General features: G+C 39.4%; 2 protein-coding genes across 6 annotated transcripts in view; both read right to left on the reverse strand.

Annotated features, from left to right (window-relative positions):
* Positions 1 to 30,226, reverse strand: part of ARHGAP15 (Rho GTPase activating protein 15) — a 332,393-nt gene extending 302,167 nt beyond the window's left edge. The window contains exons 1-3 of one of the 5 annotated variants that reach the window (XM_083841824.1): positions 30,042 to 30,226; positions 29,541 to 29,600; positions 11,751 to 11,927 (exon numbers count right to left, since the gene is read on the reverse strand). In XM_083841824.1, coding sequence (XP_083697950.1) covers positions 11,751 to 11,912 — 162 coding nt within the window. In that variant the 5' untranslated portion in view covers positions 11,913 to 11,927; positions 29,541 to 29,600; positions 30,042 to 30,226. Of the gene's footprint in view, positions 4,451 to 11,750; positions 11,928 to 21,181; positions 22,899 to 29,540; positions 29,692 to 30,041 lie in introns of those variants that run through there. The other 4 variants (XM_083841823.1, XM_083841826.1, XM_083841825.1 and 1 more) reach the window with 4 other exon arrangements.
* Positions 30,227 to 45,356: 15,130 nt separating this feature from the next.
* KYNU (kynureninase) lies at positions 45,357 to 105,243 on the reverse strand. Its single transcript, XM_083841124.1, has 14 exons — positions 105,011 to 105,243; positions 98,099 to 98,288; positions 92,854 to 92,974; positions 86,200 to 86,282; positions 80,614 to 80,675; positions 79,478 to 79,549; positions 77,980 to 78,054; positions 76,482 to 76,628; positions 70,211 to 70,309; positions 69,385 to 69,458; positions 52,152 to 52,204; positions 50,571 to 50,656; positions 47,121 to 47,351; positions 45,357 to 45,681 (listed from the first exon to the last, which is right to left on the reverse strand). The coding sequence occupies exons 2-14, from the start codon at positions 98,265 to 98,267 to the stop codon at positions 45,529 to 45,531; spliced, it is 1,425 nt and encodes a 474-aa protein (XP_083697250.1). The 5' UTR covers positions 98,268 to 98,288; positions 105,011 to 105,243; the 3' UTR covers positions 45,357 to 45,528.
* Positions 105,244 to 121,896: the final 16,653 nt, after the last annotated feature.

Below are 121,896 nucleotides of genomic sequence, written 5' to 3' on the forward strand. Positions count from 1 at the left end.
CTGCAAAGTTATTCTTAAAACCTGATGCAACCAATTGGCAGTTTTTAAAAACAATTTGTTTAACTTGTGTCCAAATGTCTTCAGGTTTTAGTGCTTACAGGTGGCCACTTTAGATTTACACTTTAATTTTGAGAAAGATCTAAACTGGGAGCAGTGAATTTTCGGTTTATCATTTGCTGATAAAAAATGGAAAGCTCAAAGTTGAAGTAGCCAACTACTGAAAAGAGTTGGCACCTGGCACTTAAATTTTTAAACACTGTTTTTTTTTGTGTAATGAGATTATAAAGTACGAGTCTGACTTCAGATTCACAGTCAAGAAGAATGAGCTCTTAAGGATAACAGAACTGCTGATGTAAAGCTCAGTTGGTCGAAAACCCAGGTTTGGTCCAAATAAACACACAAAAGTTTGGATGCTTCTCTGGGTTTTCTACCTGCCTTGGGGCTACAAATGTCACGAGGACAGATTCGCTCATCACAGCTGCAGTGCTTCCATTGCTGGCCACGGATGGAAGATCCAGGAAAACAATCTTTCTTGCAGAGCTCTGGGAGAGGAAAGTGAGGGAAAATGGGATGGAGTATTTCACAACCTTTCAAATTTGATTCCAAAACTGGGGGAAGATTCAGAGATTAGAAAGGATAGCGCATTTTTGCTGTGTTTGTGTTTCAGCTGTACTCCTAAATGCAAATTTTTACTGTAACTTTCAGAGTACATGGCAGCTTAGACAGACAATAAACAGGAAAAGAAGAGCATAACTGTTTCTAAAGTTTAGCCATCTTCAGTAATGTATTACTTATCACTGAAAAACAAAGATTTTTTTATTTTTTTTTCCACAGGCTGTCCACTGAGCAGCCAAGTTCCTTCCTTCTCTCAAGGTGTAGGGTCTTGGGCCCTCTGAAGGGCAAGGCTTGAATTTCAGTTTTGCCACGGATGTGAAATTGCTGTGTGTGTATGCACACACATCCATAAACACAAAATCACAGATGATCAGCACCTGCTTCCATTAAGGACATGAATCTCACCAAACAAGAAATCAAACAGAAAATAAAATACTGCTGTGCTAACGTGACTGGATCTGATCCTACACTTCTTTTTCCTGCAAAAGAACCACTGGCTTCAAAGGGGATTTGGTCTGATTTAGGGCAGGAGAATGCTGCTGTCAACTGTTTGTCTAAGAATAGGCACATTGCCTAACAAGGACACTCCGCTGTCTGTTTTAAAATCTCTTCTGAGTGTATTAAACAACATTTAGTGTGCATGTCCCTATATTGTGCAATAGCGCGTGTATTTAGGGCACACGCAAAATAACTTGATCCCCATTTCATCGCATCTGTAGTGCAATTATTTCAGCGCAGTAATAAAAGATAAAAAAAAACTGGTTCTTTACCTCTCCTGTCATGTTGCATTGGGTCACTTTGCCTCACATGGTGTGATATAATGTAACTCAATGCAAGGAGACACATGTCCCTTCTCATTGGAAATTTAAAGAAATGGAGCTTACTTTTACCCTGTGGGAAACTGTGCGGGTCAGGTGCCCAAGACTAGCTATGGGAAGTTTGATATCAGCTCAGTTTCAGTACCTACATATTTCAAATCTTATGGCATTTTGAAAGGAAATGTGTTAGATGCCACAATTTAGCTGTAATACAGTACTTAATAAAAATAGTGGAAGAGGAATATAATTCCACAGCTTACGTTCCTTGTCAGTGTCTGTGGACACATATTGCCAAAGAGACTCTTTTAAACAATGCTTCTAACTATACGTTTTGAAATATATATTATAAAACATGAAAAGCCTGGGAGAAACAATGCAGCCTAAAAGCACATGGGTATAGAATCAAGGGAACAGAACCGATTAATGAAGAAGCCAAAAGACTTCTTTTTTCTTTCCTTTTTTTTTTTTAAACAAAAAAATAGTGAAATAGTTAAGCACAGAGAATATAGATAAGGAAAATATACAGGGCCTGGGGCCAAGTTCCTCTCTCAGTTACACTAGCTATAATTGTGGAATAATTCTATTTCAATTAATAGAGTTAATATGATTAGAACAAAATTATCTATGTTATGAGCATGATTGAAACATAAGAGTCAACCCAGCTCTGAGGCAGACTTGGGAAAGTGTGCAAAGGAGATAAGCATCATCCTCAATCCTGTTTTGCAGGTAAAGAGACAGAAGAAGACCAACAAATAGGCTGGGATCAGGAGAAACATGACAAGTTCTAGTCCAGCTCCTTCTCCCCTTGGTTTCAGTAAATAATTACAAGATAAGTCTATCATGGGAGCCAAGTGAAATATTAAGTATATAGAATGATCTCTAACATCATGGCATGTTGCTATGTCACTCTTGTAGCAAAAATGTATACCTTTCATAGAATCACAGAATCATCTAGCTTGGAAAAGACCTTAAAGATCACCAAGTCCAACCACCAACCTGACCTGCCAAGTCCCATCACCAAACCATGTCCCTCAGTGCCACATCCCCACATCTCTTAAATCCTTCCAGGGATGGGGACTCCACCACTTTCCTGGGCAGCCTGTTCCAATGCTTGATCTCCCTCTCCACAAAGAAATTCTTCCTAATGTCCAACCTAAACCTCCCCGCTGCAACCTGAGACCATTTCCTTGTGTCTTATCACTTGTCACCTGAGAAAAGAGACCTACACTCCTCCTTGCTGTAACCTCCTTTCAGGTAGTTGTAGAGAGCGATGAGGTCTCCCCTCAGCCATCTTTTCTCCGGACTAAACAATCCCGATTCCTTCAGTCACTCCTCATGTGTCTTATTTTCTAGTCCTTTCACCGGTGTCAGTGCTCTTCCCTGCACACGCTCGAGCATATTTCTTTGGGACATTTCGTATCAGGGTGGTAACCTCAGTATCATTAACAGTTTGTATATTTGAGGGTCACTGTTTACAGGATAGCATAGTAGAAAAACTAAAAGCACATTCAGAACAGATACAGGAAATAAGTTTTCCTAATAAACAAACAAACAAACAAACAAAAAGGATTTGTGGAATGGCCTATGAAATAATGAAGAAGACACAAAAGCAATGAGATTATTTCAATTTAAATTAGATGTTAAATTACAGAAAATAATATTATTCAGAAAATAATATTTTCTGATTATTTAAAATCTCATGTCTAGGTTTTCATATTCTCCTCACTTTCCTTACCAGGACAGACCAAAAGCCTCATTTGGCAGAGTTTGGAACAAGCAAGTTTTGAGCTCCAAGCACTTAATACAACCCCATGATTGTCCTTTGGCTTTGAACAAACTAAGACATAGAGGAGAGAAACATTTGGAGCTGCTCCAGTTCGCCTCATTTAATATCAAATTCATAATTTTTGCACATTTTTGATGGAAAGGATGAAGGGGAGGGGGTGCATTTTCCTTTTTTCTTCTACACACAGCCCCAGTCACCGGGTACCACCAAGAAAAAATGCCTGTCTACAACTGCTCTGAAACAAGACATGTGTGATGTGGCCAATACCTGACCTTACCATAAATTTCCATCTTTATTCCATACAATACAGAAAAACCAATAATTTCAAAAGAAGAACAAACTATTTGCACCTTGTCTTTCCCTGTGTGTCCTGACAGGAAGACTCTGACCCTTCCTGGGTGAAAAGGCCGGTGTTTAAGGGACCCACCAGATGATAGGCAGAGAAGCAAGGCCTGTGTTGGACAGACTGTCATCCCCTTTCCAGGAGGCACACGTGCCCTGGTGTTGCCAAATGAAAGGAAATGAAGGTGGAAACTGGGGCTGGCTAACTTACAGGGTGGCTATGGGGTTCCTGGTTGTGCCCTGAGCTCTCACACCTGCAGTGACACCCCGAGAACCACATCCTCCTGTCTCCACAGCCACTGCCAGCACCAAAGACAAAAAGGGCTGCTGAGAGGCAAGCACAAATGAAAAGAAAATACAAAACAAAAGTAGAGCATGTTTTTAGATGGTAAATGAAATAATATTTTCACAACTGACTTTTTTTCCCCCTCAGGGCATACGTTAGAAAAGACAGAAATGTCACAGCTCTAGAAAAAGTAGAAAAAAAAAACTTTTTTTTTTATTATTTTTTTTTTAAGTTTATCCTATCAGGTTTAATATATATATTTTTAAATATTTACATCAAGTTCTCTGTGAAACTCAAAGGGATCTGTAGGCTTTGAGGAATGCACTGGTCCTGTCAAGCATCCCTCAAATCATAGACAACTCTATTAATGATAATAAAAATGTTTCATTCGCTCACTAGATCCTAAGAAAATGATGGAGGGGTATTCACGGAGAGGATGCAAAACTTCCTAGCAATGCCTTCAGTTGGGAAGGTATTTCGCTATTCAGAATCGCTTTGAATATTCCTATTTTCCAAGCGACAGATGATGGGAACATCAAGACTTTGGAGTCAGCAGCTCTTTTCCTATCTAGCATCCTTCCAATTAAAAAAAAAAAAAAAAAAAAAAAAAGCCATTTGGCCTGGACTCGTGCTTCGGTAGCATCAGCTGCCGGCTCCTGCTTCACCTGGGATCCCTGGTGCTGCTCTGCCCCCTTGTGCTGCCGCCGCATCAGAGCAGCCGCCCGCCTCCGTGCGGGGACCGCGCCGCAACCCCCCGCTGTCACTTCTCGCTTTTCTGGCAAGTTCAAGGTCAGTGCCTAGCTATTTTCAGCTCATCTCTTCTTGATCCATGCAGAGAAATGACAAGGTAACGTGATTTGGGGTCAGCTGTATTACAGGAACCGTTACATAAACGGAGAAAGTGGAAATCAATCCTAGCTGACAGTGTCTTCAGGATAATCAGCGCTCACTCCATGCCGCTGTCAGCTCCCCTGCATCAAACACCATGCTACTTCTGTCAGATCTCTTTAACAAAACCGCTTTCTCACTTTTGGCAAAGTAAATAAATATTCCACTCGGGCTCGCGTTTAGCTCACTGTTCGGGGAACTTTGCACTCGCAGAGCCCCCGTTCCTGCGGGAGCAGACGCCTCGTCCTGGCACGTCCACTGCTGCTTGCGAAGGGTGCTGGCAAAGACAGGGGCGACTCTTAGGAAACGCCCCGTCCTTCGCGTTTGGGGCCTGGTTTCTCCACGCAGCTGGTCGGCCTCCAGTGCTCTGCCCTGAATCCGGCATCCCAAAGTTCTCACCTGCCGGCCTCGTCAGGGCTTTCCCTCCAACATCTCAGGACGCCTTCCTCAATTTCGTTGGTTGCCATTACTCCTTCTTCACGTAACCAGACATCTCCCCCAGCACAGCAGCGTTACGAACGTACCGTTTCACAAGATGCGCCGCGTTGGCCGCGTCTGGGCGACGGCACATGGCGTGTCGGTTCAGGGAAAAGCACAGCCACGCCATCCCACCCACCTTGTGCTCCCCAAGCCCGCAGAGCTCCGCTGAAGAACAATTTGCCATAATATTAGTTGTCGGTAAATTCAAAGACGGAGCTCCTAAAGCTATAAAATGGATTAGAAGCAATTTAAAAAAGAATTAACAAACTAGAGTAAGAGTATACTGTCAACAAACAAATGCTTCATCATAGCACTGTAATTTGGAATTTTAATTACCCCTCTGCTTCTGTAACAAAACAATGTCTGAACTGGCAGCCATTTGAATCTCTCACAGGTCATTGAGCATTCTAGTTAATTACTCTATGAATAGCCTGTTTTTCTCCCCTCTGGAAACACGTTTCTAATGGCAGTCAAGGTCTGACAAATGTGTCATCTACATAATTAGCTAGGAAGCAACACAAAACATTAAACATGCTTTGTGCCGACAACTATCAAAACATTTCATTTGTTGTCAATTATTCATTACTTTGTAGGTTCTGAAGGGGTTGTTATTATGGAAATAAGTCCAGATGCTAACAAGGTTAGAGTTTTTTATTCAAATTAGTAATCAGAGGGCTAACTTTAAAAAATGTATCCCATGTACATTTATGGCAGCATTCAATCAGCACTAAATTATAAACGAATTTAGTTAAGTTCAAGTTAAAATAGCCATGGCAGAGCACATACACTAATTTGTAGAGTTGCATCTCTCTTTGAAGTTTTAGGATCTAAGCTGAAGTAGCAAACTTTCAGAACCTTTGGCAAGACTAATTTGTGCTTGGTAAATAGAGTAAAGATTTTCACAGCATGAGATAATGTAAGATTGAAAAAAAAAAAGAAAAAAAAAGAAAAAACCTGGAGGTTTTTGAACTTTTTTTTCTATCCTTCTGTCACACTGAGTAAAAGTCAAAATCAGCATTTCCAATTCGTCTGAACTTCAGTTTGGCTTAACAAGGAAGCCAAACCAGTTACATTCACCACTCCCTTAATGGAGCTGAAATGAGTTTATCCTTACTTTTAAGAAGAAATAGGTGCTGGTTATTTCATTTTTCTATGATCTCATTATGATGCTGCCTATCAAGCAATGCAGCTGAAATGGTGCAGTGAAAATGTTTGGAGGAGAAATAAATGGCTAGTTTAACAACAAAATTAACTTCCTTTCTAACCAAGTTTCTTTCAGATGAAGTGCTGTAATACATATATGCAACAAAGAATATCTTCTCATAGGCTATGTATAAGAAAAATTAGAAAAAAAAATCAGAAAAACAAAAGGCTTCATTCTGAGCCTTGCTCTGATATGCAGCTGAAAAAATGCCTGCAGACAAAACAGGATCCTGAAAAAGGGTTGGGAGACAACTTGCATTGCTCCAATGAGGAAAGTTGTTTATAGAAGGTAAATTGAACCGTAGAATATCCTAATGTATATTCTGCTTTCAGTCCCTAAAACACAGAAGTTTATGGTTTCAAATATGAGGCCTGCCCCTCAAGTGGGGAAAAGCAGACAGAAATGGATGGAAAACCAGAGCCAAGGGCTGAGCGAGTCGGTCTGCAGGCACAACACATACTAGATATTGAGTTTGAAAGTACAAAACCAGTGTGAATAAAGTAAGGGGACATATGACATCTAATTTCTCATTGTCCTGTACTAGAAAGGAGAACGACTAATGTTACCCAACAGATTTTTATTTTTTTTCCATTTGTGTTTTCTGGTTGCCTTTTTTTTTTTTTTTTTTTTTTGACAGTATTCCTGCTCCAGAAGCAAAACCGGACCTGTGCTTATGGACTCACTGCTTTCCCTCAAACCTATTTCTTTCCTACCTGCCCTGAATTATTTGGGGGAACACAGTGCTCGTCACTGCAAGCTTGCATTTATTAACAACTACCACACTAGTCATGGGAAGCTCATATATTTTTCTATTTCAGTCCCAGTGCTATTATATGATTTGTGTAACACCTTGAAGGGAACACAGCTCTTTCCTCGCAGTGATAAAAGTAGATGCATAAATAATGGACTAGTGCATGATGATAAAATCTGGGGAGAATAAAGCCTGGGCAGTCACTGTTAGAACACAATAAAGAGAATATTTTTCACCTTCCACCTCCAATGTACACAACTTTGAAAGCAGGAAGTTTCCTGCTTCTGAAAATATTTTGTCAAGATTTGTGTGTTGTTTTTTTTTTGTTTGTCTGTTTTTTTCCTCCAGGAAAAAGAGTAAACTGGGAAAAAATGAATCCTCAGAAACTTTCCCTAAATAGACTATACTATAAAAGAAGCTGTGATGATCTCTCGGAGATTGAAATAATCCATTTCAGCTAAAACTACCCATAGCAATGAAACTGAAAATACTCTAAAAGAGGGCTGGAGTCTGTCTTGTAATTAACATTAAACAGATAACATATTTATGAGGAAGTCAAAATATTTTGGAAGCCGATAATCCTGTAAGCCTTAACATGGTATAAAAACAACAAATAAATGCAAAGTGTTACTGTTACACATGCCTGCCTGATCAATGGTTTTCACATATTGATCTATAAATGGAGTTGACAGTCTGTGTTGGCTGCACATTTTCCAAGCAGCTCTATTTTTGTACAAAACCAATACGGGCAATTACCTTTGTTTGAGATGCCAAGTCTTATCAATTCAATGTGATTTAGTGTCATTTTAATTAAATATCAGAATCTACTTCAGGACAATCTATACAAACAAAGCCTCAAACTTGACTATAAGCTTGATTTGAAGTAAACATGTACAAGCCCTACAATTTCAAAATATGGCTCAAAAACTCTGCTAAACAGAAGGCTTATATTTTTAGCAATTTTATTTCTGTCTTTTTTGGCTAGCCATAACTTTGGCAAGTATTCTATGATCACAGGAGTAAGAAACAAAAGAAGATTGCTTCCTGTTCCTCTGATAATGTATTAGAGAGATAAATAAACCTACCAGTCTGTTTAACCTAATAAGAAAAAGCTCTAATACATTAACATTTTGGAATGTCTAAATAGGCTCTAATTCTTAATATAGACACCAATAAAAAAAGACATTTCATTGTTCGAAGTTGTTCTGAATGAAGCAAAATGCACTTCCCTGGGGTTTAAGAGATGAAAATAGCAAATATTCATTTACATTGCTGGTTCAGACACTAACATTAAGCACAGAAAGAGCCCTTGCTTACCACAGTGTGTGTCCAGCTTCATGATTTGTGCTCTTTAAACTCGACATTAATATCAATTTCAACCTTTGCACAATGCTCAAGCATTTCCATAGCAAATAAATAACGAAAACCCCCACGAATCTACATTTCGCTTTTGCATCAGTTAGCCTCTGCATCCCCTATTTGCATCTTTACTACTACAAAATGCACAAGTGCATATGGCCCTACTGATGTATGATGCATATCCTTCTTTGTCACACTGCAGAAAATAATCTGTCCACCTTCAAAAGTATAGCCCCAGGTGTGCTTACAAGCATCACAGCAAATGCTTTAGAATACAACAAATCCCTTAGAGAAAATTATGTATTTTCTTCTCTACAAATCACCAGCGATCTTTTTAGATTTGTGCCTGTTTTTTTGCCCTTTATGTCCGGAGTGTTAATTTTATTTATTTTTTTAAGTATGTTTTATAAATACGTAGTTCTGTTGATTGTTCAAAATGTGCCAAATGCTGATTGCCTTAATCCACTGGAGTCAGGTTTTGCATAAGTTGGGTAAAGAGGATTTGACCCATTTATTAATAGAATGTATAGTATAATGCACATGCCTAATATGGGTGGAGAAAGGGTAATATGGAGTCCCTTATTCAGCTATTTCTAGTTTTAAAAAGGAAAAATCTTTGTGAAGATCGGACAAAAATGTTCAGTCAATGTAAAACAGAAAATAAGCATGACCAGTGGATACTTTATGGACTATAATGATCTAAAGAGAGATGGATTCTTCAAAATTGAAAATTTCCAAATAGAGAATCAGGATAGATCCTGTTTTCCGTCTAGCACAAAATAATTGGCTTTGCTTAGCATACTGGTAATGCGTATCTTTCAGTAGGGGTCTGTGTGCCTTTAAATGCAAAAGTAAAGTTTATAAGCATACTGAAAAAGTATGCCATGAAATTACACGATCACTAGATGTATATATATTTGTGTGAGTGTGTGTGTGTATTTATCAGCTGAATCTTTTTCTCTCTAGACCCTTAGACAGCCAGAGACTACTCCCACTAATACTTTCCCCAAAATTCTTCACAAGGCACATGCACAGATTCAGATCTGTCAGTATGCGGTTTATACATGCAGTTGATATTTCAGTGGTCTTTTAACTCAAATTACATTGCATTTTAAGCATGTATTGGAAAACATTTGGTTCCTTAGGAATTTTGCTTTTAGTTTGGGTGTTAGCAAACAACTTTAAGAGGCTTATTTAAGTAAATACGCCAAAACACTTTCGGTCTGTCAATATCTAGTCAGAAAATTCTACATGGCGAAAAGAGATGAAAAGAATTGAAATAGAAAGGGAATTAGTAGCATGGCAAGCTTTCAGTCTATTATATCAGAGCCAAGTTTGCTTGGTAAAATGACATATACTCAGTAAAACTCCACTTTTATATAATTAGCTACTAAACAAATGTAACACAAAACAACTTTTCAGCTCTCAGCCAGTGAACATATATTGTACCTGCTATGGCTATTGGGATGCGGCAGGGAATATTTATGTCTAATTTAACTTTTTTAGAGCCCCTTGCTCTGTAACAGTCCAGCATACTATCCCCCAAACTAAAGTTATGTAACAAGGTAATATCAACAATGAGAAACTGCATGATAAAATCCTGCCCAAAAGTGAAAAATGCTAATTTTGTCTCATTTAGCAGCTGGATACAGAAATGCTCATTAGTTTTAAGAGGGTTAATCCTTTTAACTTTTGCATATTGATATGCCAATTATGCCTAATTGTACAAGAGGCATCAGTCAAGGTAATAGTGCATAAACACATGAAAGTTATTAAGTACATCCCAACATGTAATAAAGTAGGTGTTAATTGGTAGCTGAGTTCTGCAGGCTATTGAGGTGGATAATTCATTGAGAGATGGATCACTTGTAATTTCTCTACATAATTCCTTTTGCAGTCTCATGCTGTGATGTTTTCATGCTTGTCAAAAACAACTGCAGCCTAGTGCCTTTTGTTAAACACAGCCAATAAAATATGTTAGGCATCATTAAATATACTTAACTTTTAAACTTTTTCAAAGGTACAGTTCTTCCTGATAATACATTATAGTATTCCCAGAAAATTACAATAAGCATCGTCTCAGGTCTGTAATGGTGGAACATTTCACTTCAGATAAAAAGGAAAAAACATGTACAATGTGTTGTAGGAAATTGTAGAAAATGTTCAAATGGGTAGGAAATGAATATCTTATCAGATGCAAAGACCTAAAGAGATTTTTCTCTCCAGAAATATATGTTATGTCCTTGAAATAAGTTAAGCTATAGCAGAGAAACTAATAATTAAAATGTTGCATTTTTAACCTAGTTTGAATTTTGAGTTTGAACTTAGCATAAAAAGGGCAGAAAATACAGCTGCTATAGTAGGCTTTCTCCATTTAATAACTTTGTTAGAAAGCTGAATATTTCATAGGAATCCATTATATCAACAAACAAAAAATCAATAGCTTGCATGGTTGTGAAAAATGACTGAGACTTGGGACTCTGTCCCCAGCCAACAGAGTTTTCTCTCTCATTTGCATTCTCTGAGAACAAAATGGATCTGGAGTCCAAAAAGTGGCTAACATTGCATAAATAATTTTGTAACATCATATGGCCTCAGCTGCAAGTTGCCACCATTATGGAAGAAAATTAACCAGGGGAGACTCATACCAATCAGTTTGTTTAGTAGCTCAGGAGGAGTACAGGGGCAGGGACACAACTGGCAATAGAGTTCATCACTAACTATTTAATTTAAAAAAAAAATGGTAATGGATAAAAAATGAGTCAACTCTTTCAACTCTGGCAACTATTAAAATATTAAGATAACTTCCGTGTCTGATTTTTGCAATTCATCCGTTCTTACAGAAAGACTTTTTTTCTTGTTACGGACAAAGTTGTCCTTTATTTACAGAGTTGTAATTTCAGTTTCTTTTTCTTTTGTCTGGTTTCAGTGTTTGTCTTTTTAGATGCCATGGCGTAATGTAAGTACTATTCTCAACAGCAGCTGTATTTAAATACTGTAACACTTGAGAGTTGAAATGCTATGATCCTGGCCATGAAAGCCAAATTCTGTCTTTCGGCAAAGGAAAATTGTTATTCCAATGCCTAGCCATACTCTTAAAAATATATTAGTGTCAATAAATCCCTCCTTGCAAAGGATTATCAAAAGCGTGGTTAAGATACCAGCTCCTACCTTCTGTAGGTTTTAAAAAATTGGTAAGACTTGTGAAATATTTTACTTACAGGCTCAGGAACTTTCACATTCTCGGACAGAATCATAGATTTGCTTTGGCTCAGTCTGTCGTGGTGACTGTTGGCATTTTTGATCCTCATTTGAACAGCTCCCGTACTATGGGAAGGACTTGGCTTTTCAGAAGCCATGTCTGAAGTTGTAGACCTTTCCATGGCTACAGGATTGACCTGAAGAACATAAAAGAAGAGTATTAATCTAAGGACCCTTCATAAAAAAAGAAAAAAAAACAAAAAAAAATTGTATCTGCGCAGTTTATACATCACTGTGATCTGGAGAAGTTGAGCAATCTTGCCAGCAAGTTATTGATCATCTTTGAACACCAGGATAACTATGAGCTGTGTCAGTCGGTAGTTTTATTATTGTCCTTATCACTCACCCATCCAACTGTCTTGGAAGAGTTAGTTTATGTAAAAGATTATCCTTATCTCAAAAGCCATTCTCCTCTATGGTGTAATCTCCCTGCAAGCCTCTGTCATGTCCAGCTGGCAGCCACTACACTTTGTCTTTGGCCCTGCTCACACCACACATTTTAAATCTTTCAAAGGAAAATGACATGCTTTGAAGCCAATTAACATATCTTACCTCCACAGTTCAATACATGCATGTTACAAGTGCATTAAAGGACCACACTATCACCCTGCTATCATCCTAGAGTCAAACTAAGATCTAAAAACAAAACAAAACAAAAACAAAACAACAAAAAAAAATTTTAACAAGTTTACTAACAGCATGGATGAGATTTCTGTTTCTGTGATCATAAAATTGGAAATGAAGAAATAACTGAACACGTAAGCTGTCATGCCCTTGGAGGGACCAGAGGGAACTGTACAGAATGATCACCTTCTCTAGCTGTGATGCTTTTCAGTCTCCTGTCTCAGCATTGTTGCAACACAACAAAGTGTGCTTTAGCTGTTCAAATTGCCCCCAAAATTTCCATTGACAAAAGTTGCTTTATATTTCCTGTACAAAACATCAGCACAGAGTCCAACTCTCACTCTATTTTCTCCCCCTAGTTCAACCTGATACTACTATATGCAAACTGGGGATTAAGTTATACAGTAGGAGGTCTCAAAACACCTTGCTGTTTATATTTCTAAGTAAACAAAACAGAGATTAGTATGGACTAGATACTACATAAGCAGGAAATGCCAGTTTCCCTACTATGGATCCATGGAAATGGAAATCCACTTAAGTAAACAGTTGAAAATCAGCATTTTCCAAATGCATTGGAAAAGCTTGATTTTTTTCAATCAAAATCTCCCCAGCCTCTGAAGATAAAAGTCCCTGATATCAAGAAAGTCTATCTCTATGAAGGCTTCAGAGCAAAGGAAGATACGGTACCGGTGGAAGAAGATGGGAGAGGGAGATGAGGAGTGCTACTGCATGTCTCTGGGCAGGACCACAGGGCGTTGTGTTGGTGCTCTCATAGCATTACATGGCTCTCATAGCATGGCCCTGATAAATCAATTCCTTCCAGAAAACACCCTTCAGCTATAGATATGGAAGACAATAATGAGAGGTCACAGAATCAAAGAATGGCTGAGGTTGGAAGGGACCTATGGAGGTCATATTGTCCAACCCCAGGTATGCCCAGGAGCATGTCCAGATGGCTTTTGAGTATCTCCAAGGGGATTTAAACTCATACAAGTTGAAGGTATGGAAGTAGGAGGAAATACAGCTCTCTTGAAGAGAGAAACAAGAAAATAGTACTTCAATATTAGGCATTACCCAAGGTATTGTGCCATGATAGGAACACTAACTTCAATGCAAACAGCTGTAAAGCTGATGCTCTTTGACCATTTCCTGCATTGAATTAATTGCTCGAGAATCTCTACAGAAGTAGAACTACAGAAAGAGAGGAGAAAAATATAGCTAAGGAGTTACCTGCCACTCAGGAGTATTCAGTTCTATTTCCGCTGCAGAGCTGATACATGATACTGGGGCAAAGTCTTTATGTGGACCTTTGGGAAGTGGCACGGGGTGTTCTTCCTCTCTGAGACACTTCTCAGCACCCTTCAGAGCAGTCACCGCTCAAAGCCATGTCGCAGAGATGCTCTGCCATTTTGGCAGTAATATCTGCAGCAGTGCTAGGCAGGAAATGATTTTTCCTTCCTTCTAAACTTGGAGAGTCAAACCATTTTGTATTTCATGTTGGTATCAAACCAAAATCACTTCTCAACAGATTTTCAGTAGGCTCCAGGCTGGAGAGCTGATCAGACTCGAGAGACGAGAGCAACACTGGCTTTGTCACTGATCCAATGTTTGGCTGGAGCACATCTCTCAGACTTTCTTCTGAAATCTCCCACCTGTAAAACTCTGACATATCTCTTCTTGGGAGCATTATGAGTAGTAATTAGGTATTCTCTGTCTGGGGTTGTCAGTACATGATGTGCTATAAAAAAGTTTAATACTGTGACAAACTCATGCCCTGGATCTCAAGTAGGAGCACAGTCAGTAAACTGCAAGTCTGCAAAGACTTCTGAAAATTTTGATTTTAATCTTATTGAACTTCAGTACATTTTCCCTGAAATTGGGACTAAGTCATATACATCAGAGTATTACAATGGGACTTTCTGCAGCACTTAATTTACAGGAAACAACATAACAAAACAAACCCTCAGCATTTCCTTTGTCAGATTTTGTTTGTCTTCGTCTAGAGCGTGGTGAGATCATGCAGATCTTAAAGACACAAGTTACAAAAGCTGCTCCCTTAGGATTTCCAGGTAGAAATCCTTTGCTGCCCAGACTCCTGACAGCGTTATCGGCTCTGCATGCCAGTAGATGGCACCCTCAATATGAGCTCCACAAACGCAACGGCGTTGCATTTGCTCCTGCAAGAATTTGGTAGTAATTACAAGCCACTATTTTTTTTTTTATTTTTTTTTTTAAAGCTCTAAAAAATAACGGAAGAGAAGACGGTCGGGAAATGGATAAAATTTTAACAGAAAGCAGAGCAAAGATCCTATCTGATGCTTTTACGATCTGGTGCTTCCAAACTGTTATTAGCAGCATCAGGGCCAAGTTCAGGCTGGTTCTGCAGGGGAATTTGTTTCACTTACTTTGGAAGGCAGAGCTGCCAAGCCCTGTGCAACTGCTTGTGAGACACTCCACGTTCATTATATAATTAGCTAATTTGCCTTTTGGCAAATAGTTAGCATCTGGATATAAATTTTAGTTTTGAAACCTCCTACGGTTGATTTGTTGGATAAAGGCATTAAACCAAGACAGACTTTTTTTTTTTTTTTCATTTTGTTTATATTGGTTTCTGGAGCAAAAGGGCAGCATAATTTTATGGCATTCACTTACGAGAAAAGGGACAGGGAACATACTGAAAACCCCTCTTGGATGTATATCTTTTGGGACACTGTGGAACAGATGCAGCACAGAAAAGGGTGGGAAAAAAGTCAGGTAAAGGTTCAGGTGCAAGAAAAGGCACTAACATGAGGTTGGATGGATGATACAGGAGGGGAAAACTGAATCTGAGAATGGGGAAAAAAAATCGCGTTGGATGTGAGAAAGGAGAACTTTAATTTCTCAAGAGTGTGTAGATCAGATTACTTAGAAACAAGGAGCACCGCAGAGCTGAAAGGACAAAATCATGTTTCTGGCTGGGAGAGCAAAACCAATTCAGTCTTGCACAAAGCACCACTTTTGGAGATTGCCTCAGGAGTTCAACAGCCCTCAGTGGGGGAAGAAAGGGATTGTACTGTCAATGAAATTAGCAGCCTCAGTAGGTCAGCACTTGCAGTTGCTTTTCCCATGAAATGGTCCTCTTGTTTGGGGTGCTTGGAAGTAAATAGCACAGCATCCCCATGGTGAATTAGGATAAACTGAAGCCAGAGCTCAGATAACAACTAAAGGTGTCAAATGGGCAAGTGACATTTTACATATCTGGAAGATGAGTGGATAAGATTCTAAAACCCCAACTTCTAAATGTACAGCTGACTTTCAAAGGTGGTGTGGAAGCAATGAGTATTGCAGAGTTGAAAAATTGAAAGGTTACTGTGCATGCAAATCTGTGCACACTGTAAAGCCATCCCATTTCTGAGAATCAGGCTCGGGTTGAAAGAGTAACACAGCAAATTGCAGAGATCACATGTCAGGCTTCCTCACAAAATGCTGGGTCTTGGCAAAACCATTAAAAAAAAAAAAAACATTTTCCATAACATTTCTTTTAAAAGCAGTGTTTTCACAAAATCCTGTTTGATAACAGCCAAAATACTTCAATTATTTTAAATTGTCTTTTGATTGGGAAAAATTGTTTTGTCTCTATTATCTATATAATCATCATTTCTGAGATGATAAAGGAAACAAAGTAACATCATTTCCAATGCAAAAAAAAAAAAAGTCCTTCATGTTTCTAGTTTTTAGCTTTTTGCAAAAAAAAATGTAGAAATTGAATAGTTCATCTCATTGCCATTTTTGTCTTTAGTAGCCTGAATATGGTTTCTGTCTCACAGTGATGACCAGTAAGCATTCCCTTCCTACAGCAGATCATGGAGCTAGAGGAAGTTTCATGTTGCTGGTATCAGGTTTTTAATCCATGCTGGCATGTTGCTGTGTCCACAAATGGAGCATATAGTGAGCAGACTGACTAGTGTTACCGAAGAACTTTATTTAGTGAGTTTTGGTACAGTATTGGTAAAATTAGTACACAGTCGCTTTTTCTGCAATGCAGAGCTAGTTTTCAAGAAACAAGAAGGTAGCAGTATTTCTAAATTTTGACTTGAGCTATGCCTACATTTCCTACAGCTATGTATAATGAAAGACAGCGTGCAAATGTTAATTCATTAGCATTTTGTACCAAGTACTTCTAGCAAGTACTATTGTCCAAGAAATGAAAAAATATATATATTCATGATTAATAGAATTTGTTGCATTTGTTTTTCGACATTAAGAGATAAAAATGTTGTATGTAATTTTCAATATTCATCAAAATCAACTTTTAAATTCTTCCAACATCGCTCATTATATTTACACGACCATCAAGTCAGAAACATAATGAACATGAAAGGGTTCAACATAACGTGAAAACACTGCAAAATTAAAATTCATGTAGTTGCATTCGCTAATTCCATTCTTCTGCTGAAGAGCAACATCATACATGAAGAGCATCCATCAAAACCTATCACAATAATGTTCCAGAAAAATAAAAATCAGCACTAGGTTCACCATTACACTAAAACCTACAAGCCTGAAAAACAACAACAACAACAAAAAAAACCATAAAAATGGAAGAGGAAGTAAGCGTTAACAAATGCAAAAACAAGCTCATGCCACATACGGTGAGTCAGAGCATTCTTGCAAAGGAGAAAACATATTGCTGTGTCTGTGAAAGAACTGTTTAAAATCAACACACCTACGTAAATATTTCTGCTGTTGGATTTTGCTCTTAGCCTTCTCCACGCTGTTCATTATCTCTGCTGAAGTACAGCTCAGGGGCAGAAAGTGCTTAACACACAACTGATGGAAATGAAGGGGGACAGATGAAACAACTACAGGTAAAGAGAGGGGACAACAAGTAAACTGTCACATAGCTTTTCACATTATTCTTATTCCCACTGTGCTCTGTCTTTATTTATTATTTTTTTCCAATGCTGCTCTCACAGCTAACGTGTCACACATCTGCACCCAGGGCACAAACAGCAGAGGCTGCTGAGAAATACCGTGTCCTGGGCTGGCGCCCAGGAGAGTCCTGAAGCCAGATTATCCGAGGACTAGAAAATTAGAAAAATCCATTGTAGTGAAAATGCAAAGCAGATGTAACATTCCTATGCCTTTTCCATTTCAGAAAGATGTCATCCAGCCTGGAATAATTTGTACTTAGGAAGTAGCATTAATTTCAACCATTAGTCATCTCCAGTAAGAGTAGGAGATCAGGAATGACACTGCTTCACCACTGCCTGGGCTTTATTCCTGATTTAGCCCTTTGTATCAGATAAAGCAGAATTTCCTGCAGAGTTCAATCTGCAATAAAATGTTAAATGTCTTAAACTCAACAGCACAGTTTCACTTATCATTTAGACTTGCAACGTCATCAACAAACTTTGGTGAGTTTGTTATTATGCCCTACTTCCAACACAAGCCATGCCCATTAACATTAATGATCATTATCCCTTTTATATCAATATTTATTATACAGCCTTTTAATTTTTTACTTCTTGCAGCCATGTTAGACTTTCAGGGATGTCTCAGAACAGACTACTCACTGAGCAAGGATCACAGAGGTCATCTCACCTCATGTTTCTAAAAGCTGGCTTTGTAGTCACTCTTTTCTAGTCCAGCATCGAAGGACTTTCTATGAATAAAAGCAAAAATGGCCCACAGTTCTTCAGACAGCTAGAATTCATATGTACAGTTGTCCATGATTCTCGTGTGTCAAAGGGAAGAGTAGAAAACCCTTTCTGTTTTGTTTGTAGCAGTATCTCACTGCCCAACATTTCACAGAATCACGGAAGGGCTGAGGTTGGAAGGCATCTCTGGAGACCACCTAGTCCAAACCCCCCTGCTCAAGCTGGGCCCCCTGGAGCACATCACTCAGGGTCGTACCCAGATGGTTTTTGAATATCTCCGGGGAAGGAGGCTCCATAACGTCTCCGGGCAATCACTCCCTCTTCCAGTGCTCAGTCACACCATAATTTGTCTGCTACCATGTGGGGAATACACAATTCAGCACACTAATCACAATTTATGTATGCTCTGAGGTATATAAACTAGTCTCTATGAAGGATGCACCTAAAGGCAAAGATCTTGGCACAACTTGGCCAAAATCATAGCAGACTTCCTAGGCCATAGTGCAATACAAGAAAAGTGTTTTCAAGTATTGTTATTAAATAACTCTTAGGGTAAAGAATCTTTTACCAATGAGATTTTAACTTGATCCTTGATATGATGACTATATCAACCTTATTTAGTCTCATACAAGGAGAGTGTTATTCATAAAAATAACACTTGGTTAACTGCTACATAAATCTTGTGACTGCAATCTTACGTATAAGTTTAATATCTAATAGGAACAAACTGTGTTATCATCTAAAATAATTTCATCCAAGTTTGTACATGGAGTACATGATTTGGACCTCTGGTTCATGGTGAGCCCACTGAAGTTAATGGGCTTACAGCAACACAAAAGTAGCACTAAGCACACCCAAGGAGAAAAGCCAAAGCATTTGTTGCATTATGGAGCCAGGTGGGGAAATATGCTTTATAATGGACTGTAAGGGGGAAGCACAGAGACTTTCACCACTGTACAGCAGTAATGTTACTTAATCTGGGGTACAAGAACATACTATATGTTTATGCTGATGACTGAGTTTCTAAGAAATAAAATGTTAAGACGCAATTTCTTCGTTTCTCATGCCCGATAGTTACTGTACATCTTAGGTATACGTGATTCTCCACTTAACAGTGTGTCACAGACCCACAGGAGTGCGGAGCCTACGCTGCACAATAACCTACAGACAGTTACAGTTGGATGCTTCAGTGATTTCCTGCTTATTGACCGCAGCACTAAAAATATGAGGAGTGGCTTAGTGCTATGAAGCTTGACTGTAGTTTATTCTATTTTTTTCCACTAGTAATAACACTGTACACAATAATAAAATAAAAGGATAAAATAATAATGAAAGGCTTATACTGAGTCCCACTTTCTGGCAGATGGCAGCAAAACATCCTAACCAAATATACAGTTTCAGTGGAAATATTAATCTTTACAAACTGTTGCTCAATTCCTCTCAAGGATAGGATGAAGAGAGTTGTGAAGACAGAAAATATGAACAGATGTGCTAGACTGGCACTCAAACAAGAATTAAGCAGAGAGCTAAAGGTCTTCCTCTGTGTCATTCTGAAAACTTATACAAGATGATAGCTTAAAGCCTCTAGGTTTCTTCCATGTTATACATAGGCCCTTAAAAACAGCAGGATCAGTTGACAAATAAAAATAGAGATCTGAATAAGCTACTTGTACCCTACAGGCCAGAGAATTGGTATCTCTGGAAACGTTTTCCTATTTGCATAGAAAATGGCTTGAAAATTAGAAAAGAAAGAGAATGGGAGACAGTCTTCCAAAGTCGCACAGATACAATGACAAACTCTTCACAACCATGTTTAATGAATACAGATTCATCTCTAGTCCTGTAATCCTCTATGACCCGCTAACTACTGGACTGCAGAAACAAAAACTTGCTAGCAAATATCATTCAGATATTACTGGAAACAACAACACATGCAACGGGGTAAAAGAGCTTCTTCAAGTCAGCATGTGACTGCATATGGTCATGTCTCTTGCATCACTTGGTTTCTTAATTATATTGCATGTGAAGGTCTCAGGAAAGGTAACAGTTGTTTTGAAAGTTCATCTATCCCAGTATATCATATGGGATAGCATAATGGAGTCTATTTTCACCATTCCTGTGTCAATTTAATATCTCACTTTCAAGTAGAACTTGAAGCTAAAAGTATCCCTTGTGTGCAGTTTGGCCTGCATATGTTCTGGGAACAGTCGTCCATAGTAGAAATTCAGTTGAATATGTAAAAGAACATGCCTGGGAAAAAAAAAAAAAAAAAGCTACTTCTAGGTCTTCCTGCTGGCAAAGCATTTCATTTCTTTCTGGAGAGCATCTGATCCACGACACCTGCCTCCATTTTCCATGCTGTACAAGCTAGACAATGCTTCAAATGGTGAATACTGGTCATATGTACATGGTATTTAATATATATATATATATTGTTTGATATGTAGCACTTCTAATGCATCCTATGATATTGAATAGAAGAATGAGTGCAGTTCAGTCATTAGAACAATGACAGCAAGAAGTTCCCGGCATCATAAAAAATCACAATTTAATTGATTTAACACCAAATAATATCTCAGAAGTACTAGGAAAGCCCAGAGGAGTACAACTTGGTTAGTTCTGACCTTCTTCAGGTGAGAAAAAGATCATTTCCTCCCACCCCCATCCTTTCTGCTATATATTTATATACTGCAAATAAGTACAGCACAGAGCCATGGCTTTCCAACCACCATGCATAAGACTGACTACCCTACAAACTCACTTCACACCTGAATATGACACTTACCACACGGCAACTTTTTAGTTTAAAGTAGTCTAATTCTGAATAGAAAAAAAATCCAATGTTTTCTCTAGGAAGATCACATAAGAATCACAAATTTTCTCCGGTGCTTGAAAGAAATCTGTTCCTATAGCCTAAATGTTCAGAAAAGTGTTGTTACTTTTAATGTTGCCAGATCTGAAGTGATGAGATACTATGGGAAAGGTTATTCTTGCAGTATTTACAGATACAAGCAGAAGCAGAAGTGACAGAAATTTCAAAGTAAGACTGCTTGAAATACTTCCAGCTCAATTTTGCAGAACTTCTCCCCACAGAGATTCAGATATTCATCCAAACTTTCCATGCTTACCTGAAGTCGACATGTGGTGATGGTAATTTTGGAACAGCCCAAACTCTCCAGAGAAGTGGAAGAGTTAGCACCACAAGACAAACTGAGGTATTAGAAAAAAATATTTTTAAAACGCCTGAAAGCCTGCTGTGAATAGCCAAAGAAACAAACTTCCTATAAGTTCACAGCTCTGCCAACAGAAATTTCACTTTCAATTTGACGGCGGCTATATAAACAAGCTATCACAAGGACAGCTCGGGCAGGACCTTACAGCACATTTGTGACCTGAGTCACGTTAACATCCATGTTTGTGGCTCCATATCGGACAGGGCTTGTTGGTCCACAGTGGGGGAGGCACCTCATGTTCACCAGGGAGTAAGACTGCGTGCAGTTTGTCACACTTTAAAGTATTTGGGTGCTACCAAACACTTGGAGCAGTTGTAAGTCATGCCTCAGTTTGCTGCCCGGTCCGTAAGTTCCTGCAGCTGCAGCATCATCTTCACTAGACAAAAAGGTCCCCTTGAGCTCTGGTAAGCCCTCAGCAAAGTGGTGACAGTTGTTTCCAGCTCCACCCCTCTTGCTGAGGGGCATCCTAAAGAATCCTTCAACTTAATACTTCTAATGAACACTTGCCCCACCTTAATCCATTCTGCAGTTCCATGTACCCATCACTCTGCAAAAGACTAGTCTGTCAAACAGACATGCCGAGATTATTGAACAGGACAGGCTTTAAAGCTTCTCAGACTATAAAAACAATTTTAAAAGTAAACTTAAAAAAGTAACTTCTTTCTAGCACAGCCTATCTCAGTAGAGTCTAAAACAAGAGGCCTTTCCCTTATTCGGACAGTAAGATCCCTTCCCTCCCACTCCCTGCTATCATGTTCAATCCCTCGTGCTGAGCACATGAAAGTGCCTCCTACCCTCCCTCCAGCTTTCTCCATACGTATCTGCAGCAGTTTTTGTGCTGTGATCCTACAGCTGCTCCCTTACTTCTTCTCACTGCTCCCACTTCCCATCTGAGGGGGGAAAAAAAAAGCTCCAGACACTTCTAATCTGTTCCCACACTCCATTTCCACTTTCCTTTACAGAGCTCCTGGTGCTGCTCTTGCAAGAGACGGCTCTGTGAAACAGCACAACCGGCACTTGCAATTTTAGGAGAAAACTTTTAAGCTACAGCAGGAACTAGAAGGGGAAATTCTTTGTGGCTTGCATTGAGAGAGCCCCTTTTCTGCATTTTGTGAGGCCCCTGCTTTGTTTTCTTCACCAGCCGCTTCTGACGTGCCCCAGAGTGGAGCAGAAGGCATCAGGCGTGCCTGCCCCACCACGCTGCTCCCCTGCACTGCGTGGCACAGGCGGCGTAAGACAAAGAGGCTTGTTTGATGTGATAGTATCTCATATCACAATGTGTAGCTACTAAGATGTCTGCTTTCAGCAAAGGGGAAATACCGAGGCTGTCAAAATATCATTTGATTATGCAAGAAGTTTGAGCATAGGCTCCGTTAAATGCACCTAAAATTATTATTGCAAACTTTGTTTGTTTTGTGTAGGACCAAGCATCAAAACGTTATTTCACAAAGGTGATTCAAGACAATGCCAGACACCTTGTGTGCCTGTTCCCTGCAGGATGGGGGCTAGAGCCCACCTGCACCTCTGGTTGCACCCCAGATGTGCCGCACTCGGTAGGAGCAGCCAGTCTGCAGCACTGACAGCAGGAGTGCAACTGTGCCAGATCTGGCGTGCAAACCCCAACAGTCATAGTGAGAAGAATGGCAGCCATTCACCTGCCCCCTACATTGTTAAGAGCAGAAATTAAAAAGCCATGTATTTAAATAGCAAAATTGAGTAGTGATATAAACGGAGTTGATGGCCCTGCATTTAATTTGCATGTTCCAACTGATGGTTTTCAAAGTGCTGTTCATTTTAAAATGGGTGGGTGTTTGAAAACTACTTTTTTTTTTTTTTCCTTTTTTAATAATAGATTGACTTCAGTTGAAAGGGACCTTAAAGCCCATCCAGTTCCAACTCCCTGCCATAGGCAGGGACACCTCCTACCAGACCAGGTTGCCCAAAGCCCCATCCAGCCTGGCCTTGAACAATTCCAGGGATAGGGCAGCCACAGCTTCTCTGGGCAGCCTGTTTCAGGGCCTCACCGCCCTCACAGTAAATAATTTTGTCCTTATATCTAATCTATATCTATCCTCATTTAGTTTAAAACCATTACCCCTTGCCCTATCACTACACTCCCGGATAAACAGTCTCTCCCCAAGTCTCTTTCCTTCCGTAGTGCATAATGTGGTGTCTGAAGGCCATTTTCCTCATGAGAGATGAATATGCCTTGGCCGTAGCAGCAGTGGCTGTGCAGGACCAGGCTGGCATGTCGCACTCCTCCACGCACTGCACAAACTATCTGCACACCTGAGGTCAGGTGGAGACCCCCTAGGTCAGCACCACAACAAGGCTCTTCTCACCATCCTTTGTAGGATACCATTGGTTTGGTTTCTTTTGAGGCACATTAAATAGCTGTCGCTTATAGGGTAACTTGCAGAGCTAATAGAGCTCATGTTTCTTACTGGTTGAATTTGTGCGCAAAGCGAGCCCTTGTAGTCCTACATACCCGAGTTAAAATGTCTATATCATACATCAGCTTAACTCCCTAAACATCTGTATCTTGATGCAAGAAACAAGTCTGGTAAGAAATCTCTGCATTGAACATTTTTCATTCTGATAATTTATACATTTTTTTTTGCTCCACATCTAAATAGATTCCCTTTCTTCACTCTCTTGCTTTCTTGAAAAGATATGACAGAAAGCTCCAAACTTTAGATGAAAAGTAAAACTAGAAAAGAAGTTTTATAATTCAAGTCTCTGAAACTCTCAGGTCTATGCAACTATGCACTACTCAATCCATAGCCAGTGCTAAATTCTCCAAGGGAAATTCAAGCATGAATTGAAGGGACCAGTTTCTCTAAGCCTGTGCTGGCTGGGGACACTCCTTGTCTCCTTTACCAAGGGCAATTGTCGAGGAGGAGCTGAGATACTTTTACTTGGGCTGGTTCCACTTTTTTTGACACTCCAAAAAAAAGAGTGAATGGATTAGTGCCATGTCCTAGCCTCAAAATCATCACACTAATTTGATTAATGATTACTAATTGTTATTTTTTTTCCCCTCTTAATAGCAGAACCAAGCATACAACATTCTTGTGATACTAGAGACCTTTCCAATTTGAGCCTCAGAACTGCTCAGCCCAAAGCAAAAAAGGCAGCACTTGTGAGAGCAGCTCAGCCAGTTGGAAAGTCTAATGTAACACACTCCTGGAAAAAGTTGATTCATCTGTAGCAAAGCCATTCACTAGAAATGCATTTTGATGGGGAGAACCCCAGCCTGGGAGGCTTCTGTCCTTGTTTGCTGTGGATGCCCACAGTGTTACCATCCGGCTGTTGGGCAGCACGTGTTGGGGTTTGGCTCCAGCCAGCTTCACCACATGGGCTGAGGATCCCCACATGGATGCCAACATTGGGTCCATCTCCCTCTGTGGATTGCCTGGTTCCTCCAAATCCACCATCCCAAGCAGACATCCAGCCAGCCAGGCAGCAGGTGCCTCCCAAGCCACAGCTCCAGAGAAGACACCAGAAATGCCGAGAGCATCCTGACATCCATCAGGCCATGACCCACCAACCATGAATGTTACTGTTGGAGCCAGAAGTCCAGCACTTCAATGTCTTCACAGACTTTCTGTGTCATTTCCCTCCTTGCCCACAAAAGAAGAAATTTTAACATCCTGAGCAGCAAACAAGTACAGGCTCTAAGCACTATGCCAGGTCTAGGAGGAGCTTCAGTATCTGGTTCAGATAGGTACCTTGATATCTGATTCAGCACCAAATACAGTGGTAGCTTTGCTCAGGGTGGGGCAGGAAAAGAAGAAACAAAAAGCAAATATGTAGTTAAAGCACAGCTCCTCAGCTCTCAGCCTTATTTACTTCTTGTTTTTCTTCTTTCTGTTCTTCCCCTCCCCTCTTATTACATTGCAGATGTGCTGAAAGTCTGGCACGTCTTGGAGAAGGAATCAGAAGTCACTTGAAGGTCATTTGTTCAAGGATTGTGCCTGTTTAGTGTATCGGGCACAGGCTTTGGAAGAAATATTTATGAAAAACCACAGCACAAACCCACAATACCCAGCTTAACTACAAGTGAATGATTTAATACTTGTCAATCTGGAATGGCAGGAAGTGCTATATTGTGTCTTAAACCGCTGTTGGCCACTATCTACGGCAATGTCAAACTTGCTTATTTAATTTATTGAAGAAATTATTCGGTAGGGATAATGCACTATCTGAATTAGTATTTTACTCCATGACTTGCACATACCCCCAGAAGTTTAGAAGCTAATTTGGAGAATTCCAATATTTGTTAAGTAACCTTTCAATACATTTCTGCTTAATTCCCAAAGCAGTTCTTTCTCATGCTGAGTAAGGTGAACATAAATACAGAAAAATGAACAGAAAAAGGCCAAAATTTTCTAGCATGCATGAATCTTGGGTTCATAGTTTCTGGCAAACAGGACTCACTTTTACACGTGCCAAGCATCAGCACTTCCAGGTGATTTCAGCATGAGGCAAGTAATGCACTGAAAATCTGTTCCAGCGTGACCTGACTGCTTCTGCAGACTGAGCTGTAGCAGGGGTTACTGCTGTCAGTTTGCAAAAGCTAAATACCCGTGCCCAGAAAATTAATGCCTGCTTTTCCCATTCAGATTCCTTTCATAAAAAAAAAAAAAAAAAACAACATGCAATAACATTTTCTCTGCTCCTATTTCAGCCAGCCTGGAAGTTGTCACCTGACTGTCCTTCAATTTGTAATAAAGTCCACAGACTCCACAAAAATGGTCTCACTCTAGAAATGAAAATAGACGTGTACTGAGGAAATACCAGTGCAAATGAGAAGCTAGCTGTGTTTGTTTTGTAGCGAGGCTTCAAAACATCCTTTTTATAGTATTTCTCAAGGCAGGGAAGCTAACCAAAGATATAACAAATGCATGAATGCACAACCTTAACATTCAGAACAGCCAAAGAGCCAACACTTCAGTCTTTCAAATGCTGATAAAGAAGTTATCAGTGAAACTAAGATTCATCGAGACCACTGATAGAAGCAGACCAGCTTTGTGAGACAGTTCCAGAAGCAGACAACATCAGTGTGTCCTCACCTAGACCAAGGTCACACATTTCCAAAAACACACCTAGCAGGGGATTGTGCTGTTGTGAATGAGCTGAAGGAAATGGAGGCTGTCAGCCTGCTCGGAGACAAAGTCAACAGTACAGAAATTAGTTTCATTGTGACAGAAGCTGCTGAAAACCACCACAGGATGGAAAAAGGGCATAGTTTTATACAGGGTGTGCAATCGGGCACAGAAGACTTCAGTTGTGCTATGAATGGCACTTGAATTATCATGGAAGATACACAGTCAAAGGCCAAAATTGTACCCCATCTCACTACTTCAGGACTAATACTGTTAGCAAATGAAACCGTGAAAGCTATCGAAGCACCTTCGTATAGATGGCATTCCCCAGTGCCAGCTTCTGTCTTTGTAGCCCTCAGAACCTGTTTTGATGCATCCATGTAGAAGTCTTAAGTAGGAGAGGAGGGAAACACACAGGAACTAGCTCCAGTGATGTTTTCTTTTGTCTTTAAAAGAGCTCAGCCCAATTAGACACACAGGATTAGGGAAAATCAGTACAATTGCTGTGTTCCAGGTCCCTGGATAATAACACACCTAACGGAGAGACTTCCCCAACATCGAGGGACAGTCTTTAGGAGTATGCAGGCTTGAACAACTCATACAATAGTTAGCAGCTCAAACTGATTGAGCTGACACAGCGCAGCAGTATCTCTAAAAAAAGACAAACTGACTAGTATCAGAATTACACGTTGTGGTCTTCAAAGAATTTGGAAGACACTGCATATAACTCACTGAGCCCCACGTGGCTCAGTAGAAACAGGCCAGGAGAAAAGAGCAGCTCCCACTGCTAAAAGTCTGCGGGGCTCCATAGCACAGAAATGAGCTGAAGGCTCTGGGCAGCACAGCAAAAGCCATCCTCTGCATGAGGCATTGCTGATCACGATGGACCTGAAGCTTTAGAGCCAGGCCTGAAGCTCGTCTCATTAATATCTGTCACTGCAAAGTAGTAAATTCATGGATCAGAAATAGATAGAGAAATCCAAATCAGAGCTGTGTACAACGGCTTCAGTTAAGTTAGCCCCATGCCAGCGGTTGTGGTATTATGCCACCCAAACATCCGGAGAAGAATCGAAAAGAGCCTCTGTCACCATTTTGGTTACTGGTTCCTGCCTCGCTCCAGGTGGGGAGGAACATGCTCGAGCCCATGGACTGAGACAGACCTCTCCTTTGCTGCCCTGGCAATCCCAGCCCACAGGACAGGATCTACTGAGGGGGACAGGAACCCACATTTGCTTGGAAGAAGATGAGCATCTCTTCTATCAATGCAAAAGGAAATTTATACAACAAATACTGCCACCAAAGGCAAAGTATTTTTTGTTTTGTTTTGTAATTCAATTGTAGTATACAGTAGAAGCTTTAAAATACAGAAAGTGGTTCAGCTATTCACTCTATTTGGAAAAGAAAATGAACAAATATATGTGGCACGTGTAATTGGATTGAGAGGTAAAGTGAACAAGAGGTGCTGCTTTTAAATGCATTTCCTTTGGACACAAAGAGGTAAGTTGCAGGGATGGGAGAAAATATAGAAAAATAACTCTGCAAATTCAAACTACTTTACCAAATCACACAGCTCTGTGGAAAAATGCATTTCAAATGACTCTAAGACATTGCAGCAGTACAGACATAGCCCAGGAAGAGAATGTGTTCTTTTTATACAATTTCCCTGTCTGTGCTGCTTTGTGTATGAAGGCAGGACAGCTTTTTTTTTCTCCAAAAAAAGTACAGAAAATCTGAAATGTAGTCTTACAACACTGCTCTAAAATCTGTCTCCAATTAGTATGCACAATTTCAAAATGAGCTTCAAGCCATGTGTGATTTCTTTCAACTCTGACCCATATTTCCAAATGAAAAACAAGTTGCTTCTTATGATAAGGCTATCAGTTACAAGCATGAGTATATGTCACAAACTTTTCAGGAAAACAAATCTTTGTCTCTAATTCTGACTCTCCTTTGTGTGACCCATAATCAAAACGCGATATTGTGTTATTTGAACATCTTTGTGGGTTGTTATTTCCTTGTAAGACTGTAAAAGCCAGAAAGTAGTGTGCCCACAGACAGAAATGCAAAGCTACCTTTCTGATAAAAAGCTCTGAGTGAAATGTGCCTCAGGACACACAAGCATCTTTTGGCTAGCTTCAGAGCAGAGAACTAATTAGGCTCGATCTAAACAGCTTTATGCAGGAAACATGCTATCATGGCATTTCCACTGACCAGCTCCACGAGGAACATTGAGAGTCCCCATGGATAAACCAAGGACATTTGTTGTACACTGTTCTTTACACCTCCCCATGCCCTATTCTTACTAGCACTACTGACAAACAAAGTGGTACTACTGTGGTACAAAGCTTGTTGACAACAAGCAGGGCAAGAGATTCTATCAGTGTCTTCAGTCTCTAGCGATATCGAGTACCAACCAAATAGGTTGTATATTAGGAAAAGGTTCTTCACCGAGAGGGTGGTAGGGCACTGGGACAGGCTCCCCAGGGCAGTGGTCTCAGCACCAAGCCTGCTGAAGTTCAAGAAGCATTTGGGCAATGCTCTCAGACACATGGTCTATTTTTTGGGTGGTCCTGTGTGGAGCCAGGAGTTGGACTCAATGATCCTTGTGGGTCCCTTCCAACTCGGGATATTCTACAATTCTAGATATCAGCCTTCACCACTCACCAATTCTTACAGTATCCACTGTCACTAATCACCTCCCTCGTGGTCACCAGCAAGGAAGCGAGTTAATCAAATACTGCTAAATTGCAGCCAGCAAAGGCAAATGCTGGGAAACATGGCCTAACTGGCTTTCCCAGCCAGCGCTGCTGGCCTTTTCCACTTTTGGGGACAACTACTTAGTAAAGGCAGGGACATGAGAAGTGATTAGTAGCTTGGGATGTTGCAGAGGATCAGATACAGTTGCCTCTTGCATAGGACATTACAGATTTTTTTAGATTCTGAATACTAATTTTGCCTTTAAAGCATCATTTCACATGTACCCTCCACATTATTATTATTTCCAAATTTTCAAACAATAGAAATAAAATAATTATGTAACACAACCTGTATTTAACACATACACAATACATATAGATAGAGTTATTCTAAAAATCATTAGCAACAAGTTTTCTGAATTGCAAAAAGATGAATTTAAGACTCCTTACCTACAGCCTCACAGAAGTCCTTGTCTCATCTCAAACTGTCATCAACGGGCAGCAGTTTAACTATTTCAAAAAACGGAAAACATCTAGGTCACATGTCTATAGACAGCATTCGGGTTAATCTCCCTCAGCTCATAAAGATAGAAAGAAAGCAGGAAAAAAAAGTAGAGTAAAACCACTTCCTGCAAGAGCAGTAGCTAAACCATTTCACCAGTGAGTAACTTACACCCAAGTCTAGGGCAAAACTCTTCTGGATTGGATACAAAGACAAATTTTAAAGAATGAAAATATCTCCGCTGTTGAATTTGCAACAAACAGGGAGAATTAGATTTTGCAGAAGGTAAACATGATGTTTAAAAGGAAATGCTAAAAGGAATTACAATTCTAAGCCTCAGGACAACTTCCCTTTTCTTACCTTCAATGAAACCCTTTGAGTACTGAAATAGCTTACAACAAATCTGCTTTGCTGATTTGAAACAAAGCTTAAGTAAACATGATGCTTACCGTACCGTTACTTTAGATTTCTAAAACAGTAAATGCTGGACAATCAGAGAGTTTGCTACTTTAAAAAAAAAAAGAAAAAAAAAAAAGACTTGTACTATTGCCTCTCTGATTAACACTTCTGCTTCTTTGATTTTCTGTTTTAGCACTTCTTCATTAAGCAGCCTTTGGAGAAGCACAGCCACACACATCTGCTGCCCAGCAGCTCACAACATTGTGGTCCCTCCTTGTCAGGCAGGAGGAACCCAGAGGGAGGGACGTCACACAGCTCCTTGTCTTTGGCCCAGCAGAAAAACCCCTTCACGCCTTCACAAACGTCTTCCCCCACGACCTTTCAGCAGGCAACGATAGCATCTTTCTGATATTTCTAGCTCGACTTTCAGAACATGCATTCATCTTCCTGGAGGAGCTGGGGTTCCCTTGTGGGGCACGGTGGTTGTGGTGTGCACACAAGGACTGCAGTGGTGCTGGTCAGGATGCACAGCCTTCTGTTGGTACTTTGGCAGATTAGGGGGATTTTTTGGTTATTTCTCACAGTGAAACAAAGAACTGCCATACAGACTGAGAAAATCAAGTTCATCCTCAAGTTTAAGGACTCGTAATTGATAGGTAGTACCAGTGGAACTCCTCAAGAGCACATGCTCCACTAATGCAGATATCTAGCAACGAATTCAGTGGGGTCCTTGAAGAAGGATCCTGCAGAACATCCCAATATTTGGGGCAAGTTATCTGCCAGTTGGATTTGGGTAGAATATTATATTGCCAGCTTGGTGTCAGTGGGGAGAGAATAAGAAGGCAATCTGGATGGATCAGCAGTACAAGCTTCAGGGTGCAGTCCACAAATATCTATTTTCCTTTGAGTTTTACCATTCCCATCACCTCCTCCTCCTACAGGCTTCATCCAGCAGCCTTTGTCACCATCACTGTCCCCATTTTCTTCCCTGATGTCTCTGGTTCTTTGTCTCCTTCTTTCCACAAGGAAAACTGGGACAATGTCCCTCTTACTTGAGAATCAAAACAGAATTCTCCCACAATGCTCCCAGGTAACCAAGGACAACTACAAGTTGTCCACCCTCTATCAGCTCACTGGCAAATGTCCCATGTCAAGTTGACTCTTCTTAAATTGAAAGAAAACAGCTTAAAGTGAAGACCTAAGTGCTTTTCAACACTGAAGGAAGTCTTGTTGACACAAAGATTAGTGTTCAATTGAATTAAGAGAAAGAGCAGAGATGGTTAGTAAACAGAGCTAGGACTGAGGCTCAAGTGGAGCTAAGAAAGACCCAGAAAGGGAATATGAGAAATTTTACAATGATGCAAAGAAAAAAAAGGAAAAGAAAAAAAAAAAAAAAGATTTGCAGGCAAGTAATTTCCTATTGCAGCAAGACAAGATGCAAGAGAGTTTGTGTAGCAAACACCTTTATCATTTCCTGAAGCACATGGGAAACAAGAGCTTCAAGGACCCAAGAAGAATCTGAAAGAACAAGGGGAAACATAACACTGCTGAAGGAGTAACAGAACTATCAGTCAATAGAATGAATTATGCTTACATCATTATTGCTGACTTTGTGCTAACTTCTACAACCTTCATTTTAGAGCTAAATATCCAAAACCAGACTCAAGACCGTTCTTGTTCCCAAAGGATCACCACTTGAAAAGGTAATGCATGCACGTGGACAGGAGAGGGAGTTGAACAGCATGACAGCTGGCTGTCACAGCTCTAAACTAAAACATTTTTATCTGTAGGCACTGCATTTTAGGGATGTGCTTTAAAGATGGACTTTTGGAACAGAAGAGTAGATGCTATGCCTGAATGGTGATGAGAGAAGGCAACACAGCTCTTTCTCCATAAGCTAACAGCCAGTGCTTAAAGAACCTGCATCGGCATTACGTTATTGCTTGCTCTTTTATGAACAGTACATTGTTCAATAGATTTTGTAGTATGGAACAAATTCTAGGGAACCACTAATTGAAAAATCTATTGTAGCTAGATATCTCAAAATTTTCCTCAAATGAAAGCAAAGGCATTTTTACCATTAGTAAATATTTGTGGGCAGTGTGGACAACAGGACTTCATTGCCAAACTGTGAAGTGACCATCAGTAAATGTATAAAATACCACAGCAGAACTTGTCTGTTACCTTGTCGAAAGCCTAGATTACCAAGGACATGACATTTTTCATGAAAATGTCTTTCACTGTACACCTAACATTTCAAGTCAAGTTGCATACTCTGTCTGATTTCCTTCAAATCCATTTGACAGTATGTCAGTAGTGACAAAATTCTATAAAAAGATGGCAGCTTTGCATTCTGCCTAAACTTATGCAGCACAAGCTTCCCGTGTGATCTCTGGAAGACTGAAAATACTTTAGATGTGCAAAAACCCATTTAGCAAAATCTAAGAGCTCATTTAATCCAAGTAAAATTAAACAGGACACAAATTACAGTGGCATTACCTGGAGCAGACTGCTGCTCCACTGGTTGGTCTTTGTCTGTTTACTGTGCAAGTTAGAGACGGAGCATCATTTCTGAGGCTCAGATTTCTTGTCCCTATTTCAGTGACTCATGGCGTCATTGCTTATGAGACATGTCATCAAGCTGGTGAACATCCAGATTTCCATATCTCATAACAGAGAGCACAAAGCACTAAAGCTAAAACAACAGTTTTAAAACCCACTGTTGACTGAGGATGCTGGATGCCCAGAAGCTGTTACCAACTCACGTCTGATAAGTTCAAACAGTATCATAAGTTTAATCGGGTTCTTGAACAGGGCATCCAAGACTTGTTCTGGACCAGCTGCCTCCTGAGGGAAAAAGAAAACTTGACTTTTCTTTTTTTTTTTCTCATTTCGTTCAGTCTTTACTCTGTTGGGATGACTGACAGGCAGCCCATAGTCTGGCTAGTATAGCAGACACCTTCCTCTAGCAGCCAATCTAATTCAGGGGGTAAGTCAAGCCATGATAACACTAAGTGTGGGCAGCAGTCAAGCACAAGCCTGGAGGAACCGTGTTGTGTGCAATTGCTGGTTCCAGATGAAAATTTTTGTTAATGAAAACGATGAAGTTCCAAAACTTTGCAATTCAGTGGAAAAACAAACCACCACCACTAGGAAACTAGCAGGCTATGTGATAATGAAGAAATAGTGTATTAATTCCATATTCTTCACCAGAGGGATGATATTTTTTGCATTTGTAGTGGATTTTAAAATATTTAAATTAAAAAGGAGAACAAGGAATTATATCTGCGTGGGCCCTAATTCATTTCCTTGTTCACAGCACTTGCTTTCTCAGAGTGCTGATGTTCATTCAGTAGCCATTATTTTTTGCTGTAAGGGCTCAGAACACTTAAACACCAAAAAAAAATATATGTTTCTAGGAACTCATGTATCAAGAAGGCCATTCAACAATTCCACAGGCTTATAGCCCAAGATAACAACAGTCTCCAATATTACCTGCTTGAGCAATAAATGTTTATAATGTAGGAGCTTATGTGTAAATGTCAGTGTAAACATACAGTAATGGTTAAATTCACACAACCCTCTCAACCGTAATATGCATTATAAACATTCCGGTATCATCTTCCAAAACCTTTTGCTCTGAGCTGATTTTTCTCCTAAACAATCCATTTTACTTACTGCAGTGTTAAAAGTGCAAAAGATATTTTTAAAAAATTGTCACAGGTGGTAGAAAATAGATCCTAAGAACTTCTCCAACAGTTTAATGCCGGCTATATAGAAGGAACATATGCACTGTGACTCAAGGTCTAAAAGCCAAAACACTCAAATTTTAGGAGACAAATAATCTCGCATTAAAACATCTCTTAATAGCTGTGCTGCTGAAGTTTTGATAACACATACTTTACAAAGCAGCACAGAAGTTTAGGATAGAATTTGCTGAACCTTTACTTATTTTGTCTTCACTTTGGATTTAGAAAAATTCAAAATTAGGAACATATTTCTTTATTTTCACACTTTTTAAAAAAAAATTCAAACTCTACCCAGTCTTACTTTTAACTGTTAAATACATTAAAAAAAAAAAAAAAAAGACAAGTTAATGGAAACTACTAGATATGAAAGTTCTACATAAATTCAAGCTGGTCCTTTTCTCCCTGTCTTCCAGGTGTTTTATGGCACTGAACATATATTTTAAAGGCCAGCCTAGCCTAGACATATTTTTAATAACTTTTAACAAGCCACTTCAACCCATTGTATAGCTATACTGTACTAAAAAGAGACAAAAAAAAAAAAACAAAAAAAAAAAACAAGCATATGTTGATGCATTATGTAAAGACTTTCCTTGACAGGATTTAGTTACATGCAAGTTTTAAATGCAGTGTAAATGCATTTTCTGGAGCGTTAGTCCTCCAAATGCTAGAAGTGCTACAACACCAAACTGCCAAAATGGTACTTTTACATCACACCATAACGGACCTTAAAAAGGCAAATGAGTCATGTATTTTGTATGGCAAAATCTTAATCCATGGACTCATGATCAAGTCAGAGTTGCAAGCTGGTGGTAGCAAAATCCTCTCCAAAACCCTTCTCCTCTTATTGCTGCTAGCACTGGCTTTAAGTGTGACCCAAACTCTCCAATGACTTTTTGACTGGAGATGTTTCAAAAACTGTCAATGTTTTCACAGCAAAATATGAAGTGGCTTTCCTTTCTATGAAACTGATACTCCAGGTAGTGTTGTTTCTACCTTCATTATAAAAGCATCAGCTATATGGTGAATAATGCTAGGAAAAATAGCTAGTCCTGTAAAATCCCATGCTGCAGATGAATGCAGAAGAAAGCTGAGACGTTCTGGCATATTCCTTTCTATTTCTTTAGGCTTTAAGGAAGAAGAGGCTTATTTCTACAGTATCAAGTTCCATTTTTGGAAAAAAGATAAAAGTAAGCATATAGCAATGCAAGACATTCAGAAAAATAATGCAGTCTCCATCAAATCTAAAGTGTTCAGCTCTTCCTAATGCATCTTTTATCTGTGCTTTAGGCTTGTCTCTCGCTCTGCTCCCTCCCATGCTACCCTTGAGGGTGAGTCAGAACTGCCCAGGCAGTTGTGCAAGAAGAAAAAAAGTCAATAAAAACAAGAGAAAGTCAGACACAGGAAATAAAAGTCCTCTGCAGACACATGATCGTCTTCTCTCATGTCCTGAGCAGCTTTCAGGGGAGACTACGCTGCCTGAAACAAACTAAGAAAGAAAAAAAAATCAGTTTATTAAAGGCTTGAAGACTAAAGCAGGTAGTTGCATTAAACAATTCAATATGTCAGTTCCAATCCCTTCATATGATTTTATTTGCCCATGTAATTCAAGGATACCTCTAGATTTGTACACAGTTGTACTCCATTGTCCTTTTCCCCAGTCCCTCAGGCAGGCAATTGCTGTTGCCCATGCCCCTAAGATATGGGAGATGTCATAGGAAATCATATTGGCTATTGGTAAACAGAGTTATCCAGATTTAAGGGAGGGGAAAAAACAAAGACAAAAAAAAAAAATTGTACCACCTCGGGTTGAATATTAGAGATGTTGGCTATTTAAACATTCTGGAAAACGTCTTCAGAGCTGGCACCTACAGAAAATAAGAAGGGAGCCTTTACTTAGACCACTCCAATATGTCCCCACAAATGCATTTAACTTCTTCTCACTTTAAGCAGGCAAAAAAAGAAAACTGATAGCCCTCATTCTACAGCTTTTTGAGATTGTTCCAGTTTTTCAGTTCCTCCTAATCTCTATAGTCTGTGGTCTCTGAAGACATATACTTCCTTTTCCCTTGTTTCTCAAGACCACCTTGTCCTCCTCTTTCTTCTGTTTCATGCTTGTAATCTTGAATTCATGAGCCCCTTTTTATGCCATATCTGCCAAATTTAGCAGGGACTGTCCTAAAGCAAGTATGCAGCACTGCTGTATTCTGATCCTTTAGATACCCTAGATCCGGGTTATCACAAAAAGATCAGTTTCAAGCAACAACAGCAGGTACCTGGTGTAAAGTCTTACATCTCCACTCTTCCCTGATTTGGGGGAGGGATTGGGAAGTATATTAAAATACTGATTTATCAGACAGTTTTATACATTCTGAGGTGTGAAAACCATTCATCGTTCATCCACTTCTATTATTTCTGTTGCTCCAAATTCTGCAACAGGAGGATAAAGTGAACCAACACTTCAAAGGGCAAGTGGTTTTTAGGGTTAGGAAGTATTTTTTTTTTTCAGGTTTTAGGAGTATTTTGGATTTAGGAAAGAAAGAGTTTAAGACATGAGATGTGACACAACAGTCAGCAGTCCCCACTCCTTGGTTGTGGACATGGACAGACCCACTTTTCTGCTGCAACCTCTGTGTTTGTGAAGACTTGATTAATTACAGCCCCTTTAACCTACCTCCCCACTCACGTTTCCAATTCACCTTTATTTCAAGATGCAGTTCTCTTGAGCTTTCCATTTCTTCTGAGCAAAACAGCACTGAAGGTTAGGTCTGTTTGGAAAAATATTCCCTACAAGGCTTTTTAATCCTGGCTTATTCTTCCCTTGGAGTGGGATCTCCAAAACCAACTCGTGCTCATTACTCATTTCTCCACAAAGCCAAGAGCTCTCTTAGTTATCTTCAGCAGCAACTGCATGATGGAGGCACCAGCCCTTCTTCAGTCATGCACAATCTTGCATATCTAAAAGAGGACCTTAACACACAAAAAAATTCAGCGTTATAGCTCTGCAGTGTATATGTCATTATGATATACTGAATGCAAAGCAGCTGTTCTGAACAGATTTGGCATATAACAGGGGTAATGTAATTTTACACAAATCATTATGTTCGTTATATTAAATTAAATAGATTAAAATTAGTCAGCAATGTTTCTTAAGATCATCTTACCCATAGATTGCTTTATCCTTATATTTTAAGGTGTTATTTTTCTCCTCAACATTCTGTGCAGTAAGCACATAAATGCCCAGATGATTAGAAGTATAAGCCCCTAAAATTCATGGCCGTTGAGCCTCTTCCAATATAAATAACTGAATAAAAGGTACTTAAGGGAAATAGAAAATTACTTTTTTTTTTTTTTTTTCCTGATCTTTTGAAGAGTGAGTGATTTTTTTTCCATCTTACAGGAACAGATTCTGGACTAATTTTTCCAGCTTGAGGCTTTAAAGTCTAAAACTCAAACATCTTGTCCTCAGAGACAATGTCATCCAAGTTCAAAGGATGTATAGCCCTGAAAAACTGATGTCTTATTTCAGAGCTAACGTCCTTGCTTTCATTGAAAGCTTGATTTCATCAGATTAAATTACTCCTTATATACTCCATAAATGGGAAAAAATAGAAGACAACACTGAAACTTGTGATTCTCTGAGAAAGAGCACACATACATACACACATATAGATGTATGTATATACCATAGGCATAACTGGCACATTTTTCAGTCATTTTCTAATATTTTTCCATGGTAGATGTTATTGTAGATTACATTTTTTTTTTTCAGATGTTTTTGAAAAGCCTCTGAATTGCAAACAGTAGTCTTGCAAAGCATTGGTCTTAATGAACATCATTATAATTAAGAGCATGCTTTTCATAACTAAATATAAAAAGATTTATTTTTTTTCAAGTAAGTCTGGGTCTGATTACTGATGGAGGAACTTCAAGATCTGTTTTGCTAGGCATTTCAATATTCATTCAGAAAAATGTCAAGATAACAGACTTTAGCATGTAATTTTGGTGATTCATACTTTTTTTCTGGTATTTTATCACTTCAGTTTTAATATCCAGTTAAAGCAAGAAACTTTGAATAAAATAAGAATACTAATGAAAATGAAGCAGTCATATGCTACTTCCATACTTCTATAGAATTTAAGATCTTCTAAAAATTTGCGTTATCCTTCATCCATATCTGATACAAAGTAATAGCCTTTGATTTATTAGTTAAATTTGAGAAGTTGAGAGCCATTTCTTTCCAAAATTTAGTGTGCTTGTCACTACTGCTTTGGTCCAGAAGGAATTTACCCTGTCTAACTCAAGTTCCTTCAACAACAGATGAAATTTAGATGACATAAATAGGTTTGTAAAGTCATTAAATTAATTTGCCACTGAACTACGTTCAAACTAGGAGTCATAAGTAATGATAGTGAATGGGATTTTCAGATCAATCAGAGTCAAGTACCAGTGCTTTCTGTATGCCCTTATATGTGGCACATACCATCATCTTAATAAGCCACTTCTGCACAACTGTATGTTGAGCAGGATAAGAAGTAAGAAAGCAGAAAGTACAATCAACCATTAGCTCTGAAGTCTCAAACTGCTCTTTAACACATCTCCACAATACCTAGAGCTGAAACACCCAAAAACAGGATGGTGAAGTGTAGAAATCAAGTTGTGAACTGAGGTTTTCCACTGTGTGGAAAGGAAGCGAGGTGCCCGGGAGGCAGGCTGCATCAGCAGCTGAGGGAATTGGTTTTCAGCTGGGTTATCTACAACCGCTGCACTGAGCAGTTACCCTAAATTTAGCAGTGAAAAATAGGTCTAAACTCTTGCTCTGATCTGATTGTTATAGTTGAACCAGAAGTTTCCACAGGTGCCTCTGCCCACCCTGGTCCTACCAGACTTGTCTCATGTTTAACTAATTGAACAGGACTCCTTTTTGTTAATAATTGGCTTGTACATCCTGGAAGGTGTCTCACAGCTCAGCAATAACACTTTTGTTCCGTTTTGTCAGTTCCTCCTGGGTTCAATGGTTCTGTCATGTTTGCCCATCTCTCCAGGCTAGAGCTCATGGGTTCCCTGCCTGCCCTCACCAACCACAGCTCTACACAATTGCAGCTGTTTGATAGCATCTAATTATAAAAAAGAAAAAAAAAAAAAGAGAAAAAAAGGACTTACTTCCCTTAGGCTGACAAAGGTGGAACATAGAGGGCCCTCTTCCTGGGGTAATGTTCCCACCAGTGGTCTCTTCTCAGTAAGAGGTGGCTCCACCACACACTTCTCTACTAGAATAGCTGTCATCACTCCAGTAGCCGCTGATTTTTTTTCCTGACAGGATGCACTGGCCATGTTTTCTCAATATTTGCTTTCACTGGGATGCTCTGGAGACATATATACTGCCTTGGTCCTGGATCACGAAAGGCTGATCCTTCAATTTCATCCCATTCTAACAGATAAAACCTCTTTCCAAGCCGATGTACTGAAGAACTTTTAGGATTGCCTCTTATAAAAAAGCGTATATTATCAATCATTACATTTACCTTTCATCCATCTGAAACTCAAAGTCAAGAAACAAAGAAGCTTATTGGCACATTTTTACCCTGCAGGAAAAAAAAAAAAAATCGGAAAAGGCATTAAGAGTTGTGTTTTTAAAATTATACAACCTAATATGAATGGTATCTATAGTAGAGGCTGGAATACCACTGCTGTTGATGTAATCGTACCTGACAAATCAGCTTATAGAGTCCTCCCATACCTTAAGCTGGAGTTTTCCTTTCTCTTTCTCTACACAAAACCAAAGTGCCCTGCTCTCATAGCTTCTACATCTTATAGCTGCCACATCAAAATCATTTTTCCAGTCTCAGTGATATAAAAACTCAGCTGTGAAATTTGGGAAAAATAACCAATTTAGATGCAGCTGAGACAACTCAGAGGTAGCTGAATATGGACTTCCACGCACACCCTATTTTTCTCTAAGGAGACCTTCAACTATTTTTCTCTGTAGAAGGCAGCAGTACAGGAAAGTGTAGGAGCATCCTTGCAAATGTGCAGTCATTTCTTTTTAAGTTATCTAGATGCAAAGGATTACTCTAAAAAGATAAACATAGGTAGAATTACTGACCTCTCTTGACTATACTGGTTTAAACCAGATATTGCACACAACAGCATCTGAGCATTTTGCATAAACTTTCAGCTAAGACATTAAAACTGCTTCTACACCTTACTTGAAAAATGAGTATTTCTTAAAAAATTTTCTTTCACCTCCCAAGAGGAACTTCAAATAAAACACTCTTTAAAAAGAAACATGATGTCAGGTGTACCTCGCTACTAAAATAAGTATGTTACAGGCATGTTTCTACTGAGATTCATTAATGACGTTTTAATAGGTCCCAATTCTTAACATCCTGTGCTCAAGCATCAATGTGAATTTTGCAGATATCTGCTGCCAGTTCTCCTTGCAAGAACCACCACCACATCATGCTTCCTCCTAGATAGTAAACCAAGGCACCAGGCAAATTTGCAGAGCAGCAAAGGTGCAAGTTGGTCTCAGGAAGCTTGATTCATACTCTGTTACCACAAAGGTACAGTAACACTTGTCCCGCTCAAGACAATCTCTTCAGGATCAGGGCACTTGCTCTGTGTTGCAATAGGGGAACCCATGAGTTAGTCTACAGCTTGCATGGATATCTACAAAATCTGTAATCTACCAGGCGGGTGGCATGCCAGAAGACATAATTCCTTTCAATCTGCAGTGGCATCTCTAGTGTGTGCTCTGTTACAAAGAAAGAGTTGGAAAAGTTTTCCTATAGATCTTTATATTTACACCTGGCACTGTGATGGTAAGAATGCTATTTGTTTTTATTTCAAATGAAAGGTTTTCAGCGCTGTGTGGCCCCATGCTTATTTCAGAAGCCTATATAAATCTTGCCCCACATGGGAGTAATTTTAAATGTATTAAGTAAAATTCAAAAAATTTCTGTGTGTCTTCCACTTTGATGTAGTCTCCTAGGAGAAATAACTATCCTTGATATAAAACTTGGTCATGTTTTAACAACTTGACCATCTCTTTAAAATCCTTCAATAAAAAGTTAAAAAAATAAAGAACTTCTGCACTTAGCTCAGTTGGTAAGAGGCCCTGCCCCCCACAAATTATAATATAGCAACTTTTTTGAGCATATACTTTAAATTCATGATTCATTTCATAATTTTAAAGCTATTTTTTATCACTTGATTAATTGCTTAAAACTGTACACAAAGATAAAGGGAACTTTGAAATTCATACCTTGGAGTATTAACATGTACGCAGGACTGGATGTAAATGTCAGAGAGAAAAAAGATCTAATGAACTCTTTATTGGTGAAATACAGTATTGCAGCTGCCTAGAATTTTAAATGATTTGTAGCTAGCTCCATAACAAAATAACTACAGAAGTTTACTTACAGTGTGGACTCTCATTCAGCTTTTCTAATGTCTTCTTCCAGAGCGGATAGAAGCCACTTGTTTTGCTAGAACTTGTGGCCACTCATTTTGTTGAAGTTTAGTGGATCCTCTTAACAACAGCCAAGTGTCCAGATGAAGGAGGAGAAAAAGAAAGAAAGAAAAAAAGGATAAAAGAAAAAAGTGCAACTGCAGAAGTATTTTTCTGTCTAGAAAATTACACCACCATAAGTTTTCCTTTTCCCTGATGTCTTCTCTGACTTAATAATGGCTTCAGGATTTAAATCCTTTGCTGCTATTGTGACTTCAAAGCCTTAAAACGGCAATTGAATGAAGTAGTTCATCTGTCATTATTCAAATATGAACCAATTATGATGAAATAAAGATAGAATTCCATTGAGAAATACTCCAATCAATTCTCACTTATATTTAACTAGAAACATAAAATGATGCTTAGAGGAGTAAGTTTAGGTAATAAAACTTGGAATATAAAAAAGTATAAATTACTGATCTATAACTTACTCATTTCTGAATAAGCTTTCTAAATATATTTCACAAATATTGACAAAAGTTTAGGTTTATGATGCAAAACTATCTCTCAGCTAGTCATAAAGTGTGACTAGCTTTTCAGAAACATATTTTCATCGGCTCACATGCTCAGAGGTTCAGATGGGAACCTACTGAGATTTTTAAGGGACTCTGAGCAGGTCCGCTTGTCCTTAAACAAGTCAGATCATGACATGTTGATTGGATCTGGAACTAAAAGTGTGGTTTATAAGTGAATATATGTAATAACTTACCTACCTTGGCCATGTCTTCATTATATTGCTGCCACCGCTTTGATGTCTGCAAATCCTGCAGAGCCCCTTTGGGGATTTAGCACTAGATGTCTCTTCAGCTTTATGGACACAACTGAGACCTATCCCTACCTCTTAAACTAGTGTTTCATGGGTAATTCCCACCTGTGTCCTGCTATATTTGGGAACAAAACTGTAACAACATAACATAGCTTGAAAAGTTAATTATTTCTTTCATTATTTTCCATCTTTTTTTTTTTTTCCGTCTAGACAACACATTTAGAGCCAAGTCAGTTTTTTTCTTTTTTCTACCTTTCTTTCTCTTTTCATTTTTGTTTAATCTATCATCTTCTGCTTGCTAATACTGTGCTGATAAAATGAAAGCAGAGTGGATTCTGCAGTAGTCAGAGTAAGGACTCCCAATATTTTACATCTTTACTTCGTCAAATGGTCCCATCTCATTCTCTATCATGAAACAAACCTCAAATAAAAATAAATAAATAAATAAATAACTGCCATACCTTTTCTTCACTCAAAGTATATTGTTCTTTTGGAAAACAAAACCATAATTTTCTACTTAGGAAAGAGGACTGTCTTCTCTCTAGTCTTCCTTTGTCAAAACAGAGTAAAAGAAATGCACAAATAGATCCTATAGTATTCCTACCCCCCAACTCTCTTCCCCCCCCCCTTATTTTTTTTCAACAGTTACAATGAATTTAAGAGATCTGTACAGTATTATATTGTGCTGTGTTGAAAAAGATCGCATCCACCAGGGATCTACATATTTATGTTTATTTTCATTTTGTAGACTTTTTCTCATTCTACCTACGTATCAATTTTCTGTCATCTACAGACACTCATGTGTTGCAGTTTAATTTGAAAAATGTAATTTCTTCAGACAATCCAAGAACTCAATGTTAGCACAATTAGAAAGCGGTAGTACTTAATGCTGAATTTTAAATCAGAGATGTAACTACCAGGAAATATTTAGGGTATATACAATTAATTATTTCACACATAATTATTCCTGGTATTACTCTAACTGTGGTATCTTAGAGCATTTGAAAAAGCAGGCTTTTTTTTTTTTGTACTGAATCTCTTTCACTTGATATTCTCTCACTAAATAATATGTAAAATACTGACACCTAATGTTAACTTTCAGTATTATTCATTTTGCAAAACTTTACAAGAACTAATGAAAGAACGTGTAAAACTAGTGCTTATGCTGTCATTTTGTTTCATTCTCCTTACTTCATGGAAATCATTTTCTGAATTTATGTATAATGCATATAAAAGCAAGGAGTCTTATGTTTATCTTCACAGCCCATAGGTAAAAGAAAAAGTAACTCAGCAAAGTTGAAGTTTGTGAATTTTGACCGACTCGTTTTTATCAAATCCCTCAAACAAAAGACAGTTTTTTTATAAAACCTCTCTGCCTGTAACCTAAAGTGTTGATGAAGGACAAAATATTAATGATTGTTTATTAATAATCTATCTCTCAAGAACCAGACTGTATAGATTCAGGAAGTATTTTACCTACCCTACATAGTTCACTTTCCACAATCAGAGATACAAGGGTTTTTCAGTTACTGCATTTAATGCAGATGCCAAACTGCTCTGCCAGGCTGGAACCTGTAAAGTCACCATTTATCTCCCCATAACTTCCAACCAAACCTTGTCCAAACTTGATGTCTAGGTGCTATTTAGAAAGGGATTTGGAGTGCTTACTCTTCCTGGGATTGCCTCACAACCAAAGTGCAGCTGAAATCTAAATAAGGTATTTTATAATATGACTAGTGTGACATATGGATTTATATAAAGCTTGCTTAATTTTACAGTAAAGACCTAAGTGAGTGTTAGCCAGAGCTGAATAGAAGCACAAGTGCTTCAAAGGTACTGGCAGTGAAATAAACTACTTTTCACCACTGTGGACTGTCACAGTTTCACGTTCAGCGCTTTTCTCATCAACAGTTGCTTCATGGAAAATTGTCCTTTTCTATGATTGTGTCACTTAGCAGATGAAAGTAGCTGTGCTGCAGATGTACATACAAAAAATAAAACCCCTGCTACTGAAACACAGATACCTGGTCTGCAACACAATGGCACAGTCTCAGCTGAATCAAGGACAGATGACGTCAATGCAATCAAAACCTCTTGAGTGAGCCAGAGCTTTCCCAGTGATTAAGACTCCTGTGCTACTCTTTATTACAATATTCTCATGTAAGAAGCTCTTCTAACTTTTCATAGTTGCTAAAAATACCAACTAATGCTTTATTTGCAGTCCTTTCAGCTTTCCTCTACATGCTACAACTGATGAAATAGGTATTATTGTGGCAGGTCTTTTAAAGCTACCCTTCTTTAGGGAATTTTAAAGGGCAGGCAGACACTGCAAATGTTCCCCCACTGCAGGAGCCCCAACGTGCACTGGGAGATGCTCAGAAAGTGTAAGAATTTCAAACTGCAAAAATGCCCTTGAGCCAAAACACTGGAGTAGCCCAAATTACTTCCCACAAATCATTTTTCACCCTTAAAGTGGAATAAGAAGTACTACCAACAGTAATTTTCTAAGTGTATTAAACCAATAATCATCAGAGAGAAAGGCTTACAGATAGCTGATTCTTGAAGATAAAGGTACATGATGAATAGCTAGAAACTTAGGTGCTCAGTAGCCAAGTACACCGAGGTTTTATTTATGTCTTAAAACTACTCTGGGTAAAGCAGTGGTTAAATGTAAGTAGTTTTTCTTTGCTGCTCCTAGCCGTCTAGTGCAAATCTCTGTAAAAATTTGGGCCACACTAAGTTAACAGTGGGATATTTTGTTGCTGCTGAAACAATCCAGAGTTCATTTTGCCTAATCCGAAATAAGCCTTGTTAAAACCTTGGTAAGTGCTCATGCAGCACACTAGGTTACATGAATTTAAAATTGTTCTCAGCTTTCTCAAGACTATCATCTTCAAAATGACTACCTAGAAATATAAAGAGAAGATGAATTGGTTTAGGCAGCTGTATCACAGGAAAGAAGGTATCTGTAGTGTAAAGTCATTCTTCAATTATATCATGAATTAACCAAATTTGGGGGCCCTTTTAAAAAGTCAGTATGCAGCAATTTTTAAACAACTAATTGTTCAACTTTAGTTTTCTAGTAAACCATGCACTTTAAATAGGACTGAAATTAAAAATGTAAATTGGACTGTATCTTTTAACTGTTAGTGATTTGTCTATTTTCCACTTTTTATTATGCATCATTTTTATAATAAAGAAGGGATATTTTTTTTCATTCTAGTTGATAGCAATTCTTCCATGCTTCTCAAAGCTAATGGAATAAAACTACATAAAATGTTTAAGAAAAACCCCATTAAAATATACAAAGCATACTAATTCATGAAGTCAAAGTCAAAGCAGAGTGGAAATATGAGCTTTAATAAAACTACGTCTGTTGTAAATAACTATTCAAGCACAGTCATTTTTTTGCAAATTGCATGGGATATAGCTTAGTCTACTCGAAGCAAGGAATTGCTCAGCGGGATAAATGCATCTTAGTCAGAAATAGATTAAAAGACACAGCTGAGCCATCAATAAGAACCAGATAGCACAGTATTGTTTGCTGTTTGTTTTGAAGATGTAATTGCAGATCCCAGGATTTCAATAAATCTGTGCACATCATGGAAAGAATTGTAGAGAGGAACTGGGGCAACGCGAAGAGCATTTGGTTCTCGCATGTCACACTGCAAAATAGAAAGGGAACACTTAGTAAATCCAGGTCACCAATTTATTTGTTAAGCCGTATTTTTAAGTGTCATCCTTGTCTTCACAGAGTTACACCAAGGAAGAACGGTATTTATGCAGACATACGTGAAGACTTTGGGACACTGAAGAAACTACCTTGAGGAGCATTATTGTGAAGAATATAGCAAGGAGAGCGGTGTGTGGTCAATAAAAAAGGATGCAAGGCTTGGGACAGAAAGGACTCTGGTAGTGCCAGTCAGGGGCTCAGAACTGACTATCCAGCCCTGTAATTTATGCTAAGGTCTACCTTGGAACCTACAGCAACCCATGGCTGATGAGGTGTACAGGTGACAAAAACACCACTGCAAAATAGAAATGTCCCTCCCAGTAAGATAGTGTGTCTTGTTCTATGGATACAGGTAATGTCACAGGGCTTGCAGTATTTTTCTTTCTCTCCTCTGTGAATTTAAACATTTTGCTGAATAGAATAATCTCTCATATTTGAAGCACACTACTGCATTGTGAAGACAAGCCAACAGCATAAGGCCCTGTGCCCTCTTAAAAGCAGCAGTTCCTGGAATTCCCTGGCAGCACCAAAACAGCAGCATATTTCGCCTATAAGAGCTGCCCTTTGGGAACATGAGTCACCAGCAGAAATAAAACTCATATATCATTTATATGGCATTACGCTATCAGCCTCACCTTCTAAGTCACCAAATGTATAGTCTTAAATTTAGCTTTTATTGGTTTTGAGCAGTGCTGACACCAGTAACCATGCCGTTACATGGCACCACCAGTCAGTGGCCTCTTTTTCTTGAACACTAAAACACACCTTTACGGAAATGACACCGTTTTAATTCGTCCAGCCTAATGCCTTGCGAAGAGCACGTCAGGAAATTGAGTGGTGGAGGCTGAGAGCTCCTTGCTAGTGCTGGGCTGTAGGCATGTGAGCTGTGGAGCTGAGGATGGAGAAAGCCACCTGCGCTCTGCTCACTGCTGGAGGGCAAATAAGTGAGGAGCCGCCAAACGGGACTGGGACCTCACATTTCAAGTACAAATTTCTGTTTTTCTGATATGCTCATACTTTTGTTTTTCCAGTTTTTCTCCTTTATCCTTCAAAGCTATAATGGCTGCACCATCATGCAACAGGAAAGCAGCTTTACCCCTCAGTAGTGACTGCTGGATGTCACTCACACAAGTATTGGAAATTAATCCATAGAGAAAGAAAAACCTGAGGACTAACAAATAATTTATAAAATAGCACTACTTGCTTGATCATTTGCGCAGCTAAAGATCGTAGCTGCTATGTAAGCAATTTTCATCACTCCGAGTCTTTTTTGGCCTTATATGAGATTATATATGAATGAAAGGCAAATGATTATTTTAGTATGGCAGATGCTCGCAAATCAGTGAATAAGATGAAGTTTGATTTACTCACAGCTACTCCTCTCTTCTCCAGCTCTTTAAACACAGACTTGATTGGAAGGGAAAAAGATAATGTGAGTTGGCATCCTCTTTCCTCAACCCGAGGTGGTGTGATTATTTTTACAAAGGGCTTCTCTGGATTTGTTTTATCCTCACTGTAGTAATGTTTTATCAGGTATTCCAAGTAGCCAGTAAGCAGAATAGATTTTCTTCTCAATGCTTTCATTGTAGTTTGACCAAAAACCTGTAAGGATTTTAAATCATTATTATGGAATGCATTGCTACAGAAAATAGAAAGAGAGCAAAGGTGACCAAGGCCATTTCTGACCTTTCTAATAAATTAGATAGTTTTGGTAACTTGGGGACCAGACTCTGTCATTCTTTTTTTTTGCTAGATAGCAGATTTCTCCAAACATACTACCTTGGAAACCAAGAGCTAATATCAGACAGATATTGTACATACACATGGCAAGATAACGGCTTTTGGACACACATGACAACATTATTACTTTCAGATAATGAAAGAGTATTTTGTCTGTTGTTAAGGATTTCTGTACACATCTTACATAAATGAATTTGCACATAAAAACAATTTCCTAAGAGAGCATCCATTTGCATATCTGAAGGTGATCCATAAATTCTTTATACATACAACAGGACTGCATCAAACAAAAATCACGTACAAGTTTTTTGTGACTCAAGTAAAGCCAAAGGCCAAGACAAACATGACTAATCTACAAACTTATTTTTGAGGACACGAAATTTGTTTTTATTTTACTGTTTTACACCCTGAACAGATAGTGTTTCAGGCTCCGTCTCTGCTAGTTCACATGAAGAAAAAATTGTTTGATTCTGGTTTAACAGCTCTGTGCTTTTATACAGCTACAAGGACTGGCGAGCTCAAAAAATAAAATAAAATAGAAATAAAATTATGTCAGAACATCATGAAATGTGAAAAAGTGATTGCTTAACCATGGCAGTTGCTTTGTCAGACAAACAAGTACAAACAATGTGGCACAACAGTTTGGGAAGGGGAAAGGTCCAGGCAGCTCCTGCTCCTCTCCTGCCTGTACTCATGGAAAGGCTCAGTTACAGAGAACAATGGAAAACATGACCCTGGAAACAACTAATCCCTGCTTTCCCCAAGCCCTCCCTTTTCCCATGCAAGTAGTTGCAGGGAAAAAGTGAGAGAATATAGACATCTAAGTACCTGATCACCTCTACAAATCAGATCGCAGGATGTAGTTGCAATACAGTTTCTAAGACTATTATACCTCTGCTTACGGCAGCTGCAAAATCAGAGGTAAGGCTGAGGTCCTGCACAAAAATCCACAATCGTGACTCTCAGAACATCACTGCTCCTGACTGAAGGAGTCACACTTGGAACATTACTGATATACTCACAGATAATTACTTCATACACACCTCAAAGAGTGTACAGAGAGGTAACTAGGAAGTTCCACTCCAAATACCACAAAGTTTGGTTCCCAGCAGCAACTGGAATTTTTTTTTTTTTTTAGAATATCCCATTATTACACTACAATGTTATCACAACTACTAAAGGTGGCACAAAACCAAAAGCCCCTACATTTTCTTTATCTATTCTGAGCTAACAAAATATGGCTGCTGTAAGACAGGCTTTGCAGCCACAGAAACGAATGTGACAGGGACCAGAGCCACCAGCAGTCATTACTTGCACAGGTCAGCAAAAATGCAGAGATGCTTCCCTCACCTCGCAGGCTGGCAGAGTGCACACATGACCATTTAGCTTGTTACTGGAGGTAAAATGGAGACCTGTCTCCTATTCCTCTGGGCTTTGCAGCAGTATGAGGGATGGAGCTCCTTAGGCTGCATACAAAAATCTGTTTGCTCAGGCTTTGCGCAAGGAATATTTGGCCTCCTGGGTGAAATTTTGGAAAAAGATCTTTTAAATGGGGCTGTAGAGCGCTCCCCTTTTTTCCATAAAAGGGAGCAGCTACTGCCATAACAGTCACTTTAAGCATTATTGAGGAATAACATGCATTAACACTTGCAGTTTTCATTGTTTCCATTGGAAACACTGCCTTCTGTTTAATGTGTCCCAGTGAAGGTGGCATGCAATTTCACTAGCCATCTCTTGCCAGACATGAAAACTATTTTGTTTCCCACTGTATTAGAGCAATTAGCACTGGGAAATCCTGGCTGTGCCAAAAGGTAATGCAGGCATGGAAAGGGGAGGCGATGGAAACTGCTCAGCCCTCATTGTTTGAGGCTCCCTGCAGTGGGGCTAAATGACATCAACCCGCACAAACTGGAGCACTGACAATCTGGGTCATAGCAGAATAGCTTTCAGCTTATCTCGAAGGTCACATAAAGTTTAAAAATATATTGGATGTTTAAGGACTAACAAAATAAATTGTCAGGCAGAACAAGACGCATTGCTGTGCCCTTTGCAGTCCTTCAGCATTGCATGTAAGCTGGTGAGAGCACAACTGGCAATTTTCTGACTTTGTTTGCTTAAAATACTGCTTTTCAGTAAATAAAGAAGAGGGACGTACAGCGTACAGACATTGCTCTTTGTACCAGCATCAGCTTTGCTGTTACGCTAACATTAATGGAATGCTGGCAGAAATAAATTCCTCTCATTATGCTGCTGCAAAACCACGCTAACCAAGGCTGGCTTGACAAGCAGCTTAGGAAAAAAATTACTACAGGGAGGTCTGTGTACAACCATCCTTTTCATCTCCAAATACCAGAAGTCCAGCATTTCAGGTGTGAACCACCCATAAGAGAAACTCTATGCCTGGATACATGTGAGGCCCTGCGCCTGTGGCCACCAGAAAAAGAACGAAGAGATGAAAGGCAAAAGTCCAGATCCACAGCACATTCATGAATTGTCCATTTATGGAAGCATTAACAGACAGTTTTTGTCTTTTCTGTTTGTGATGGAAGAGACTACAGTGGATGACATTCACAGAGCCATCAGTTCTGTTGGACTCCAGGACACCCAATAGCCCCATCTGTTTTTTCATAAAAGAGCTCGTCTGTTTGGCACAGGGAAATACAAGTAGAAGCAACTCTCCATGCAGCCTTCCAGAGTTACACGATTCTTTCCTAGGAAAATTTCTATTGGTGTCCTTCACACAAGTTGCAGAGAGGCAAGCTCTGAATGTCTGTATTGGAAAAGCTGCCCTTTGCATTGAGCCCCTAAAAGCCCAATGCTGAGCCCTGTCCAAAAGCTGAAGATGCAAATTTCATGGATCCTAAATCTGACAGCAAAATTTGTGAGAACAGTAAAAGAATTAGTATGATTTTACAAGTCTTGGTATCTCAGTTTTGTTGTTGTTGTTTTTATCAACCTTGGCTTTTTAGCTTTTCTGGACTTTATTTATTTATTTTTAAGGAACTCAGCAATAAAATCCATAACATTTTTTTTAACATTTTATACTCTTAAATTCAGGCTCAAAATAAAGCAATTACTTACCTCTAAACTAGCTTGCAGAGCACAGACCAGTAAAATTGGAGGATTTGATAACCGAAATCCATTAATTCCTTCGCTTAGTTGTAATTCTGGAAAACGAATAACTTACATTAGTGTTTTTGATTTCTTCCTTTTAATGGATCAGACCTTATCTTGAAGTCCATCCTCACGCAATAAAATATTTCACTAACGTGGTCTGTAGGAATCGCTCATTAAAAGGAAATAGTAATCCATTCACAGCTAATACTTTTAACTTCGAGAGAAGCCCAATTTTATCCAGCGAAAGACCTCATTAGTGGCTTCATGGGAACTAGAGAACTGCAATTAATTTGTTTAAATGGTGTGTGTTAAAACCACCTTTACACTTGAATTTCTTTTACCACTGGCATAAACCAGAGAAATTCCAAGTCAGCAGAGGCATGCTCATGAGAAGCCACGGTGCATGATCAGGGAATCACGTTCCTTGACTTTATTAAACTGACGAGACACGTGGGAGACTGCATATGCAGCTAAGTGTAGCTTCAGGCCACGTATAGAAGTTGCATAGACTTTGGGCTGTGAAATTTCACAAAATCCATTTAATAAAGCCATAAAGCTTCGCTGTAAGTTCTGTGTCATCATTTATATTTCATGCTTCAGCACCAGAGCAAGAGGATGCTGTGGAGGAAATGCTCTTCATGCACAACAGACTGGCTAATTTTATAATGATTATTGCCCAACTTCTCCCTCGCAACTGTCTGTGGAAATGAATAAGCAACATTCTTCTTCTTCTAACAGTATTTCAAGGTAATTTGCGTCTCCTTCCGGGGTTCCATAAAGCCACTCTTACGTGTGGTCAGAAAACAAAGACCAGACTGAAACTATTAGAGAGGTGTTCACCAGCCAAAGCCACATCAGTAGGGGCTGCCACAGAAAATTAGAAATATACTGAAACCAAAACAACCGATCAAAACAAAAACCTCCTTTCTTCCTCCTGATCCCTCAGGGTTGTCTCTCTGCCATATCTTTAAAAGGAGAGGAAGATTATAGCTGGCATATTTAGAAAGGAGTCCTCATCTCTCATTGTGCTTTGGGACAATAAATACTGAGTTTATTTCAGAGCAGGTTTGGTTTTGTCTTATATTCCCTCCATCATTAGCGCAAAGGATTTAAAGATGTTGAAACATAAGAGCTATTGCACAACTTACGTCAGGCGCCTTTACCATTTCTCATTAATTCCAGTGGAACTAATCCCAAAGTAAGATATCTAAGATTCACGTTTACCCACGTGAATAACAGAATCTCACTCCTCAGAGCTTATGACTTTAAAAAGATTCAAAACTTCCATCCATACTCCACATCTGCATCTTGTCAGCAAACTGTCTGGAAACAGACAGTCAGACCCATATGCTCAGAGACCTACTTTATTCCTTTTATTTTATTGACTTCACTGTATTACATATTTAGGATGAGTTGAGCTTAATATCTTTAATGTAAGCATGAAAGCACAAAGGTCTATCCTTCCTACTCAAACTTCTGCAAAAGCTACGCTGCCTGTATATAAATATGTCAAATCAGGTAAATTGAAAGTGTGAAAGTACATACTGTTTTCCATGAGGAATCGTGTTTTGAAGTCATGACCCCACCAGCCAATTAACCTAAAATTTTGCAAAGTAAATGATTAGCAATCCAAGACTTAAGAAATACATATATTTCTAATAATACATTGTAATTCTAACAATAGCATAAAACCACAATACATTCTATAAATAGGAAACACTAAAAACTTCATTTTATTGTCTAGAAACTTCTCTTTAACAGTGAATGATAAAATGTACCACATCTTTCAAATTAACTATTGATTCCCGACAATACCCATTTTGTCTGAATTCATTTTACAAAATGAAAAATAGAACAGAAATATTTCCTCTGTTTTGTTCCAAAGCATTAAACTTAACCTCCCTAAACTTACTTTAATGAACATTGAAACTTAAAAGGTGCTATAAAATCTGACTTGGTCTCACCAAGCAGAGGAATTAGTGATGGGCAGCAGACGGCCAACAGGGCCTCAGTAGGGAGTTTGTGCTGGCATTGTTTTTACCTCACGTTGTGAGCTCTGGAATAAACTTTTCTTCTCTTGAACTGAGCATATTATTCAAAAAAGATTATTTAAAATGAAAAATGAACCAACTTAATCCAAAAAATCAGACTTTTTAGATCATCTCCAGGGGGAGAAAAAAAAATACTTTGAATATCATTTATCCAAGCTTTTAAATTAAGGTGACATTAGATTATTAATTTTTTTTTTTTTAAATACGTTCAAGGATATCACTACAAATGATTTTCTGAAGCAGCTGGATGCACTGAAGCTCCTGGTGTCCAGGGCGCTGAAGCTCCCCATGCTGCGGATGAAGTCAATATTGCAAAACCAAGGATTTTTTCTTCCTATCTCCATTTGGTATTGTACTTCTTAGATGGTAATATCATTGACTAATCACATCAGTATTATTTGAAATTTCCTATGCATCAATACTATTAGGAAGCTGCCACCTCTAACTCCTTTCTGACCGTCTAAGATCTCCAGGGATGGACATATAGATATTTCTCCCACGGTTTTTACTCAGTTTTCTCTATGCTGGGTAGCAGAGCTGTTAGGAATGAACCCTGGCAAGTGTTCAAAATTTCTAACAGAAAAAAACTATAAGTAAAACTCATGGTAGATTAGCTTTTCTGGAAGTAAACAAGGAAATAGAAAGACATTGCCTCTTTCTAAAGCAGGAACATTTCTTTGCAGTGTGCTTAGAAGAGGTTAGCTCTACAAAATGAAGACCGCATTTGAGTTAAAGACTTGTTTTATGAATACTGCATAGTGTAAAATAAAGTACTTCGTATTTCTGTATAACTTCAGTTTTATGTTTACTTCTATGAACGGCTCTGAGTGCTGCATCCAAACATAGAGTATACAAAAAAGCATGGATTTTTTTTATTGTTGTGATGCTTTTACTATTCTAAGACCCATGAAAATCAATAGTGCAATATACATTCATTTCAAATGAGATATTATATTGCCAAAATGAATATGCCCAATATAAAATATATTGCAGCTTCTGCCCAAGTGGCTCAGTTACTGATGATTTGAATCATAAAAGATATTCCAGCTATTTAATATGCACCGTATACTATCTATAGGACATTTCACTGTAGACTCCAAATACTATATGTTACTACAACATACTACTAATATCAATGACACGTTACATGAGCTCCAGAAGTTTTAAACAGCAGAAGAATAAGTGAAATACATTTGGACTATTACTTGGTAGCAAGGAGAAAAAAATAACATGTTCTATTTGGACTGTATCCTACAGTTAAAGATAAAATGAACATCAACCAGAATATTGCCCCAATAAAAGCCAATGAGAAGCACTCTGGTTGTGTTTCTAGAGTTCAAAACTCACTAACTCTGAAGCTGGCTTAAAATCAGACCTCTGCCGCAGCACCATGTTTACAACTTGGAAACTGAAGTTTCAGAACTTTTCCAAACTGACAGAATGAAGGATTTTTTAAAGACAGTTTTAGCTGTCTTGCCCTTTCCTACCATAACTTTTTTTTTTTTTAATTTTATTTTAATTTTTGGCTGTTCAAGAACTTCAAAGGTGTCACTACAGGATGTGCACTTTGAGGCAGCTCTGGTCCTACACTATCTTTGATCTAATGGTCCATATGGATGTCATATTATTTGACATTTAAGTTGACAGGCTTCAAAGTGTGGAATCTAAAAATCTTTACAAATTAGCAATTTGGTGTTTACAATTTTCTGTGAAAAATTTGAAATGAGGGTTGCCACTGCTATGCCAAATTTCAACCTGTTACGACGGGAAATAGCTAAGGTGTTAAACCCCAAACATAAGGCTTTAAAAATGCTCGCTAAAAATAATAGGCAATAAAACTGCACATTAAGATGCTGCAGTAAAATTTCTTATTAAAGAGTTGTTACTCTGCATGCAAAATGAGTTTTTTTGAAATGCAGTCACCATTTTGATTATTCTTGCTTCAAAAAACAAAGACACCAAGATCTAAATTGATTTGGAATTCCAAACCATAATCTTTGCAAAATGGTTTGGAAGGATCTTAAAAGCCTCCTGCGATGCTCTTGTATTTAAAACACCTTAGACTTTTGGGCAACTGGACTCCAGAGTTAAAATATTTTCATTGCAAATAAAACCTATTTTGTGAAGTGTGTTAAAAATTAGTGCATCTGGGGGGAAAAGAGACTAATTTTGCGATCATTCCACTATAATAATGTTTTACCAGCCACTGCCCTTTATTTGTAGATGTATCCAAACTTAGCACTTATCTAGTTTCAATTGAAATGGCTGTCCCAGCAGTGTCTGGCTCACAGTGTGTGCCAGGATGACATCTGGTCACCTGTCCCAGGTACCCAGGTGCTCCTGAAGTGCTTCTGCAGCTAACCTCTCCATCTGGCAGCAAAAATGGATGTGAAACCCACTGCTGGCATGTCAAAAAGGAGAGTAAGTTAGCACCAGAAGAGTTGTGGGGTTTTTGTGGAACGTGCATACCTATACAAGCCTACTTCTGTAAGAGAGTAACTTTTAAAATAAAGTAACACATTGCTCTGTTTTAGCCCACAAACAAAACTCATGTCTCCATCGTTTGAAAGCACTGAGACTTTCCCAGGGAATTTTGCAGCTTTCCAGTCTACGCACAGAAATCATTTTTAAACGCAAAACATACAATTTAAAGCAAGCTGTTACTAGCTAAATTTCATGCAATAAGCAGGCATGTAACGAAATATTGCTGGAAGATTTTTCAAATTCCTTATTTTACCCCAGAATGTTCTCTTATTTTACAAATCAATGAACAAAGACTTACTGTGTTGGAAAATGACTCCAGAAAGGAGCAGTACCCTCTCATTTAGTCCTACTCCCTTTAAGCGCATTTACACCAGGGAACAATCTCTTCAATAAGTATTTTTACTTAGCTCATTTCCCTCCTTCATATCCATACGCATTAGACTGAAGCACTAGTTGTTCATAACTTGAGCCATCTCGTTTGTAGTTCCATTAATGATGCAAGAGCGTGGGATATAATGATCATGATGTATGTGCAGTGTAGACATCAAAGACGATCCAGTTAAAGAACACAGAAAAAATACAAAAAAAAATTCCTTTGACCTTTGTGTCAAAGTTACAGACGATCATGCTACTCATTTATAATTTACTGCCTGAAGCACCATGGGTCTCATTTCCCTTCTCAGCAAGAAGAAATAGAAACTCGAGTAGCGACACAGAAAACAGGGAAATACTATTAATGCAGCTCAACTTGCACAATCCAGGGCAATGCACTGGAAGCATCCTGTCATTACATCGTGAGAGAAGTCATTTTACGTCCATGAGAAAGCATGCTGAAGTGCAACAACAGGAATGCGTTGTGAAAGTAGTAGTACTTTATATCACACTAGCTGGCTTCACTGGGTATGGATCGGTTTGTTTTCTCTCCATAATCAGGTGACAATGCCATCTAGAAATTGTATTTGCGTTACTTCAATGATGTCTATATTAGGAGCATATACCAGCAAACCATTCCAGTTTATGAAACTGTGGATTAAGCTAAATCATAAACAGGCAGTTTGGGGACAGTCTGCAAAGCGGCTGGTGCAGCTGCTGTGCCGCAACTAAGCTCTTCATTCACTCCTCATTTTATTTTGTAAAAGCTTCTGGGTATTGGCAAGGATTGTTTGAGCTTTCATGCCGCTGTTCTATCTATCAGTAAGAATCAGCATTAAGGAGTTCATGAGACTTTTCCCTGCTCTTATCGTTAGAAGAAAAGTTCATAAACAACACAGAACTGAGGCAGACACACTCTGTCTACAAAAGCAACTTCATGCAGGAAAAGCAATGAAAAAGCCAACAATAACTCAGTTTTCTGCAGTCCCAAACATCCATGACAATTGGCTGGCTGAAGAGTACATCCCTTCTACATCCACTGCCTGTGCTTATGGCTTGTAAGACCATACAAGCACAAGACCGAGAAGCACACTACTGAGTGGTGTGAGAATGGAGGTTGCCCACATCTCCCCTATGTTTCCATTAGCAGAAAATGTGCTAAATAAACAACTCACGTAATCTTTGGAATTAGATTGGAAATGAAAAACAAAAAGCCTGCAGGCTGGGGCCAGCCTGAAGCTGGGAACAAACTACATCTGGCCTCAGTTGTGGTGATGACCTAGGAGAAGATTACGATGTACCATGCCACAAGTGCCACATCCAGAGTTCGGCTCTGTCCAGCTTTCATGTTTCAAAAAGCACATGAAAAAAATAAAATAAATGCCATGGCCAACTCCCAAAGACCAAAAGTATTCCTGAATATGCTGTATATAGGAATAGGAATATATAGGAATCTCCAGCTTGACCAAATGTTTAGCTCCAGATAGCGAGGTGCATTCCTCTGCAGAGTGCAGTAAGGACAGAAAGGGTAGACAGGCCTCAGAGGTCCTGAGCAGTAGTATCTCCTACTGCTGCTGCATTCAGACAGAAGTAAACACCAGAAGCCAAGCTCATATAAACAAACTCTTGTATCTCCCTGCAAAGCCACTTCACTCGGATTTACAAACAGTGTGAATTCCCAGCATGACTTCCACAACATTTATCCTAACTGTTGATTCTCCTGTTGGCTCTTTTCTATATTTGCATCTATTAGATAGCTTTTTCTTTACAAAGGTCTTTTCAAAGTTTACCATTGAAAAGTTTCTTCATTCCCAAAATCTTCCTCCCCTAGGTGGACCGATAAGATCCCTGGTAACTCATCAGCAGACTGCCGTTCGTTCTCTGAGTGACAGCATAAAAATCTGATGAGGGTGACATGGGCGACTAGGTTGTAGCTTCCCTTACAAATTTCACATAGGCTTTCTGGTAGCATCAAGTACATATTTGTAGGTCACTCACTGAAAAAAAAAAACAACACCTAATACTTGTAACAGAGAAGAGAGCAGCAAAGTATGCCACACATACATATTATATACGTTAAAATATATGAGTTATAAGTTTTGCCTGACTAGGCCAAACCAGAGACAGAAAAAAACAGGAGGTTGCAACTACTGTTTGAAAACTGGGAGCAGGTGAGAGAAGCAAAGGCTGCATCTGCGCTCCTACCCTCCCGGACCCACTGCACTTCAACAGGGTACGACCCCACCACTGCTGCCAGGAGACTGCCTGCCGCGTGGCTGGGATTCAGGCACTGGATGACACAAATGCAAATTTAGCAAGTCTGCAAGTAGCTTGCTTCCCACAAACTCTGAGCACAGACTCGATCCCTAGGCTCTACAGCTGGGGCACAGTCTTTGCATTCTAGTCTGCATTAATTTTATTGCAGTTTTCTAACAGCATTTTTTTATTTTGTTTCAATTTCATTGCATTAATTTTGTTGGAAGCACATGAGCATCATTGTGTTTCTTTGGATTCAATGCCAAAATTCAGAATAAACAGCAAGAATCCCCCCCTGAAGAAAACAGAAAAAATGCTCATTGCTTTACATAGCATCTTTTTGGCTCCCTGACCGGAGTTTGAGAAGGAGTTTCAATTTTCTTTGCTATCACAGACTTGCCTGATCACGGATGAGTCATTTAGTCTTTCCATGCCTCAAGCCCTCATCTCTAGAAATGCTGCTCAGTACTGCCCTAACTCTCTGGTGAGTGGTGAGAATATATTCGTTAACATGTTTTCACATACTTAGTAATGAGGATCGTGTAAGAATGGAGAAATAGATTTCCTTGGAGAATCTTATACTGGATTTTTTGAAATACAGATGGGAAGAGGGGAGTTGAAGGTAATGGCTGATGCCACCGTTTTCTTTTTCCCCTCCTTCCAGCCTTTCCTCAAATTATCCTCTCAGGCTCAGAAGTTGTTTCCAGTCTTAGGTTTCTGTTGAGTTCAGGATTTAATACTTTTCTTGATCCATGTCATCTAACTGGCACTTATGCCAAGAACAAAAAATAAATCAATATCTCCATTGCTGATTTCTACATGATGTGTTACAAATGTGCTGAAACAAAAACTGAAACTCACATGGAAGGACAATGTTTTTCTACATTTATACCACCTGAAATGAGGGCTTGCATGCTGTTGAAGTGAACTCCTATTAAAAAAGCCTGCCCCAAACTGCCTGCTTGCACTCCATGCCCTTAATACTTGCACCACAGCAAGGTCCTGCTTTGGCCCAGAGCTCTCCTGCTGACAGCTCACTAGAAGGGAGAAAAATACTTATATTTGGTTTGGTGCTGAGGGGTGTATTTAATCAAAATGAAGAATAATTGTAAAGTGACTCCCAGTTTCATCACAGAGATGCAGAATTCAGAGATTTTAACCCTCCTGTGTAGTTGAAATTCTTCATATACTGTGAAACTGGCAGTAAGGGAGAGTATTTCACAGTATACATACAGAGGCCAGGATCTGCATGGGGGACTAGGGGAATTAGCAGCTAGCCCTTGTTAGACTCCAGTAATATTTGGAAACCTAACTCTGTCTCCTTCAGAAAACCTTGCCAGAAGCTATAAAGCTTCCCCCCACACCCCACCCCATTATATCTATTTAGATATTCTTTATCTCAAATGATAAGATTGGACTTTTTTCATTATTCTATTCTGTGTAATGCTTGTTAATTTTAAGTAGGACCTGTTGTTAGGATTTGAAAAGCTTTTGAAGCTCAGGTAATTATTAGCCTCAGACTTCTGTAGTTTCGGACTTTCACATACCCTGATGCTTTCCCTTACCCTTTTCAACTCATTACAAATGTTTCCTAACTATTAAGCATATGTGACTTGTGAGCAATGCCATACATTATTAATGGACCAGTCTCTTAGAACTCAGTGGGGAAAAAAAAATCCTTATGAAAAGTTGTTACTGTGAAAGTAGTAACTTCTCATATTTAATATCAATGAGGTTTTTACTTTGACAAAGGACCAAAGTAATGATTGTATTGACCAAAATAATGATTGTATTAGAGGCTAATGGCGTGACATTTTTCTTCTGTTAAATAGCTTGCATTTTTGGTACCACTGACAGTGGGGACAACTCCTTCCCGCTGTTTTGAGGCTTGTCTTGTTAAAAAAAAAAAAAGGTTAAATTCACTTTCTGCCTAGCATCAGATTTTTTAGATCAAAATCATGAAAAAGGTTTCCTAATCCAAATAATGAATCTTCAGAATGCAGGTGCAAAGGCCGAAATTACAAAATCCTTTAGGTTTTTCCTCATCCTTTTCTTCCAGATGTAACTGGGCAGCTCTCAGGGTGGGGAATTCAATGCTGCCATTGCCACAATTAGAGAGACTCTTGGGTGGAAAAACCTAGGCTGTTTCATCAATCAAGCACAAGGTGATTTACAGCTGATAGGTATTTGAAGACAGAAGGTGCACATGCTCTTCTTGAATTGATTTTTTCCTTGTTAGCCTTTTAGACTTGACACAAGTGGGAACACACCAATTTCAACACGTCCCTCTGTATTACCCCTGCAGGTCAAACCAGGAGGAGACCGAGCTCACTTTCACAGCAGGAAATGAGGTGCAGCAACAGGGGTGTGCAGAAGAGAAATGGCTGCGCTGCTGCGAATCCGATCAGGGCCCGGCCAGGCCGCACGCAGCTCCGCACCAAACCTTAGGGCGCTCGCGATGAGGGATAACTTCATTCATCGTGATCAGGCAAAAGAAAAGTATGATCAAGCAGCAGACAAAATTGCAGGCTAAATTAAATCCTGGGAAGAGATCTCACAGAAAAACAACCCCTCTAAGGCTAATGAAGTTGAATTAAGAACTGTTAAATCAGCTTATGAACAACTATTACCACAAAGTGCTCATATATCACTTGCACTAGTGGAATATCAGATATATGAAAAGGGGGAATACAGCCAACAGTGTGTTAGCACGTTTAGTAGAGGGAAATCAAATATTCTCCCTAGCACCAGAAATTAAAAATCAAGCAGGGAGCCAATTTACTCATAGAGATTATTAATAAAATTCTGAGTGATTTTTATAAAGTATTGAATAGTTACCAATTATATTATGGTGATAAAAAAGCATATTATATTCTTTAAGAATTCATTTTTTTTCTAGGCTGTTTCAGATAGATTAAATTAAACAAGAAACAAAAGCAACAGTCTTTCCTAGAAGTACTTTTAAATGTGAATTCTGACTTAAAGGAGACTTCACTGGTTTTGATTACTATGATGCATTTACTGAACTATAGTCTCCTCAGTCCCCTGAATGAATCTTTGAGGGGAAGGTATCTAGATAGATTTCTGAATAATACATGTGTCTGACTGAACTACAATATAAAAATTTTAAGATTTGAGAAGACGTGCTTCCTTGGGTCTTTGTTATTTTTGAATATAGCAATCGCAATAGTAATGCAAGACCTTTGTCATACTAGAATCCACATTAGCTAAAAATGTAAGAATTATCACCTCTGCTCTTTGCCTGAAAGAAGCAAACCACATTAGATGAGTTTTAATAAAAAAAAAAAGTATGTCAGTGGCTGGAACTAATTGAATTCAAAGTTTTAAGCATCAGAATTGTCACAGAACCCAGCAGTAGTGTTATTGTGTTACAAAACATTTGCTGACACTAAACGGTACTGAAGGAGAGAAGAACTCAAACTGATTTTATTGAGCTGAAGCCTAAGATATGAAATTACAGGAGAACAGAAATGGGCAGCTTTCAGAGTTTAGAGTCTCTGCTCAAAAAGCTGAAATTTCACCCACCACAGAACATGAGTGAAATGTGACTTTTCCTTAAAAAGCTGCAGTATCCCTTAGTTTAGCAGCACACACAACACCCCTATTTCAGGCCCTAAGACACAAGGTCCAACATTGGTCCCAGGGTCCCCAAGCTCTTCTCATGGCAGAAGATGGTGAGAGGCCACCAGAGGAGGACGCTGGCATGGTCTTGTTCTCATGTGAAAAACAAACCATATCAAGAGCACTGACCACCAACACGCACTGACCAAATCTCACAACTGGACTAGGTAAGGGACATATTAAATCTTTGCTCAATAAGTTGTACACAAATGAATAAATAATTCTTTGTGTTGAAGAACTTTTTCATGCCATGGGACAGAAAGTAGCTACAAGTTCCTCAAACAGTTGCACTGGTGTGATTAGCTCCCACGTTTGATGCCACGCAGACTCAAACTAGGAGAAAGGGAAGAGGGATGTATATTGTCCCTCCCCAGAATCTCACAAGAAACTGCTCATCAGGCACCTGAGTGAGTGTAGGTCTCTGTGTGGAGTCTCACAGCCCATACCGAACCTCTGTTGCTGTAGCTGCCCCGTTATTTCCATGCAGACAAGTACTGCCAGCAAGCCCTGCCAACAATTTCAGTGGCAAATGAGGAATAATGAGTGTGATAGCCAGAATTTACCAAACAGCTGTGAAAATATGTGTTTCACATAAGAGGCATGATGGCTTAAGGCAAGTAAGTGTCATGAAGCTCTCTAAGAAGCTCCTTGCTCAGTGGAGGTGTATGGAGATAACAAGGAGAAAAGGACAACAGTCTGTGAACATGCTTTGCTGGACTTGCTATAAAAGGTATCGTGGGTGGGGGCAGGCAAAAGAAGTGATCTAGCTTGCCTACAGCCATAGTGAAGATAAAATAGAATTGACCAGGAGGAAGGAAAAATGTGAAGACACATGCCCTGGGGAGAACATCATCCTGGGGAGAAGTTTCAGCCAGGAGAAGGAGGGAGTATGTGGAGCAGAAGCACTACAAATGGAAACAATCACAAGTGGTAAATGAAGAAAAAAATATAGATATACATCCACACACAACACCCCCCAGCATACACACAGAATACCAACTTTGCAGGAAATAAAGAGGCTGAATTATTTCCTTAACCTCAGCAACGACCTTCCAATTACCTTTAAAAATGCTTATGGTTTGATTCAAGTGCCACCTGTGATATGAATCACTATAGGAGCTGTGCAGATGCACTGATAGCTGCAGCTAAAGCCAGAGAGGAATTCAGCCAGGAGAGGGACACATGTAGCTCTGGGGGACATGCAGCACAGGAGATCCCATCTGAATCAGCAACTGAAAACTACAGAAATGTACTGCAGGGGACACAAGTGAATAAAAAGGTAACAGTACTAATGGCACAGAAGTTTAAGGGCTATTGCTGGTACTTCCAGCTTAGAGCAATTCTGTGGGACATGCCATGATCTTGAAGCATGTTCAGTAAGGAAGAATTAGAAACAAATTCCCTACTGTGGACTGATAACACATACATAGCAAATCTCATTTTAAAGGGCACGTGTAGAGAACAGCTTTAAATTAGAATCTTAGGAGGAAAGCTTCATAGCAAGTACACCAAATGGTAATCTACAGTAAAAAAAAAGTGAAGAATAATCAAATACTGAAAGTGAGTCAACATCTAGGGGAAAATCCCAAATGCAAGGTTGCATTAGCGGCACAGTTCTGCACAGAAGAGAGCTTTTACCAGAAGTGACAGAAAATTTACTTGATGATTTTACTGAAAATAAACTTTTCCTCCCTAAGAGAGAAAGGTTCCATGAGGTGGGTACAGAAACACACAGATTAAGAGCAGCATAAAAGGGGAGATCTTTCTGTGATCCAAGGCATGCAAAGGAGGTTTTCTTTCCATTTTGTCAGAGGTGTGTGACGCCAACTCAGGCACTGCATCTCTGGAAGCTCATTCAGCAGGAAGAAAGCCAGCTCGTTGCCTTCCCTTACTGCTAAAATCAAGGCACAGCAGAAGAATGCTTTCAAAACTACCTGTCTCAAAGTGGAGAACCGAGGCACAAAGAGCAAGCCGCTAACAACACGTGTCCTTTGAAGTAGGAGAAAGAAATCACAGCAACCGTAGAGACTCCAAGGAGAGCCCTGGGATCCTTTCCTTGCTAGCTAACAGGGATGTAAAGAGCTGCCCCTAGGCTACATTCACCTTTCCATCAGCCTAAGCGTGTTGGGTTCCTTTCATGTGTTCGAGCAGTTGTGTCTTACACCATCTGATGAGAAAAGCTTCAGGCTGCAGATGGGAAATCGCATGTCTGAGGAACGCAGCCACTTCCCTCTCGCTTCCAAGGGTAGGAGTGGGAAGGGGCCATGGCAGAGCAGACTGAGTGGTTTATGTCCTGCCAGCATGGTCCAGAAAGAGAGATGCAAAAGAAATTTGAATTGGCTGAGGTCTATCATATAAACTATTGCTGGAGAATGAATACCATAAAGACCTGCAAGAGTCTGACCAGCCTCAGCCAAAAAAAAAAAAAAAGGCTGTGAGAAAAATGCTTGAAAATACATTTTTTCATATTGTTGTTGGAGCTTTGGACAAACGAAAGAGCAAGTTGTCAGGCAAAGATTTAAATATACATAAAATCCCCGAATCTGCCTGCAAGTTATCTGCAGATGTCTGCAGCCAAAACCACCAATGCTATAAATACTATTTGAGAGAAGATATGACTCACAGAAGCTAAGTTCTTATACTTGCCTGTTTATCTTTGCTTATTTCAGTGTTTTGATGCCTACAGAGTAGGCATCAAGAGCAGATACCAGTCCATCACCATACTTGTTAGAATTACTATAGTTGAGAAATTTAACCGGAACCACATCTGATTTTCCACATACTCCATTGTAAAGATTAAGTTTTCAAAACTTATAGTAAATTGTGCAGCATGGGAGGACAAAGGGGATGACAACAGCACATTACTTTCACACGCACTCCAGCTATGCTGTAAGTGATGCAGACTTGACATACAGCAGATTTATTTGCACATGGTCCCTTGAATTTACAAGGGGGAGAGCTCCTCTCTCACGGATCTTAAAATCCAACTAAGACAAAGATGACACAACATAATGGAACACCTTCAGGGAGGAGAATGAGAAGATTATGAATAATGAGAAAGGAAGCAAGGCTGCTTGAAGATGCAGCTTAATTACAAGGGAGGATTTGAAGGAAGATAGAGAGAAATGCTTGACAAAGAACAAGGAGACAATCATGAAAGCAACATAAAAGGACGTACAGAGCTGAAATGATGAAAATGGAAATAGATGTGAATGAACATTAACCTCTCTTTTTGTCCCAAAGACTCATTCCAAAGTTAAAAAATGCTCTTGGATATTTGCCATTCAGTTGGTGAATCCAAGAACACACCCCTGCAGGCCCATCATGGGTCTAGATTGGCCTAATAAATCACTTGTCCCAAGACAATGCAATTAAGCCTAATTAGCCAATGCCTTTATTCCTAAACAGTCTTTTCCCAAGGGAGATTTTAACTTTTGGTTTCTAAATTAGCTCAAGGAGCTAAATTGCTCTCATCTCCCTGGCAAAGAAACAGTTCATTTCTACCTTAATACAGGATACTTTATGCACTCCAGGGACACGTGTTACGCTCCACGAATAGCTTGCCTATACATTACCCCACAATTTGAGTGCACTGGGACCAGTGACAAATCCTTCTGCACACAGCAGCGCGTACACTTTCTTCTGTGATCACTGACTTTCCACTTTGCTGCATTGTGTGCAGCTTCCTAGAAGTCTCAGTATTGCTTCTCCAGATCCTCCTCTTAGCCAGGCCAGGGTGCTCTGTTCAGTTAAAGTTTTCAGTAATGCTAAGATAGTCAGATACGATAGACTCCAAGGGTCACTGAGAATTGGCCCATCTCAGTCTATTATACCTAGGAATATTTTAACCAAGAGCAGCTTTACTTCTTTTTCCTCATACCAGTGCAAAAGTTCACGTACCAAAAAGACACGCAGGTCTCAGTAAAGAAGCCATTTTTGCTCTGGTATTTTCATTGGGACCATGAAGTCCAAAAGAAGTGTGATCTAATAGAAATTGACATCTCACCTCTGTGTATGAAGAATTTGTCTGAAGATACCTTGTCCTCAAAGCCACTATGAAATAGTTACCTTTGTTTCTTCTTTGATAACATTTTTTTTTTTTATCTTATAGCAAAAGCCGACATGTTATTTGGACATCAGCTGCTTCCTGCACACGCAGCACTTCTTCACATCAAAACTTTTTAAACTCTACCTGCTCTAGTCTGTGCTAAAGTCTTTATAAATCCTTTTGCTTTAAACACTAGACTATGTACAACTTTCATTTAATCCTCTGCCAAGGCTTATCCATTATTCTCCTGACTGCTTTACATACATTTATTTCCCTTTCATCTTTTAAAATTGTGCCTTACTTTTTCTTACAGGGATTAAACTAGGACTTTTTTCTTCTCCTATCTCAGGACTCTGTGAGTTTGTCCCCTCCCATCCCTTATGCCAGCTGACAGCAGGGTTAAACTCACTGTGCATTTACAGCTGCAGATACACTGCTACGAATACCTGACTTCTGCTGTGACATCTATCCCAGGTCCTCACCAACTTTCACATTTCTTTGTAGGTAACTTACTTAGCAAGTTTTATCTTTTATATATATATATATATATATATACAAATGAAGAAATTGAGCAGCAGAAAAAAATAATTGTTCTTGAACCCAAAACGTGACTCAAGCTGATTATCACTATTATTCTGTCACCTTAGCGCTGTCTCTTGGAAGTCTCCCCTCTGCAACCCAGCTGAATTTACACGGAAATTTGGTGGCTCAGGATCAATCTGCAGCCACTGGCCAAAGTGTGTCAGTAGTGTTTCATAGCTCTGCTCTGTCCAGGTCTCCTCCAAGTGAAAAATTGCTCTAGCATAATTAGTCAAGAATATATTGCACTGTCATATATAGAACAGGTATTAAAAAGAGCTATTCGAATATTAAAATATACCTCAGAGGAGCTGAGATCATGAGAGAATAGGGATATATGGGACCCCTATATGTCAGATTGATTCAGTTTTACTGCTGTGGAAAGAAAGATAGCGGACTAGTGAAGGACTGCTCAGCACATTCAGGTACAGATATTAATTAGGATGGTTACAACATGTAACTTTTAGACCCATGGCCCTTGCAGTGAATTAGAGGACCATACCTAAGCTAAGCTAAGCCAGAGCGCAGGAAAATGTTTGCAGTGACACAGAGGAGAGCAGAAGAGCCTGTGCTGTCCATAGCCTCCATCTTCTGGCCTTCAGTCCTAACGATCAAAGCTTACTCTTGGGCACAAATGGTTTTTCCTAACCGGTGAATTGCTGGTTTCAAACGAGCTTGTGGGAAGCTTGTGCATGAATACATTGAAGTGGAATCCATGCTGATTTTTGTCTGTTGGGACGTGACACATGGTATGGCTGCATAACACTGGTTTGGGGTTGCTTGTTTCAGAGCTACAAAACACAGGGGCTGCCACAACCTCAGTCTATAGACTCAAAGCACAGACCAGTTCTGGCACGGTCCTAGTTGCTGGTGATAAGGCTAATAAGTTAATATCTCTATGCACAGCTCCAGGTGCATTAGAAAAAAAAGCAGAAAAGTGTTTTGTAGTCCAGGGAGCTGGCTCTGGATGGAGCAGCACCTGTGGAGAGAAGCTGGAGGGCACCCCATTTCTAAAACTGGGCATAGTTTAAGCACAAACACCCATTTGCTTACAATATTTACATTAGCAAGACTTGACATGAGAAAAAAAAATACACTTATGGAAATCAGAGAACTTAAAAAAAAAAACAAGCCCAAGTGTCTTTGATGAAAGGCAGTAGCCGGGCTTGAGGCTGTTAAATAAAAAATTTGGATTAAGCTGTTTAGTTTTCAATAAGTACCTAAGTCCTTTTTGCCCCAGCAAAGTAATAGGAAAAGGCACTTGGCAAACGTTGCAGGTTTGCCTCTCTGAATTATGGTCAGAACATACATTTTTATATTAAAATACAATATATTAATCCAATATAAAAATAACTACCCAGTCAATAACTTGCAGAAAATATGAAGGATGAAACAAATTAAGGAAATCTATACAGGTGGGTAAAGTGACTTGCATAATACTGATCATGAGTTAAAAACAATATTTCAGGTGGTTTATATGACAAAAGGCTATCAACCAGACTGGAATTTAATTAGCTGCTTATGTGTGGGCTGGGATGCAAAGAAACGGTGTTTGGTGCTCCTGTTTTTAAATGAAGTTGTCTGGCCACTGGGTGTCATCCTTGATTCAGATGACAGCCAAAGACGTTTTTTCAGATACAACATAAATGCTGCAACTTCCAGAGCAGTTAAATTCCACTCTATTTGATTGTACAACATATAGCAAATTGCTCTGCATTTAAATCAGCTATAAAATTGAATACTTTGACATAGACAAATTCTCCTTTGTCTCACTGTCTTATCTGGAGACCTGAAATGGCTGGTTGATGTGGAAAAGAAAGAAAAGCCATGCAAACAGGGCATATTAACTACAAACAATTTGATGAGTGATTATCAAATCTCAGAAAATATGAAATAGCTATGATTAAATAATGCAAAGGGTCTATGCAGGGAGTTTGAAAATATATTCTTAATTGGGTCCCAGGCTGGAGAAAAACAAAACTATTTCATACAGGCATTTGTATTTAAGTCATTCAGCATCCAGATCCAATACACAAGTTAATGACTATGTATGAAGAAGCAAGTTCAGGAAAAACTAATTTAAGCCCTTACCTACAATACCAAGCTAGTGCCCTCACTGAAGTTTCAAAATTTCATCAAGGGGAAAGAAATACTCTAAGTCCTTGATTTTTTTTTCATTCCTCCTATTGCTATTCTGTGATTTCTGGCTGGCCCTCTTTTTTCCACACTGCCCAGCATCTTCCCTGCTCCCCACAGCCATGGCCCAGAGGTTTGGCCATGAGACCAACTCCTGCACCTGAGGGAGAAGCAGCAGATACCTTTCCAGAAGAAATATCCAGGTATTTGGAATATGTGAGGATCGAATCGGCTCACAGCAGGTCATATGTCATCCTAATGAGTTTTCTGTTATGGGTGACTGAGAAGAACTTATCAGCGTTATTCTGTTATCTCCTGGGAGTCTAGACAGTCTGAAACCAGCAAATAGTGCAGTGAAGCTGCTTATTATAATATTATTTCTCTCTGAAACCTGATTTAGTTTGCCTTCCTCAAGCTAAAATAAAAGCAAGTGCCAGCAATTTCTCCAAAGATTACAGCCAGAATGTGTTTACATTTGTCAATGCATTAAAAGTACTAATCCTACTGTTCTTAATATACATCGAGCACAGACATATAACGTCCTAAACAACAGGTAGTTGTTTTTTAATGCAGCTAACCTCAGTTCTCAGCACAGCTTTTCATGGATTATAAAGTCTTTGAGAACACAGATCTCCACGTAATGCTTCCTAGCTTTACTGGTAGATATAATTTTAATGAAAACATGCCAGTATTAAAGAGCTATTAGACAGAGTTGAAATTGTCTTTGATTTTGTTCACCATCAGAGACTTCAATGATTTTAAAAAATCCATTTTTAAAGGAAGATGTTAAGCATTCTCTTTACATTAAACAGTCTCACAGGCATGATTTGGGTTACTTATTTTTAATATTATAAGCATTCTCTTTTATGATTATACTTAGTTTAGAACAGATAGTAGACTTCAAGGAGGAAATTATTTAAGATGTGAGCACATACATTAACAATTTCAAAATATAGCAAAGTTAGCATAAAATAACCCTTCTGAGCTAACAAAAATCAGATAACCAAGTTATTTAAACTTGCACTACCCTTTTCATTAAGGCAATAACTCAGCAACAAACATTAGTCTGAGTTTTCTTTGAAGCAAGGAATTTCTTCTGCATCTGTCCATATAAACATATGTATATACATGCATACATATAACTAGTCTGTGACTGAGACTGCTATGTACTTTCACAGCCCCTTTTGAATGTGTTTAGAAATAAACTTACGCTGGTTTAATACTCTGGGAATGCTTCTCATGAATGTAGGCAGCAGCTAGGCCTCCTGCTCCAGAATTTAAATACTGTAAAGAAAAAATCATCACGTAAGCATTTTTTGTGTGCTCATTATCTGTAACAGAGCTTTTCTTCCCTCACCCTGCTCTATAAAACAGACAAATTTCAATATTTCTCATTTTTTCTAACTGGAGATCTTAACATCTGTCTCAAAGTGTTAATGTAGGTATAAGCAGATGCATTTTTGCAGATTAGTTCTGAAAATATTCGTGGTTTACATATGATATTTGAAGTCTAGAAGAAAAAAGGCTGAAGCAATATCACGATATGTATATGCCAAACAATTCACCTAACTGTGCCTATTGTTTCTTAATCTCAAAATAAATTGAAGAAAACTAAAAGATACCTTATTATATGATCTAAAATTGTGTTTAGACAAAGATGTTTTCATATTTAGAGGTCATTTATGAAAATCGCATAACTACAAAATTTTTCCCAAGTGGTAAGTAAGAGGAGAGCCTTTAATACTGTGACCACAGATCAGTATGAATATCACAGCAGATGTTCAGCCACCACTAGCATCCACCCACTAATACACACAAGACTTTACAGGTCAAACAAAAAATTACCACTAGTATCTTTTCTAACTTCTTATAACAAAACCACTACTAAAGCCAGCGTCCATCTCTTTCTTTGAACCAGCAGCCACAACATTCAGCCCAAGCTTTGATCAACAGCTCAGCTCTTTTCATTTTACCTGTTTGGTGACCCATCACATAAATGAGATCACAGAAAATCTCGAACAATGAATTCATTTTACCTTGTAGGAGCACCAGCAGGCAAAATCTACTCCCCAGTCATGCAAATGAAGATCTACGTTCCCAACAGCATGAGCCAGATCAAATCCAACAAAGCAACCCTGCAGGAAAGAGATATTTAATATGCTACTTACCAAAATTATCGTTACTAAAATTATTTTGAAAAAGTATATTTAGAGCTGTATACATTGTTCTCTAGTCAGGCATGTTATTGATTCCATCCTTCATTAATTTTAACTAGAAGCAAGATTTCTATTCCATAAAGTTTAGAATCATGAATTGTTTTATGGCCTTGTCTTCAAGGACACTTGGATATGATTTAGATTCCCAAGTTTTTTTCTTATTCAGTAAAGTGGAATTACTCGAAATAAGTATTCAGAATGAAGACAATATTTCAATAAATTGTATTACATGACAAGTCCTAGCCAGCAAAACAGAAAAGTAAAATACATACCAACACTATTCACAAAGTAACATTCAATTTTACTTTGTACTTACGCTTAAGGTTCCTTTTGCCCCCCAGTTTCCAAACTCTGAGGATCAACATCCTATGCAACACGTGGATTTTTAAGGACTTGTGTATTTGTCCCTAAAATTTTCAGATACATTGCCATTTCTCCATTAAAAGTGATGTATTTTTGATACCACAACTTGTGTAGGGCACTAAAAAAAAAAATAAGCACTACAGAGGCATAGATCACAAAGTAGCAGTTTTACATACAAAATTGCCACTGGATGGCAGCATTTTTTAAACTAAAAAAGTCTTCATGTCTTTGCTATTTATTTAAGGACAGATAAATGAAACTGCCTTTTGTGCCTGGACTACAAATAAAATGCTATTTTGCATTTTGCTTTAAAAAAACACAAACAGTCAGCTTGCAAACAGCATGGTAGGAATAAGAGTGAGAGCACAGGCTTCAGAAAAAACAGCATCTAATAATAAAAAAAAGTTTTGTTTTGTTTTTTTTTTTTTTAAGAATCTCTTGCTGTTTCTTGCACGAAGGGAGTCTGAGCTAAATTATTTAAACAATACTTCGGTATATTTAATCTTCCGTATAAGATAGTTAACGATTTGAATTAAGCAGCATTTTAAGATGTGACACTAATTCTAGTGGAGGCATTAAGTTAGCTTGAGAATTCACCCCCCAAAGTGATAGGAAGAAAACTCACTGCTGTAGAGGTTGCACAATATAAACATTTGCTATTAAACAGAACCAAAGTTCAAATAAATATTCCAGCCTTCACACCGTCTATGTTTTTGTCCTCATGGAGACACTGAGGAGCAAGTTAAGCCAAATCAACAGAAATGGCGAAGCTGAAGCACACTGAATGCCCATGAGCATGCTCTCATCCAGAAATGAAATGGCTTTGGTTCAGACAAATAAGCTACTAAAGCCAACCTGCTACTGAATAAGAAAATTTAAGACATTACCTTAGCTTCAACACATCAGTTTTCTGGATTTAAACATTGACAGATTTACCTTCATACGTATGTCCCACACAAACTTTTTAGAAAAACTGTTATGAGAGATTCACTGGATTCAGTGGAAAACAGGAAAACTGTAATGCATTAGGAGTCTTGGAGAATGTATGCATCTGGCAGCACATGAACAAAATTAAAACAAACGAAAACCAGTGGTTTGTTGTAGGAGTGGTGGACATTGACACTGGCTGGCAAGGGTTGTCTTGCACCAACACCATGCAACTGTAGCCCTCAAACAGGACAGCCACCAACATGCCACACATGGGATATATTTGAGACCTTTTAGCAGCTCCCCACTGATTTGAAATTGCTTGATAAATCCTACAGGGCACTGTTAAACTTCATGAGCCTGAAAATCTTGGTTTGGTCCAGACAGGTTTTCCACATCACTACAGAAAAGCCCACTAGTGTTTTGTTCAAGCCATCATCTGCAAAAGGATGTTAGTGCTTTGCTTTCCTGGGAAGGCGTCTGGCACGAGTTGTGTGAACAGCAAATGTTTAGCCACACAGATTGCATGAAAAAAGTAAAACAAACTGAAACGGCTCTCCCTGCGCAAGCCACATAGAACAGGGGCTGCGTGGGAACACTGCTTCCCCAAGCTGGGGGAAAACAGAGCTCTCCATCTGCTATGGGCAAGGAAGAGGACATGTGCTCTCCCCTGCCTCTTCTGTTTTATTCTAATATCTAAAAGTCATTTCTGCAAAGAGTCTTGGGTAGCTGCTGCTAACCAGCAGGTAACAACTCAGCATGGACAATGACATTTGGAGAGAGGGAGAGAAATGACAGCTTCACACAAGCAAAGCTGGGACATTTAGAGAGAGGCAGGAAAAGAAATGAAGATGAAGGATCTTAAAGCTCTTCCTACTGGGACTCAGGAGATTAAAATACTTTACATACGTACAGAGACAGTGGAAAGTATAATACAACTTATGAAATGAAAATTGCATTTGAGAGCTAGAGTCTCCTAGAAGTCAGCCATTTCTTCACTGACAGGAGAATAAAACGATTCAGCCCCCTCCATCCTCTCCAGCAAGCACAAAAATATGAAACAAGGAAAACTGTTACATCCTCTTCAGCGTGCTGATGAGTCTCTCACACAATACACTGTAATTTTGATTTATCTGAGAGACCTAAGACGGAAAAATAGCCTGAGGTAATTTTTCAAGCTTAATTTAGTTCATTTAATATTTAATGACTTAATGAAGCTGTCTATGTGCAGAGCTTTCACTCTGGAAGGAATCTTAACATACATAGAGAACTTAGGAAATTAGCTTAAAAAATGTAAAAGGAAATCAGTAACTTAATTCATAAATGATTGACCTCAAGAATCCTAGGACATTTTCCAGACCTCCAGAGCTTGCAGCTCAGACCTCTAGCCAAGCCCTGATAGGGTACAGCACTGCAGAATTTTATTTCCATTGTACATTACAATTAAGACCACCGGTGTAGGACTTTCCTCTCTGCTACACTAGTTGACTAGCAATTCTTTTTCCTCCTCAAATGACACTTCTACCTTGCACTGTCCCCTTCTCGGTTTCTTGCTTGTCAGCTCTCCCCAGCCGTGTTTCTTCTGCTCAGGGGCATGGGGTCATTCACTACCCTTCATCACCAGTAAGGAGAGCCTTGTGGTTTTTTTTCCTGTGAATATGACTTCTCAGGCATATCCCTCTTGTAATGTAAATTTAAGGACTTCAGCCATTCTGTATTAATATCTCGTTTATAATAGTCATTTTAACCACTGCTGGTTTCATCATGCCCAGAAGCTCTAGAAGGAGATGTGGTCTTCAAGCTCACAAAGTTAGTGTCCTGAAAGCTTGTCAGCCTCAAGACAAAAACAGGACTGGATATCAGACAAATTAAACCCCCGTGCAGCTAGCTCTTCTCAGTCCGCTGCATGGCATCTGGATTTCCCCTTCAGCCATTGAGTTAGCTTTTGAAGAAACATCTGCACAGCAAACTACACTGTCTCCACTGAGGAAGGGCACTGGGTCCTAAATGCTCAAAATATTCCCCAATTAGTCCAAACTGGGGCAGGGGAGAGGAATAAAAGCAAAGGTCTGCTCCAAGCAGCACATGGAAAAGACTTTAAGAAATAGCTTATTATAAGTCAAGACAGACGAAATCCCAGTATCATTATGTTTACTGCCTCACATACGCAAGATCTGTGCTGATTGCCACTGTTAAAGTAATATAAGTGCCTATATTTACACAGAAGGACTAAGGAACAATCATCAGTAAGGGACCAAGGTGCTCCTTGCTTCCAGGACAGCTCACTGACAACTACAGACTGCAAGGAATTGAGCTGTCCTTGCTCTGGTAAGACATGGACAGAAGCATCAGCATTCAGACCTAGCCAAAAATTTCCTAGCATTGCACTCCAAACATGGGGCTCATTTGGATGTACAGCAAAATTTTTCACAAAATTAAATGCAGAAAATTTCAGGTAACTTTTATTTAGAGAGATTAACAGTACCTGCTCCCTTTGCACCTCACTTCTTAACGACTGTAAAATAGTTCATCAGGACTTCTTTCCATAACCAAAAATAGTAATATGTCATAAGGGAACAGAAGAGAAGAGCCAATTTCTTATGAAGACCCAACACTTTGCTCTTTTGTAACCAGAATCCAAGACCAAGAAGCAGCAGGATACAGGAAAACCTCCCACCGCTATTAACACAACAAACTTTTCATGAATTGCTGATTTAATAGCTGCTCAAGTAAATATTTGCAATATGAAGATTTTTTTTAAGTGTGATGTAACAGTATGTTATGTTATATAGTGGTTTTGTGTAAACAAATATCACTTAACCCAGAGAGCAGAATTCATAAGGATGTTCATAAGGATCTTCAAGGCTGAATTACTTTTCTTTAAATACACTTTAGACATTTCAGGTCATGAATTTACCTGGATCCTAGTCCTACATGCACTAACCACAAACTGGTTAATTGAAATACTTTATTTCTTCTCCTTCCTTTTTGAAATATCTCTGGAAGAGGAGATTCACTTGCACCCATGGTGCTTCTAACAGGCACGGACGTGGAAACAGGCATTTGACATCTATCTGGGCCTGCTGGGGGACTGAGCTGCTGTCTGAAATGGCTCTCCTCTTTAGTAAGACGATACAGTTTCTGTATAGGTGCGCAAAGTTTGTGTCTACATCCATGAGGAGGCATTCATGGGGACTCCGCAGCCCACGCTCCCTCCTGCATGAGTTAACATTTTTATTTGCATTGCCCTATGGAAATTTTTAGCTCTCCAAAGCAAGTCCTGGTTATCGTCTCAAATGACATAACCAAATACATTTTTGCTCCATATAATGAATTATTGGTGACTATTTTTCCCATGGAATACATGATCTTGGCCACTCTGAGTTCATTTATAGACTTCAGTGAAGCTACAGCACTTCTGCTGCTTGGATCACGTGTCTCACAGTGCAGTGAGCGTCTTTAAGAGAGGAGATAAAGTGATAGTTTTTTTTCCCCAGATTGTTCAAATTTACGGTAGAGGAGAAAGATTTCAGTCACTTTTTAGACCCTTCACAGAGGGGGGTTGTGGAAGAAGCAGTACACAAACAGGTGTTGGTGGCTGAACAAAAGTTCTGATGCCACCAGGAGCATGACTGAGCACAGCACTGACTGGCATCATCCTATTAATCACCTGTCTTCCCTTTCATCAAGTGTTTCAGCCCAGCCTTCTGACTACTTGTTAGCAATAAAAGTACTGGAAAGAAAGGCACCATGAGGGCGTTGTTTAGAGCTACATGGAGCTAATGCACAGACCCTTTTGCCTCTGCAGCTAATTCCTCTCCTTTCTTTCTTCCTTGGCTTTCTGCGTCTGTGTCAAGAAGTTGGTATCATTTTGTACTGTTTGGACCAATTTTGTCACCAGGCGCTGCTCAGTGAGAATTTTTTATATACAGAAAAATTTCCACTACCAATCCTACAGCAACAGAAGATGTATACCCTGATATGAGCCAGGAAACTCCCCAAAGAGATAAATATCAAATATAAATAGTTAACTCGTTTGCAAAGACCCAGTGATACTAATAAGTTTTTCCTTGGGTGGTTTATATTAGATAAGGTACATCCAGTAAGAGGCTGCCCCTACAGAAAGTCTGGTGACCTCCAGTTGATAAGAAGACAATTAAAAACTATTTTCTCTTGGATTCTCGAGGCAATTGAGACAGTTAAAGACATTTTACAGCTATGCCCATAGCACACACTGTCTGCAGGTTCCTAAGGCTGAGTCATCACTTAAACACAGCCATCTTGTGACGTTGATGTGCCTCACATGGTGCTTGTTTTCTGAAAACTCATCTGTGGAATCAGAGCATCACTGGCTGTGTGGGAGCTCACCTCCCTGCTCACTGGGGGCAAACACCACCACGGTGAGAGCACAGGAAAGGAGGAAAATCATGAAAGTCTGCCAAAAAGCAGAAATCTAGCACAAATAAACCTTTAAAGATTGGGTCTGTGATTACCTCCTCCCTCTTCTCCATTGAACTTCTTGAAATTCTATCTTTACATGAAAGCCTGATAGAAGTCAATAGTCATGAATAATTTCTCCATACACCTTAAGTTCCACCTGTGAGATTGCTCTCGCAGCCCTTTCTTCATGCAGTGCACAGTCCCCAGAGGATTTGTGCACAGCATGCTTTTACTTTTTATCACAGCCCCAGAGGTTTCCACATATGCTGTTTTGTTCCACGAAAAGTGGAAATTTAAAACATTTCACAAGGAAAATCAATCTAAAATTGTTTTTTAAAGGATGGGTTTGGAGCAATCCTACCTTTTCTTGGCCAGCCTTTGTAATTCTGGGGATGTCAAACAGCTGGCCCGTGTAGTACTGCACCCCACTGAACAGAACAACAGCAATAGAGTCCCCTTCCTTCTCAATTACAGAAAGGATGTCTTCAATCCTCAAGGTCTCCTCCCCCTAAAACAAAGTTAAAGCACGCATTTTACATCAGCTCTGACAGTAATGAAACTGTCATTTCTTATTTCATAATCTATATTTTACCATGAGCCATGCTGCTTGCATAAGGAGATCAAAAGCAAATCCTTATCATGGTAATGATATACAAAGGTAGAGCAATAAAGTAGCCTATGAGTAAGTTACTTCAAAAAAATCATTAGCAAACTTATCTTGAAGGTACCAGTTTTAAAGTGTCTATTCACTTCATATTCTAGCATGCTTCATACTCTTTAATATTTCAGACAGATTTAATTTACACTGAAAAACAGCATATATAATGATTTTTTATGTGGCATCTGAAATTTGTGACACTCGCGAGGCTTAAAAGTTGTCTATTAGTTTCACTCTGTACTTTTCTGATAAACTCCATATCCCACAGGAAGCTATTATAAACCTGCCATATTTATATTTCAAAAACAATAAGTCTCAAATCATCAGAAGTACAAAAATCCCCAAACCTAGGGTCATTAAATATAGAGGAACTTCAACCAAAAAAAAAATCATTCTTGATTCTTTACAGGAAAGTTACTGCCCCATCCTCCTAGCAAGGGATCATGTAAAACATACCACCACCTAGGGATCAATTAGGCAGTGAAAACCTAGAATTAAATTAGACTTGTTACTGAAAAGAGCTTGGGCAAGACTGTTGAATTGCAAGTATTGTAACTGTTATTATCTCAACAATCTTTGCAAATCTATCAAGCATTCAGGAATGGGCTCTTTACTCACAAGATGACTCAGATTTCAGAAGCAAAAGGTCAGCATCAGTTTATAGTTAGGTGGCAAAGTTCTTAATACTGCAAAAAGTGAAGCAAGGCAATCTTTCAAGTTAATCTGAATTGCATATTACTCAAAGCAGACCTTTCCCTTATTCTGTGCTGATAAAGACACAATGCTGTTCACGTTATGGCAATCTTTTACCTTAGGACACTAAAAGGACATTGGGGCTTCTCAATGAACTGCTATACTTTTGTAGTTCTCTCAGGATGCTGTCAGCTTTTCACAAACAGGAAAAATGGGGAAAGTAACATTTTTAAGGTAAATGCACTAGTTGAACCAGACAATTATAAAATGGGCTCTAATACCAAAAAGCATACCCAGAAACAGAGTGTGCAATTCAAATTCTACCTAATTTAAACTTAGGTAAGGCTTGCGTAAATCTGTCTAAATAAGTATTTAAGTGTTATAAAGAACATGGACTACATCTTCTGCAGGCAGACACTAAAATACCTGGGAATATACGACTACTCTCATACAAAACACACTTCTGCCCTTAGCATTAGTGAGGAGAGCTGACTTATGTCTCACCCACCTCTCGTGGCTGCATCATGAGCATGCATTTCTCCACATCAAGTCCATGAAGCCGAAGCTGGGACTCAACAGCATACTGCAAGAGATTTCCGTGCATAGCATGTTAGTGTAGTTACATAAGACAACTAAAAGAAAAAACTGCCAAGCACAGCAGAACTTCAGAAAAGGGATTCAGATGCCTTGCCTTTCACTAAAACTAATGCTTGAAAGGATAATCCGACTCCTCCAAAAACATTCTAGATTTCCTTTGGTTTGAAAGACACTAGAATGTAATTCACAGCAGACAGCAAGGATAAAGTCAAAGCCTAAATCCTATAGGATGAGCTCATGGAGCAGAAAGAGGGTGGAAATGCGTTGGAGGACGTGCTTTACTACACGCCAGCAAGCAAAGCTTGCACAGATAACAGCCAAGGTGAGAACAGCAGCACAATCTATAGGTCATGCTGTTTAACTGTAGTCCTTGGTCTGCACATTGCTTGGTAGCACATGCTAAATCCCAGGCTGTTACATATACACTGCTGTTTGTGCAAATGAGGTTTGGTAGGTACACGTATGCTGGCCCACGCTAACCTCACATCTTAAATTTGCTGCACAGCTGGGAGGAAACGACCTATCAACTCTAAGGTTATTTTCAAACTCTTACTCACTGATTTTTTTATCAATAAATAATAGTTTGGGAGATGGCATAAAATCATCAAGTAATACTATAAGATAGTTCAAAATTACTTGACAGGAACCAAAGTGTTATTAGTTGCACAGGGTTTTCCTGAAGCATCATAGACATTTAAGATGGAGTCCAAACGTACAAGTGCACCTGGAACAAATGCATGATTAGCATGAGCATTATTTAGAATAAAGGCAATTTTGAGTTTACACATCCATGCTGCCTCCTTCATTACAAATAAACTTGTTAGTAGTTTGAGTTGTTTCTATTACACCGTAGAGATCGAGTTTGTTATCAATTTCTATGAATTTACGGAGTTGATGATAAAGCAGCAGTGGGCCACAAACCCAAAGATTAATTTGCTCTAAGCTGTGATGCATGGACTATTGTCTCTTATTTTATAGCAGACAAATTATGTTTGAACTAGTAATCTAAAGTGCTAAGAACAAACATTTCCATCTCTGTCTGGGGATATATAAGCGTTAATGTTGTGAATTTGTATTGATTTGGTTTCATAAAGTAAAACAGCAACAAGAATTAATAAAACATTTACAACTTCAGTTGATTTAGGTCAGTAGTTTGCTCAATGTCTTTAAAAAAGACTAATAAATCAATGTGCCCATTCAATCTTTTCCTCTTGTAACATTTTTTTATTTGAACAAAAGGAGTAAAGCTACGATCTGTAAAATATGCTGAGCTCAAGAGCTTCTGACAGATTTTTTTATTGTAATGTTACTTGGACAAGATGAGCTAATAAATATTCAAATCAAGCTACTGATATTCTTTGGAAAAATATGATTAATAATACAAATATGGTGAAATATTAATTTCTTACATGGTCAGAGGGAAAGGCTCTGGCTTCTAGAAGAATTTTATAGCGTCTTGGAGTAGGTTTAAAGAAAGATAGCTGTTAAGAACAGGAAAAAAAAGATATGTTGAATGTACATAAAGCAGAGATGAGAGAGATGTTCCCAGTATGTAACTTAATAAAGACTGTTTTACTTTCATGCAGACTACTGAGAATACCCCAGAAATCACAAATACTTCTTTGTCCATACAACATTTATCAAAGTAGGAAAGTGTTATAATACTCTATTTCATAGATTCATAACAATGGGCTTAGAAATCCAACAGTGAAAATTTGCATTTACAAGAATCATTGTCAGTGTCAAAGCTTTACTGTGGCCAGGGAAGTCAGGATTTCACCCTACTCCATCTCTCCCAAGCTGAAGCAGAAGCATAGCAAACAGCACAGAAGAACTGGATTTCCATGCCTGCCCTAAAACATCAGGGCTGCTTACATGGGGCACGAGTCTGGCTGCATTGCACCTAATTCAGTGCAAAGCAGCCAGGCTAATTAGCTGCACAGAGCCCCATCCTGCCCCTGCTTCATGTGTCTTAATTTGAGAAAGGTCAGAGACCTGTTACAGAGGACTAGGTCCAAAGGATATACATACACAGATTTTTTTTTTTTCGCATGAACCTTCACCTATTCAGTTGAACCAAGACTTCGGTGGCACTGGAGAACCATGGACAGTTTTATATAACCAGCAGTAGACCTGCTCATAGCAAAATCATGTCTAAGGCAACAATTTTATAAAACCAAACAGATTTTTTGTGCTGTTATATGGTTATATAAACAGGACTAAAATATATGTTTTTAATTTCTATAAATTAATCTTCCATTTCTCAAGTTCTGAAATTTGATGTAGAATCCAGAGTTGAGCAACTATTTAGAAGTGAATTTTAAATAAAGTATCCTCTCTGAGGACTGATACGTTACGTTGTTCAAGATACAAGTCCCAAGACTTAAGAGAAGTTATGCTTTATTATGGTGCTTTCTTTGTAAGGTCCCTACAAAACATTTTGCTTACGCTAACAAATAAAGGAAAGGCATATTTGTTAACACCATTCACAAATGAAGGAATAATTTGTCAACACAGCATCAAATAAACATTGTAAAAGACATACCATCTGGAGGTGCAAATTAACAGTTAACCCATTCATTAAGGCTACTTCATGTCTTTGGGCTCCTGAAATATAAAGAATATATATATATGTATATATATACTGGCTGGAATTTTCTTTACAGTTTCAGAGAAATCTAGTACAGCATTAAGAAAATAAAGGTATGTTTTGAGTCAATGTCTCTCTAAAGACTAGAAAGTAAACTTTTGAGGTGTCACAGTGAAGAAAAAAGATTTCTTGTCTGACTCACTACGCCACACTGGCAGGAAAATATTTCTCTTCAGGTCAGCCACAGAAAACAAAAAACAATGAAGTATTTCCATTTCCCAGCAAAGCACTAGCAGATTTATTATCATTAATACCACAGACAAAAATCAGGTCATAAGTCTGTACGTAAAGCAAGCCTTGCAGACTTATTTTTGTCATAAGTTTACATGTAAAGCAAGCAAGAAAACACATTGAGACAATCATCTGTTGTAAGCGGTTACAGTGATGTCAAACTTAACCTCATCCCCAATAAAACAACTAGCAAAAACGTCCTATGAATATAGCAGGCCATTATTAATACAGCAGCTTAGCAAGAAGCCATACCCATGTAGCCCCAGGGAGGGTAATAACAGATGCCTTTTGGCTACAGCTAATCACAGACAGAGCTAATGGAGTACCAACTAATTGTTGTTATTACAAAGTATTTAGTAACGAATTCGCAAACCCTTATCAACCACTGGTGAAAGGTTTCAGGCAGAATGAGGGACTGCAAGGCATGGCACTGCACTGAGATATGGAGAAAAATCAATCCTTGTTTCTTTCCATTTTGCCTGATGTCTGTCACTGAAAAGCAGTAATTCACCCCTGACAAATCAGGGTGTTGAGTCCTCTTCAGCTGGAAGATGAGCTTGTGTGCTGCTGCTGCGGTCATCGCCCGCCGCCGGAGTCTGCTGCAGGTGGAAAGAGGTTGTGGGCAGGGAGGGATGAAGACAAGTGTGTGCAGGCAGGGAGGGCAGCAGCATCCCTGAGATGCAGAAAGAGGAAAGGAAAACATGATGGGGCAAAAAGAGGAAGGGAAATCACAAGAAAAAGGTGTATCCTGTGTTTGTCTTGTCCCAGCCTCAGAGGAAGCCAACACAGGAAGAAACACTCCCACCACATCCCATGGAGTGTAGCTTCACTGAGTTATGACTTCACCAGCCTAGGCAAGACATAACCACAGGCTGAACTCAATACAAGGAAATACAGCCCGAAAACTTGGAAATCTGTGAATATGAAGGGTTTCTTCATAAACCCTTGCCAGGCAGGCCTCAGCTTCTGCCACTGCAGGAAAAGCCAAGAACCACTCTGACTGAGGCATGCAGTGGCCCTTCTTTGTGTTGCTGAAATCTGAAAGTATTGGACAAAGATCTGTCAATTGCTGTCAGGGACTCTGGAGGACCTGTCCAGGGGACAAGTCAGGAGGGATGAAAAATGTCCTGAATAATTTCCCTCCTCCAGACACTCAGAACTTCATCAAGTTTGTGGGAAGAAGGTGGTATAAGTGAACTTAGTTCTTCAGCAGGAAAAATAAGCTCTTCTCCTCACTTAAACTGCTCTCCTTTGCTTTTTCTTCCCTCTGATAGCATTGTATCTGCAGGCTCCATGCTGCTGGAAGGGGTCACCTTGTGGCTGTTCTATTGCAGATACAGAAGACAGCTAGAGAGTGATTGCAGCTCAAAAACAGTGTTATTTGCAGTCTTAATATTTCTATGGAACTCTTGAGGCTGAAAAAAAGGATAGCATCAAGAAATGGTATTGTTCTCATTTCTCCCTCTGCTCCTTCTGAAAAGCCTTCTGAAATCTGTGGCTTTCACAGCAAACTCTGCATGAGCAATCCTTTGCCTGCTGTACCGTTTCCATATAAAACAAATGGTTAATCTGTAGATCACTTTTGGCTGCATGCTAGCATCCCAAATTAAATATGACACTACATTTGTCATGTAAGTCTTGGTCTTCCGTAAATTATATATTTATTAAAAGCCTTCCATTATTGAATTTCATGCCCACAAAACAAACCTCATCCGTGTCATTGGAAAACTGTTATCCTTTATAACCTGCACTGTGTTTCAGAAAGCAACCTTTCCATGATCCAATTAACCTATTACAATATTCAAAGACCCAGCACACAGGAGACAATTATGTTTGCTTTCTTTATTTCCTAACTTTATACCGTATCTCCAAGACAGGCTAAAACCTGTATGTTCTGCTTGATAAATCTCCTCTTTAATAAAAGGAAGCAGCATTCGCAAAGTACAACTTCAGAGACAATTATGATTGTGTTAGGCAGACACTGCCATCCTTCTGCGTTCTGACTGCGGCAAGAGCCTGATCCATACCAGAATAAGTAAAAAGCATTTTGTAAAGTGATTCAAAAGAGGGCTAAGGGCCCCAATTCAGAAGACAGTTTGGTTATTTCAAATAAACCTTACCAAAGTCACTACAAATCTGCTCAGCACTCAGTCTTCCCTCAACAGAGACCTGTGCACACTGTAGAGCAGCACCTATGCAGTTAATCTCGTTCCATCAGAAGGTGATCCTGCCAAGGTTGTAATGTTCTAATAAAGTCCGGTAGGAGCAGCTGAGATTACCAGCACCACGTTATGCTGCTTGGTGTGAGCACGGAGAAAAGCTCTGGCCTCCACTGACCTTGATTCTGCATTTCACAACATATTTACTACTGTAACTTTCATTGAACAAGAAAATGTGACTGCATTTAATAAGCAAGGTGTTATAGCACTATAAACCATTAAACGGACAGATGTTTTACAGTCTTTAGCAGATTCCTGAATAAATCTCAAATAATTTTTGCTTACTGCTACTTAGAGTGAGAAGTGACAATTCTTCTTCTTCCATAACATATTAAATATTGAATAAAAAGAGTGTAAAATTCTGTTTATACTCTTACATTAAAGTCACCAAAAAGGGCAATTCAGAATTCACTCAAGTCATGCACGCTTGGTATCACACTTCGCTGGAACACACCTTGCTGGAGTACATAATAAATATCATTTTAGCAAAACATTTTCCTCACATTTATTCTTTATCTTTTCACTGTTATGTAAATATTAATGCCACTTATTATAATGTATCTAATATTTGAGAAATATTAATTGGCTTCCCTTCTAAGGATATCGTCCGTAGATCATGAAAAAAGTTATAAAGGTACTATCTAAACTAAAACCTGCTGCTGTGTGTATCTGAAGACCAGATTTCAACCCAAAGAACATTATATATTTTAATTAAACAAACCTGAGAAAAGCCTGGAGAACAAAATCCAAACTGATATTGACACATCCTTTATTGCTGAAGAAAACAGGACTATAAAAAGCTTTCCACTGAAGTCTTTTAAAACTAAAATAGGTTAATTGGTAGGGTGACCTCAGTCATCATCATCTTCATAGAAATCTAAAATACATGTATCACACTTTGAAATGAAGAGAGTTGTCGTAAGTTCAGAGTAGTCTGACCCATTTGATAAAAAAGTGGCGTTGTATGAGATTGGGGAAAGAACAATAGGGAGGCTGACAAGAAATTAGGTGAAGTTTGGTGAAGTTTAAGCAAAGCTCTCATTTCCCTCTCCTCACAGCCAAAATATTTCTTTAGTTAAATAATATGCACTGAGCTGGCAGCCTCTGCAGGTCAAATGGCAAAGGGGAAAAGCCTGATTCTCTGCTTTCCGCAGTGACATTTAACCTGAAGTTGTAGCTAAAGAGGCACCAGGGGGAGGTCAGCGCCCAGCCCACAGCATCACCCTGTGGGGCGACAGGTTTCACCATCAGACCGGTGGCAGATATTTGCAGAACTGATGCCAAAAAAGGTGATAACAAGGGGTTCATAACTGCCCTCCAGTTAATTAAGTTCAAGGTTTCCAAGCCAAAAGCCCTTACTATTCATCAAGGTAGCTGTGTGACAAGTGACATTTTTCCACCTGCCCACAGCTCCCCAGTTCTACACCGCCAGAACAAAAACATCAACTTGCCAGAAAGGACTGACCACATCAGAGAAAAATCAGCTAACCCCTAAATCGGCTGTGCCCACCGTTTTGACAGATTACCCTTATATTCTCACATTTTTATATTCTGTGATACATACGAGATACATGCACTGAGCTTGCCCTTGAACGTGGTGAAAGCAAAAAAAAAAGCACTTTCTTCACCTCCTGAGGAGCACCAGGTATTACGGTAACAAGTTCCAAAACCAGAACCCAGGAAGACAGAAGAACAGATCTGCATTTCAGGTTCTATTTCATACTGCAAATAGGATTGCTCCACGCAGCACAGTGATGCTCAGTGTAGCCATGCTGATATTTATGTTATCTCAGTATTTATTTCACAGATAGGCCAAGTATAAGTGTTTTTCTGTACTTATGGTCCAATAATAATTTCCTATACTCTACTGGTTAGGAAGCTTCATGGAGAAGTCAGAAAGCTCGCACATGTTCCCTTCATTTGCTTTAGTGATTAAATTTATAAATAAGCCTGCTGTTAAACATTCTTTAATGTCTTTCCTGCTGTTCAGAATCTATTACCTTTTCTTGAAGGAGAAAACACACACCCTTCTCATTGAACACTTGTCTATAGCTGGAGGAGAAATTACACAAGACAATATCTAGCGTACAATAGGTCAACATAACTAATATTTTTCCTTACAGAAGGCATAAACGAACAAACGATAACATGGTTTATATGGTCAGTATTGACAGTTACCCTCAAGAGATAAATGGAAATATTGGCCAAATCTTACTAGAATCTACTAACCTAACCTTGACAACAGCTGTAAGGGTTGGGAAGAAAAAGGATCTGTGGAAGCCTATGCCAGCAACATTTCTCTTCCCCTTTTAATAGGGAGAAGTCTGAAGGAAATCCCAACGAAAGATTATTTCAGCAACTGCATACAGGTCAAAGCAAGAGGTGATGGAGGAAATTTGCATTCAAACTCAGGCAATTGCTTTTGTGGCTGGCAAACTCACCAGGAGAAGTCTCCAGGGCTACTTTTCAATCTCCAGAATAACCAGCTGCATTTACTGCCCACATCCTGCAGCACGCAGGCTCCTGGAGGAGTACAGGAGGGTAATGGGAACTTACAAATAGCAGGTCCTGCCCCAATTATCTGCTTCATTGACATAAGCAGTTCTCAAATATGAGGCTGGATTTAAGTGATGAAGAAACGAGGAAAAGCAGAAAATGTCTAGGTAGAAATCATTTTTCAAAAGGGAAAGTTCATTGGTTCACTTCCAGGAGAGAGGCTGAGAATCTGTAATGCCAAGTGCCCTTTAAAAGGGCTTCACATGTTAGACCAAGTGGTTTACGATGCTCCAAGAAACCCTTTGCTGCAATTAGTTTCTTGATATGCATATGCCCATATATTATTGCCTACATTTATCTCCTAAATCACTTACAGACTTAAAATGTTATGCCACATACTAGGCAGTCAGAAAAATTACTTAGACACAAAAAATACAAGGAATTAAGTTCTGCTTGCAAAGTATCAGGACTTTCCATCTTAAAATAAGTTTATTTCCATTTCTAGAGAAAGGTTTTTCTTGTAGTTCACACCTACCAACCAGATCAGCCATCAGGTCCACGATGCACTCATCTGCCAAAGCCCACGGGCGCTGACCATTGAAATGGCCATGAACACCTCTGAAAGAGAAGAGGCAAGAGATGAAAACAGATGTTGCTTCCTTGGGATCAGTCCTAAGAAATGTAATTGATTTGGATAGCCCACATTTGGAGGAGGAAGACTCATCTAAACTGAGCACATGGCTGTTATAGCAATTAAAATGTAGATATTTAGATAAACTAACAAATTAAGAACATTTACTGGTTTCCTACAGGTTTTCAATTACTGGAAAACTATTTTGACACCCAAATTCCCCCTAGAAATCCCTTAAAGTTACAGGAGATTTTCCCTGGCAGTGTCTGCATGGTGCAGGGAGCCCTGGAAGGGGGCAGGCAGGGACAGGGCATGGCCTTGCCCCATGTAGGACAGCACCCATGAACCCAGCTGCAATCACCCTAGAGTTGCACCTCCCGCATTTATTTCTAGTTGAACATCATCACTGCAGAGGATAGTAGGCTTCAACACTGCCTTCCTCCCAGACACATGTATTTCTTGTCCAACAGTTTGTCACCCAAATCTCCTGTCTGAGCTCACCCTTCTGCATATAGCAGCAGGTACTTCACATGCATTCAGGGAAGCACCTGCCCAAGCAGAGCTGTGCATTAATTTTTATTGCTTTCACTCTCCCTGACAAATTATTCTAGATCTGAGTGTGTTTAAACCTTTTTGTTTTAACAGAGTGCATTTTAAAACTTTATTTTGCAAACTGTTCCCATCTGTAGTGGATGATATTGACACCTTAGACATGAATGCACCACTACTCTGGAGAGACAGATGTGTACATTCAGTTCTGGATTAACTGCTCTGATTTTTATTTTTTGCTTCAAATGTGACAGAAGTAAACTTCTAAAGTAGCCACCATGCATACAAAAATAAAAAGTTGCAGAGTTTCTTAAACATACTGAAGGTAGAGTACAGATTTAAATGCAAATGAAGGCAGATTGAGAAAAGTAATAATGGTGCTAATCCAGGGGAACATCGCTCTGGGCTTCCATCTCACACCGGATGATTTTGATATTTGCTGAGCACCACAGGGTACCTTTAGAGTCAGAAATGCCAGGCTGCATGCGAACCAAGTTTAAAGCTGATTCAAAAAGGGACTAAGCTAGTGGGAAACTGGGTAGAAATTAAAGAGAGCCCTAGAAGCTGTTATGAGTGAAAGAAGGACAAGTAACAAACCTTTTAAAGAGGAAGAAGCCCACATACTCACTCAAAATAAGACTTCTGGCAGATTAAGACAGGAAAAAGGATGGCATGCAAGGCTGACATGCTTTAACTTTCCTATGCTTTAGCCTATTCAGAAGATTTTATCCATTCAACTTTCCTGTGTCAGGCAGAATTTTGTTCTATATCCCACAAATAACCTGGGTGCCTTTACAGTCAGGCTCTGACTAACTTGTGCATAACTCACACCTCTTAGAGATAACAGCAGAAGAGCCACAGCCCTGAAGAAAATACAAACTGCTGCCAAAAGTGCAATTTGTTTTAACCATTTTATGATTATCCTTGTGAAACACTGTTTTTGGAATAGCTACTATTTAGGCCAATAGTAGAAGAGGAACACACGTACAACTGAACCTCTCGCAGCTAAAATACTGTCTTGCTATATTCAACAAGTTTAATCCTCCACTGATGAAGAGGCCCACCTCAGTCCTTAATTTGGATAAGGTTACAGTACAGCAGCTGACTGCTCTTCTCAGTTTCAGAATTACTCTCCGATGAGATCTTGAGAGCAGAAAGCGGGCAGTATGAAATAGCACTCATTTACAAGAACATTTCATAGACGAGGAGCAAAGGCTGGGTAGGGGGAGAAAATGCTCTTCCTAGCTTCTCCAATCAGGATGTGATGCTACTGCTTTCCCTGAAGACAGTGGTATGTGTTTCACAAACAGCAAGACATTTATTGCTAATTTCCCTTCTTATCCTTAACTGTAATATAGTGATTAGGGGACTTAGGGATAATGCAGACAGTAAAAGAAAAAAGATTTTTGGTGACTCCCAGCCCAAGGGGATCTGTTTTTTTCCTGAAAGAGGATAGCGAACATAATAAGATGGGAAAAAAAGAAGCCCTAACTACCTATGGGATTCTCTTTCATTAGCTTTCTCTGATTTTATAGCCATTAGTGTCCTCCTAATGGGAATTTACTGGTGAAAGCTGTCTCTACCAAAACACAAGACTAACAAAATTTCAGAATAAATTTCCAAGTTCTCATGAAAACAGATATGAGATTTCAAGCATGAGAATATTTTATTTTGAGAAGAAAACATGAAAAATTAAGTATAGTGAAAGAGGATAGAGACAGCATTAATTATTATTCATATTATTATTATGGCACATCTTACAGCTTGCCTCCCTCTTGATGGCCAATATAAATGCCAAGAGACAAAAATTATTGCAGCTAAAATGGTAGTTAAAGGCATATTCTTGGACCCTTTTTTTTATTTTAATCACATGAAACTCTGTAGCCTTTGCTGATGGCACAATACATCCTATTACACTTAGGTTGTAAAATTCTATGCTCTGCCTCAGAGAATTTATCTCTCTGTATATTATGCCACCCCTCTCTCAGCTCTGGTAGGCACTGGGGGTAATAATCTTTAAGGACAACTTCAGTGCTTCTGGCATTCCCCTCAGACATGAGGAGCTTACCTTTCATTTTGTTTCCACTGCACCCTAGATAGCGAGAGAGATTTAAGTCAAGGCCCTCAAATTAATGGATACAAAACATGGCCCATCAAATCATAAAGCATCATACAAACAGAACTATTTCTTGAACTACTGAGAGAATTTCTTATTCTGCAAATTAATTTTTAGTCAGTTACCATTTTATTTTCAATTTGGCAAGAAATCACAATGCCACATTTTATTTGCTGAGGCCTGGTTGATGTAAAGCTCACTAGGGGAACTAGAAACACATTTTCTCATATGATCCCAGGTTTCAAAGGAGGTAACAAAAGGGATTTAAATTAATTGCCAGCTTCAGGAATCTTCTGTGCTCATCCAAATCTTGTTCAAGTGGAAATTTCCTTCTTGCTCCTTTGCCAAAAGTGATGCAAGATATTTAAGGAGCCAACACAAACCCTTAACCTTCATGATGGTCTTAAGAAAAAAAGTAAAAGAAAGGAAGACATGTCCAAGGAACAAGAACTGTATGGAGCAGTAGATTGAAGGCAAAACTAAAAAAAACAAGGTATTAAAGCATACATTTACAGCTCTAACATGCAATCTGCTGAAATGCACAAAGCAGAGGACTCCTGGAGAATGGCAGAAGTGGGTCTGCCTGAGCCCCACCAAGCTGCATTCCTGTTTGCAAGGCTGTTATATCCTGCAGGCACACAGAACCAAAGATACCTTCTGATGCACTGAAAACAGCCTTTTGCTATTGCAGGTGCTATATTGCAAAGCCCTCCTTAGGCTTGGATTTTTTTCTACTCTACTTGTACCAGAAGGTTGCTACCAGATTGCTTCAGTGCTTTGAAGTACATATATTTAGGTTCTAGCCTGAATGCATTAATTCCCAGTTTATATTTACTATACCAGCATATTAAATAACGTGGTTCCTTTTCTCTCTCCTGTGTTTACCTCACGATACATTCGCAGAGAGCAGCTATTTTGCCCTTCAGTCTTCATTCTGCTCAACTAAACAAGGCTAATCCTCAGAACTTCCCCATCACAGGTTCTCCCCTCCCCGGTCACCCTTCCAGCCCTTCACAAGCACGTAGCTGTGCTGCAGCAGACAGCCTTCTGGTTTCCCAGTGCCACTTTAATGAGTTACTGCAGCGGGCAATGTCTCGCACTTCCGAGTATGTTTGCACGCAATAATGATTCTATAAAATACATTAATTGTGTAAACAATTCTGACAGAGAAAAGGGAAAACAAGACACTGCAAAGCATCTACTGGCCTTTATCCAACTAGGCAAGTAACCTGAACCTTGGTCTTTTAGATTTAAAAAAAAGACTGTTACTGACTTTAGGCTAAACAGAAAGGAGACAAATCATCTTTTTGCCCCTGTTCAAGAAATCTTGGATTTAGCAGAAATCAAAACAGGAAAAAAAGGATGAAGCCTCAAAGGCTCTTTTTAGATCTCCACTAAGAATGCCAGAGGCTTGAATCTGCAGCCTCTATACATTAACATAAAAGAGGAGACCAAGGAACATGCCAAGAAAGAATCCCAAAACAGAACAGGTACGCGGTAGTCAGATGTACAAGAAGAAAGCTATAACCCTCCATTTGAACTGTGTGTGTGAGGAAGACTGTGATGCTGCGAGAGGGAACACAACAAGAGGAAAAAAACACATGAAAAGGCCTCTTCCCCTGCAGGCCTTGCTCTAATGAGTTACAGCCATCGGCACCCAGAGCTGGAGCTATGAGCTTCCCTGCCCTTGCCGACAGCTCCCAGATAATCTTCCCTTTCACTCCTTCTATCAGCTTTAAGTGGTGAAAACAGCTTAAACTGACAATATAGTGGCTGTTTGAGACGAGTCCCATGACACGACAAACAAATTGGTTTATCGCATTTTCTAAGAGACAGAATCTATATCATTGCTGACTTGAAGGATGTGTCTAATTCATATGCCATTTCTTAGATACTCGCTACTTATTTATCCGAGCCACAGCCACTAAATTCCACACTGCCAACATACAAGGCATTGAACAGGCTTCAGCTGGTAACACCTACCTTCTGCCCTTGGTGACCAGAATAAAAGCAACTATTTGTGTGCCAGCTACCTATTCCTCCACAGCCCCTGGCACCTGATCCTCTGTCCCTGCCCACACCAGCTTCTTTATACATAAATTGCTCTGTTCAGGTTTACCTTGACCTTACCCTGACTTTTTCGGTTGCTTTAGGTGCACCTGCAGCTAGCAGGGTTTTATAAATTTTATTTCATTTTATTTATTTTAAGCTTTGATATATTCCGTGTAATCTGTTGGGATTTGAGCTGTATTTTTGGCAAACAGCCTTCCTAGGTTTGCTCCCTCTCTTCTGATGGCTAGAAATCATGCTCAGCCATATTTCCCCCTTGGATACAGCTACTGAAGGCATGTTTGGTCTTCTGGAGAAACATGCTGCTTACCCTTTTCTTTCAAGCTTTTCTTTTTCTTTTTCTTTTTTTTTTTTAAATAATGGGGGATGGAATTATGCTTCACTGTAGCAAAGGCAAACATAAGAATGGAAGCAAACCAATAAAAAGGTACAGTGAGGGAGCTGAAATATGTTTGCACTCCCAGTGCATCACTAACAGATAAGACTTATCTGACTTTTAGCTTTTGAAAGAACTCAGCGGTTTCCCTGATAAAGTACGATAATCATACAGAAGTGGACAGGGTTGCAATTTTTTCAAATGACTAGAGAAACTGCAGTGCCGTGCTGAATGAATAACCAGAAGGAAAAAGTGTTTCCCAAAGTTCAAATTCACTGCCATTCATTCTCAACCTTCTTCTCACTTATAAGAAAATAAGCAATAAATAAGAAATAGTAAACCACTTTTATTAACCCACAGCATCTATATATTAACAAGTAAAACAGCAGCTACAAAGTTTTCACATTTACATCAGGCAGCCTCCATCTACAGCATTTCTCCTGGAACACAGCTGCCCAGCGAGCAGGATTAGCTTTTCCCCTTCTGCCTCCACATATTTCCTCTGCTTTCTCACCATGAAATCACATAGGTTCCACTCACATCCCATACCCTGTAATGTATTCATCTTTCCCAGCTCACTCACTCATCTGGGTGTTATTTTCCTTTCCTGCCTTCAGCTCCCTGGTTTCTAGTTATCTTTTTTCTTCTCCCTGCTCCAGCTGCTCAGACAGGTGCTGATACCTCAAAGCACAGACTCTACATTTCAAAAAAAAAGTATGTAAGAAAATGCAGACATACTGGGGGGGGAAAAGCTTCTACAAGTCCCTCATTTGAAGTGACAAAGTCCTTTTCCTATAAGGGACACTGCTGAAAGGTATCTCATCCTCCTGGCTCTCTTACTTCAGCTCTGCTTAGCAGAGCTTGTTGCAATCCACACTCAGCTCCTTGCAGAGATGCTCCTGATGAGACAGGGATGCTTCTTTCTAAATAAAGTGAACTTGTCAGGCATAAACTTGGTTGAAGAGGAGGTGGTAATCTGCCCGCAGCACCACTTGTGCTCCGTGCCATTTCAAGGGAAGCCGGCCCCACTGCAACACCCACAAAGTGAATCACAAGCGGTTAAAATATGAATTAGAAAAATCACAGGGCCAGAAACTGAATCATGTTCAGCAGCAAGCAGCACTAACCAAGTGAGTTTGTGCATCTTGTGTATAAACACACGCAGCAATTGAAGGGGATGGTTCAACTGCGCAAGCCCTCCAGAGGAGCCAAAGCAGAGCTGCCTGGTGCAGCACAGGTTATCAAAGCTGGAAGTTTCTTTGCTACTTTTACTGCTCATACCTTCAAAGTAGATTTAAATAGTGCTATGGAAACAGTGAACATGTTTTACTCCTGAGTCAGGATGGGTTTAACACTCTACTCGAGCCATTCTGAGGCAGACCCCATAATAAAACACAGCCCTTCTCTGAAGCATGGGTTGGCATTTCACACACTGCAGCACACTCACGTTCGAGCCCACTTGTCCAGTTCCTCATCCAGGTACGTTTTCACTCGTTTTGGCTGGAGCCCAAGAGAATTGCCAACGAAGTATATGCAGCTCTCCTCTCCGTTCACTAGGGTCAGGTCAGCTGTGGAGGGAAGCCACAGAAACATGGGTGGGCATGAGCACAGGAGGGAATGCACCCACCCAGAGCTGCCTGCTCCGGAGCACCCCAGGGTGCCGTGGGCCCCACGTGCAAACAGAGGGGCCACATCCTGACCTTCCCCACAGGACACCGTCCAAGTGACCTCATGCAAAGGGTCTAAGAAGGAATACAAATGTGCAAGCATTTATTTCTGCTGCACTTCTGCAATTTTTGGCCAAGTCCATCTATATCTATTTTGGAACTAATGTGAGTTCAGGCAGCATTAAATCCCCAGGTCTCTGGGGCTGCACGGGAAGCAGCCACTGGCACTGATTTTGTCAGGTTCATAACCAGTGGTAAGTGAAGAGGGAGCAGTTCCCTGACCAGACCATCCACTTTTCTTCCATCATCAATATATTCCTACTTCAGGTCGTGAAACTACTTGAATTGTGCATTTAATAAAAGCTAAGACTAGGTAAATCTGTGTCTTTCATGTAAGATCTACCTGCATGATTAAACTGCTATTTAGAAAAATGTAGTCATTGCACAGAATATTTTAAGGCAGTCTCAAAAGTTCTCGTCTTGTCAGCATATATTGTGGGCTGTACTTCATGTCATCATCTGAGGAGGAGGAAATCTATGTTGACAAATCCTTTCAATGATTAGGAGAAAAGCAAGGCGCTGGAAATTTATAAATAATAGCTCTAGTGATGTTCTGAACAATCTAATTACCCCGTGTCATCATCTATCAATCCAAACACTGCCTTTTCCTATTATTTCTCATGTTTGAGAATCTTAGAGGGACAAATGATGGTGACCTTCTAGTAGTAGTAAGTAATTTATATTCATCTACACATGTACTTACAAAAACCTTAAAAGCTAACATTACATGTATTTTTGGTAAACATAGCTGATATAACTCAGATCAGATGAATGAATATCTTAATATACATGCTAGGATCAAAGAAGACTGCATTTCTGTCAGAAAAATGTTATGTTAGAGCCGCAGAAAAATAGATTAGATGCCTGAAAGAGGTGTCTTACTCTTTCACACGAACAATTACCAACATCATTGAACTTCACCAGAAACACATTTTTCAGAAGTATAGACAACTTAGGTAATTTCTTAATTAAAGCTTTAGAAGCTTTTAAAAAGCATAAGTCAGAGAGCAATTTCAGCCTAATCTGTATAACAGATACTATGTCTGTTTTTCATCCAGATTTTAATATGAATGAAAGCAGAGAGGTATAAATATTATTCATGCTCCTAAATTGGTTCTATTAACAGCTCTTTCCCTATCAAGAAATCCAACAATACTGTCTCATTGGGAATAGAGAGAAGGATCTTTACTCAAGAATTCAGAGCTCTAAATCTCACTAACACTCTTTATATTCCAAGCAAGCATTAAATAAAGGTAAGGAATTATAAGTCAGCTTTTCTTGCACCACAATCCTCTCCAGATAATACCTCTTGGGTTACTGTTGAAGAAGGCCAGCACCATTTCTTTAACAAAATGTGTTTTTCTACTTTTACATCTGTTTGGATTTTTTTTTGGGGGGGGCATACTATCAACTCTATACCAGGCTGTACTCTTTTCCTTTTCACAAAAGGCTGCTTATTTTGTCCTCTATAACATCATTAAAAGACTCATTCTGAACCACTGCTGCTTCTCAAACTATTCCTATTCTTTTTTCTTCTTACAGCATCTTCATCATTTCACACCTTCTCCTGACCAGCATTTCACTGCATTTGAAAAACCTCCACTGTCATTGTGGTTTTTTTTGTTTTTTTTTTTTTTACAATCATGCATTCATATTAAGATTAGTTATCTTCCTCAATTTACCCTCATTTCTCATTAAATTGGCCATTTTTATTTCTGGTGGAGCTGTGGTTGACATACAAGATGAACAGTTTTCAAATAAAAACAAGCACAACTGATGAAATAAAGGCTGGCATACAACAAACAGGAGATAATTACTGAAACATGTCCTTAAAGTATGTTGTCAGAAATATTCGGTCCAAAAAATGGACAATATACAGTGTTTTCATTAACCAGAAAGAACTTAATCTGCTTATACATTACCTGAATCCTATCCCCTACTGAAGGCTGAAAGATCACCTCTTCCACACCTTCCTATTCCCTTCCTACTCCCAAGTCCTCCAAACAAAGAGCCAGATTTACCCTATCTCTTCAGGGAAACACAGCTCAACGCTTGCACCCTGGGATATCTTTTTAGTCCCAAGAAACCCAAATGATACTCATTTCCTTTATAAAAGGACAGAACACAAGCCACAGCCTTAGTCAGATTGGTGATTTGGCACCTGACTGCAATCCAGTCATCCCTACCTCCTTCCCCATGCAAGAAAAAGCATTAACAAGACTTTGTTATCATTTCTCTGAGCTAACCATGTGAATGTTTCACTAGATCATCCTCTGTCATCTTTTCCTATTTTCTCACCTGTGCCTTGTCCCTCAGGCTCACCCATAAAAGCACAAGGATTTGCCAGGGAGTTAGTCTGCTGGTTGTTTCTGCCTGATTAACGTAACAAACAGTATGGACAACTGTGACAGTTGATAAAATTAAACTCTTATAATGACTTTCTAAATACTTTTAATGTACATAATCTTGCACGTCTCCTATGGATGTTCTCATCTGACTGTTGTAAAGCTTAATTTTAAAGCCCCATTGTAGCATTTTATGTAAATATATAAAGAATATTTGATGGCTAATCTCTGTAATGACACTTATCTTAAGCACGTTATCTAGGATCTGTTCCTGTGCTAAGATAAATGTCATGAGATCTCTCTCTACTCCATAGACACACAATGTAAATATATATATTTTCACACCCCTGCTGTTTTTCAGCAGGGAAGCTGTTCCTATTGACAGCTAAAATAATGAAAACAGACAAGGAAAAAAGAAGAGGAAAAACTGTCAATTTGGGAACCCAAGAATGATGGGTTCTCTATGCTGTTCAGCTGGAATTACTCAATAGGCTGCTGATCTTCACTAGAACACATCTATGGTCTCGGGTCTATGTATTACAGTAACTGGGGTAAGAAATACAGTCTTTTGGTCTGAATATTATGGTAATTGAAAGACGATTATCATGGAGGTTGGAACGGATGCAGTAAACACTGTCATAAGGTATAAAACCTCTATGTACATCTCAGAAGAAAGATCTTTTAATTTGAAGCTGCTGAAACACTACACTGGTGAGTGAGCTTCCATAATCTTGAGACTCATGACATGTTGCAGTCAAGGACACGCTTCAGTTCGGATGTGTTTGTTGAACTGGACTGTAGCAGAGCAGCCAGAACACACATAGCAGCATGAGGACCGCTCAGACTGCCTTCTAGCATTTTCCAGCTCGGGTGGGACATAACGTCCTGTTCCTACACTGCACTGGAGACCACACTCCAGCAGCACTGTGGCAGCTGAAGTGGTACGAGTACAGAATAATCACACCTAAACTTAGGGGGGAGTTTGGGAAACCCTCTTAATCCGACTGGTAAAAACCACATCTTGGCAGACAGGCTGAGAGCACCTACTTCATGCAGGGGAAGCATCTAGTTTAAATATTTGTGAAGTGCCCAGCTCTGCTCTGAATAATATAAATAGCAAAACTCAATGATTTAAACATGGAGAAAGATAAGCCAATACCACCAGTACATAGACAACTATGATTTATCACCTCCCTATCCTAAGGACACGAGCAGACTGCATTCCCAGTGTTCATTATTGCCTTCAGCATCTCCATGCAAGGCAAAGATACTTTCAGAAAACGTCCAGGAATTCAGGCAATTGACACTTTTCTGTCACAGATCTTTTCCAAAATAACTTGGTGAGTGGAACTGTAATTTCTCAAGTTCCATCAGCACTGTCCCTTTTCAGAAAAAGAAAAAAAACTAAACAATTTTACCTGGTTCTACTAGGAAAAGAAAATATTTTGCAAGAAAGATATATGCTATTTCTCATTTTTTTGATAGAAGCTTTCTGCCAAGGTGGAAAAGGAGCAATTATGCCTATGCATGTTTACCACCTAAGGAAATATGTCATTTCTACAGGCACAGTTTTGTTCCCCATGTGTTCAATATGTGAGCTGAAAATAAACCTGGATGGTACTTGAGAAGCAGAGCTGAGCCCAGGATCACAACACCTTTGGAGGTAGATGCTTCCACCAGGTTTCCCTGGTTTGGGCCAGACACAGCAGCAACAAGAGCAGTGGGTACAAAAGCCATCAGCAACATCTCCCAGCACAGCACCAGGACACACAAACATGGAAATGTTTTGTATTTTTCTGTGCTAGGACTACTGATATGAAGCAAAAGCTTCCCTCTTGGCCTGCCCCTGCTGCTCAGCTCCCTGCACAGCAGGTCCTCTCTGTTACCTGATCAAAGGTGTCCCTGCTCCCACACCCAGGCTCCTCAGAACAACCTACACACCAGGAATGAGTCAGAAAAATGTAGGGGATATTTCGCATGGCTACATTGAAGCATGTAGAGTTATCTATTTGTAGGCAATGCATGAGGAAAGTCGGAAAGCGATCTTCAAATAAAGGTTTCATTATGAATTATTTGCTCAGATCAATTATTTGTTCTAAGGCACAGTCTTCCATTTGGCCTCAGGAAGAAAATAATCTCAACTACCAGCAATAAGGCATAAATGTTAATATAATATATGTACCGTCTCTTTCATTAACTAAAATAATTGTAACTAGATAGATAATACCAAACTATATTATAGTTCAGCACAGTTGCTTCCTTGGTATAAGCTGTAAGCGACATTGCCGTTTCAAACCATTAGATAGAAATGCTTCTGCCTATAATTTTCAATCAGTCACTATATTGTTCAAAGCAGCTGACTGACAGCATAAGCACCATGCAAGTACTGTATCCTCACATTTTATTCAGGAAGGGAATGAGAGCATAAAGCTTTTGGTACTAGAATAAGTTGATGGATTGATTTAGTAACACCAGGGACATACTGTGCTCAGATATGACTGCAATTGCTCAATTATCTCATAAGTGACAATGATTTCCAATGATTTGTGATAAACATATGCAGAAGATGAGAACCTCTCCCCCTCCCCCCACACCATCCCGCTGTAATTATAATTCTCACTTGGAGGCAGATCCTTGACTTTTGGGATGCAGAAGCATTCACGAAGATGCTTTAACTCATCTTCTTCATCTAAGTGAAAAGCCAGTTTCTTGTCTGCTGGACTGCATCCTAGCCGCGAGGCAGTTTGTTCTAAAATGGTTGCTGGTAGCACAGGGGAAGATGGATCCATTTTCAGGTCATTCAATTTCACCTTAAAATGAAAAGTGCCACAGTTTGACTTCTACAGTATGCATATTCACGAGTGGCTGATAAGCAGTCGCTAAAGCTGCATCACTCAAGACCCCACATTTTCTTGATTTAAAGTTTTTATCAAGTATTCGAATATAACGTTAAAATATTTGAATAGAACAGTAAAACTGATCAATTCAAGTAAATACATAGCAGCATATTGCTGTAACCAAAGTTACAAAAATACAGATGGCAAAGGCATCCTTAGAAACGCAGCTTTCAAGACCAGGATCTTAAAATATTTTAAGTCTAGCCACACCAAGTATCCTGGGCTTTTAGCTCCTTCATCCCCAGAAAGGGGGAAAGCCCAAGTCAAGCTACAAGTACAAATTCTACTTGCTAAAAGAATACCCCCAAAATAACTTCAAAGTTTACAAGCTCATTAATCCTTGTAAGAAACTTAGTTCTGTGAGTATAATGCTCAGAGATTGTGTTAAAGATAGCATTTGTGCATTGGCTAGACAGATCTATTGGCATAGAAAACAAAGCACGTACCCTGCACTTCAGGGCCAAGCTTTGCCAGTGCTGTCTGCCACATTCTGTTACAGAAGGCAGCCAGGAGGCTTGCTGAGGTGCTTGGAGCCTTCCCCAACTTAGGGAACTCTGCATTTAGACCACACAATAGTCAACAATTTTTCAACATCCCCAACAGTTTTGGGGCAACAGAAAAACTCTAGGGGATAGGCAGAAATAGTAGAGAGAAGTACACAATATGTGACACAAGGCCACCAGAAAATACAGGTTTTCAAAAGAGTGAGGGGGAAAAGCAAAATCCTAAGTACATCTCTTCTACAAGTATCAGCTCTTTCCTTAAAGCTAATAGTATATTACATAGAGATATCCAGAAACAAGCTTTTGAGAGAACAGATAGTTATATGGGTTGTAGCCAGCTGAGTATTGCATTCATTAACACAACCTAGCTTTTTTTTTGTGTGGAAAAAGGGTTCTAAAGTCAGTGGAATGGTACATTCTAGGTTATAGATATCATGAAAAGAATCTCTTATGATCCATTTCTCTATTTTTTTTCAGTACAAATACCTAAGTATAAATTTTCAGGTTTTTAATTTTTTTAATCAAGTTTTAATGCCAGCCCCTGAAGACTATACAGAAGAGCTTCATCACCACATACAGGAAGGATAACAGTTGGTATTTCAATATAACCCCCTAAATAGAACAGTCTCATTAGCGCCAATTAATCCAAACCTCTTTATCCAAATGGCCAGCATGATGCTGGTTACCTGGTTTAATTTGCTATCATTTAATTTTTATGCTCAGAACATTTTCTTTCCCCCCCCTCCAGGCTGGGTATCTTACTCAAGAACGTCTCTGCACCCCCCTCACCCCCCAAACCCAGGGTAAAAAAGTGCCAGCAGCTTTCATTTTGCTAACATTCACCTTCTCCTGGAAGGTTTTGTAGATGCATTATTTTTGTACTGTCTCCATATGGGTTGAAACATTGTATAATTGTGTAAAATTATAAATTTTAAGAAGCTATGGGCTTTGCCAGTAAACTAGGGCTTATTTTCAGGCAATACTAGAATGAGAACTTGGAAAGTAAAGCTCATTTTTGTTTCCAAAAGCTTATTTCTTTTATCTACAACACTATCACAGGTGTCCTAATCCCACAGCCATTATCAAAGCCTGTCCAGTACACACTCACATAATCAAGATATAGTTCTCTTGTCTAATGAATATTTAATTATGGAGGAAAATGGAGAAAGGGCTGGAAATCAGGTTTTCCTGACTGTCTCATTCCAGATAAAATGACCATGCAGTAGGCTGTAGTCTTCCCTACAGTCAGGCTCCTTCCTTCCCTCTCACATTAATGCCTGAGTTTAATGCGCCCCAGGGACACAGCTCCTGAACTGAGGGAACAGGTCTTTTAATTTCTCTTAACGGATGACTCAGTTGAGGCTCTCCTCTGAGCACAGCAGCATTCGGTAGCCTTGGCAGGGAGCTGAGTGTCACTGAGCAGGTCCACGTGGCACATCACCATCGCCTATGTCCTCTTGTGGACACGGCCTAAAAGTAAGGCCTGGGAGCTTCCAGCAACTAGGCCCTGGGGCCCACACAGGCAATGCCAGTCAATTCCCTCGCCATGTATGACCAGCAGATGGATGATAAGGGTGCTTGAAGGACAGTTTGGTTTTCCAGATCAACTCCCTCTCATCTGGGCTGCGGGTTCTTCATTTTTACGTCATGTTAAGACAGGGCAGCATCCTACCATTTGTCTCTCTCATCCCCATTTCTCAGTAAGGACACACAGTTATTACAGTGGATTAATGGCTATCATATTCCAGGTCACCCACTGACCCGAATGGAAAGCATAGATGGGTTGTTTCCATTTGAGGCCTGACCCAAAACTGACTGAAGTCAATAGGTGTCTCTTTATTACAAAAAAAAATTCTGAATCAGGCTTCTGGTTGCCTGTCACTGCTGTAGTTCACTGCATCTGATCAATGAGTTTTGTTTATTATGATTCTTACTTATATTAAATTTTGACAGCAAGTATAATATTAAATACAAAAACCTAGAGACTAAAAATGATTAAGTGCTCAGAGGTACCTGATTTAATACAAGCATTATGAAATAAGATAAAACTACTAAAATAAAATCAATCAAAATCCTATTGAGGAACGAAATCCCTGAGATCAAATTCTGAGAACAGAATAAGAAAGCACTTTTGTCCTTCAAATGGGAATTATGCTTCATAGAAGAAAACTCAGATTATTTTTTTTTTTGATGGCTGGCTTTATGACATTTTCTAATTGCTGGAGAATAGAGCCCCATGTAGTTATTTCACAATAATTCATGAGTTATTTTCTACATGCAGATAACATTTATACAAGTACAATACAGCTTTATTACATCCAATTATCTTAATTTGACTGAAAACTATATTCTGTATCCTCTTCAAATTAAAATTCAAACCCCTTAATGCAAAGTGAACTTCCCACTTAGATAAACATGGTTCCGTATGAAGATATTTTCATACAGCTTGCAGTAAAAGTAAACAATGCCAAGAAAAACACCTTGCCTCCACCACCTTTCTCTGGAATAAAGGCATTCAGGCATCTTCCTCCTTTCCTAGAAATTTCCTGGCAGTTTCATCTTAATAGATACAGATGATATGAAGTCAGCATTTTTCCCCCTTTCTGTTGACTGTTCTTTTGATACTGTTTTCCCTACCACAGGATTTAAGTCTCCTACTATCTGTTTTCCTTTTTGTTCCCCACACATTCCTGAAGGTCTCTTCTCTCATTTGTTTCCTATTCCTGCCCCCAAGGCACTCCCTATCTCATTCCTTAGCAGTCTCCCCACCTCTTAGTATGTGCTATAATTCAATGTAAAAAAAAAGTGACTGTTGGCAATATTTAATTTTCAAAAAAGAGCATACATAGTGAAAATTAAGAAAACATTCATTATCACATATTGTATCAGCACAGACATCAGCATATTTCATCTATTGTTTGAAGCCACAGAAGACAACAGATAAACCATAAAAGACAATGGATAAAAAAGTCAAAAAAATGAAGTGAATGTCTGGGTGACTACTTCTGTTTTGTCCTTTATGCATAATTTACCAACTAAATAGAAAAAAGTGTGAGTATTAACAAGCCATCTTATCAGACTTACACAAGAATGTCCATTAGGCTTAAGAATAATAATCTCTTATTTTTAGATTCATTACAATATTTTTAGTTACTCTCTGCCTATAATTGTATTTTGATGCTTTCATTAAAAGAATGTAAAAAGTCCCCTTGCCCCCTTTAAGCATTCTCTTCAAGCATTCCAGGATATTTTTATTATTATTTTTTTACTCACAGTCTTTCTACCCAACACACTGCTGACAGGGGCATACAATGAATCCCTACTTAAAAGCTGTATCAAATCCTCAAAGAAAGTTTATCATGAAAATAGCAGGGCCTGCACTTTCTGCCCTCCAATAGGCATTCACGAGGTTGCTAAACAAGGCTCAGCCCACAGACCTTTGACATTTTCAAGTGACCATACAAATGAACTCTTCGGAAAATTGGAGCCGTGCACATACGTGAGCACAAAAGTTTGCCATATCGGTCCACACTGTTAAAATACACCCACTGAAAGCACCAATAGCATTGTGGACTGAAGCTGTTTTAAACACAAACAAAGAAAACCTACAGCTGTGGGCGGTGCATAAGGGATGATCCTTCCTCTCATCTTTACACAAAGCGAACTGCTTTTGTGAATACAGAATTGCAGAAGGAAGTTCCTGAGAAACACAGCCCAGAGCAACACACATTCTGGATTACTTCAGGTTAAATACACTTCGATAGATTTGTTTAAATTACAGAACTGTAGAGAAAAAAAATGTAAATGCTCATAGCAACAACAGACACACAGCAGCAAACACAACTGTATAATTAAATAAGTTACACAGAAGAGTGTCACAGCTGCAGCAAGGGAATGTGACAGAGGAATTATAATAAACTCAGTTACTTAGAGCAATCTAGGCACATATTCACCTTAACATCCAGAAGTGATTCAGTGTTACTGCTTGTATATTTTACATATAAAACTCATCTCTTCCCCTCCACAGCGGAGTCACGTTACCCTGTGGTTGGCAGCCGCTCGTGTGAGAGGATGAGGAAACCCTTGCGCAAATGCTGGGCTTTGCATTAAGGAGCAATGACCATCACGTGCCAGACTCTGACCCCAGCAGGGACTGAACACATGACCTCCAAGAGTTAACTGAAAACCAGGTAGGGGTGGGGATTTATAATTTCCCACCCCCAACCCCCGCCCCTTTGTCACCATAGCAAAGTTAAAAAACTGATCTTTCTCACATACAGGAACAAGAACGGAGCCACAAACAATTATAGCAGAAGTGGTTTTAAACCAAGCTCTTTTGCTTTATTGAAGGAACAGATCACAGCATAACAGCCAGAACTCAGCAAAATGAGCAAGCACATGGCAGTGGGAGCAATGGGCATTTACATGGTGTGGATTTGTCAGTGTGGGAAATGGAAGAATTAGAGGTGAAATTAGAGATGAGTAGCTTATATCCATCTTTGATCTCCTATAAAAATAATCTCAAACTACCCAGACATTCCTATGTTAGCTCAATCACCACTCCTTGCACTTGAGCTGTACCCATCCTTATACATAACAAGAGCATAGTCACCTGGAACTAGCAAACTTTTTTTTGTCTTATTCAGCCTCTGAAGTTCTCAAAAAAAAAATCAACAGCAAGGATAGATAAAGGGGGCAAAGAAGTCAGTTGTATCTCAAAATTACATTGTTAGTTTACAACTCCAGTCTCATGTTCTGTGCACATAAGCCTGCACTAACACTGGTTTATTATCTGGATTTCCATTTGCAGTACACACCCCACTATTTGACACAACTGAACAAAAACATCTCATCTTTTCCAGAAAAAGAGGCACTTATTATTAGCCCCAGATAAAGCTAGCCTCAATCCATCATTTCTTGCAGTATCCTTACTCTGTTTTTCACTGTCACATGAAATTCTGGACTTGCTACTACCTGTAGTCCACCAGCAAGGACTGGACTGCTGCTCAAGAAGCTTTGTACCACCAGGAATTTGGTTGAAGAGAGAAACAGGATGTAGGGGCACTTCAGCTATTGAGGCAAGAGGAATCCAATATCATAATCACCCCCGAAGCATATTTGTGTCTTGTTTTGTTGGCCATTTAGGTGAAACTAAGGTAAAACACAATCTAACTTTTCAGCACACCCTTGGAAATAAAACAGAGTGCAAACTTCCCCATCGCATTTTCCTTTGAAAAATATCTTGATTTTTACCCTTGATTGTCAGTAGCAGCAGAAAAACAGCTGTGCTGGCAGAGGCTTACTATGTTTTTGTGGACTTTCATGATGGGAGGAATATTGATCCCTTCTTCCCAGCTGTTCCTCCCTACTCTTCAAAAGCACAGACAAAAACCTTTGCCCTTTAATTCAAGGCTCAAAGAAATTAGCTAACCTGTCACCTTGTATTTTTGTTTTATGAAGTTTCAGAACTAACATAATGGTCTGTCCTCCCATGCACCCACTCCCCTGGAGCAGTGACAGGTGGAGAAGAAACCACCACAAGCCAGAGCAAGAGCAACGTACACAGGAATGAGGCCACACAAGGTGGCAGGAGTCTCAGAGTGCGCTAGGAGAGAAAGCAGATGTTGGGGAGGGCAGCCCCAACACCAGCCTCTCAAAATGGCTATTGGGCAAGCAATGGGAGGGCAATAACATTTGACGCCTGCATTAAATTCATTTGTTACCCTGGCAAAACTTAAAGTTTCTTCTCAAGACACAAGACCATAAATAAAGCAAGGGTGCCCTGAAGCTCACCCATGCCATGCCAGATGGGCAGCCATGACACTTTGCCCATCAGGTCAGGAAGGCTCATGGTGGTGGTGCTAGGCCACAGCACTCCTGCTGCCAAGACGATAAAACAACCCAATAAAGGATCCCCTTTAACAGAAAAAAGCAGGTCTTACGAGGTGACCTGGGAGGCCCATGAGCACGAAACACCACAATTTCTACAGCCAGAACAGGAGCAAGAAGGCAAGGCTGTGCCCGAGGAGCCCACACTGCACTGCTCAGCACACAGCTGCTGAGAAAAACTGTCTGCCATCATGAAACCAGCCCCAAAGCTATTTTTTCAAGCATGCCATCTGCCCATCTTACCTTAGGATGGCATGATACACCCCACCTCAGGCCTAACAGCAACAACCTGATAAACAACAACGTAAAACCTTCAGTCTCCTGTACGCTGAGCTTGGTTCACCCGCTCTTTGACCACTTCTGCTTTCTCTCCACCCCATCAACACTCCTGCTCTGCCTGAAAAGCTTGTGCTTCAGCTCAGGCCACATTTAAAGCCTGCTTGATCAGGATGGCCTACACCTGCTCTCACTTGCTATTTTCTCCTCCCTCCGAGGCCCCAAAGGCTTGTATTTCCCTTCTTTAAGTGACCCACAGTGAACACATTCATTTGGCCTATTAGCAGCAGTTGTGTGACGTTGATTTTGCGTCTGGTTAAATCTGAAAAAAGTTCTCCCTGTCCATTGAAGTTCAACTTACAGAGAGTTGACTTTTTTTTTTTTTTTTCTGATTCTAAGTGTTTCCTGCGTTTTGGGTGGCCAGAGTGAGCTCCTGAAATCTTCTTGCATGTCTTATGTGTATTTCCCATATTTCCTGTTCAGTCGGACTGCTAGGCACACCTCCAAAAATACGTATAGATTTTTCCCTGTTATGTCACCTGCTCCTAATAATGTTTTTCTTCATACCCTATATCAATTACCATTTTTACTTATGTCTGAGTATTTAAACATAGTATTTATCCTTTAAAATCTATTTTTAAAGTGGAGTCTCTCTAAAAACAACAACAACAAAAAAAAACAACAGAAATAAGAAATTATTTACTTTACTGTGGTAAAATTTAGGTAAAAATATTCCACCACTGCACTAGTAATAATAATACCCAGAGACGGACAATAAGGGAATCAGGGTTAAGTGATTTTCGCATAAAGAAAAACAAGAACAGTAACTCCCCCTGGCTTTGATATCTCCACAGTAACTGCAACAGTGAGAGAACATACTTTGAATAAATGAAACTTCCATGTATCTCTCTGAGTTAGCTGCTACTAATAAAAGATGTCTGTACTGCTGATGTCTTCACCACATTTCCAAGCAGAATGCACACACACAGATGTTTTAAAAGCCTGTTGCTGTAAGGAATGGTTTATCACGGTCTACCTTAACGTTTTGTAAGAGATAAGCACTTTTTTTTCCCCCCTCTTGTCAAATATTTGGTGTTAAAGTTTGCTTTGGGCAGCGAGGACCGTCCAAGTCATTTCTACCGAAGGCAGGGACAGGAGGGGGCCTGCGGTCAGCCCTTCCCAAGGGGACAGCAGGTTGGCACCAAAGGGGGCGTTGGAGAGAATGAAAGGAGACCAGGGCACCTGGCACCCACTTTTCTCATGGCAGGTGCTTGCTATGTTTTGCATAACCTTCTTAAAAATAAATGTCAGTGCTCCAGGGGTGGATTTATGGTGCTTTTCCCAGCCACTCTTTCTCCAAGGCCCTCTCAAAGGCAGGTAAAGGTGTCTGTATCAGATAGGGCCTCTTTCTGCCATTGGCTAACCTGCAGCTCCTCACCCACCAAATGACCAGCTGTGTGTCTGGACACCACAGGACAACTGCCAACTGCATCTACTTGCAGCACATTTCCTGCCTGTGGTCAAAGAGCTTCTCAGAAAAAATCAGGAATCAGTTACAGACCAGCTGCAAAGGGAAAATAACAACAAGACTTGATTGCGAGGTGCCCCATAATACCAGAGCTTTTATTTTCTTTTCCATTTTTTTTTATTTTTTTATTTTTTTTAGTATTTGTGTACCATGTCTTTACGATGCACTTTGTACCTCTGCAGGTTGACTAATAGCTGAGGACATTAATTTAACCGAGCTAGACAAACGATACCGGTGCATTCTCCCTCCTCCTCTGCCCCCCATTTGCAGCTCCATAAAAGCAAATGTACTTCACACTTTCATTTTTATTTTTAAGCTCTTGCAGAAGTTACCATCTGGAATAAGACTCGGGGAGGGGAGCAGGAAGAAAAGACAGGTCAGAAAATAACAAGCAAAGCTGTGCTACATGCGTGTTGTCTCAGTTAAAAAACAGAGTGCCACACGCAGTGCGGTGCTGATTAATCAGAAGCACCGAGCAGACCTGGACCATCCAAGGGCTGAAGATGCAAAGCTGGGCTATGCCTGGTGTAAATAGAAGGCTGCTCTTCTGAACAGCCTTGGAGCAGCAGAGGAAGCAGTAGTACATAAAGGGTCATGACAGGCAGCAAAGTGGGGTGTGACACCTGGGGGAGGCCACAATAATGAGGCAGGGGCTTGGGAAGGGGACGTATTCGTGCATCTTCTGTAGTAACGAGCTCATTCTGCAGCTTTCAGTCAAATGGGGTTGAACAGCACACACTGAAACAATACATCATTTCGGCAAAGCTGAAATTCCTGAAAGAGATTTTAATGCCAAATAGTCTGAGAAAACCAGCAGCTCTGTGGGCTGGTGCCACCCCACACTGCACTGTCAGAGGGACAGGACATTGCTCTGCAAGGGGACGGAGGTGGGGACAAAACTTTGCCCTGTATTAAAAAATCCGGGGGGTGTGATGGGTACAATAGTGCCAAACTCTTGCTAGATGATTGAACACACATTCTCGTGTCTGTGAGCATCCTTTCCATACCCATACACTCCTTCTTTCCCTTTCTGTCCCCACTTTCGACCTGCTCAGCCCACTCTGACTGAAGATTTAATCTTCCTTTGATTACCTAATAAACTGATTAGGAAGCAAATCAGACCACAAACCAGCCAAGGTCTGAATGAATCTGTGCCAATACCTGACTTCCTACCAATATTTATAATCCCCAGATCACCCTTTGCTTGAACTTTAGGGTGCAGGCAGTGACTCAGCAGTCGCAGGACTCATATTAGTATTCTTAGGGCATTTCCAGAGCATTTTAAACTGACTGCCTCCCTTGTGCTGTGATGAGACCTATCAGCTTGTGGTGAATTGCTCTGAGGAAGGTTACAGGTCTCCGTAGGGACTGCTCATGATCTTTGAAAAGTGCATTTCCCTCTAGCAAGTCATAAATGCTCAGGAGAGTTGCTAAAGATCACTCAAAATATATTATTGAATACTTTGATGCCGTACTCTCATTCTGTGTTATCATATACTTAAAGTATATTAAAAGGTTCCCTAAATACCAAGTGCATTTGTGTGGAATAGAATTTATTTTTTCCAAAGCCAGAAGAAAATAGCTTTGGATCATTACAGGATATGTAACACTTTTTCTGCAATTCTGCAGAATGGATTATAAACTTGACAGCATTTTTTTTCCTTCCCCACCTCCAATGACTGTTGTGATAGACTTTAGTTAACTTGTTTGGATTGTTTTTTCCTTGCTAACAGTCCCCAGTCAAAATGAAAAATAAGAACCTTCTGGATCCTGTCTTGATAAGGTCAGATTGTAGAATTTTTCTTTCCAGCAATTTAGCCAAGCTTTCTCCTTCCAGAATACATTTACTCAGTAATAAACATCTCCAGACAGCCGGGCTGTACAGACTGGAAACAATTAAGCCAAAATTGGGGAAAGCAGCACATGAATAAGTATTCTGCTTTAATGAAATTGGACTGAAAAATTCAGGAGCGAAAGAAGTAAAAGCATTTTCAAATTGTATTAATTAGACATATTTGTAAAAATCTGTGGTTATGCAAGTACCATATGCATTTTTTAATATCAAGCTAAGCAGAGAGTAGGCTCGGTAATTGGAAGCCTTTTGCTGAAATGATGTGGTCAAACACCAGGTACACACCAACATTTGGGGTACATAATTTAGTATCTTGTAGCAGAAAGAAAGAAGTTTAGCCAATTTTCTTTAAGCTATATAACAGGAAACCTGCCAAACAAGAGGTTAAAAGGCTTTTTCTTTCTTAAGCAGAAATGAGGTTAAAAAACAGCTTATTCCAGAAATAAGGTAACAACTTATGCTATGAAGAAGCCTCATCTCTCAATTAGGCAAGCAATTAAGTAAATATGCTTAGTTCTCCCAGCTTGTTAGAGATCCAAGTAAAATCCCTCTGAAACAAAGCAGGGTTTTTATATTATCACAAACATTTCAACAGATCCTAAATTCTTTGGTTTTCCAATTTTCGCATAAATGCATCTACCACTTAGGCGTAACATACTTAACATCAAATCCATCACCTGTTTACTTACAGGAAGAGAAAAAAAAAGCACCTGTGCCATTATTTTTAATTAAGTTATCTTCCTACACTTTCTCTGTCCAACATCCTCAAATAGTTTATACATAATGCTAAAATAATTTAGAATTGAGTAATTTACACATCATGGCTGTGACATCTCTTGGTGTAGTTTTCTCAAGAGACTCACAACTAGTATAAAACTAAATTTGGTTTTATAAAGCACTATTTCAATTTGGAAAGTTCACAGCATTTTCAAGAGGAATTAATGAACGTGGCTAATAGCTGGATCCGAGTTATAAGGCATTAAGAGGACACAATCATGAGGAAAGGCAATATATAACCTTTAGAGGGGACAATTAGAGATCAATTATCAGAGCCAGAGAAGAGCATTCGAAAGCAGCTTCTTCATTAATCAAAGATTATCTCAAATTAGAATGTTTAATTATTTGCCAAGATTCTTTGTATATTCTTCTGCACACACACACAGACACACACACACACAAGCCAGGGGCTTTTGGAAAACTACTAACTTATGGATCATTTCATCATAACACACTTTTAAAACTAAAATACCAAATATTTTAAAGAACTTGTAACACAGTCAAAGTAGCATAACTCAGAAAATGACATTGAAGTTGCCACAGCTGCTGGTTTTTAATATACTAAGCCTGGTGGGTATTGTTAACTATTTGGATGTACAGCTACACTGAAAAAGAAACGTTTTAATATATTTGGCAAGAACGGGAAAGATGTGAATTTCCTACACACTGTAATGATTTGTGACAGCATGCTAGGATATAATGTAAGAAGATTTAGATCAAACTTGTAGTGCCCGAGTTTTAGGTTCCCAAACAACTGAACATATCCAAAGCCTAGAGTGGGAGGAGGCATCGGGAATGGGCACAGAAAGGGGGATGAGACCCAGCTGGAAGGTTGGAAATGCTGGGCTCTGGCGTCTGCTGCCCTGCCGCTGCACGAAGAGCATGGAGAGCACCATCTCCCATGTCAGAGGCAGCCCTCCAAATGCAAGCTGCAAAAATGCGTTCGAGGTTTGTTCAGCACTAGCCTTCCTGGGCAAGTAGCCATTGCTGAACAAATGACCATATATATTGGTATATTCAGACAGTTTAGATGATAGCTGGGAGGAGATGCACCTGGGCTGCACGAAAGGCCGTCGGCAAACAGGAACTTTAGAGAAACACAAAGGGAGGAGAGCTTTGTTGGGACGCCCTTGCAGGTTGGGTGGGTACAAAGTATGTGGCTCATGGTCCTTATGCTCCTAGGGAAATGCCATCGCCCAGTTCATGATATAAAGTCAGTTCCACCTGTGCTTGGTACACTCACCATTTATCTCTTACAAAGGAGATAAATACTTGGTGGGCACAATGTAAGCCATCCATGTGTCTATGGGCACCTTAAGCACCAGCTCATGGATCTTCTTAGGAAGTTCGTCCCAGCACAGTGCTTGGGCTGTTATTCTTTGGTGACAGTCAGAGGTGTAGGAGCAGTGAGGGAATCAAGCTGTTCCCATGGTGGGATACTTTTCTTATACCATTATATATATATATATATATATTATTTTTTTTCTCATGGCCAGCCTCATATTCAAGTCACAACAAAACTCTTTTCTCTCTCAGTAAGGGATATCCTGGAAGTGGATATGAAAACTTTCTCCTCCTCACAGATGGCCTTTTCCCTTGCAAGAGCCTGACCTTTGTGGGCCAGGTCAGGATGACCACAGGAACCTTCAGAGTCACTTGACCTAGACTTCTGCACGTATTGCAACCACAGACCTTTCTGGTATAACTCCACTTTTAACAGAAATGCCTCCTAAACAAATGCAGTATTGAATAAGTAACCCTAAAATATTCTGATTAAAGCTCTTTGTGAGAAAGTATATTAACCACCTGATACAAATGAATGACAATCAGTCTCTGTCTTTCACCAGGTCTCTCCCTCTACCATTTGTTAGCTTGTCTGCTGTTAGAATGCAAATTTATCAAACTTGCTCACTTTGACTCAGCAATCTGCTTAGTCACAGCGACAGAGCATGGCAGTGATACCTGTGGCAGATAACAGCTCCTGCTGCAGTAGTCTGCCTTGGGGATGTGGAAGATGTCAGGCTAGGAAGAAGGGCTTTCTTCCCACAGAGTGTTGAGCACAAGTTCAGAGAGGAGTTCCTCCACAGATGGCCATAAGAGAAGGCAATATAGGGGATACTGGGGTGATCCTCACTGATAACAGAAGGTGAGATGGTTGCAAAAGAAGATGCAGACAAAGATATAGAAAAACTCATGCAATAGTCCTGGGTGGGTGGTCTGAACTTATCTTTATGGAGACTGGAGTTTAGGGTCCTACAATGTCTGTTGGCAGTGTTACCAGCACAAAGCAAAATGTTTTACCCTTTTCACACCAAACTGTGAAGTGGGTGGGATGTCCTGTGCACCATCACACTTTTATTTAATCATTTCACCTTTTTTATGCTCTGAATTTTTGACATAGTGACAAATGTAAGGCATAATGATGGATAGCTATTTATTCTGTGTGCTGTTTACTGCAATTAAAGTCAATTCTTGAAACAACTTGGTCTGTTTTTTTCTTATACTCAGAGGAAAAATTATTTTCACACTTCCCACGGTTCTGTTAAATGTTTTAATTCTTACTGGTGTAAAAATGTAGCGACATGATGTGCTATTTACAATTACTCAAATGTTCTGCTAATAATAGTGTATGACATAATTATTAAACAGACCTTATCAAAGACTGTAGTCAAAAGAGCTTTCTATGGCAATATCATGCAAACTTATGTGATTATTCAATATCATAAGTAGAATATAATGCAATTGTTCCCACATTGTTAACATTTTCTGTAGTAGGAAAAACATCTAGGTCTGAGGAAACAGGACAGTGGCCATGGCATGTCTCACGCCTTATCGATTCCTGGCTGCTTCGTCTGCCCTTTGAATCGGCCACTAATTGCCTTGGTGAGAGCAGATTTCAGGATGCTCAAGGTCAGTGCCACTCAACCAACCATGCCAAACCCCACTCCATTTGCTAATTATTTATGCCTCTTTGCAGCCCAAGTCACACATGCTGTGGTGCCCTGCACTTCGCTTGCCGTTCCATAAAGCTTTATAGGTAAGATGCATCTCTCAGGTTGAAGAAAGGAGCTAAAAGGTTGCAGTTCCCCAATCACTTTTAAGTTGGTGCAAGGTTTGGCCGCTACTGACAGGTTTGATCTCTCTCTATCTAAATTGTGTGTTAATGTTCTCTCCTTTTTTTGCTAGCACTAGCACTTCTATAACCAAATCATGAGCTGGAGCCATATATATTGAATTGCTGGGTTAATTTTCAGCCATATATCTGCAGGGGTGCTGGAACTCACATGGGGAAAATAGTGAGAATAAATAGCTGGTCCAAAGTAGGGTCGTCCAGACTTCAGTTTTCTGTGGCACTGCAGCCTAAATCAACCACTACACCACCTAAGAGGGTGGCTACTGCATTATACATCTCCATTTCTTCAATGCACAGAGTTTAACAATGTGCCAAGGCGTACATAAATGCCAACAAAGAGCAACAAACCAACAAAGTTAATCATAGTAGGTTCTCTGCACATTTGAAAGCTATTAAACAAACAACTTCATTTTTTCAAGTAGTAAGTTCATGTGTTTGTAGACTAGAAAAGCAAAAACCCGGGCTGCTTCATGGGTCAGCTCAGGGCTGCAGCAACTCACTGCAAGGAGCCACAAGTGAGGAGACAAATTTAAGGTGTTTTCTACTGGTAGGCTCTACGTTGCTTCTTCCTGAGCTTGCTGGGGAGTTTAGATCTTAAACAACCAAAAATAAATAGATAAAAATAAATAAATAAATAAAAACAATCAAGGAAGCAAAATAAATAAATCTCACATATAACATGAGAAGAGCACATTAATATTGAGTTCTTGGGCAGCTTGGCAAGCTTGACTTGTACAAACCCCAATAAATCAACTCAATATTTACAGATGAACTTCTTGGTGATTTAAATGTATTTTCTATGGGGAAAAAAAGAAAAAAGTTTGAAATTAATTATGCAGCAGTCTCTCTGAAATCTAAAATATTGTCTGATATTAGATATCACTCAGTTCCCTGACACAGACTTAATAATTCGTGGCAGAAGAGCTATCTCATAGAGCTGCCCATTGAGAGTTTGAGCAGAAACTGGGAGATTCACTTGCAAGATTTCTGCTATTTTATCAGTGTGGAAAAAAGTGATTTGTCCCACATTTTAAGAAAGTATACCATTTACTTTTAAATTACAAAAAAAAGTACACCAATTCTACCATCTATTGGCATGAAAATTGCTTATTGATTCAAAGAAAATGCTGGCAATATTTTACATAAATATACTGTGCTAAAACTAGAGTTTATAGCACTGAGGACTTTTGTGAGGAGCCATTAAAGGGAGGAAATGAGTTTTATGATACAAAAGGATAAAACAGATTTTTTAAATGTTTTGCAAAAGAATCAAATGCAGAAGTTGTTGGTTTTTTGTTGTTGTTGTTTGTTTTTTTTAAAGCTATTCCTACTTAAGATATACATATATATATTGTTTCTTCTAGCTCATTTTAATTCATTCTAAATCAGTGTTATCTGTGTAGAAATGCAGATTTTTTTCTTCAGAAAGCAGAATCATTTATAGCAATGTAATACGTCAAATAAAGTTATTCTAATAAACAATGCAGAGTGAAGTATAAATGCAAGCACTGTGTCTCTGCTGCTGCACATCAGAGATAGCTCCAAGCCTGTTTAATCGCTTCCCTTCCCTGCACCACAGAAATGCATGAGAGGACAGGAGAACCAGCAGGGAGCTGGTACCCCTGCACCAGCCTCCAGCGCTGCTGAGAGCCCTGCCTTGGCTTCACGAGTTACTCTTTAGGACTGTTCTCACACTTAAAATGAAACACCAGTTTAGGTGTGGCTAGATCAAGGCCAGAGGTCCCCCATTATCAGCCTCCCTTCTCCATTCTGCTGGTGGAAATGTATTTCTGATTCTACGCAACACTTCAGCATGCAGCTTGACTCATGCAAGCCCCAGTAAATCTACATAAATACACGTGCTTAGAGTCAAATACAGACACAGCTGCTTTGCTGGAACTGGGCACAACATATCAACAAGGGAGCTTCTTGCCTCTCTGTTAATCCTGGGTTATCATACGGGAATCCCTCAGTGCCAAAAGCACGTCCAAGGCAGAGCGGAGGTAGGAATTTGCACACATTTGGGCTTCTGAGGCGAACTCGTGTCTCCAGGCTGTCTCAGGTCCTTGCGACTTCTCACCCTGCACATCTAAAGGGGCTGGATTACCTGGATTGCCTTTAATTTCAAAAGGGAATCCAAGGAATAAACACCATCAGAAGGAATTCTTGTCTCAGGTATCGTGTCTAACTAAGACAGACACTGCTCTGCATGCAGTTCAGTCCTCTTTTGCGTAAGAGGTGATGAACAGGGATTGGAGGGTCCTCTAAACAAAAAATGGGATTATATGAACCCCTTTCCCTGCTCTGTTTTTTTAACTCGGAAAGGTGATCCCGTGATCTTATTTTAAGAAAGTAAAGGCATAATGTGCTTTCTACCTCCATAAACTGAACAAATTTGCACCAGTCAGAGATTTTGAGAGCTAAATGACAGAGCCCATAAAAATTATGTCAGCTGACAGTAGCACGGGCAGCACGTTTCTGACAGAAAGCAAGCTTCACCTGACCTTGGAGGAAAAAGTTCCCGACAACTTTTCAACTGAGGTCTCATCCCTGGATGTGTTTCCACTGTTTTTAGGAATGTTCCGAGTCTAATATAAAAGGATTCCAGTGCCTTCCTGTGACCACTATGAGACCACCAAAAATAAAAAAATAAAAAAAAATAGTGATTGCACTAACACAGGTGCTGAAGCTCTGGTCAGCTTCTCAAATTGCCCCAGTCTGTTAGACATATTAACCCACCTTTGAAAATAAAATAACCACCTGAGACAATTCTCAACTCATTTCCCATTTTGAAAAAAATTGCAGGTCAGCTACTTGAAAATTGGTTGCACGCGTGCTGATGTATTTCTATAGAATGACAGGCTTAAGCCAAAATGGGCCCCCTTATTCTTCTACATTTTGTTACAAGTGCCTGAAACAAGGGTTTATTACAGAAATGCTTGATCACAGCTTTACAAAAGGTACCACCATAATTTTGATGTCCCCGGGGTAGGTTGGAAAAGCACCTCACTGCAGGTTATCATAACATTTTATTAGTAAATATCTAATCTTGCTCTGCATCCCACATAAAATATTACTGTTTTCAAGTCTCTCAAAGCAGTGCTAAGATGCAGTGTCTGCAGCTAACGGCCAGTCCTCCCAGCCAAGCTCTCAGATTCACTGCAGGCATCTTTTACAGTTCCTGCAGTGCAAAATGACAATAAATGCCACCAATAAAACCTCTCAAATGTTGTCCCACTACAGGGGGAAAACTCTGAGCCATTTTGCTGCTGGAGTAGTACCCTTCCTGCCCCAGAAAGCTGTCTTTATGGAAATCTTTACAGAAACAATGAATAAATAAGTAAATGTGCGGCTAAAAGTCCTCAGAGCCATAGCAATCGCTACTCATGAAAGCAGTTATTTGAGTCACAGAGTCAGAAACTCCTGAGAGCTATGGCAGTGCTGTTTGTGGTTGGGTTGGAGTGAGCACGCAGCATCGCAGAGGTGTGCAGCCAGGTTGCCTTCTCCTGCCTCTGGAGGGGTTTCCATCAGGAACCACCAGTGGCTCCATGCATGAAGCATTGTAACATGGGGGTCCATAAAATGAGTCTTGAATAAGAATGCTAACAATAATTAGGGAAATGTAAGAATTCTGGGAGTCATGATGGGAACAGCCACATGTGTGTGCAGAAAATTAAAGTTTTTCTTTCAAAGTCACTTCTTTATTACCAAGTCTGAGTAAGAAGGGGTGTTTGGATTTAAAAGTCCCTGAAATCAGATGCTACAGTAATTAACAGTGTGTTGTGAAAAATTGCATTTTCTCCTCCACTTTTTCCTCTGACCTTAGAAGGACAAATGTGATTAGCATAGAACACATCCACCTGCATAAGAACATTTTCTAATTATTCATGTGGCTATAAATGACCCCTGGCAGCTCATAACACAGTAAAAACTGAAGATGAACAGTACATGCCATTGGGAAAATAGAGCAAATCCTTCCCCGTTTCCCTTGAAATGAAGTTTTTGGCCTTGCTGTGAAAAAGAAATAAAATTGAACACAGTTTTATATCTGGTTTAAGATCCTCTCTTGTCTTGGCCACATGAGTCCAGTCCCTCTCCCGCGTGCCAGCACTGGTATTCATGTGGTTGAATTTTTGTTTTCTTTTCACTCTCTTTTTTTAAAAAAAAATCTATCTTCATTTTCAGCCATATCCGCTCCTGCTCCAGCTCACTATAATGTCACTCAAGCAGAACTGTTGGCTCATGTGGGAGAGGAGTAGAGGTTTTACACAGACAGAATTAGGGAAGAAGGGATGATATATGCAATGCTAATCTGTACTTGGACCTGTTCAAACTAGCTGCGAAATTACAGCCTGATTCATCCGCATCTGAAGTAGCATATATGCCCATATTGTATGGACATATGTCCAGTGCAATTATTACCTGTGCAATCTTTCATGTGTTTGTAACTATTAACTGCAGCGCAAACACCACACAATGTAATTGAACAAATTGGTTCTGTCTGAAGACGGGAGAGGCAAACTTGTTAGATAAGATGAAAGTCCCTGCATTTCACTCAGAAACAAGCTTTACAGCTTAGTCATAAATACCTAAAAATCTTGTTTTCTTATAGAAACGTGATACAAGTTAATATATAGCGCTTCTGGGTGGTACATACAGCACTAGAAAATCCAATGTGTCCCCATGGCAAACCTGTGACTGGAAGATGCAGTGTTAGTTTTTTGATACAGTTTACCTACAGGATCCAAGTTCAACCTAACCCCGGCTCAGAGTTAACTCAGTCATAGTATTTATTAGAGCAGCCCACAAAATAAAGTATGTCATACAAGTATTGCCATTAAATCATAGTATATGGTTTTGAGGTAGCAATGTTAAATATTTATGAATATCCCATTGCTTATTTTGAATATTGGTTATTTTAATTTTCTTTGTTCCATAAGCAGATTAAACATTTTTTTTAATAGAAGAATATCCATATTTTCCTATTCATTTTCACAGTAATTATGCTACACAGATAGCTTTAACAATTCAGTAACCATTTTGAGAAAGGGGGAGAAAAAAAAAAAAACACCAAAAATCTATGCAGTTATTAAAGTAACATTAAGTGCTTTAATAATTTTTGGTCAGGGCACACATGTTATAAATATAATCAGATGCCAGATTAATTTTAAATTAAAAATAGCAAAATTGCAGTCAGCAAGAAAATTAGATGTCTTTTCAAACTTTGCATTGCAACTTTTAAATTCCTCGGGAAGGTTTTACTGGAAGTGATAGTTAACCTTTATATGTCACGAGCTTGGAATGTTGAGGTCAACACTTCGATGGCCAGGCCAATTATCTTCAATTAAGCCATAAATGTGCAAGGCTTGTTCGGCCAGTACAAATTCCTTAGCTTTATACTAAACCCTCAGAAATACTTGAAGGGTTAAAAAACAGAATCACCTTCCAGTAACACTGTAATGAAATATACCTTTATGTAACTTCACCATTTAATATCTTTCATTTAGATAAGGTTTTACAGCAGCCTTAAAGAATAAAACTGCCTGGCTACCCTAATTTGAAATAGAAGGCATATTGCCCTGGTGCCGTACAGGGGCGTCTTAACTGTCCACCGTGTATATTTCTTCTGGACAATGACTGTATAAAAGATTAACATGTTGAGTGTGTTCATTGTAAAACATGAAATTTATTGGTGCAGTTCATTTTTTTTAAATTTACTATAAAAGATTACAATCACCTACCCTGCAGGAACAATGGCAATATATCTGCAACATGGCTTGCTCACACGGTTCTTTTGTTTTGCTATCAAAGAGGTGTATTAAATATATCTAACTGGGACACACGCTGAATTTTTTTTTAAGGTGCATCAAAAATGTTATTTATTGTTTCTCAGAAGTAACGTATTCTACTGAAGTGCTTTTATTAGATAAAAGACCTTGTTCACAAAGGTATAAAATAGTGGCTGTACAAACTATTCTGACATTACCAGGGCACAATAGAAAAGATCCAAGCAGGTAGGAGAAAAGCAAGATACAGTGCTCTCCAGGAGTTTCACCAAGTGTGTGTGGGCCACTTACATCACATTTTGCTTTATAACACAATCCTAACATGTGCAGAAGTTTTAGGATTCACAGAAACACCTTTATGCTCGCCCTGACCCAAAAAACATCAGCAAAATTTTAGTGTGTAGGGATAGAAAGCAATACAGGAAAAAATATATATATTTACAAAATGCAGCATGACATTTATTACTATTTGGTGTGCTTTTTAAGCACACTTTTTCACTTATTCCTCAAAAAAAAAAAAAAAAAAAAGATGTGTTTCCCAAAGCAAGTCTTGCAAATAATAATGCAATAAAAGGTCACAGTAACTGTGTCCTTTCCCTACAAACTGGTGAGACCAATCACTTCTATTTCTGCCCTAAGCATATCCACTATTTTACTAATGCATTTATCCACAAAATTCCAGGACCGGATTAGTCCTGCTATATCAACACACATTTGCCATGGTTCACCTGGGTGCCCAAAGACACAAAGCAAAATTACAAAGGCTTTGAGGCAGGACAGGGCATAACAGCACAAGAGGACACCGAGGGCTCTCAGAGAAACACAAGCTATTTGTTAGTAAATGGCTCCGGTTAGAAAAATGAGGATATCCTTGACATAAAAAGAGAAAAAGGAGAAACAAAGCCCTGGGTGAGTCCCGCCTACAAGAAATATCACCAGCAGTGGACAGGAGGCAGAGAAGAGATGCAAAACCATGATGCAGAGGACAAGCCGTGGCTGCAGCTCCCCACTGGCACTCCCCACGAAGTCGTCAGCTTTCTAAATGCATGGGGCCCATGGGCGAGTCTCACCCAAAACATATCAAGTAGTCTAGTGTGCAAAACTGGTGAGAGCCAACGTTAAAATATTCAAAGTATTTAATGATACTTGTGCCCGTAAGTCCTCTGCCATTTCACCCATCATTTTCTGTGTTTTGCATTTCTATTTGTGCATGAAATAAGTACATGTTGACTGGCACCTAGAAATCTGAGTTTAATCACTCAAAACAGACAGAAAGGGCTCAAAAGCGCCAGACAGCTGGGCAAGGAATAACACGGATTGCTGGCTGCGGCCGCTAGCCACGTTCCCTGCCCTCCAACTTACTGGCACGGGGGAGCTCACCGGGCTTAGCATTAAGCAAAGAAAACACTAGTAACAGCTGCCAGGCTGCCTCTGGGAAAGGACCTACTTATTATTTACTGCAGGAAAAAAAAATAAAAATCAGTTTGTCCCTAAATATTTTCAAGTGTTTTAGGTGCCTTTTTAAAATAATTATTAAATAAAACTCCTAGGTTGCAAATCTTCACTATTATGTATTCAAACAATCTACCTTTGCGGATATTATGTGTATTTTGTTTCAAGTTTCTGTATATTCATACAGATGCATTAGGATCATCCCACAGAAAGAGGTTTTAATATAACTTTAAAAGATCCTATCATTGTTAATTGGAATCTCCAGAGCCTGAAAACTGTGGAAACTCTTGTTTTCCCCTGAATAAGTCAGCAAAGTAATATACAGAAGATGCTGTCGGATCCCTCCCTTGCAGTGTTGTAATTCATACCCAACGAGATGCAGGTATTGTGATGCAGCCTGCACAGCAGACGAGTTTTGTGGTGGCTAATTGAAAAAGGAAGGGCTAACATCCCGCCAGGGCTCTCATGCACGTCCTGTAACTCTCCTCCCACCTCCGCTCCTCGCCGGTTCGGATGGTGAACCTGCCAGACTGCTCTCCTTAATGAAAACTTTTCACAGAGTTTCAAAAGCAGCTATTGAACACGTCTGATAACCATACTCCTCTCAGTGTCTTTGAATCCTTCAGACAAATTGCTTTGCCTCGCTCTCAATAGAGATAAAAAGGATTCAACTAAAAATCCATGTCTCACGCCTCCTCTTTCCTGTTACCCTCTCTTTCTGTGGACTTAAAAAGTGAAGTAAATGCTGTAGCACAGGTGTGATGCTGTGAGAGAAGCACGGTCTGTACTTCCGAAGGAAGGAACTGGAGGAGCTTCCTTGGCAATGCTTCAGATCAATCACAGTAGCTAAAAAAGGAGTCTGTTTCTCGGATTTGCCCTTTTTTTGTCCCTAGCCCTTGTTAATTAGATCAAATGAGATTCCTGCTGAAACAACAGAATCACCGGTCTGGAGACAGACATTTCTCCTGCCAACACACTCAGTTATTTTGCAAATTTAGTCTTTTTCTCTTATCTTTTGTGGTGAAAAGCGTGTGTAGTGTGTTGTGATCAAAGCCCATCCAGACCCAGCCTGCACTCACCTTGCTTCTTTGTGCAATGTGCACTTAGAGTCAGCTCTTCTGAGAGCTCCAGGGATCATCTTTGGGACAGCTTTTCCCAATGAATGAATTTGATAGTGATTTTTCTTTATAATGAGACTGAAGAAACAAATACATTTAATCAGAGCCTTACATGTGCCTTGACACATCAGTTGGACGTAGGGGAGTAGCTACACTGTTAATGCAGCCTTTAGTTTGTAGGTGGTATTTCCTGGTCGTGAGTTATGTTATAATGTAGTGCTTTTATTGGTGTGACACTGGCAATTAGGACAACATTCCTGATTAACTGGAAAAAAAAAAAAAGAGAAAAAAAAAAAAAACAACTATCAGAAATATCTCTTTTTGAAGTCTTTGTTGAAAGATCAGTCAATTTCAGTGAGTCAATCCAGAGGGATTGCTGGCTTCCATAACACTTCTTTTCTGAAAAATTATTAGTAGAAAAGTGGGCATTTCTATGCAGTATGTCTTAAGTAGAGCACATCTTCCTTGTAACTGGGCACCAGATATAATACAGCCTACAGCAGATTTGCATCTACAAGTCACAGCAGCGTCACTGCTCCATCACACTGTCATGATAATTTAAAGTGTTGTAAGCTAACTTCCTACATGCTCCTGCTCCCTTTCTTAAGGCAGCATTAATGCTCATCTGTTTCCAAGATGAGCTGATGTGAGGAGTTATAAAACAACCGAGCGAGAAGAGTGGCTGGCTCAGCTTGTGGCACTGCGAGGGTGAGGGAAAGGCAGCAGCCGCCTGCCTGGAGAAAGCAACCTGACTTGAGCCTACACCCTCTTATGTGCCCCTCACACAGAGAGCAGCTTTGTTGGGTGTACAACTCTTCAAGAAAACAGTGGTAAAAGGAGATAAAAACCCTGATAATGTTGTCTTACAATGTGTTTCCCAGAGCTAGAGCCTGAGCATCTGCTGAAGAGTTACAGATCTCAGCATCACTGCTGGCCAAAGCACAATGCTGTCTTCCTCCCAAGCCTGATACAGAAGCAGAAAGATGAAAAATCAAGCTTAAGAGCACTTCCAAGGAAATATTATCATCATTGCTTGAGATGTCAGAACTAAAATAAAAAAAAAAATAAAATAAATGAATAAGTTCTGAAACATTAACTGTTTTTCAAATCAGCAGATAAACCTGTGGATATGCTTCAAAGAATCATCACAGAAGTGTGAAATCCATTTCTGTGAAGGGCGATAAAAAGGGCTGTTGAGAGACTGAGC

Source organism: Anser anser (genome assembly GCF_964211835.1).
Source record: "Anser anser genome assembly, chromosome: 6".
Classification (NCBI taxonomy): Eukaryota; Metazoa; Chordata; class Aves; order Anseriformes; family Anatidae; genus Anser; species Anser anser.

What these genes read in the sequence shown, in the direction of transcription:
- KYNU (XM_083841124.1), bottom strand. Translation starts at nt 98,267, where the DNA reads ATGGATCCATCTTCCCCTGTGCTACCAGCAACCATTTTAGAACAAACT. An exon ending in CAAAGGCTGGCCAAGAAAAG is followed by an intron (nt 70,310 to 76,481) that starts GTAGGATTGCTC and finishes TCTTTCCTGCAG; the next exon opens with GGTTGCTTTGTTGGATTTGA. An exon ending in TGGAGAAGAGAGGAGTAGCT is followed by an intron (nt 45,682 to 47,120) that starts GTGAGTAAATCA and finishes TCTATTTTGCAG; the next exon opens with TGTGACATGCGAGAACCAAA.